A 144179-nucleotide genomic window follows, 5' to 3' on the forward strand; every position below is an offset into this window, starting at 1 on the left:
TCTCACTTTCACTGGGATTCTCTCAATGCGAGCAGCAATGTCTTGCCACAGATCTGCAGCCCAGATTGGCTTTCCTTTCCTCTGCCAGCCATTCTTCTTCCAGTCTTTCAGCCAACCCCACAAGGCATTGGCTACCATCCACGAGTCAGTGTAGAGATAAAGCTTTGGCCATCTCTCACGTTCAGCTATGTTAAGAGCTAGCTGGACAGCTTTTACCTCTGCGAATTGACTGGATTCTCCTTCTCCATCTCTCGCTTCTGCAACTCTGCGCGTTGGGCTCCACACTGCAGATTTCCATCTCCGCTTGTTCCCAACAAGACGACAGGAACCGTCTGTGAACAAAGCATATCTCTTTTCATCATCAGACAGATCACTGTAAGGAGGAGCTTCCTCTGCACGAGTTACTCTCTCCTCTGGAGGTTTAGCACAGCTTGTGCCTTCTGGCCAGTTTGTGATCGCCTCCACCAAACCAGGCCTTTTGAGATTTCCCATTCAAGCTCTCTGTGTTATCAGAGCCATCCACTTAGACCAGGTAGCATCTGTTGCATGATGTGGTGAAGAACTTTTGCCTTTGAACATCCAATTCAGAACTGGCAATCTAGGAGCTAGAAGAAGTTGTGACTCAGTTCCGATGACTTCAGAAGCAGCTTTCACTCCTTCATAAGCAGCTAAAATCTCTTTCTCTGTTGGAGTGTAGTTTGCCTCTGAGCCTCTGTAGCCACGACCCCAGAAACCAAGAGGACGTCCTCGTGTCTCCCCTGGAGCTCTTTTCCTAATCTGAGCAGAAATAAATCACAAGCAATCGAGCCCCGAGTTGGAGCGCCAAAAATAAAAAGTGTGTCGGTGTGAGCTGAAATTCCCCCCCCCCCCGACAATAACCAGGCTAGATCAGTCTGGAAGCAAATGAAAAGCTGTATTTACAAGCAGAGTCTAAAATCTACAATGAAATGCAATGAATATATACAAATATACAAAATTCACGACATTCACAAATATATACAATCAACAGAAAAAGCACAACCGATCTCCCTTTGCTTCTCCCCAAGGGGACCCTCCCAAAGGGGCCTCTCTCTCTCCCAGGAGCTTCCCCCCCAGACCCCTCTGGACAGAGAAGCAGAGTTTAGTTAGAGCAGAAAGTTGTTAACTTAGCTGCCAAGGTCAGTGTGTTATCTTCAGCCAGAAGAGAAGAAGAAACAGCAGCCAGACAGCCCAGCAACTGCCCCCACTGCCGAACGCAGAATGTGCCGAATGCCTACTTTGTTTTGGGTAATAGTTCTTAAACATTTCTATCTATCCAATGGAAGTGTTTAGAACAATCGTTATTTTGCTTTCTTACACCCAATAGTGACTTATTTACATTCTTTCACTTTCTCTGTTCTGAACTTTGCAAGGAAAAATTAAAAAGACAGTTTCAAACCATCACATCCCCCCATCCACCTTTCTTTAAAAAGACCCCACTGTGACATAAGGAACATAAGGCTGAAATTTTACTGACTTAATTATTTGCTTCCTTTCACCATGGCCAGATTGCCATAAAAACCACAAGCCCATGCATTTTTAATTTTATTTTTTAATACTTATGTATAGATGAAATTACTTGCTTAAAATTCTTCACACTACTACAGACTGACCAGTAAATTCCTGTTCCTTACTTGGCAGGCAGGCAGAGCATTCCTGCACAGGAGCAGTTCTCAGGTACTAAGGATCTCAAGGGAAAAATTCACAACCCTCCACTCAATCCACTTTAAGTGCCCCCAAGGACTGCCTTTTCCAACTGTAAAATAAATTTACACTAATTCCAAATAAACAAGCATGCCAGGTTCATTAGCTTGCAATCCTAAAACTTTCAAATTCTCAGGGAAAAAAAAAGAAATAAAAATTAAACAAAACAAGAACAACAACAACCTCCCCCCCCACACACACACAAAAAAAAAACCCCAAAAAAACAACAAAAACACAAACAAAAAACCAAACAAATCAACCAACAGCCATCTGGGATGAGAAACAGCAATACCACTCAGCTGTTCTGCATCACTACTCATCAGCCTCTTCCTGCAGTTTCTACAGAGGTCAGTTTCATTATCTAAATGAACAAATGGGAAAGCTGAAGCACAGAGCACACAAGTGGCTTGTCTGCAGTCACCCTACAGGGCCGTATCAACACCAGACAGATGACAAATCTCCTGATAGGCAAATGCTCTGTCCACCTGTCTACGTTATCAGTTACACATAAGTAACAGGTAACAGTTTTGGTGATAGAATGGAAAGGGTATTGGCACTCAAGGTCTAATTCTGCTTATCTCTCTCCCCGTATCTCACACATACTATACTATAGCATAAAGCACCCTGACAGACTTTGTGTCTGTAGCCCAGCAAGTAAGAGATCAGTCCTAGTTTAAAAGGAAAACTGATTTGGTCTCAAATGAAAACTGCCATCAACCACAGGTGTCCATAGAAAAATCAACCAATGTGTACAAGCATGTATTGGGAGAGAGGGAGAGATCTTAGAAAACCAGGCTCACACAATCTCTTGAGCAGAAAGGTGACAAAATGCCATAAGCAGGTTTTAACCAGATATGGCATACTGGAAATGTTTCTGGGAATAGTACTGCTTCATAGCTCAATACTGGAGCCATCACACTGCAGGTAAGTACTAGTCCAAATCCATGCTGTCAGTGAAGATGTAAGAAAATGTAACACTCCCTTTTCTGGAGCAGATTATATCACATTGTTTAGGCTCCTACTAACAAACTGACTAATAGTGCACCTGCAAGCAGCAAAGGCAGTACATCTTAAATGGAATACCATCTTCTAAATACACGTAAATCCCACACATACACAGGGACCTTTGGAGAGACCTCATGCTACATAAATATTCTTGATGTAAGCATTAGTCTGACTACTGTGCTTTCAGCAAGTGTTTAAATTACTACTGTCCTGATTAAAAGAGCTACTAAGAACATGGGAAATCATCACTAACTTTACTGGGATCTTCTAGTGCATTCCATATCATACTCCAAAATTTCTTCAAACATCATTAAGATATGACTAACTGCTCCAGAAGAGAGCTTAAATGATGAATGGTGCTGCCTTAGATGTCAGAAATGATAATAGAACCTCACTCTGCTTCCATAATAGCAGGAGCTATCTGTGCTGGCTATAAACAGATTGTCTTCAGTGCCAGTGAGAGGGCTGTAAAATTCTTACCTTCTCGCTTTAAACACTAAGGACAATTTTCCTCCTGATTTATCACGCAGCAAAAGCAATCATCTCTTTAAGCAGCAGCAACTGACACTATTTACTAGGTAACTGCTGTAGTTAAAGGGGATTAAGCACACTCTTTGGCTGATAAGGCAAAGTAACCCCCTTCCATCTGCAGGGCTTCCCAGTTGCACCTGAGAAGAACTTGGGAAAGTTGGAGGTCAGCCAAGCCTGCCAAACTGGGGGCACAACACTAGAGCCCCTCAGGTTTTGCTGCAGCCAGCAGCAAAACGAAGTGTATCCCCAGTGCAACCACAGCAGCAGCTGTGCCATACCCAACACACACTCAGCTGCCAAAAGGCCAGTAGCAGCTGGAGACAGAGAAAAACACAAGCATCTGTCCCACCACAGCCATGCTCCCTGCATGCCTGGGTAGAGGTCTGAGCAGAAGGCACGAGCAGCACATGCTGCAGGATCAGTGCTGAGCCAGCCTGCCCTTAGGAGAGCAAAGTGGTCAGTGCAAGGTGAGAAATAACAGAAAAATGCCAAAGCAGCAAAGGCTGAGTGGAACAAAGCCTACCCTAGTGAACATAAATGAAGTGCTAATAACAAGACGAAGTATATAAACAAAATGAGCTAAACCCAACTAACTTCTAACCTTGTTAGGAAATAATAGAATTGTTTAGGTTAGAAAAGACCTTTAAGACCTAATCCAACCATTAACCCAGCACAGCCACCACTAAGTCCACCACTAAACCATGTCACTAAGCAACACATCTACATCTTTTTTAAATGTCTCGAGGGATGGGAACTCAACCTCATCACCGTGAAGCCTGGTCCAACGCTTACAATCCTTTTGGTGAAGAAATCTGTTCTAATATTCAAACTACAACTTCCCTGGGGTAAGTTGAGGCCATTTCCTTTTGTCCTGCTCTTTTCAGACAGCCTCTTTTCAGGTAGTTGTAGAGAGCAATAAGGTCTCCCCTCAGCTTCCTTTTCTCCAGACTGAACAACCCCAGTTCCCTCAGCTGCACCTAGACCCATCACCAGCCTCACTGCTCTTCTTTGGACATGCTGCAAGACTTCAGTCTCTTTCTTGCAGTGAAGGGCCTAAAACTCAACACAGTACTCAAGATGCAGCTTCACCCACACAGTGTACAGGGTGACAATCACTTTCCTAGTGCTGTTTTTCCGATACAGGATATAATGCTGTTGGCTTTCTTGGCCACCTGGGCACGCTGGTGGCTCATGTTCAGCTAGCTGTCGACCAACACCACCAGGTCATTTTCTGCTGGGAAGCTTTCTAGCCACTCTTTCCCAGGCCTGCAGGTTGCATCTGACCCAAGTGTAGGACCCAGCACTTGGCCTTGTTGAACCTCAACCCATGGATCTGTCCTTTCCAAACCCCTCTGTAAGTACCTTCCTACTTTCGAGCAGGTCAACACTCCCTCACAGCTTGGTGTCATCTGCAAACTTACCGAGAGTGCACTCAGTCCCCTTACCTGGATCATTGCTGAAGCCATTAAACAGGACTGGCCCCGGTACTGGAGCCCTGGGGAACACCACTTGTGTGTGTTGCTTATGCTGCTAGACTAGGCCAATTTGCACAGGTGAGAGTGTGATCTGTGCCCCCACAGGAGCATGCCATCTAGTACACAAAATGTGTTAGCTCACAAATGCCACCCGAGTTCAGTATGTTTATAACAGGCAAACCTAATGGCAAGACAGCTTCTCCCATAGAGTCTGAAATATTGGTAAAGAAAATGAGAAACATAGCAAGAGCAGAGCCTTGCCAAGAGTTAGGCTATCAGGATACAGAAGAAACATTTCCCTACCTGTCAGGGAAATGCCATAAAATTCATTTAAACAGGTGCTGTTGTCCCTCTGTTTTTATTAACACTAGTATTTTTTTAATTTTAGGTATGGTAACACTTACCTTTTTTCATTTGTAAACATATTTTAAAATCAAATGATTAACTGACACAACAAACGCTTTGCACATTGATTCTTATCTCAGAAGTGCAAATTCCACATTGTGGCATGGGTTTAAGAGAAAAACGTGACATTCAGAACTTTGCACTGTTTAAATGTTATTTTATTAAATATCTTCAGTTCAAGGTTTCATTGTAACAAAGCTATGAAGGTTCTACCAACATTCAGACCAAACAAACAAACACTAGCTAACTTTAATTATTTCTATATCATGCAAAAATTCTGCATCAAATGCCTTCCATTTCCTGCTTAAAATGTGATATTTATAATATATATATTATATAGATGCTTATATTAGCCCCATAAGAGAACATTAAGGATGCTAAAGGTGTACAGCTGTGTTTGATAATGGCCATACCAAGCTAAGGTTCTCATTAACATAAAAGGAAATAAAATAAACAACCAACCAAAAGAGTTTGTCTGCAAGACTGTGCAAAACCAAAATAAACGAACAGTTCTGTTCTTTTAAATTTTTTTCTGAACGATGCAGATACTTAATACAGAGGGTTTTCTTTTTAATTATTAATAACCACCAGGTAAAGAGACAAGGAAGATCAGACCTAAAGAAGGCATGCATAATGTTTTGTATTTATCTTTTTTAAATGGCATAATTGCAATCTCCTGTCCACTTTCTCTTTGTGGCCTTAAAAAGAATCTGAAAAAAATATCAAGGCTTTTTACTTTTCCACTTCACACACTGGCTTAGTGCTGTCTTAAAAATGTTTCAAAATAATAAAATCTAGTGTTTGCCCTCCATGTGTTTCATCCCAGCACTTGTCCCTGTCATGGTGGAGGGAGGAAGAAAAAGGTATTTGCTTAGACAAACATGGGAAGTGTGGATGGTCTTTTCCTTCATCAGGGCAGGCCTAACTGATCTAATCCTAGTGTGGAATAGCACCTCTCTAACAAAGGGAGCAGAGAGCTAACTGTTGCAAAGTGACAGCTCCTCTTTGTGCAACCGCTTTTATTTTCTGCATTATGTTAAATAAGGATTAAAATTCCAAATTGGCTTCCTTCTCTTCTGTAGCCTGTAAAAAGGTGGCCTTACAGTTACTATGCTGTCAATGCAATCACTTGAACTCCCTTGAAAAAAAAATATTAAAAAAATTATAGGGGTAGACAGAAATTCAGGTAAAAGCCCATCCCAACTTCTGCAAGTCATGCCTTCCCTTGGTCAAGACAAATCCTGTGAGGTCTGCCAGAAAGGCCCTATTTTTCTTCTAGGAGGGCTAAGCTCCCTCCTTGGTAAGGTCAACAAAACACTTCCACATTTCACACACAGTGAATAAAGGAAATGGACTCCTTTTGCAGCAAAGAAAGGAAGATGAACTGACCCAAAGGACAAACATCAGATCACATGTGCTCATTTCCTTTCCCGTCTGCTTCATGAGGTATCCTCTAACACCCAGAGGCAATACAGGGAGGTGGCCCAGAGTCCTTCAGCTACAGTTTTTGAGGTTCTGATCTGATAGTTTTCTGGGTTACAACATCACTGTAAAAAATAGAAATATTATCCAAATAAACACTAGTAAACATGACACTTAGAAACATTAGATGGGTTGGTTAATTGTGAGGAAAAGCACCTGGCTGGGACTGCTGGCTCCCACTGCTGTTTTACTGGGAGACCAAATACATTGAACAGGAGGCCAGGTAACCCCTTTAATTCTACGGGTGCATATATTTCAGTATAAAAAAAAACACACGCTATTTATGCCTCATATAGGAGTGTATGTGCAAGATTTCATGAAGAACGTAACACTAAGGGTTTTGTCTGCTTCATAAGGAACGTACGTTCTGCAGCACTGCGGATCCCAACTACACTACTACGAAGGAAAAAAAATAGAAAATTCCATACATCTACCCTTTTCCTCCAAAATCTCTGCTCTTAATGCAATGCTTCATTATTTTGTTAAGTTAAATAAGCTGTCTTCAAACCTCCAGGTAGCGGCTGTTTCTAAAACCAGTATCTCTGAACAGCAAGCTTTTATTTAAGTTATATTCACTTAAACCCATTTTTTAAATCCCTACTTTAACCTTTAGTTTTAAATCAACATCTCATTTTGGTGTGTGTTTTTTTTCTTTGCAAATAAACCCAACCAACCAACCAAAACAAAACGAAAAAAGAAAGTCTGTTTTGGGATCCAGCAGCCAAGCAACTAGCTCTCCATAGCGTTCTTGCTGTGCAGAAATCAAAGAACAGGCTGAAGTCAGTCTGCCAGGCAACGGGATGAGAAGCACCTCCTCTTTCTTGAACCCCAGTCTTCACACTGGCACCTCTGGGGTCTCTTCACTCCCTCTCACTGACTGAGGTTGCAGCACAGCCTGAATGCGATGTTAGCTTCCACCATGGCTTTGTGAAGCACAGTTCAGCCATCCACTGCTCAAGCCGCCTCCTTTTTTGCTCTCTCTCTTTCTCTCTCCTTCACTTTTGCTTTCCCCCTCACTTCATTTCTGAAAGATGTTCCAGCTGCTGCCATTTTCTTAGCCCTGGGGGAGAGGGCATGTTGGATAATCTGTCATTTATTTAGCATTATTCCTGGTTTTTATTATTTTATACAAACAACATGTCTTTTTTTTTTTCTTTTTAAGATTTAAAAACACTTTTTTACAGCAGAAACAGACACGATGGATCCATGGAAAACAACAGAAAGGCAGCGCCCAGAGCATCAGATGCATGCAGGGTTTCGTGCATTTGGCTGCTGCCTGTTTGTACTTTTTTTTTTTAATGTCAAAACAGACATGACCATTGCTGTCACTCAGGCACTCCAGAGCTGCTCGCTAAGAAGATATTGCCCTCCAGCTGAGTATCTCCACAAGTTGCTGCAGTCAGGAAGAGGTAGTGTCCACCCAGAAAGGAGAGGAGAGAACAGGATGGAAGATGGAGAGAAATAAAGCCAAACATTAGCTGTATACGATTAATAAAACACGTTTTTTACAGGCTAATTACTTGATGCAGGCAGAAACCCTTTCTAACGCAGGGCAGACGGGGGCTTGTGAGGAGAGGTACCTCACAAGAGATACACGCTTTCCCTTCCAGCTGGCTGAGTGTGCCAATGAAAATTAACTACTTGCTAAAATTAATTACTTGCTTGATTGGAGCAGACCTGGGCCCCATATAATAGTGATGTTGAAGAAGTTTCCGAAAGGGTGATCAAAGGCTCTTGTCCTAAGAAGTTTGTGTCTCACTTCCCACTGGCTTTTGCCTTGAACTGAAATATTTCTTTATTTATTTTAAAATCTTCAGTAATTTTGTCTCTGAATGTTCTCAATATTCAAACAAGTGTATGAGCTTTTCTGCAGTTCTGCAAAGTTGTAGCCCTAGTGACTGCGTTTAGTAAAGGGTCCTCCTGGCTAATCATCTTCTCTTGAATTACTGAATTTATTTGGATCCGTTTTAAGTTTTTGGTTTTGTTGGTTTTTTTTTCCCCAGCATTGTCCTGCCATGAAAGTGTAGACAAATGTTCTTTCTACCATTTCTTAACTTGGAAATCTTTCTAACAAACTCTCATTAGTTTTCTCCCTTCTTGGTTTCTTCTCCTTTGTTAGACAAAGTCCTCTGATTAACCTCAAACTTCATTTACAGCTCCAGTTTCCTTTTAAGATGACTTACCAAAAACCGAACTCCGCCTTCCAGGTGAGAACACACCACTGCTTTCTATTTAAGAATTCTTCCTCACTTCATTCCTTCTTCATCTTTACCCTTCACTGCATGTGGGCCAATGCTTGCTCCTAAATGATTCAAGTGTGTTCAGATGGGGGCTGCCCACACTAACCTCACTCCCAATTGCATGTAATTACACCTCCTTCAGAACCCAAAAACGCATGCAAATATTTCTACTTAAATTTCATTTATAGGGTAGGAGGTTTTTTAAACATTGCTTTAACCAATGTTTTGTGGTTAGCAAATGGCTTTTGCTCTGCAGTTTTCAGAAACCCTCCATCACATACTTTTGGAAGGAGTGCAACATTTCAGTATCCAAGTCAAGGAAACATACATCTTCTGTAGCAGCTACGACTCTCCATTCCTAAACTTCCTCAAACCTCTTAGGCATAGCTACTAGGTCATACCGATCTTAAATTTGATAATTTCTTCTGCAAATTTTTTGGGTTAAATCTAGGACAGAAGTCTCTCTCAACATCTGTTACAAAAACTGATGCAAGTAAGGGGTTGTTTTTGTTTCCCTGCAAAGACTTTATCATTCTCACTGTCTTATTCTCTGGAAATTGAGCTGATTGTCCAGCTCTCTTGAAACCTTCTCTGCTTCTGGTGTCCACAATGAACTTTTGCTTTTCAAATTTCATCTGTGTGCACTGCAGTTTGCTTGTGATAGTTCACATTAATTTCCCTTGCCTTCAGTAGGGTTCAAGCCCTCAGAATGTGTAAAAATAAAAACTGCCTCAGCATGTAAAGGTAGATCCCTCATAGCTAGGAAACAGCAAGCCTGTGCACAGCATGAGATGCTCTGCATTAGCACGCTGTCCAAACACAGACCTGAGTACCTGGGAGGAAGCACTGCTGCTACAAGGGTAGTAACTACGTTCAGGAACAAGCTTCTGGCACATGACTCCAGACTGTCAGGAGTGGCGGATAATCCTGCTAAGTCTAGAGGTCAGGGCTTCGAGAAAGGCACACCAACTGATCACCAAAAGTTTTTAGCCTACAGACAACAAAAAATGGTTCTTTCAGCCACTAAACAGCCTTGAATACTGAATCCCTACACACAATACCCTTAGTTTCATGAGCGATATACTCCTTCCCTGATAGTCCATACCCATATTTGATCCTCACTGGAGAGGTGCTGCAGGAGCTCCAGAGCAGTGGTAATGGACATTCAGCCACTTGCCATCTCGGCGGTGCCAGACACGGGTCTCTTCAGACTGCGTGGTGCGGGGCCGGCCTTGGCCATCAATGTATTGAGTCAGACGGATGTATGCAATGCAGGCAGCATCTTCACCAATGACATGGACATGGGGGTTCAGGATGGTGGTGTGTATTGGCTTGCTGTTCTTCGACAGTACTGGCAGAACATGCAAAACCATGAGTCTTACTGCCAAGAAGGAACAGCTCCCTACATGCTCCAACCTCTTTTGTATTCTACTCACCTTCCACTGGATTCTGGTATAAAATAAAAACTGCTCCTGCAATTTCCCAGTCAAAATGCAAGCAATTTTCCCTCCCTACCACCTGTTCCTTCTTAGGAACTCTGCACTTACTATTGCCTAGAACACCCTGGCCCCTTGGCTCCCACTTCTTCTGCAAAGACCACTCGCCACTTTTTCAGTACCAGTGATGCTGTTTCTTCAGTTACAGGAAAAGATCTTATATTACAGAATATTGCTGCAAAAGAGTCAGTAGTCAGGAGGTCTTTAAGCTAGGTCTGTATTAAGTACGGACAAGCCTCAGAGAAGTGTAAAAATCATTCCACAACAGGTTTTTGAGAGACAAAGTCTTTGCATAGTTAGAGCACTAGGAATTGCCAGTACTAAGGCTCTTGACGTAATCCCCAAAATAAAACAAACTAAACAGCTCAGGATTTAAATTTCAATTATCTTGTCCCGTGGAGTCATCCAAGAATGGAGGCAAATCCACTAGCATAAATTACAACATTTCTCCCAACTCTTTTTTCCTGCCCCAGGTTGGCAAGGTGACCCTTATATGCACACAGCAGGTTCATTAGGTATTAGAGATCTGAAATGGTCCATGAAAAACTCAAAGTGAAGGTGTGACTGATTTGTGCATAACTGTCTTTATTTCTGACAATTTAGTGTCTCCACCAAACAGACAATGTTGTTTGCATTAAAATATGCTCATCTTTTCCATCTCCGTATCAGTAGGAAATCCAGTGCCTCAGACTTTTAAACCTCTGCAGTCTGCAGTTTGCACCAGGCAAACTGTGTGCCTACACTGGATGGATCTGGGTATTAGAATTGAAATTGTTGCTGAAAAAGGCTTTTGAGAAAAAGCATGCTGGTTCTTATGAACGCATTATAACCCATGCATAATCAGCTCAGTACTGCCAGCCCTCCCTGCCCCCCCCCACATGTGGTATGAAGTAAGATTAGAGATAAAGCTGTTGGTGTTACCAAATCTACCCACTCACAGTTCTCAAAGTAAAACTTATGGAAATCCATTCCTTCAACCAGGTTCCCCAGTGCTTCAGGTTCAAAGGAGGTCAAACCAGGATCACAGATTTTTCTGCAAAGAAAAGCACCCCAGGCTTAGAGTCTGCATTTGAGCCCAGTGGCTATTTACACAATGAAGTGCTGGTATGTCATTTGACTTACACCCCATGTCCACCTAACTGTCCTCCTTGCTACTTTTCTTACAAAGCCAGGACATTTTCCTCCCCTTTGTCACTCCTGTTGATGTTTGATACCTGAGTTTTACTTGATGTTAATTTAGAGAGCTTTGCCCTATCCCTACTCCTAACTGATGGAGGCTAGAATACACAAAACTTTTTAGCATCCCTAAGTGCATGACAGCTTCTCAAATCCAGGAATCAGAACATTGCTTGCACACAAACTGATGAACGACACATCAGAAGACATCTGTACTTACGTATAAGCGTCAAAGTCTCCATTGTTGATGGCTTCTATCAGCTGCTCTGTTATCTTAATGATTTCTTGCTTACGCACTGCAAATGAGAAGGAAGAGCGATTGAACTCTGTGTAAGACTTCATTGCGAATATGAGGCTAGTGAATGCTTTCTACAAGCAATCTGGGGAGCACCATTAGTCTAGATCTCATAGGATGCTGCTCTCTGCATTCTGGAGGTATGCAGTAATGATGGCCATCCACATGAGGGTAGGGAGGCAGTGGTATGAAAGGGGAATGGTGATCCCAAAATGCAGAGTGAAAGAAAATAAAGATGTATGTACTTCAATTATTTTTCTTCTAGAAAGGTCTAAGACACCAGAGGTGTCTCCTGGATGACAGTCTGAGATGCTTCTGGGCAGTCTGACCAATGAATGCCAATGAACTTGCCAATGTGAAGCACTTGTCTGGCAGTTTAAGGTGTGGAAACCCTTCACCACAGTAGTCATATACACAAACCAAGCCCATGGGAAAAACTTCTCCAAACAACTTACTTATCACCATCACCAATACCTCAGTTATTATGAATGCTGCGAAGAAGCAACTGGGATGTTTAGGGATGACTTTCAAAAGCTAGAAAGACAACTGCAGCTGGATGGACAGGTTGGATGGACACGTCCTAGCTATATGTTAGTGTGCATTCTGTTCCTCAGGCAGTTAGCTTCTGTCAATCCAAACCCTACAGCACAATTTTTCTCAGCATTCTGACAGCACTACCATTAACCCAACCCAGTACACTGGACTTCAAAACAAGATGGGGGCTAGCCATCTACTGTTATTTGAATCCTCTCTGGCCAACACCTCTGCATTCCCTTCTCTTGGTTTCCCACAACCAATTGTCCAGGCCACACCCCTTCTGAGGTGTTCCATGATCCCTGCTCACAACAGTAAAGAAGCTGGCTTTGTCACTGAGGCTGTACACATTTCCACACATTGAAAGATGTATACAGCACATGGATCAAAAGCACACAGTGGGCTATATCTATTGTGAAAAACGTCCTTTCAAGCATGCTGTATGGATTTGTTTCTGCATGAAGCAGGGTTACTTGCTGGACCTCCCTCCCATGCAGGCACACACCAATGTGTGCAGTACCTGGAAGGTGGAGTCCATGGGAAAGACTCCATTTGGGATGAGTGAAACAATCTACCAAGCACAGCCAGCACCCTGACTCATCTCACACAGAGATTTGTACCCCAAGTGTCACTATGCAGCAGCACCGACCCTGTCATTCAATACAAGTCCATTCCATCAGACTGCACACCTTCATGCTTTCACTACATGTCCCGAGCTATAGGCAGCACACAGGTGATCTGACCCATGTTTTCCGAAGGACACGGTAGAAGGCATTTGTCCCTGCCTCTCCTGATGAATGCCCGGGCCCTTGCACAGCGGAGCTGCGCAGAGAGGCGGCAGGCAGACAGCCCAGCAGCGGGGCACGACAGTGACCGGTGCTGTCCCGCTGCCTACTTCGAGCGCCCCAAGAGACGGCCCGCGGGCTCCGAGAGGACACAGGGCACGCAGCCGCGCTTTCGGCAGTGCCGTTTGGGGCGGTAGGGCCGGGCTTGGGGCAGAGCCGCTCCCCGCCGCCGCGCCCGCGGCTCACGCTCCGAGCAACGCGATGAGTTGCGAGGGGCGCTCCGGCTCTTTCTGGGCGGGCAGGGTGGTGCAGGGCACAGAGGCGGAGAGGATGTGGGGAAGTTTACAGCTAGGGTAACGAGCATTAGTTGCACTACTCCACTACTGCTACCCAGCTGCTAACTTACACGGTGCACGGTTAAGTACAAAGGGAACTACTGGAGTTAGCAAAGGCTCCGACCGAGCACGCTCTAACTCCAATGTCTGCCCTGGGCTGTCCCAGGCAAGAAGCTTCTCTTCACAAGACTGTGTAGCTGCAAAACAAATGTAAGCATTAAAATAATAAAAAAAATCCAGAAAGCAAAATAAAAAACAACAAAGAAGTACAAACACACACAGCCTCAGCTCCGGTCGGCACACAGAGCCACATCGTAGCAGCCTCTATCTGCTCTCCCGCCTCTGTCACACAGCAGCTGGGACAGAGACTGCTCAGAGTGGCTCCCGTACAGAAGACCCCTCAGAGTACAGTAGGGATCACACTAATGTCGCTAAAGGTAGTTTGAGGGTGATCTGAAACACTGACTGGGGCAGAGCAGCACGAGGGCAGGTATGAGGTGCGAGTTGAAAGGGTAAGAGTCAGGCAACCAAACCACTGCAAATCTCAACTCGGAGGGCAACTGGGTGGAACAAGGCTGCCCCACTTGGCAGAGAAGTGAACTGGCACTTCTCAAGCATACCAAGCAAGGCCTTGGTATGAGCAAGAGGGAGTTAAAGAAGCAGTCACAGAGAGTTCACTTCAAAAAAGGACTTCAGAAGAGATCATTTCCCTTCCCTCCTGGCTGGACAAAATACCTTTCCCATTGCACCTCAAGAACCAGCAGTTCGACATCCTAGAGCTACTTTAAAAAATATGTAACAGAGAATCTCTGGCTGCTGCATTGTATGAGATACTGGTGCTGTCTGCAGAAAAGAGGTAAGGAAAAAAGGAGATGATGAAAGAGGGCATGCCAGTGCCTTCCTTCTCAGACTGATGTGACCAGAAACTCCAGACATTTCCAATTCACATTGAAGACCCTTCCATTATAGCTCACTATTGTAAGGCAGCTAGTACAGTATGTTTGTATAGAGGAAAGGCTGGGAATCTCACCTAGATTTTCTCTAACATACTAGGTTTTGTTTTGTTTTATATCCATTTTTGGAGTTTTTCAGTCAGAGACTCCTCTACAGAAGCAGCTAATTCAGGAGAGATCAGGCAGATGGCTCTGTAACTGGCTGACTAACAATGGTACCAGCTAAGCTAGCAAGACAGAAACACAAGGTGAAGCTCACAACAGGGAAATGCTGCTCAGTGCCAGCATTATCTGAGGATTCTAATTCAGAGCATCTGATAATGGATTCAGAAATGCTATGGGATCTTCCAGCAGCCACAGCTTCCCTTCCAAAGCATCCTTGAAGCATTCTGTAAAATCTGATTTATTTTTGTACTTCATGAGCACCATCCCTGTTCTGGGGTGCTCAAAAGTTCTTGACAAGCAAGACTGAATTTGGCCCTCACATATCTCCTTCCCTAAGCAGACCTGCACCACTGACCCTATTTACAAGGAAAACTAAGAGAAACAGTGGCTTGCCTGAGAAACCCTCAAAAGACAGTGTATCTTTACAAAGAACACATTTTTCCCAAATTAAAGCAAAGAAACGACATTAGCTAGGATGAGGCTCTGTTTTGGTTTTTGTTTGTTTGCTTATTCAAAAAGGGAAGGAATGGTTTTGAAATTTTCAATGTGCAAAGGAGGGTATTTTGCAGGAAGGGAGATGATTTCTTTTTATTCTGGAGTACTGGAAATGGAAAAAAAAAAATCAACATTCTGGAAGGAAGTTGAGGAAGGGAAAAAACTTGGGAAAGGAGAAATGGGAAAGGTGGAGGGAGGGGTGGAAAAAAGATGCCATGAAGCACTGCACCCCTGGACTTACTGGCTGAGAAACAGAGAGAAAGCTGGGACTGCATGGACTCAGTCTGTGTTTTGCTCTCACTGTGCCTCCGTCCTTCAAGCACTGAGCTGCCATCCCCGGTGGAGAGAGGGGGAGCTAGCATGGCAGGGAATTAAAACACAAACAGAACACGCAAGTTCAGTAAATAAAAAAAGAGAAAGGGAATAGGAGAACATTAAAGAAACCACAATGCTGGGCACAAAACATGCAGGAGTACCCACCAGGGCAAACCCAAATAGAGACAACTCTACAACATGGACCTGCTGTGCAATTTAGAATGCCACCGGGAATGGGAGGGGGTGGGCAGGTAGAGGGGGGGGAGTTTGCTGCATTTAGTCCTACCCTGAGGCAGCTGCCACTGATGGAAGAAGATGACGTCTCCTACCACTACAGCAGAACAGATTTATGTAACCTGTGATCTACTGAAAATAAGAAACTGGCAGAGGAACTGCACAAGCACCTCCATTTTCCCAGTGTCATGGCTATGCAGAACACCAAGATTTCCAACACCACCAAAGCTTTTGGTCTGTGTAGTTTTGCTTGAGTGCTTCCTTAGCTTAGAACATGGAGAAGCAGGAGTTGAAAATAAACACTGGTGAACACTGCTACACTTAAAACCGAAGCACTAGGATTACCAGAGCTGGCCAGAGCACAAACTGTTACTGTGCAAGCTGCCTTCCTCCCAGCCACTATTCAAATGCTGCCTTCTATTAAAATCATAGCAAAATTTGCTAACCTCTGCCAAGAAAAAACCCAACGAAAACAACAACAAAAAAAAACCTGTAAACAACAACAAAAAAACCTACCACACCAAAAACCCCAAATAACAAACCAACCAACCAAACAATAAAACAACCAACAACAAACAAACCACCACCACCAAATACCTCAGTTATAATCTGCATCAATGTAGCCATATACAGTTCTTCATAGATTTAGCCCTGTCTGGTTCTCCTCCTTCTCCCCCACTGTCTGCTCCAGTCCTAGCCTTCCTCTCCTCACAGACTTTATATTCACAATTTACAGAACCCATTGATTTAACTGGATCAAGTCTGGGACCTCTCTTGAACAAGAACTGCCAAAGGAGACAAGGCTCTGGACAAATAGTTATTATGAACAGATCCAGTGGAGATTGGATAAATTGATTTCTTTACCACACTACCAAAAACACCCAGATCCCTCAAAACTAGTTTCTGAAACCAAGGGTTACTCTTTGGAAAAAAAGTGGGAACTAGAATACTGTACTGTAACGAGATCAAGTCTTATCTGAAACAATCTGTATTGCAGACCTCATTCACTCCCTGGCACATTTCTGCTCCCTGTTACTCCTCAAAAGTAGAGCCAGCAGCTTGTGGCAAGTCACCGGAAAAGCATCAGAAACTGGCCCAGCTGACAGAGGTGATATTGCTGCTACACCTCAGAGTCTGCATTGATTTTTCCCTGGATATCTAACTCAGATCAACTACAGGGAGTACAGGTCTCAAAGTGCCAACTATTAACACATTTGCCTCAGAATGCAAACTCGTGTTCACCCATCCTGAATTTGCTCATTCAGGAAAATGTCTGCTTGTGTTTCTTCAGGAAGGTCAGGAAAATGGCAGCTGCTCAAGCAATGTGAGCAGATATGGGACCCAGAGCTCCTTCATTTAGACGGTTTTACAAGCACAGAATACTTATCATGAAGTCACTGAAAAGTATGAAATCCCTTCTCAGCTTCTCCTTCTACTGGTATCTCACTCAGGGATATGAAATATCATTGTCATTTAGGGAAAAGAGGCTGAAAATGGTCTTAGAAACAAAAAATAGACCCGGGGCAGGGGGGGGGGGGAGGGAGGGAGGGGAGAGAGAGCAAATAAAAGAGTATGTGTATGTCACTGACTTGATTCCCAGAAAGGGGTTAGAAGAGAAACTGGGCACTAACAGAGAAGTTTCAACTCCCTGTAACTTACAGGGAAGCACAAAAACACAACCAGATTCCAAACTTGAAGGGACTGGTAGGGATTTTCCACACCTAGAAGCAGACTGGAGATGAACAGATCATGATATTTGCAAAAAAAGTATTCCACCTCTGAGAAAAAACAAATTAGCTCAGGGCAATCAATGTTTACATAACACAGAGGCCAAGTCAGCTGGTTCTCCAACACATGGTCCCACTGTGACAGGAATGACAGCATCATTGTGAATTTATGAACTGAGTCAGGCACAGAAATCTGGGAAGCTAGTTCAAAGTAATGATCAGATCACCATGATCCCTTGCCTGCACTTAACCCTATTAGAAATTACAGGCAAAATACCTACCTTTCAGATCCTCATCTTCAGTTGTGGTGTTACAGCTCTCTGTGGAACCCTGCACAGCAGAACAGAGTATTACCAGGCATCAGCAGTTGGGGGCATGAGTAAATAGTCTGACTTGTTTGTGAAGAGAGATGGGGGAAAGCACAGAAACATTAGCAAGGACAGTGGGGAGAGGATGATACAAAGATGATTTGAATGGAAGCAGGCCAAATATTAAGCAAAACTTAACAGCATCTCTGCTCAGCTTTAGCATGTTCAAGCCATCCACCCAGAACTTTTACAAGGACAGAAGCTATCAAACTCTATCAAGTGAGATCAAATGATATTTGCTTCTGTTTGGAAGAAGAATAGCCACAGGAAACTAAAAGAGGCCTCCTCAGCTTTCTCAGAGGAATACATCTCCATTTTCAGAAAAAAAAAAAAAGAAATTACATAAGTGCCTGTATCTTCTCTTCCACCCCACATAAGAAAGAGTGGTGATTACACACCACAGCAGGAAAGAGCTGTCCCCACTCAGCCCCTTCCAGAGGTCCACAGCCATACCACACAACCCTTCCAGTCTACTTCCACAGTATTTAGGAGCATGCTACAAACTAGATGTTGGAAAGGTAGAAACCAAAGTAAGACACGCAAAGACAAGAACAAGGAGAGAAGCAGTAGTTTCTCTGTCAACGCTCCTATACCTTACCTTTATGCCATCTGTAGCATTATGGACAACAGTTGTTTGAGGCTCCTAGGAAAGGACGGAATAATCATTAAACTCCACTTCCACAGCATTCTCATTTCTTTTCACTCCCCAGCAAGTAGAGAAAAGGTGACTGACATTTAAAATAAAAATCAAACCACAAACTCCAAACAGCACACATGTGCTTGCGTGCGGGTGCACACACTTCCTGCACAGAAGGTTTCCTGAAGAGAGAGGCTTCACTAAAAGCTACAGTCACAAGGAGACAAAGGCCCAGCTTCTCTGCAAATGCCTCTAATAACCAGTTTGCCCCCAGTCAATGAGGCTGGTACAAACACTAGGCAGCAACTATGCAACCAGTCCACAGCCTCTGTGCTCTTCATGAAGTAATGACCCCTCAGCAGTACCCTCACTGGAAATGCTTCAGAGGAGGTAGAAGGGGAGAAAAAGATAACACTGGGCTGGGGCCTTTGTCTCCCAGGTTTGGAGAAAATTTGCCAGGTACTTTACCTTAAAAAAAGGACATTGATAATTTCTATAATAAAAAGGGGATAAGTCCAGACTACCTCAATACTTCTCAGAGAGTTGCTAAGGAACTGGGCTGTGAAAAAAGGTATATATTCCTAAAAGTGTCTAAAATTAGACAAAATTTCAATAATAACAACAAAATTAATAATTTAGAAAGGCTCTCTCAGTATCAAAACCATCATAAAGTCAGTGAAGGGAAAGCAAAAAATTATGAAGTGTCCCAAGAACACTTCATCCCACCAAAAACCACAAAAACCATCAAATCCCACCCTTCCAGCCCCCTCAAAAATGCCAGATCCAGCTCTCCAGAGACACAAAACAAAAGGCAGCTACCAGGCTTATTCGTGCTAACTAGCTACTTCCTCCAGTCATCCCTTCACTACCAGGACAAGTCTTCAGGATCCTGCATCAACTCCTCCCACTGTTGTCACTCTTGCAGGGTGACTCAGAGTTGGCAACAGGGACTGACAGTGCAGTGGCCTACACTCACCCATCCACCTCTGTCACCAGCCTGTCATCAGACACTGCTACCTGATCTTCCAAGCATACAGAAGCAGACTACACTGAGCTGTGCCATTAAATGTACTAGGCACAGAGGGCACACTATGAGGCCTGCTGCACAGAGCCCAAACAGAAAATGCTTGCCCAGCAAGTCAGTGAGCTGCAGAGAATCAACTACAAGTGAGCAGGCCAGATGGGCATTCAAAGGATTACTCTAAAAACCCTTTGTTGGCCCTTTCTTCTGTGTTGTCCTGAAGTCCATCCTCTATTTCCTGCACATTGGAGAGTAGCTGGAACGTGCCACTCTTCTTCCAAACTATCCTCTCCAAAGCCAGCAGGAACAGCTGAACAGGACACACAGAACTATACAGGGAGGGCACACAGGGAAGCCCAGGCAAGCTGCGATCCCCACATCCAACCACGGCTCTGCTCAGCACCCCCACCCCAAAGCCTGTGAGGCTGTGATCAGGCCCCACAGCAGCACAGGGACACAGACAGAACAAAGCCACAACACAAGCTGAAACAGAGCAGCACAAGCAGCACTTGGGACAGGGGTGGGGAAGCAGGGAAGGAGAGAAGGGAAGAGGACAGAATCAAAATTAAACTAAACAAGAAAAAAAAATAGTGGTTGGGGAAGATACCATGGACGTCTGCACTGGGGGTGTTTCTTTTGCAGTGCTTACTATACTGGTTTTGTTGTTGCTCTGTGGCTGAGACAGAAAAACATGGTTTTAGTTTCCCTGCAAGGCAGCAGAGGCAGCAAGAAAATGACAGTATTGCTTCCACCCCAACCAGCTCTTCACACCCACCCCTTCCCACAGGCTCCATCACCAAGAGGGAGGACAAAGGAGTGCTGCTTGGGTCACTAGACATCATCCTTCTCTCAGAGGCAACAAATGTTGTACAGGATGTACCAGAACCCAAATATGCATGGAGTGTAGAGCTATAAAGAAGGAAAATGGAAGGGAAAAAGGCAGCAGCCCAGAGGGATAGGGAGAATCCTCCAATGACCACCCATGAAAGTATTTGGCAAGGAAGAATGAGAGGGCAGCAGTCCAAGAGAAAGAGACTACAGAATTGAGAGATACACAATAACAATAGTGCAGTTTCAAACAGGGGACAAAGAGGAGTCAGGTTTGAGGACTCCCAAAGTGTGCAGGAATAGTCCTAGGTATGTGATGATGCTGCTGAGGGTCCCAGGGTATCTACTGATGCAAGAAAACCTGTGGTTAGCCCTATAAAAGGCAGAGAAAAGGTGAGGCATGGTGTGTTGTATCCCTGCTGTGACCTGAACAAAGAGACTTCAAGACCAAAATATTAAAAGGAATGGGATGCAGGTAAAAGGACATGCAGTTCCCCAAGTAGCAAATCCTCTGGATTGTTCCCAGTAGTTTTGCATCTTTCTTCAATCTCTCTTGTAGCTGTTGTAGAAGAATAGAATCTCAATTTGCTGCGTTCACACTGCATAACAGTGAAGCAGTCACCATCTTGCTGCAAAGAAATGTCTCATTGAGTCATATATGTCAGTTACACCAGGCATGAACGAAGTCTATACTTCTAGGAAGCCTAACCTATGTCCAAGATCACAAATCCATTCAGTTATTGAAGAATTAGGCCCACAGTTACACTACCATATATACAGGTCTCTACGAGACACCACTTACAAAGTCAAAAATCAGCACTCACTCAAACTCTCTGCTGTACAGATCAGGGTGCTAGATGGGAGCTCACACCAGTGTGACCTCATTGCACCTGCTCTCCATCCCACTGTTCTTGGCGAGTGCAAACTCATACTGCAAAACATACTCACCCAGCATCCACCCCAAAGGAGGCGGAAGTCAAATGCTGAGGTGGAAAACATCTACCAAAGGTTTAATTGTCAGCCAGAAACAGATTCTACGAGGCTGAGAATTCACACACACACACACCCCTACTAATACTTCAGTTTTCCTTAGCAAACAGCATGTCTTGGCTTAGCTACATCCCTTTTGGAGAGGAAGAGGGAGGAGAAACAGGAGATGAAGATGGGGCAGGTGGAGAGGGGAGGAAGTACAAGAGCAAGGCAGAAATTAATTCTTAGGAAGTCCATAGAAAAAAAATATGATACACTCTATCCCCAAAGCTAAGAGAGGAGAAATGCTTCACAAAATTACTGTTTATTGCCTCTTCTATACACCCCTGCATAGTCCTAAGACTTTGGCCTTCCAAGAGCTTTGCTTTGTGCATGTATTTCCAGCCTGAGGGCAGAGATGGCAGGCCACTATGGATGCAAGATAGGAGCAGATCAACCTGAAAAAATAATCCCAGGCTATTTTGTGGCATAAACACAACAAAATTTTTGGCAACATCTGGGTTCACCCCTCCACGCAGCACTGAGGTTCCCAGACTTCTTCAGAAATGGTGATACTAATGCAGAGGTCTGTTTTCCAAACCTCTTCCACTGAGGAAGGGCACAGCCCATTTTTTGTTGTCCACTGGGATAAGAAGGCAAAATTAGAATGAAAGAAGCTATACAAAAACATTTGAATTTTTTGAAAGGCTTTATAACGGAGGCCAAATGGGAACAAAAAGTCAAAAACATCCAGGAAGCCACTGTTCTGAAAAAGAAGTGGACAGCAGCTTGCTAGCTGTGTGATGTCACCTTACAAAGTGCAAATCTTCACACACCCAATGCACACAGCCTGCTCTCTGGGCTGCACTGAACACCCAATACTCTTCCCCAGCCAGAAGGCAGAAGACAACCCAAATATCATGTTTGCTTGTCCAGAATCACATAGCATTTTACTCCAGGACAGAGTCACAAGGAAATAAGAAGCGGAAAACTTAGCCTAAGTATTTTTTCAACAACTCTTTCTCAGCTGGTGCTATCTGACATCCTGAGTTTCCCACATATAGTCATGTCTTGTGGCCACCTAACCACTGCCCTTCTTTGCAACAGACTGGCTCAGCCTTCTCAGAATCTCAGGTAGCACAGTCAACTCTTACACCTTCTTCCCCTCCCCTACTGTCAGTCAACACCACAGTCACTGGGCAGGCTACAATCCTTGGTAATTCACAGCAGTACAGCTCAAATTAAAAGAGCTCAATTCACCTAAAAAGGTGCCAGCCACTTCTTAAAAATCTATTGAACACAATTAGTTTTGGCACTGTAGTTGGCAGCATTTCCTGAGCTAGATGAGACACAGACAGACAGAACCAACACAGAGGGTGCAAGAGGAAGAAAACAGGCCAGTGATCATATCGCTAGGGACATACTTTTCTACCTACCTATAAGAAAACAAGTACTAACGCTTGGGATGTCTCTTTTCAGCCATCACAACTGCTTTCACGTTTTCTGAGGCTGACATTTACACAGTTTACATATCCCAACTGCTTTAAAACGTGTAGTGGAAATTAAATATTACTGGCAGTGGGTAGAAAAGAAGGGTAAGAAAGGCACAATGAACACCTGCCCTGGAGTTTCGTAAAGGCAGGGCTGTTAAAAAGTCAGTCTTACACCACATGTTCCAAGCAGTACTTATTTGGGTTTACAAAACGAAGTGAGGAGGAAGAGAAGATAGGTCTTCCAGATAGTAAACGTAGAAATAAATTGTTCTGCTTTCTCAGTACTATAACATTCCTGTTCCTACCTGCAACAGGGGAGAAGTATTTTCTGTTCTTTTTGTGTATAAAGAAGACAATGCAGTAACTAATTTTTGTATTTTGGTTACTGTTCGTTTCTCAGCATCAGAGACAAAGGCATCATCTAATGGGCTATTCATTACTCCTTACAATATGGCACTGGCCAATTTTCTCTTTGCTTTCTTAAGAGTGGATTTGACTACTTTTTGACAAATTCTATGGATACCAAACATCTGGATGGATGAAAAAAAGAAATTAACAGGACAGGGGAGGCAGTTGCTGGGTATTTTGTCATGCTGGTATACATAAACAAGATCAGGACAAAAGGAAGTTTTGGATTCTAAAGGCTGACAAAACATTTTAGTTTAAGTATGCTAAAAACCAGAAATGACCACCAGCTCTGAGCTGCCCAGCAGTGCTGTGCCCACATATTGCATCTGAACAGCGGAGCCCCATTAATCTCTGCCACATTTGGAGCAACTCCCAGTTTGCTCTGCACTGCAGGGCTCCCACCAAGGATGATGGCACCAACACCAGGCAAAGCACTTGCTCCTCTTTTTGACACCTCTGCAACAGAATGGCAAAGCCCTATGTCCAGGCAAGGCACACACCTGCTCTGCTGAGCCCAGTAGAACCACTGCCTTTTTTTATTTCACACTCTGAGCAGCCAATGGAAACGGCTCTGCCAGCTGTTGATTTTCTGCACAAAATAGGAACTGTATGACTGGCTCGGGGCCAGACTATCACAGGGCCCTTTAAGTGAGGACACAGACCTTTCAGTGCAAAATTATTCCCTCCCACAACACCTCCCACCACCCCCCTGCACAGACATGCTATGTAGGGTGATGAGCACAAGCCGAGCGTGCATGGCATGAGAATGGCAGACGCACGAATCGCAGGCAGCTTACGGGAGGTGCTCACCATCAAATGCACACTGGAGCTCGACTTCCTTTTCTGGACACACCATTGAGAGAGGGAAAGAGAAGGGAAGAGAGGAGATGAGAAGAAAAGCACAGAAACTATTCAGACATTAGTGTGCCAGCAAAGGCCCCCCTGCCAATAATGCTCACCTAGGGATAGGTATAAGCATCAGCAGGAATGCAAAAACACGAGAAGGTGCAGCGTAAAGTGACCATTAAAGAACATGACTACACACCAAGGGAATGGGCTCATCCACTGAGGTGGCGCACCCATCCATACAAGGAGAGCAGAAAAGAGAAGAATATTTATGCACAAGATGTAGGATGCAAGGGGGTTGCCACTAATGTGCTCTCCCACCTCAGAAAACTGTCCAGCTTCCCCAGCCACACTGAAGAGGTAGGCAAAAACCCCCTGCGTGTTCACATCTAGAGGAAGCAAAGGTGCGTTTGGAACTGGATTCAGAGAGTAGGGTACAAACGGGATGGGCAACCCCAAGGGCTAAAGAAAGATGAGGGAACTTCGGTGAATAGCACTGGGAGAAGAAAGGGCTAATTGGAGAGGGAAGGTGCACCCATGCTCAGACAGAGGAAAGGCAAGAAAGACCAAGAGGCACTCAATGTCAAGAGCGCCTTCCATTCCCAGGTATTGGGAGGACAACAAACAGGAATCAATGCTCAAACACTACCAAATCTTCTTGTACTCTACTCGTTCAAAGGCATCTTCAGTCATCTCTAAAGATGCCTTCACACCAAACTGCACTATCTAGTAAACCAGCCTTGGCATGCATTTCTCTGCATTCTTCCACTGCACTCTTCAGTGTTATGTCTAAGCTGAGCCTGGCAGACCTTTTCATGTTACAATGCTACCCCTTTTCCCTGCTATCTCCACATATATTTTCCATCTGTCCTCCTTTGGTACTGCCTAGGCTATTTCTCTACTGCTTACTATAGAGTCTAGCTCACAGCAATCCGTGATGGTGTGGGCTCAGGTACGTAGCTCTGGACTCCAGCACGCTACCATGGCCCTCCTCTGCAGCAGCCCTTGAACTCAGTACAGGCCATGGAGATGTACCGTTTATACAATTCCCAAGCCTTTGTCCCTGCTATCCTCATATGGCAGTTCAAGCACACATGCAGACTGGCATGTCTTTGTGAGCAGAAGTGCCCATGTGTAACTCATACCCAGAACCACGTTACCAATCACACCATACAGCCCAGAGTCATGCAGCCAATGCATGAACAGACTTATACTAGCAAAGTTTCTGCATCTTCTGATCTCTAATTCCAGTACGGACAGACTGAACAATAACCTGTTCAACATTTAGCTTATGAATTTTCCACTTTATGGAGGCACCACAAAGGGTTGGCCATTACCTGGTTTACAAACTTGTAACTCCTCTTATCTTCTTTTAGAACAATTTTGATTCTCTACAGGCTTTACCTCAAGCTGAAGTTAAAACAGGATGTACTACCAGTATATGAATATAATGCTTAACCAAGAACAACCCAGAGGAATCCCTGTACCCAGTCACAAGAGGGAGTTTTTAACTGAGAGAAGTGAAAATTCACACAAGCTAAGAAACTGCTCAGTTTTTATTTCTAATGTATCCTAGAAAGTTGCAGACACACAGGGGCTATACAAATATGAAGAGAACCGATCTCTAAGAAAGACAGACTCATTTGCAGTTCATACAGTGAGTTACGGCATCAAGTACAGGAGCAGAAAAAATTAAGACATGCACAAGGTTCAATATGAGAGTCAATCAAGCTGTACAGAAACCAATCATCCTCCTATATTAGAAGCACAACTAACAGTGACATAGCAGGAAGCAGAACCCTCTGTAGATCAGAATTTAGTAGGACTACAGTCTAAATTTTAAAGAGCACTGGTATATTAACATGGAGTGATGTATTGTAGAAATCTTAGAAAGCATATTACTAGGTACCATAATAACAGGAGGAAGAAAAGCTAGCTAGGCAGTATGAAAAGGGTGGGAAGTGAGGTCTCTGTTAAGACCAAAGCAAGAAAATACTATTAGAACTCAAAACAGGTTGGAAAACGACAACATGAGATATCAGTAATAACTTCTAAAGCATCACAACTTATTAAGTAAGAACATGCACAAGGAAATTACTAAAACCAGATCAGTATACCAACCCCCTTTGTAACAGCTGCAGAGCCACCTATGTCCTACGAGAGTGAGAAAACTCTCGTTTCTTCTTGTGACTGCAACTTAGCAAATTAAGAAAGATAACAGAAGTTCAGTTACAGAATTCTTCCTTCCCTAACACAGCTACATCTCTTAAGTATTTCTAGGCAGTGAAGAGATGTCCCAGGGAATGCAAAACAATGTTAAAGACAGTGAAGTACCTCACTGATCACTTACAGGATCTCCCTACATCTGAGCAACAAAATATTCTCCCAAAACAGTAAAGACAAAATTTTCCTCTTGAACCCAGGGATGAATTTTGTTAAATTCTATTTCTGTATTTATGTGAAATTCAGATGTTAATTTCAAAAGAGGAGCAGATTCTCTACAGTGAAACTTAATGAAGACTCTAGGTAACAACAGAAGTCAGCAACTCACAGAATACAACCTTAAAAATCACTGCCCCTTCAGCATAGCATCAATAGTAGAAATGGCAACTGTAAATAATTCTGAGCACCCACAGGAAACATAACACATACTAGAAAATGTTATAGGAAGTAGAATGATTCCAGGCAAGGTCCCGTTCACAGTTCTAGGCACTTAAAATGTGTATCTTTTCCAAACTGTTTTTGTGTTTCTGATCTTCTATGCGCAGTTCTCTGCCAATCTGACACTGACAGCGTAATTACGAAAATATCATGCTTGCTGCAACCCATATTCCTATACACTCATTTCAGAACTTCAGGTAGGAAAAAAATTTGAAATCTAAGCAGATCAGCGAAAGCACGAACTAGCAAATTTGAGGTTCTAGTTCCGCTTCTGCTTTAGCCCTGTTGTATGATGCTCAGAAAATAACTTTCATCTTTGCCAATCCATCTTCTCTTTTGACCCTTCGCCAGCTTGTCTGTTTAAATTGTAAGCTTTAGGCACTGCTACAGTGCTAGGCACACTGGACCCTTGATTCCAGTTGAAGTTTGTAGGCATTACAACAATGTCGTGGAAAAAAAATGCATGCATCAAAGGTAGGTAGAATGTGTTATTGGACATCAGTACTTAAAACAGATCTGAAGCATTCCCCAAGCATCTTGATAGAACAGTTCAGCACAGAACTGTGCTGTTCAGATGAACTCATGTTCTTCTTGTTTAGCTTCACCATAACAATCTTTAAACAGTATGGCTTTAAGACCATTAAAAGTCCAGACACAGAAACAGGAGCATGAACTCCTGTTGGTCACTGCATGGATGTTACTTGACCCTTGCAGATTTTCTAAGGATTCCCTGTTGGTTCACCTTGACACTGTGCCTTCTCAGTCTAAAGCACATTTTCACAGACTGCTCTCAGCAGTCATGGCAGCCTACAGAGCATGCTGCCTTCCTCACATACTCTTCACTGGGCAAAGGGCAGGGAAAGCCAGTGCTCATCAGGCATAGGATGTACACTTACACAATAATCCTTATAAATAGCAGAACAAACGGTATTTGGTGCCTCTTTGCAATTACATAGGATGAAGGCAGGTTTTACATTAACCTTGTCACACACAATCTGAGTCTTAACTCTTTTTGAGTTCTCCTTTCAGCAATGCTTTTCAGTTTTTACTGGGAAAGAAAACTGTGCATGCAGCAGAGACAAGGTATAAAAATCAACCAATTTTGCACAGCATTGCAAATAAAAGCTGTTAAAATCTGCATCCCATAGCATTCTTCACAAGTATTTACATAGTGTTACACTGGATCTGAAAAATATCACTAGTGTAATTTTTTATTCCCTAACCACAAACCAAAGCACTCAGGGGGGGAAAAAAAGAAAAGAAAGGAAATATGAAAGTGACAAAGTACTTGTAGAAGAACTAATTTTAAAATACTTACAATTACTTGCTTAATTAAAAAAATTGCACCTGCACATTATCAAATTCTGATTATAAAGGTGCATATGACAGGCCCTGCTAGAACTGGAAACACAGACATCCTCTCACAACAGTAGGAAGGGTGTTTTGTCTCTGGGCAGCACTGTTCGAGGTGCTGCCCAGAGACAAAAATAACCAAAACCAAAAATCAACCATAAAACCTGGGCCTTCCTTGTTGCTGTTCCATCAGCCTGGATCCAAATTCTGCCTGAAGAAAATGAGTGCAGCACTACCAAAGGTTTGGTGAGCAGGGACAATTTAAGATTCAAGGCAGTTTAAATCATTCATTACTTAAGATAATGGAAAAGTTCTCAAGTGCCAGGCTGATGAAATATCTACCAATTAGCAGAATTAGTACTTGAAATAGACACAGCAGTGAAAAATAAAAAACCATGAATGCTTCAAACAGATTTTTGGAAAGGAATTTGCCAGAGAAGAAGGTGGAAATTTGTCAAAATAACCACAGCATGGACACATCTCTACTGGAATAAAAAAAAGTATTTCCTTCCTGTTCTCCCCTTCTGAGGGGGAGCTTCCTCCCCACTTTTAAAATGGCGTGATACAAATAAAATGTATTCATCACTATCACTTTAGTGTGTTACATTTCCTTCAGCAAAGAATTAAAGCCAATTCCTACAGAAACAAACATTGTGATTTTCTTCTAACATATCATCTGAACACAATTCACACCAGATGCTCATATGCCACATGAGCATCATAGCATTCCTGATAATTTATGCTAAATTGGCAACATGCTTAACCTTGCATCAAATATTCACCAACACACATTTTCATGGAGTTCTTGAGAATAATACTTGAGAAATACATGTAAAAATTCCTACTCTATTTGTCAAAATAGTGCATGATTCTAGCATAGGTAGCTCTGAATGCCAGCCAAAAGGAAGGGAAAGTCACCTTGAATAAGAAGTAAATTAAGAAAAACTTGCAATGTGGGGTTTTTCTCCTCAATGGGATTCAAGCAATTAATTTTACTCTAGTATAATTACCTGTTTGTTGAAGAAATGTTATTTCCATTCTCATCTACTGTGTATCTGTGTTAACACACTCATGGACCACAGTCAACCTTGACCAGATAAAGCCAGTGAAGAAACTGAAACTTTTTTCTCAAATCTCTATAGAAATAAATTTCCAATAAGGTTTCAAGAAACAAGTAAACAAAACAGTAAACCACCAAACAAACCAAGAGTCTCCATATTTAGAGGGAACATGAGAACATGGCATGTGGTCAGCAGCAGACTACAGTTAGAAACACATCATGCACCGCTTGTTCTAAATCTATCTTTGATGTTAAATTATGTACATAGGAAGTGGAAGTGAAAAAGATACCACAAAGCTGAAAATCTGTTTGGCGTTCAGGTCATGGTATGCATGCTCTGCCCTACTGCAATGGGCAGAATAATGCAAATAATGCAAGATCAGATCACAGAATGGTTTGGAAGACACCTTAAGGATCATCTAGTTGTAAACCGCCCCCTCACCCCCCCTGGCCCTGCTTTGGGGAGGGATACCTCCTGCTAGAACAGGTTGCTCAAGGCCCCATGCCATCTAGCTCTGAACACTTCTGGGCTCAGAGCCTCCACAACTTCTCAAATATGGGATTCTCTTAACTCAACCCGTCACTGTCAGAAGTCAATGGTCAGAACTACCTATGATAAGAAAAATCAATGTGGGTGAAACTCAAGTTTCCTGCAAAAGAAGGCAACAAAAGCAGGCTGGTCACAATGGTGAGGTCATCAACAAGACAACGACCAGCAGAGACTGCTGCACGGCAGCTAAGCATGCCAGCGCTGCTCCAATAAGCAAATAGGAGTGGTAAAAGGCTATGCTTTTATGGGACGACTAATAGGAAACAGTACCATACAGGTAAGATGGCAGGGGCAAACAAGGAAATAAGCATGTGGCCACAGAAATCCTACAATGGAAGTGTTAAAGGATTGTACTACAAGAGCTCTCTATCTTGTCCAAACTTAGCACTAGGGGGAAGCAACCTGTGCTTTCAAAAGTCTACGCTGTTGACGATGAAACGCATAACTGCTGAGTTTTAAAACTTACAGAAATGAGGATTCGAAGACCACACCTGAAGATAGCTGCCATTTAGGGAAAACAAAGTTTAAACAACTCTTTGGTGAGCTCTCAGGCCAGGTTGATGCCCCATATGGACACCGCTTAGATTCACACTGCAGAACAAGACTACTCTAACACTTAGAAATAACAAAGTTGCATACAGACTCTTGACTTAAGTCTCCAGTGTCATGCAGAAGTACAGAAGAGCTTCCTAGAGGGCATACAGTGAATGCTATGCTTTCTAATCTACTTTGCACTTTATCACAAGTAATCAATTACATATATCAGGAACAACATACACTGTGAAAAGCTGAAGAACACTTCACATCAGCTAGAAAAGCAAACCCAGCTTTACCCTTTTCACAGAAGGAAGACACTGTGTTCTCAATGAACCAAACACTACAAGTTTTCTATGGAGCTGGAAGTCTCTAACATACAGTTCTCCTTTTAACTACAAGACCAGGAAGTTGTGCCTCAAAACTTGTGTGCACATCATCTGTTCATTTCTGGAAGATTATGACCCAAGTTGTAGCACTCCCTGAGAGCCTGTTAGAAATCAAGAATCATGAGAAGGAAGTCAAAAACTATGTAGACATGTTACCTGCTGCTTTTCCAGTTGCTTCTCCTCTTGCCACATTGAGATTCTGAAGAAACTACCTGCTGGTTCTAAATTCACAACACTTGGGATCACCCACTCTGACTCCACTGGGGTTTTACTGTAATGTTTTCCATATCAACAGATGTGACAGCTCAAACACATCTGCTGCAGTAGTATGCACATGTTCTATGCATGTCTCTCCAAGAGACAATACAACTGTTCTCAAAACACCTCTTTTCCAACAGCCTGTTTGTATTGTGATCCCTCTGGAAATAGAACATCATCAGAATGGAAAAGGGCTAAGAGAGCAGGAGAGAACAAGTGTGTTGGTCCTGCAATGGGGATGTTAGCGCCCTAGCTTGGGGAAAATGAAGACTGTCCACAGAGCAATACCAGGCGAAGAACTGTTCCACCTAATGGCTCTAGAGAAAGCTTTGGATTTCAAATGGAAATGCAAGCAAATAAACCAAACCCTACTTTACCATGTGGAAGGCAATTATCCTTTGGAACAGTTAGGGAAAGACAATGCACTAGTCTAAAACTGTCTCTACTCCAGTACCAGATGGTAATGGGTTACTGCCTGTAACAACATACTGCCTAGAAAAGCGCCTGTTTGCCCTCCTGAACTAATCTATGCACACAGAGTGAACTTGAAGTGGGGCAAAAAAAAAAAAAATCTCCTTAGAAGGGAACAGGAGAGTGCCTGGCCCTCAGGGACATGGACCACACTCTAACTAAGACTCAGTTTCCATTCTGTCCAAATGTGAACATCTGTAGGCTCCCCATCCTTCTTCCCAGCTTCTGACCAGGGGGCACACAAAGAGATTTCCATGAGATCTGCTAGGTATCATCAATCTCTGACAACTGCTCTGTGCAATATTGATACCCAGAAGCATTCTGCACTGAACAAAACAGTCTAGCCAGAGGCACGTGTCACACTTCAGGAAGTGTTTGGTCCTTCTAATCCACAGCATTTATCAGTTCTTCATGCTTCAGAGAAAGGGGGAAAAGAAATCTTGCTGGTACAAGAGTGCACTTAGCTAGTTGTGTGATGTATAGTATAAGGAGCATGTAAAGAACAATTAAGATCCCACTCAGGGCTCTCGAACAATACACTGAACATAACAATCCCAGCCACAAGACAGGGTTGTGGTTTTACCCTGGAAGGGGATGGACACCAGAGAAAGTGGTTGCTTTCTGTTCAGATAGTGGGAGAAATATTGAAATGGGAAAGCAAGAACTTACCTTCACTCCATCTGATTTCTTGTTCAGCAGACTTTTGGCAGCTGTGGAGAGAAGCAGAAGTTGGTCAGATTTTGGTTTCAAGACTATTCTTTCTCTTCCCACTTCCCCCAAAACTGCACGAGACTTCAGAAGGACAAGCATTCTGCTATTTCCTCTCAACAGTGCGAGACCTGGAAAACAGGCTGAGTAACTCATCAACTCATCCTAATAGCAGAAGGTTACCCATACTATCTACTGTTCACCTATTGAGTCAAAAATGCTCCCACTTTCACTATCTCAAAAAGACCAAGTCTGAAATAAAACTTTAGAGCTCCTCTATTTCAATCTTCCACTCGCACACTGTGACCTCATCCAGAAGTACCAGCAGTTACAGGAGGAAAAGCTTAAGAAATATGCTAGATCTTTACAACAGGATAAAGGTTTTACCCTCAAGTGCAGCCATTCACATAACAGACTTTTCTTGTAAAGGGGACTCTGATAAGGCAGAAGTCTCCTAATTATTGCTGTTCAGTTACTCTGGGGAAACATCTGGATAGCTTAAAGGAAGAGACTGGACAAGTGCAAAAGGCAGCATCAGATAACTGTTAAAATGAAAAAATAAAAAGAAAGAAGGGACAGAACTAAGCTGAATTTCTTCACTGAAAAATAAAGATGCTCTGCTGTGCTCAATTTGAACAACTGGCACTAGCAATAAAAGTAAGAGCATGATAAGCACAGACAGGGAAGTCTGCAACAGATGCCTGGCAAAAGGCACACTTGGGATTGATGAAAGAGATGCTTCATCTTTTACAGGAAAGTGGTATATTGATGACTGCCAACAGTAGGACTCCACATACAACCTCAACAGATATAAAACATCACTTGCTTACATATAAAGAATGTATTCACAGTTGTTTCAATTTCTATGAACAGCATACTGGAGACCTATTGGGCCAACAATCTGATAAGCCTCTCCTAAGCAGCTGCTGGGAAGCATATGGTTCTAGGTTCTTAACCTGGATACCTGCTCCAGCAAAGATGGGGCCTAGAGAAAAGGCAAGTCCTAAGAAAGTGTTCACGTGACTGTTTAAAGGCTTCACTCCCCAAAACAAGCTGACCACTTTGTGCAGAGAGTGCTCAGACTCTCTCTCTAGGAGCAGTAAAATTAGACAAAAACAGGGCTTTTTTGCTATATCCAAGCAACTGTTGAAATTTTATGTCAACAACATTTTTCCCCCTTGCCTTCCCTACCACATGACCCTACAGATATGAATTAATTAAACAATATTAGCTGAGATGGAGCAAATAACTACAGTGTCTTCTCACAGTAAAGAGGTGTATTAGAAGTGTGGCATATTTAGTTCATGCATCATGCTGTAGTTTGTAAGGACAACTGGAAACACCACGAAATGCATTCATAAGCAAAGATGACTGCAGACATCTCAGACAGAAAGGAGACATATAGATTTACCCACAGATCAACCTGTACAAGTTATGAGACAGAAATTAAAGGCGATGCTAGTGGAATTTCTGCAGCAAGCAAGAGATGGGACTTCTTGTAGCAAGAATCATTTTGGAAGCCAAGCAGCATCCCCCTGACACACACCTCCGCAGACAGCAGGAGGGGGAAAATGCAAGGACACATGAAGGCAGATCCTTTACTTATCTGGAAATGGCATTCTATCCATGCCCTGCACTTTTCCAAGCATGAAACACTAGTATTCTTTTTTCCGCAACTCTTCCTGCTTCCTCTACACATTGAAGGCATTAAATTCCCTCTACTCAGTGGAGTTAAGTGTTCCTCTACAGTGAAGCAACACAAAGGCATGGGTGGCTAACTCAGTAACTTAAGAGCACAATTCTGTTCCTGGTTTTAACTAGACACCCTCTGGTTAATCTCTGAAGAGAAACAGAACAGCCCTCTCCTGCACACACCTCATATACTCCTTCCTCTGCTTGTATTTCTGAGTTTTGGCATCCATAGGAAACAGTCTGGGCTCTGGATCACACTCCCTGGCAGAAACAAATTCCTAATGCTGAACTCATAAGCCATAAACACTAGACACTCTGGATGTACCAGATCCAAGGTGGACAGTGGAAAAAGGAATTACTGAGAGAAAAACCCACTCCAAACAGCCATTGACAGTACATCCCACTCAGCCTGCCTCAAGTTTGCCCTGTCCACAGATGTCAAATCTCAGTTAAGCTTCCAGAGTATTTTTAGGATGCAGGGATAACACTGAGGTTGCTTTTATTAAGTCTGGTTAACTCATGATGTTAGTATAACAAGCAAGTCAAGTTCTGCTTTCTAAACACAAGCATTTATATAAGAAAGACTTTGCTAAGATCTGATTATGAAAATAAAATCATACCAATACAGGATTCTTAGTGACACAGAGAGTTGTTGCTTATCATCCTTATATTCTCCTTTCAAAGAAAGTCAGATTAACTAATTCTCAACTTCATGTCATCTCTGTCAGAATATAGAGATGACAGTCAGTATATAGCCACAAAGAAGCACCTCTGGCTACTATTACAAACAATGCACATGAATGCAGTGTAACTTCAAGAGCATCTATTTATTAAAAACAAGGCAGAGCAAAGATTGACACTTCATTCTCTGCCACAATGGCTATTCAAGCAGAAGTAACTCTAGCAGCAGCCGTTTAAACACAGCAGAGTAATTTCATAGAACAGAGGGGAGTTACTCTCATGTTCTCTACCCTCATTCTGGTTTGTTGCAGCAGTCCCCTTCCTCTTAATTGTCCAGTGATTTGATGCTGCAACTTGTTGCAATAGTAATTGCACAGGAACACTATGCAGTAAATGAGAGACCAATACAAAGACATCCTGTATGAATAGGGTAACTTCCTGGCAGAATCTAGGATGTGGACTCTTGCTGAGAAGTTTATTTTTATTTTAATTCTGCTGTTAATTCCCTCTGCCTCCTAAATGACACCACTGTTCCAGAAATGTATCTGAGCAATGGAAAAGGAGCATTTAACATTTCCACTCTCAACAGAAAGCCTTCCATGAAGGCTTCTTTTCCTTAGCAAGACTAGAGTGATTCTGTTGAAAGAACTGCTACAGGATAGACAAAGGTTCATAAAAAGCAGTCAATATTTTCAAAATACTTTTTGAAAGAAGCAGAGAGAGCAGGGTAGAGCCAGGCAGACAGCAGGTAAAATCCCCAACCCATTAAGCAACACAAGCCTTTATGTCATCTGGACTGATGGGATGCCTAGACATAGCAGATGCCCTCTTTCCTACCCAGTTCATGTCATCAGGCACAGCTAATGTCTAGCACCATGGACTGCCAAAGTTTTGGAAGAATCTCAAGGGCAGGTAGTATTTGGAGATGCAAACCCATCTCCCAGACATGCCCCAGTAGTTTTAAGATAAAGATTAAAAGCAGGAACATTCAGGGAAACTAAACCCTGAAATACACAACCCAGTAGTGTCACCTGGCCTAAGCCACAGAGCTCCGTATTTTCATCATTGAATTCACACCAGGAGGTTAGTGTTCACATGAGTCAGGTGATACAAATTTCTGGTCCTGAACAGATACTTACATAATTAACACAACACAGCAGATACTTCAATGCTTAACTTTTAATTTTACAATTTTAACTTTCCTTTGGCTAAAGGAAATAACCCAAATTCCAATCTGCATATACACATACACACACAACAGACCAAAAAAATCAGTTTCACAAGCAGTTCTGGTAGACACTGAAATCCTTCAATACCACTTTGTGTTATTTCCTTCTTGCTCTTCAGTCAGCTCAAAACCAGCTCTGCATAGATTACATCAAACATGCAGAGACATTTTCAGCCCTTTTTTACTTAGTTAGAAAGCACTCTGCTTCCTGAACCTCCCTCCAGCCTCCCTCAATCTCACCTATCCAGTTAGAAACCCAGAGTTAGTAAGGGCATGAAGTCACGTCATGAATTTCAGCTATTGCCACAAGCTGCTGTAACAGCTCCCTTACAAAACTGACTTGAGCAAGAAGTGACAATTCCCAAGAAAAAAAAGCTCTTTCTGAAGACGGCTGTTTCTAAGAAGAAAAGCAATCCTGTCTATCATTTCACTCATTTTGGAGCAGGCCCTCTTACAGGCCTCTACATAAATGAGTCCAGAATGCTAAAAAACTGTAACTATTAGGAACTTCTGGAAATCTTACCAACTTTCTCCTAGTAGTAAATTTGCATTTAATTCTCAAAAGGTGATTCAGGAGTTTCCTGCATATGATCTAATCAACTGACTATTTCTGTATTCTGTATGTGAATGCAGATCAGATCAGTGTTTTCTTGAACCATCTGAATATCAAAAGCCACAATTGAGCAGTCAAATCCTGTATATTCCCAAGCATGACTCTAAAGATCCCACAGTGAAGTTTAGGTTGTAATGTTCTCTCCTACAGCTAAGTGAATACTTACCAGAGCATGGACAAAAGCTACAAACCATTTATTATAACCAGGTCTGTGTCCTGGCTTCTGCTGAAAGGAGTGCAACTGTATCTGTCTTTAACAAATAGCCTACAGCTGACCTGAGACAATCTTTTCAAAAGAATCTCAACCAGCTAATATTAAATTGTAGATAGTGACCTGGAACAAAAGGCACTGAGCAAGCAAGAGATAACTCAGAAAAGAACAGGAACATTTTTTTTAAATTATTGGTCTCTATAAAAAGTAAAAAAAAAAGATATAGGAAAAGAGAGAGAGTAGTGCTACACAGACTCTTTAAGCATATAATTTGTCACAAACGGAAACCACACTGTCAGATGAAGGAACTCCAGATTACAAGAAGTGTGGCAGAGGAGATAATAATGACAATGGGATTAAAGAAGGCTTCTCTTATTTCCTGCAGATAGTACTATCATGCCTAATTAATTGATACCACAGTCACATGAGCCTTCACTTTCCTCTTGGTTGAAAACATCTGTGAAGAAGCTTTTAGAAGGTCTCATCCCCAGACAGGAAGAAGCTTTTCTCTTCATAAATCTAGTTGCCTGTCTGCTGGAAATGGGGCTTTTAGACACCCAGGAGACAGTGCCAACAAATTAAAGAAAACAAAAACTCCTTAAGGTCTTCAGGGAAAGAAACAAGTACTATTTCAGAACTTTTCAAGCACAGTTAGATGATCTATCTATCATGATAGCAAAAGTCTCAGTTCAACCCATAATTCCCACACAGACTTTTCAATTTCATTTAGTATGCCCTTAATTTTCAATTCCAGCAAATCAATGTATCTCAGCTGCAGCAGTTAAAAAACCTAAGCAAATTATGTAATACTAATAAAAAGTCAAGCTCATATTACACACAGTCCTACAAAGAAAAAAAAGAATACCTGACCTCTCTGCTTTCAAAAGAGTATAAGGCATTGCTACTATGCACAGATGCTTTGCATCTAATTTGCAACATTTCTTTCTGGACAGTATTTCAGAGCAAATACTACCTGGGATCACAGCTTATATTCAAAGCAGAACTCAGTGACACTGAGAACTCTGCGCTCACTATGGGCCACCTAGGATTTCATTTTCTTCAGATGTTAACTGAAGTGGATCCAGAAGCTTTAGCCCTTGAGACAGGGAAGAATGAGCAGAACAAGCCTTTTCCTCCACGATACTAGCTCAGGGAATAAGTGGATGTATAGGTCACACACCATTAAGGAGAACCCTTCTCTAGGCATTTCATGTACTCAAAACCTGGGTCACAGGAAATTTTCTTACCCAAGCACTTCTGCAGCTTTGTTAGAAGTGACAACATTTGCAGACTAAAAACTAATCTAAAACTGCTATTAAAAAAAAAAATCTTCAACTATTTCAGAATCAATTAAATGTCATTAAAACTACCTGTGAGAATAGAAAAAAACTGTTCACAGCAGCAGAAAGCCCAAGAAATTGTTACGTTTTGTACAGTTCTGCAGAAGCTCAGTCATTGTGCCATAGCTCCTCAGCTACTGCAGAATCATTCTCAGAAAACAATGTATAATCTTTAAATCCTGCAATAAAACAATCCTGGAACAGGTGAATGGAGAAAGTTATTCTGTCCCTTTCAGGCCAAACTGTCAGAAACGCAGTAAAGAGAAACTGCTGTAGCGACAAGTAGTCCTGGCATATTGGCACAGGTTCATCAGAAAGCAAGAACTGAGGGAAAACAGTTCTGAAGTCCCTGGAGGTGGTCTCCTAATTGTAGCTTGCTTTCACATACTTCAATAATTATTTTTTTAAAGCATAAACAAGAGGAAAAATGCCACCTTGATATCACAAAAAATATATACATGAATGTACATTTTGAATGCTGGAATGATTATTTCATAGGAGCTTTCATTCCTGTTAGAAGTTTAATGTACCATCACCCAGAAAGTAAATATTGGTATCCACCATCAGTAAATAGCCACACAAAATTAATACACTTCCATTTCATTCATCATCACTCATAAATCATACAGCAGACTCCCACTTGAAAGTAACTGTAAGTGAGGTGCAATAAAAATCTGGCTGATGCATTCAATGACTGCTCTTTTTAAAAGAGAAAGAAAAATGGCAAAGCAAGCAAACGATCCCTTGAATCAAAAGCACTTGCAAAGGGAGGTGTTCCAACCTAATGGAAATGAGCACAGATAAGACTGCATCACCTAGATGTGCTGAGCCAAGACAATCATCTTCCAAAAAGCAATGATTTGCATGTTGAGATTTGCATTTTCAGTAAGTGCACTATGTAATGCAGTTGGGTGGCAGCCAGACAACCAGTTATTAAGCTTGAAAGGATGAAAACCACTTCTGAGATGCCAAGAAGGAAAACTATAATAGCTAAATGCTTCAGACCCATTTTTGATGAGTCAGAGTAGTACAATACCCAAATAGCTCCTGTCCCTATATCCTCACTAATATTTTACTTGCCCTGTGTCCCTGCCTCAGATCTAAAGAAATCACTGCTACCTAGTAAGAGTTTTTCCTCCTGGTTTTCTCATCTGAAACTCCTGGTTTCTGATGAGAAAGCTAACAAATGCCAGCTATAGTTCCCCAAAAATAATAAATCAAAATGCCATAAGAGAACTGTGGCAGCTGACTTGATTTCTGTTTTCTACCAGACTACAGCACCATGTGCTTCTCCCCAAACTAGTAATTTCCTATTTCACACTGGTCACTAGCCAGACCAAAGCAGCCATCAGTACACCATGATGAACCATGAGAATGTTTCCTTCCCTCTACTTAAACCCTGAACACTCACACAAAACAAAACCAAGGAAGGATGTGGAACTGCAAGAATTTACCTGAAAAATTCCGAGATACAAGCATCGTTGTGAGGATTGCACCCTGTGAGGAAGAGAAAGTAGGGTTAACAGACAGTGTTACTCACCTCAGGAAGGGGCTGGGCTAATTCATGCATCAGGTACCAAGGTAGAGGTATCCCAAAGCTACCCTAGTAAGTCCTGCTTTCCAGGATGCTGGGCCTCATATGGGACTCCTTGGAGTCCTGCCCTTCTGGAGCAGCTGCTAGAGCTCAGGCAAGATAGCTTAGGAACTCTAAACTGGTACTAAGAATTATGCTTAGACACAAGAGAATCATTATAGAGTCACAGTCCTAGCTTTTAGTTAGCAGATAGCTGCTTCATGCACAAACCAGAGGCTTTGGCCCAGCTACAAGCAAATGATACGCTGTTTCTGGGAGACAAAAGTGATGAGAACTAAAAGCCCCAGGATTTAAGAATTAGTCACTCTACTTCAACTCTCTTGAAGAAAATAGCAATGACTATATAGCAGAAGAGTCCTGGGAACCTTACAGCTCTAGAGAAAGAAACTATCCTCAACACTACTTTAGCCCCATGTACTGGAGGGCCACATAAGGTACTTCACTTGCATTAGTGAGCTAATCATAAAATAACCCATATGAATAAATAGTGTTGCCAGGAAGGTATTAACCCCAAAATCAGCCATTTAAAATTTAAGGCAAACTAACATACTTACCTTTAACTTCCTTCTAGCATTGAACTTTCTCAAGCATTCCACCGTCTCCTGCCTGTGCATCATTGAAGCAACAGTGGATCGTTGCTGAAAAAAGGAACAGCAAAAGATCAAGAACATACCCTAAGCAAATCAGCCAGGAGTTTTCTCCACTTGCACACAACCATGACATGCATGGCAAAGCCTCTCACCACTGCATGGCTGCAAAACACTGCAGCTAGTTCAAAACTTAAGTATTTCCCAATAGAGCAAAACACGTTCAGTCAAGGACTGTGCCCAGAAAAGTCGATGACTGAGGTACAGGTGAGAGCCAATGTTCTCTGCCTCTCAGCCACACAAATGGATGAAGACAGTAAGATGAACAAGCATACCCATGGGGGCCTGAGTTAGAAGTACAACACAAAAGATCTGGGTTGCATTAAATACAGCTCTAAGTAGAAATTCAAAGTCATAAGTGAATACTAGGGAGCGGTAGCCTTCAGTCACAGCAATTGCCTGAATCTAAGTGCTTGACTAGCAGAGGCCTCAACATCTGTGCAACAGTTTTGCAGAAATTGATATTCACTGCGTAAAAGGAAAGATCATATAGTTCATTGTGCCAGTGTAAAACCCTGAGCATAACTTCTAGCCAGTGATGTACACCTATCACCCACAGTAGACTGGGATCCCATCAGCTGCAAAAAGAGAACACCCCAGAAGTGTTGGTAGTCATTGGGAGCACATGAGAAAAAACAGAGACTGATGCTGCCAGGCATTTAGAGGACATGAGGAAATCAAAGACTAATGCCAAAAGAGCGTCTGCTCTTGCATAGAGCTACAAACCTAAAATCCCTTTACAAGGACAGTGGGTGAATCACTAACTGTCCTCTAATAACTTTGGTGGCCACTGCTCGTGCAGCCTTATTAGGAGTGACAGCAATGTCCAGTTGTTCAGTATGGACCTACAAGAGTACTTTAGAACATGTACTTCAGAAATTCAGTGATGCTAAGAAACTCAGTGTCTCAGATACTCTTTTAAGATTTCCTACCACATTTACTTGAGAGCAGCAATACATCTCCAGAAGAAGAAGAAAACGTACATTGCACACAGAAACTGCAGACTAAGTAGAAACAACCAAGTCAACTGAAGGCAGTTTGGGTGAGAGGCTGAAATGGCTGTGAAGTGAAATCAAACTCCTCAGAACTCAGGAAAGCTTCTCTTCTATATTATGTTGCCACAGAGAGTGAGCTATCGCAATACATACAGTTTTGGTTACAGTCATTGGAACAAAAGTCAGATACACAGCCACTGCTATTGACTGTAGATGTGCAAGGAGAAAAAATAACCAACAGAGACGTGAAGTCTCAGCTAGCGTGAATTTTTGACTTCCAAGAAGCCTGCATCACTTTGCAGCAGACAACATTCCCGTTATATAGATGTTCACACAAGTTTAAATTACTAATTATTTGCTTTGTGATGGGAAATAACTGCATAATTTCTCAAGAACAAATGAGCAAGGAAACACACTAGACACATTCTAGAAAGCACAAGTATACTACGGTGTTACAAGAGCATCTGGTTAGATTTAGGTGGAACTATTTCATCCTGCAGAGACAAACGCACCACTACTGCTCTTCCGTACGACATTCTGCATTCTGGGATTTCCTTGCCAACTTGGCCAAAGATGAAAAATACTTCTGTGTGGGATCTGGCAAGGCACAAACTAAATATAAAGAAGATCAAAAATTTTTTTGCTGATTCCAGGTTTACAGTCATTTAAACTGCAGCAAAGGACAAACGTTCCAAGATCACAAAGATGCAATGCAATAAACTGTCTGATGACAAACTCTACCTGGCATTTTTGGATGATATGGATTGGAAGAGTAGATGTCATGAAAACCAGAAACTTGACAGAACTTTTAGAAGAAATAAGGAAATTTTTTTCCTACAGTAGCAATGAAAGCACCCCAGCATAAGAAAGGTAGCTTGTTGAAGGTCAGCCTCCAAAAACTCCCACAACTTGAAATATTTAAATTATTTTTCCTCCGCAGCTAAGTCTTCTTGACATGTCAGTTCAGAGTAAACCACAAATCAATCTGTAATAGAGGAAAACACTTACGCAGACCCATGGATGTTTGAGAGCCTGGTCAGCTGTGATGCGCTTGGCTGGGTTTATTGTCAGCATCTGGTTGATCAAATTCTTTGCTTCGGGAGTCACAGTGTCCCACTCCGGTGATGGGAACTGAAAGAGGAAGAAGGAAGAGATGATGAATTGAAAATATCATCTACTAGAAGAGATACTCCCTCCTACACAGCTGAATTCACGCTTTTGCCCTTTTGATAGCAGGGCTAATGTATTTGCACAAACTATCAATTTTTGGGAAGACCCACAACGGACAAATACAGAATCCAGAATATGAATGGTACCAGATAACAGGACACACCTGTACAACTCACCAGACAAAAGTCTTTTAGGAATCACTTAGACCTTTGAATTTCTTTTATACTCAAAAAAGTCACAGATGTTTTTAACTGAGTTCTGAGAATAAAAAAATAACCCCACCCTTTTACCCCACCTTGCTCTTTCTCCAGCATGCTAAAAAGCTGTAACAATGCAACAGCATATGCAAAAATCACACTTAGCTACAGCAAAATCTCATGAAAGTGAAAATCGCTCACAGAGAACACCTCATCAGGACTACTTTCCCCACAATAAAGCACAAAGTCCTGGAACAACACCAGTCACTTAGGAGTAACAACCCACCAGCAAGTTGTTAGCAAGCATGTACCATACCAGAAGTCATTACCTGGGGAGCAAGAGAGATGTTACAGAGGATAGGAATACAGAAGCACGGAAATAAAAGAAAAGAATCTCAAGTATTACAGCTGATCATCCATAAGGGGTACCTGTTCTCTCCTGTAATTCCAGTAATGATAAAGATGAAATATTTACAACATCCTCCAGATGTTTGCATGTGTATAGAAAACAGCATGCTGAGATTAAATGCAGTACGCCTCACTCCTATGAATCTATTACACAAATACAGGTGAACTTGAGAACACAAAGATAAATGTGTTTGCTGTCTTCAAAGAGGGGGAAAGATTGATCTATCTTGAGAACATTTCTTTAGAGTACTACATTATTTACAAAAAGACAATCCCATTTGTTTTCTCCTGCATTTTGTGCTTCACTCAGCTGGGCCATAAAAATGCACCCAGCATATTTCATTTGCATATAATCTTATTTCTACATTCTCAGGCATCAGCAAGGCATTATACAATTTGTTCTGCAAACACTGCAAGAGACTACTCAAAAAACATGATACTGAGCATTTAAGCCAGGACACCTTCCTTCCATCTGAAATCTATAATGCCTTGCAAAACCCCACCCATTAGCACAAAGTCCACTTCACAGTTGCCACTTCCTCTGTGGTCAAGAGAGGACAACAGACCAGTCCCGTGCATACAGGCCCCTCAGAGATGGGGCATGCCCAGAGGCAGGTATGCCAGTAAAACTTGAGCTGCTTTCTACCAGGCAAACCAGGAGAGGAATCTACTGGAACGTGCTGAAAACCAGGTCGATAGGAAATATCAGCCACTTTACTCTTCAAGACATATAGAGTTAGACACTTAACCCCTGAAGTGCTTTGAAAATCCCTTTTGATACAATTAGCACAATACTAGTTCAAAGAAGAACAAGCAACACAGAAACATCAGGGGCAGGAAGGCAAGAGAACACAAGTCCATTTAAGGCTATCAAGTACAAAGACATCACTTTCATTCAGGAAGCCATTGAGGCAGGACACAGGCTTAGGCAGACCTTTGTTCTCACCAGTAGCAGTCACTGTCATGATTTCAGGCACAGAAGCTGGGAGATAACAGAGGTGAGGTCCAGCAGAACCCTCACCCTGTTTGTTTGGTTTGGGGTTTTGTTTGTTTGTTTTTAATGCAAACCATAAAGCCTACAAAATGAGCTCCCCAACTTCCTCTTGATATTCATGCCCACAGGCTTTGAGCTGTGATTTCCAGGAGTTCCTCCTTTCCTCCCAAGCCTCTCCTTAAACGGAAGGATTTATGTCAAACATTCAATGCAGTTCCTGAACCACATTTTACACCACCTTAACTCCTCAGTACTAACCTCCTTGCTAATTCTCTCCTTCAGGCACTGCTTTTTATACCTGAGTTTTGTCAGGCTCTGAGAACTGTTTCACAAACTGCTTGGCTCTTTACCAGAGCCTCCAACCCACCACACTGATCCACACCACAAAGCCACCCCTCCATATGCTCCTTCCATTCAGTCTTCTCACTGGGCTCCACATTTTTCATGGTTTGAAGAAATTCTACTATGGCACTGAGGAGACCAGATACCATCATTTAAGTTGTTATTATACAGAATCCTTCCATGCATTTTTAATTAGGCCTTGATAAAAACAGGCTCCTTCATTCATTCTTTCCTTTACTCCCCTGAAAGGGTGAGCATTGGCTACACCTGCAGCACTTCGTGGTAATGCACTAGAAGACACCATTTCCACCATCTGCATTTGCAACTCTGCATTTCCCTAACGACAAGTAACATCACGGTGTCCACTGTGATGCTTTCCATATACCCTTTCAGTCACCCCAAGCAGGACTATATCCCAGGCAGTGAAGACAATGAGGTGTGTGAATATGCCAAACAGCACAGTAGCTTGGGGCCTGCTGCTGGACACCAAGTAGGATAGTGTCATGTTTTGGATGGCTTCTACACCCATGCAGGTACTCAGCAAGAAAGTGCCCTTACGTCATAGGCTCCGGCTTTGATCTGCTGATAGAGTTTGTGCTGATCTTCATCCCAAAAGGGAGGGTACCCCACTAGTAATATGTACAGAATCACTCCTGGGAGGGAGAGACACAGATACACTATGGTTAGGCTAATATGCCAATTATTCCTTCAGCCCCTTTTCCTTCCCTCCTGACAGTCCCCAAGACAGTGATTGCTTTAGATCTTCATTTGACATCATATTTAGCCTTCCAAGGCCCAGAAAATTACTACAAACCTCACCCTCTGCTGAACCTCAACCTGGCACTTTACATTCAGTTCTCTACACCAGTTGCCAGGAACTGAAACAAGATGCATGATGTCCTTCAACCCTCTTCTGGCTATCATGGCTGGTGAGCCACAGCTCCCAGTTGCTCTCAGGATAAAATGAAGCTACATCCCCTTGGGGCTGCTGGGCAATAAGGGACTTTTTCGGAAGGACTACATTTTTAGATGCTTACAGTACATGTTCCTGGAACAAAAATGACACTGATAAAGCTAACACTCCTGGCCTGTAGAGAACCATTTAGTCCATGTCAGGCAACACTGATAATCACATATCCTTAAACCTATCAGTCCCAGACACACTTACACTTAATTTTTCCCTTTTGTAAAAAAAACCGGCTCTCTTGAGTATTTCATATTCTACACAGTAGGTATAATAGGAAATTGCTACAGTTACCTAAACAACTGACTCTCTAAAGCATAGACAGGTCCTATCTCTTGAGTCTCAAACATTTGATAGATGGCCTGAGAAAGTGATTGGGAACCAGAATCAAATGAATTCAGGCTCCAATATTCACTCCATCTACACAAGGTGCTTATCCTCAAGCGTGCCTTCATCTCTCCGCCTAATAAGAAGGAGCACCGCGCTCCCAGCAACAGGTTATAAGGAATTGCCCTTCTCCATGAAACACTGTTCTTTAAGTGTAAAACATTTTGACAGAATCTTACCACATGCCCATATATCCACTGGTTTTCCATAAGGATCTTTTCTTAAGACTTCAGGGGAGAGGTAACCTGGAGTGCCAGCAAACCCTGCCAGGAAACGGATGACATGAAGTACTTACAGTACCCAAGCAGAAGATATCTTGCCACATCACAAAATCTACTAGTAGTAACCAAGTTCCAAAACCTATTTCCCACCTTTCATCTTGTATTTGCTAGAGCTACCTCTTGGTGAACCAAGAGAAAGAGAAAGAGAAAAATAAAAATAAAGAAAGTCAGATGGGATCAAGTGTCTATGTATTGCAGGAAAAACAGAAAAGAAAGAGGGACTGTGTCAAGTGGGTGGACACAAACTCATATGCCAGGCCTTCTGCCACCGTTACATATAATGGCTTGGAGTTTGAAAACACAAGACACAGATGCGACATAGCTGATTGTCAATGATGTGGGCAGAGCAGAAAAAGTAGCCATCTCTCCAGAATCTCCACAGTACTCCACAGTGTCGAGTCTCAGAGCTGATGTTTACCCTGAGAAGGTCTCATTTCTAATTATGTTTTAGCTAAACAGAGATAAGGCCAGATCCAAACGTGCCTGAGAAAGGCCATGTCAAATCCATTTCTGTAAAAAGACCAAACAAAATTCCAGATGTCTACACTTGTGCAGTAGGAAAATTCAGATCAGGGTCTAAACTTAGCAGCTGCATTTATCTGGCACTAGCATCTTCTGTAAATTCAGAAAAAAAAAAACAGAGAAATACAGAGTAATTTTTTTCTGTCTTTACTTACATGTTTCCTCTATTGCACAGAGAATCATGCCCAAGTACCCACAGGCTGAGATGTTTGGAAAGGAAGTAGCAATGCCAAATACATCCAATTGTGCTGTAAGAGCTGAGAGAAAGTACTCTGGGGGCGGAGGGGTGCAACTCAACCAACCACCAAAAAACGGGGAAGCAAAAGTGGGAAAGCTAAAACACTCTTACCAAACCAGGCCTGCTGCTCTCCCTGGACTTCTATAGCCAGTCCAAAGTCAGCCAGTTTGACAGCAGCACCCTTACATTTACTTGCCAGTAGTAAATTCTCAGGCTGGGGAGAAGAAAGAAAAAAAGAGAGTAAGAATGAAAGACTGACATCCTCATTAAAGCCTCCAATCTCCATATCCACATCATTAAATCAATTCAGTCTGCTGACTGAATTTAGCAGGTGTGTACTAAGGGTGTTCAGGTGAAGACAGAGCAACAGCAACAAATGGTTTTGATCTAAAATAGCAGAAAATCCTCAAGTCTAAAACAAATATGCTACAGCCTCTCCCAACCCAGTCCACACATTATATGCTGACACCAGAGGGCACTGGCAATACAGTTCCTGCAGCACAGAACCCAAAATTTGTTTCTGTCATGCCTGCAGAGAGTAATTGATGGGGAAGGGAAGGAGGGGGGAAGATGCAGTAGATAAAATCTGCAGTGATGATTCTCCCCATGAACATTATGCAGTCCCCAAGGCACTAGAAAAGTAAATATAACGCTAATAAGGGCTGCCAAATACTGCACTGTAATGTGGGAAGGCACCACCTGGATAGGCCATAGCTTTCATCCCTTACAGAAAAAAACTCAGCTTCCTATTGACATGAGCAACATAGCACTGAGCATTTGTGTAAGCTGTTTTTTCATGCTACATATTCACAGCAAGGTAAAATAAGCTGTCTTAATACTGCTGCATCACCTAAAAGACCAACAGCCACACACCAGGAAGACAGACTTTTGTCCCTCAAATGAATCTCATTTGAATCATATTTGTTGCATTCCAGCAGAGAACTTCAGCAGAACATTTAACACAACTCCAAAAATTGGACTGATAGTCAGCACTTCCTCTGAACTAACAGAGCAGCTAGTTGCATGGGACCCTTCTGAAGGTTTGAATGTGGTGGCTATTTCAGATCTGCAGGAAACCCAACGTGAAGACAGGCAAGACAAATGCGATTTCTTGTTCTACCCACTTCTGATCATTTTTGCAATTCATACCAAGTTGATTTTTTTTTAACCAGCAAGATGGAAGCCTGGAAATCCAGAACAGGATCTTGCCTCAGTTTCACAAACTTGATGGGTCTTTTTTGCAGCCTGCTCACCAGATTCATTACATGACAACCCTCTATCCCTGTTCTGCCTGATGTGAACAAGATGCTTCGCTCCTGCATCGAAGTGCTGGGCATGTGCCTTGCTTATGCTTTACATGAAAGAAAAGCCTTGCCCATCACATTCCTTGCCATAAGCAGCATGGAAGGAAGAGGAATGGTGTCTCAATACATTTGGATGACACTTCCTTTTCACTTATGGGAAGTAGAAAAGATTGTGTTATTTTAGCTACAGTGATGAAAATTCATCTTTTTAAGCAAGTCCCTAAAACAAAAGACCAATGAGGTCTTTTGAAAATCCCTCTCTACTTCATATCATATCTAGGTTTGTCTTGAGTAAGAAACAGTGACATTTAAGCCAAGCTTGTGATAGCTAAGCAGTATTTGTTTCTAAAATACAGGTTAAAAAAAAAAACTAAAATACAGGTAAAAACACTTGGTGCCTATGCACGTGCATGTTTGCCATCATATGGCTTGTCTCAGGTTTCACATACTTTTTGGCAAGGATGTGTATACATTCCCTAATTTCTTATGGTCTCTATGGGAAGCTCTTTAAAACCATGTCAGCCAAAAGCCAGGCTTATGAGAGGGAGATACAAACAAGAAAACTTCACTTGAAGCAAGCTCTGCAACTATTACACACTGATCCTGAAGGCAAAGCTTTTGGCAAGCACGTAAATATGAAATAAAGAGCATGGGATCTTTCATTGCTTAAAGGAATGGCTAGTCCACAGGCCTGCATAGTTTCAGTGAATCAGAGACAGCAAGAGAAGAAAATCAACTACAGTAAGGGGTGTCTAGCCACTGACAAGTCGGAACAAGTTCACCATTTTCACACATACAGAGCTTGGGAAGTTCAGATTTTATCTGAACACAGGATGCAAAGGAAGACTCAGTCTATCCTGTACTGGAAAACACTACTGATTTTCATAAAGGCCTTAATTTGGGGCAGTAGTGACTGTTGGAGTTCCTTTCTTAAGAGCAGGTGTCAGCTCTAATCCAGAGCAGCCATTCCGTAGTAGATCACTGACATCTTTTCACAGCACTCTGAATCAAAAGGCCAGAAGTGTTGCATGGGGGTTTGCCAGAAATGCTAAGTTTTAACAACAGTCCACTAGATCAAAACACTGGGGAAACACTTCCATCAAGCTTGTAACATGCTTCTAACTTGCTCTCTGCAAAATATTTTCATACTTTCTCCTTTATGCATTGTGTAACAAGCCAAAACTAACACTAGTGGCAGGTGTCATTCTGCATTAATTTAACTAGACCACTGGTGGCCATCACCATTCCCACTTCAGACAGAAAGGGCTGCAGGGCAGGCAGACCTACCCACACAAACCTTCCCCTTCTGGAGCCTGCCCATCTCCCAGCACTGATGGCATTGGGTGGGACAGGAGTTGAACTAACTATGCTGCAGAAGGCTCCCGGTCTATAAACCTGTTATAATGAGGCAAGTGGTTGATTCACCACATGTTTAACTGGCCTGCAGTTTTGGATTTAGATTAAAAGCACTTCTGCTGATTAGAGGAGAAAGAAACAACACAAAAAAAATTCTTGTTGCGTATCTCTGCCTTAGCCCAATTGGCATGTGTTTGGCAACAGTGTAGAATAAAAATATACATGCAGACAAACTCATCCTGGCAGATTGAACAGACATTGCCCCAGGCCTCTAGAGATCTCTTCAATGGCAGACTAAAAATTGTCCTTCATTCTAATGAATCCTACCTAAGTTTCTCTGAAAGCCTACTGCACTCCAAGGTTACAACCACTCCATTCTGGAGCTGCCTCAGAGATGTTGAGAGCCGACAGGTTTCATGAAGACTGAAAAGTTCCTCAGGAGTTCATTACACCCTCTAGAAAACTCTGACGGAGTGAATTGGTGCTTTAGGAACCCCTGACCCCGGTTCCAGTTAAAAACAAAAACAACAACCACCAAACAAAAAACCCCACACCCCTCTCCCCCCCCTCAAAAAAAAACCCAAAACAACAAAACTCTGCCAGCTGACAATACAGTATTCCTGTCTTGCCTCTTCCAATGATTCCCTGGCTGCTCTCCTCAGCCTCTGTGTCACAGAGGAAATATTACCTTTAAGTCCCTGTGAACGATATCATGCTGGTGAATGTGATTCACACTCTCCAGTATCTGATGAATACAGTGGCTGCAAGATAAAGGGAGAGACACACAGTTATGCACACACTTGGCATCTCATCTCATTCCAGAGCTATTTCCCTAACTTTTATATTTGTACCAGGAAGAGTTCAAGACCCCAGGCTGAATCCCTTCATCATGCCCATAGGATGCCACAGCTCACTACTGTCACAACTGGACACCCTCAGCAACAGAGAGCTAAACATCCTCACCTACAGCAGAAACACAAAGCCTTTCTCCTGCCCACCACCATCTCCTTCCTTTCTCCCCATCACAATAAGTTCACTTGTTTCAGCCAACAGTGCCTACTCCACACAGCAGAATCAAGGCACTTGAGTATCTGCAAACACCAGCTGCAACTGGGTAAGCAAAACCCAGTTACTGCAGGAAACATTCAGCTGGGCTAGTCCAGAATAAACTTTTAGAGAGGAGCAGCCTCCTCCAGCAAACTCAGGATGACGATTCCTGGGCACCTGCCAGCTTGCAAGACTTTCACAGCAGCATCTCAAGCAGTTCACATACACAATGTGCACACACACCCGTTTGCTGGGTGCCTTTTACGTACAGATCCCACTTAAAGGTATAGTGATGTGAAAAGCAGACTCATTCCCTGCAGTGTGCTGCACTCCCCTAGCTCATAGAAACCGGTGTCTCTGCCACTCTCACTGCCGTAACCACAGGGGCAAAAGCAAGATGTTATTTACACCTGTTACGTAAGGACAGTGCAAAACACACATGGGTGGGATTTCTGGTTGAAAACATATCTTCTGCTAAATATTTAAACAGCTCCCAAGGGTGTATGTGGAATAGAGTAGGGATTTTGACAGCTATGGCTGGGCAGTGAGTACCCAGATGTGAGCAACTCTGAGAGGTCTGTATCCTCACTGCATTTAGTCAGTCAGGCCACTGACCAAATTCTACAAATCTCAGGGGAGCAAATTTGAAATTAGTGAAAAATTTGAGGTAAGGGAAACTGGCTACTGGAAAAGATGGGAAAAGGGTGAGGGAAGGAAGAGGAGAGGAGGTGCAGCACTGCGTATTTGCTACTCCCACCCCTTCAGAGCTGGCAGTACAATCCTCAGAGTCAGAGTCCATGAATATCTCCCCGCTCCCAAAACAAAAATGTATAATTAGAACAGAGCTGAGTCTGAGCAAGAGAGATTTTCTGGCCAAAAATGGCAAAAGTGTGAGGTGTCCCAGGCGAGCCAAGTGCAGTGGGTTGGCACAGACCTCACTCCCTTGCTCTCCCAGCCTGCTCTGGAATTCAGTTCTGCAAGGGGAGAGAAAGGGAGGAGTTTCACTCTGTCATGCTGTGGGTACTGCGAGACCAGCTGTCTGACAGAGGGCTGAGCACCCTGAGGAAGGCTTACAGAGCAACAGACAGTTCTTCTTTGCCCCTAACCTTGCTGTAAGTTTCCTGAGCAGCGTTGGTCACTGCCAGCTCTTGACCGTTTCTGGAAACAGGCACCGGCAAGAGGAACAGGGGTGATGATGACTGATAATCTCAAAACTTCCCAGCTTCAAGGCAGAACAGCTTGAGTGGCTGTGGATCTGCGTGAGATGCTGTGCCTACAGCATCTGTACATTCCACTGAAAAGATTTACAGGGCTCTCAAACCTCTCTGTCAGGAGCTTCATCAGAGATGATGAGCCCACTGGCCTTTCCCCTCAGCAGACAGCTCACAGCACAGCACACAGTGCAATGCCTCATTTGAAAGCATCATGCACTGGCCAGCAGACAGAGGCTGCAAGCACACCAAAAGGGCAAGCAAATAAGAGCCCAGAGGACCCACAACCTACACTAAACACCAGTTCATGTTCTCTTCCTTCTACTCACAGTATTGCACCTACAAGGCTCACCCCGCAGCAGCACCCACTAACACCTCTTATCCCTCTCCTCTCAATGTTCCCCTAATTCTTGCAAGAGAAAGGGTTGGGATGGAATAAGAACACAAGTGCAGAATAAGCAAGGTGGAAATGCCACCATCAGACTGCTCTCAGGCCCTGCTAAAACAGAACAGGAGTTACCTAATCCCATCTCTGATTCCAAATGCTACGTGTGCAGCAGATGGAGGGTTCAGAGAATACTACTGCTGCACAAAACACCCACCCTGCATAAACAGGAAAGGGACAAGCAAAGGCCACTTCAGTAAGCTCATGCACAGGAAAGAGGATACACTCAGACAAAAACAAAACAAAACAAAAAAACCCCACCAAAACCCCTACAAAACTCCCAAACAACTAAATGTTTTTAATATTAAAATATAAATGTTACTCTAACCTATTGCACCTTTTCTCACTGTCAACCAGCACATGGTCAGAGAAAGCTTCCACAGAAATATAGCCTTCAAAGCCCTCTCTCCCTGTGTCCTGTAAACACAGAGAAATGTAATGGGTCTGTCTGACAGCAATTGCACATCACTGGAATTCCTACTAGGGGACAGCAGAGGCCAAGCAGGTAGCACTCTCACAGCTGTAGGACAGCTCTCCTTCATATTTACTCACTAAGGTCAGGTTGTTACCACTCACCAGAAAGATCACACAAAGCTGCTAGCAATGGGTCTGCCACCAAAGAGCACAGTGTCTGCAAGTGGCAAAGACAGCAGCTGCAGCCCTGTAAGTGGCAATGGCTACAGCTGTGGTGAGTCAGCCTGACTGGTGACAATAGTTTATGCTAATAGCAGAAAGAGGAATTGTTTTTTTCCAGAAGGAGAGCAAGACTGTCAGAACAAAGCCATGCACAGAACAGCGGTCAGGAAACTCATCCCACTTGCCAACACACATGGCACACAGACAGAAACAGTCTTACCTGGCATCTGCTTCACTGTAGTATTCTCTGGCAACAATATCCTCAAAGAGCTCCCCACCAGTAACTCTGGAGTACAAAAGAACAAGGAGGGTTACAGAGTCCATGCAAGCCTATCTTAAGGTTTGGTGGAATGTATATGGCCACTCATCTGGAGCCTTTCCCACAGTCTGTGTGTGGACTTGTGGCATAAGGGGAGGCAAAGCAGAGTTCCATCACCATGACACCAGTACTGGTATATCTTGACTGACCCCCTGAACTGCCACTTCACGAGCAGTGTATAAAACACTGTTGACACACTGGGCACAGTGTGGCCTGTGCACCTCTACAGACCGTAGTATATATTAAGCTTTGGCAGAACACTCCTCCTCTGATCCTTTCCAGGCTGCCTCAGAGACAAAAGTCAAACAGTATCCTGACACAGGACAGCCAAACTTTGCCATCCCATGGTTACACCTGCTGCCACAAGTCTTCCTAGTCCATCCCCTATCACACAGTCAATGGGTTTTGGCATGATGGCGAAAGAGATTTACAGGTCTCAAAATAGAAAGGAAGAATTATATTAACACAGGTGCTTTTTATTCCACTTCTAGTCAACCATCCACGTGCTTATATCACTGGTGAAGCATCAAAGCCAAAGAAAAATACTTACAGATCAAAGACGAGGTAATGGAAACCTTCTTCTGAAATACTGTCATGGAGCCGCACTGCAAAAACATAATCCAGAAATGGAGATTTACAGAGCATGTAGCAAATATGACACTTCACAAATCAAACCAATGCACAGTCAGCTTCTTAACCCAGTCAGTCTATTAACTGCCCATGCCCTTTGCTTTGTGTGCTCACTTAGTGACCTGTTTCCTTCCATTTTTCTCAAAGGAACAGATGAGTGTCCTTCACATATATCCACTCCTCCCCATCATCAAAACTAAATATCTTTGACCTGTTCATTCTAGCTGAGACTAGACTATGTCTTAATCACTGAAACACCTTGTAATTGAGTATTGACCAAGCCCTACAGTTATCATCCTTACAAGAAAAATCTCATTATTATGCTCTGTCACTTTAATGGTACCTTTGACTCTTCCTTGTGTTCCATTCTCATCCATATAAAATACAGGTGACCTGTCTTGACTTTTCCCAACATCATGATTTTCTGTCTGCCAGTATCAAGAGGGCTGTTTGCACCTTTTATTGGGGCATGACATCAGCTACCACCATCATCTTGGGAACATTTCAAACTAGCACTTGGCACATGCTCACTTGGAACAGCTCTTGCAAGTATTCTCAATACTCTCCTCTAATTCTCCTTGCAGCTCTCATTTGCTAAGGCATCCTTCCACAAAACTGAGTAGCACATGTGCAGAGACTACTCCCAGTACCTTTCCTAGAAGGATTTAGTACTTCTCTTATTCTTTCTGCTTGTACTTTCCTATATATTTTTCCTGTCTTTATCTACAAGCCCTCTAGGCTGGTTCCTTGACCAATTTCCTTTTGTTAGCATTTCTACTGCATCTAACTGCAGGGGTTTGGAAAGAGCACTCCACCCAGCATAATGCTGCAAACAAGCAAGTACAGTTAGAGTACCAGCTCAGCAGGTGTTTCAGGTGCAACATGCTGTTCCTACAGCATGAAAACAGAGACACATCACCTTTAAGAAGTATATTCCTCAAATCATTTGCTGCAAAAATATTTTCTTTCAAGTAAGCAGTTTTAGTTGGCTTCATAATAACTTCACTGCCTTATGTTTTTACAAGAAAACTTGCCTCCTGAGCTCTTAGCAAAAATTGGCAGAGGTGGCATTACAAAAATGCAAGAGAGAAGAAGGGCATTTCCTAGGAGAAAATATTTCCATTGAAGACTAGAAATAGGATGGAAAGTGGCTGAAATGGACACTTCGATTCCTGGTGCAGGTCAGTTTTCATTTCAGTGCAATAGACTATTCAAGGTGAATGCAGGAGACAGGCACACCAACAAGAGCTGAGGCCCTGGACACAAGGCAAAGTCTGCAAGGAGACCTTATGAAGATGGACAGATGAAGAAACTTCCAAGGAAAGCTGAATGTGCTAATAAGGTCATGTCTGGTGATGTTCAGCGTGCACAAAAACCCATCGCCCTTCTGGCACCTGAAAGGGAGCACTGCAGGAAACATCAGAGAGGAGAGTAGCACGAATGAAATCCTGACAGAGGAGGAGACACAGCCATCAGCAGACTGAGACCAGTGGCAATGAAAAAGCAAACACAGGTGAAAGGGAGAAAGTCAATAATAAACTCTGATGCAAAGATGCCGGCAGAAAATTACATCAGAAAGCAAAATGTAAATGAGCTGATTGGTACTGTATCTTTGTCCTGAGGAAAGCAACTTTGTCAAATACATTATGAAAAGGGAAAGAAGTACCAATTCAGAGACTGGCAGAGACTGGCAGAGGCAGTAGAAAGAGCCTTCAAGGACAGTAAAACACTATTTGCATCCTTAGGTGAGGAACCATGACAGGAGCACACAGATAGTTCATAAATACTGACACTGCACATCACCCTAAGGCTGCACAGCAAAAGAAGGCCTTGAAGGCAGGATTCAAGTCATTAACTTAACAAAGGAGCTGCTTCCTCATGACCACCCAGAGCAATACTGGAACAAAAAATCTGTCCAGGATTTATTCTGCTGAATAAAGCTCAGGGAGCAAAGGTAGAACAGAAAAAGAAAATACAGAAAATCTATAGGAAAGCTGCTGATGGGCCCCACCACCCTGCATACAAATAATTAGCAACAGCTTGACATATCAGGCTTAAAGTATGAAGGCGAGCAGCAATGAGTGGAATCAAAAACCATTAAAGAAGGTCTGGATATACCAAAACTCCTCTGACTTTCAGTTCCAGCCCACATCTACTTCATATCAATACTGATGGGAAAAAACAAAAGCAAGACCCAGTAGCAGAACAGCAAGAGTACCCAGTGTCCTTCCACTCTAAGGTTTGGCTTACCTACCCTCCTGCAAAACCCCAAGAGCCTTCCTGACCAGCAAGGATACTGCACTTGGCAACTGTGCTGCCTTGGTTCACAATGCTAACCCACAAGTAAAACGTTCTCCTTTCTAACACAGGGCTAACTACCATGGACTGTCAGATTAAAGACATGACCTGCCTTTCCCAAAGCCATTCAGCCAGCCCATAAGATGCTATATATTCAGAAATACCTCCGCTGCTTTTAGCTCACACCAAGGATTAAAGCATTTCAAAGTGCTCTTGGTTAACAAGGACAAATGAGGAGAGGGGATAGAGAAAGAAAACAGAAGGAAGTCAGGCAACAAGGCACTAAATCAGTTATGGGATATGGCAAGAGACTTATCCAAGGTTTTAGTCAGAGCACAGAAAAAAGTCCCAACCATAGAAAGAAAAAGGGCTCAGAGTTCACAAGCACAACAAATTTTGTAGCCTGTGAAGTCTTACAGATAACTTTAGAAATAAAAAAATTAAATCCACAACACTTGTAGGAAATGTCAGAACAAATGATCTCTGAGGGAGCAGAACCAGTTACAGACTGCCCCGTAAAAACATCTTCTGCACTAGCACCAGCTGGTCAGTCAGCAGAAAGTATGCATCACAACTTGGGTGATGTCTCCAACAAGCATACAAACTCTGGGAGAAATAAGCAGAGGTTTCAGTACAGCATCTTGATAAAACAATGTTTTCAGCTAGACAAAAAAGCCTAACTTACTTCATATACAGTCCTGAATCTGGTACTGTAGTGGTACTCCACCAAGTGTAACGAGAGACTGCTACCTAAAACTGTCCCTCCAATTTTAAACATATGCCTGTAACTTTGCACAGTTAAAACAGCTGTGATGCATCACTACACACAAGGCATAACCTAGCTAACTGATTTAAACATCTCTTTAATCTCTCAGCCTCCTCTCCAAACCCAATCTATGTAAGCTGGTCTTAATTGTATAGGAAGGATCTCCCACAAAGCTGTCTTTTGGAAAAGTAACTAACAGCAGAAAAACAGACCAAATCACTCCCTTTCTCCAAAATCTCATGTCTTCAATACTGCCGGATGCAAGTTACACAAATTATCGTCTGTTTTCTGTGGGTGTACCAAGTCTGAGGCCCTAATGGAATCCAGAGCACTTACAATGAGACTGATACCACAGCAAATGGCTCAAGAGGGTGTGCTGCGGTTACTGAACCTAGCAACAGCTGTGTATTAGGAGTTCAAGCACTTTCTAAGAACATCTGCTGTGAATATAACTTTTCTCTGCTTGCTCTCTTCAGAGTCTCACTGAAAATCTTGCTTCCAGAACAAAACTTGTTCTTGTTAGAAGATCATCACGCATGTATAGTTTTTATTTCAGAAAAAATAATATGAATAAACTATGGTATTAACTACAGTAAATAAAGGATGTTAGTGAGAAACATCAATACAGTAACAGTCATGCCACACGGTTTGTATTCCGTACCTGAATAAAGTGACCCTGTTCAGGCCGTCACAGCTCTCTGATGTCTGAGTGTGATACGAAGCAACTGAGCATAAGAATTTCCTTCAAAACAAACTCTACCATTGTAACAACCAATGCAAACTGCTGCTGAGTCATGCAAAGACAGACTCTGTGAATGCAAAATTTGAAGTAAATCATGAAGAAATCAGACTATTTTAGAAATTTCACCAGAACCACAGGAACATAAGAAGACATTGAAAAGCGATAGGCATCTCATTTTTAAAAGGTCACATATAAAAGGCCAGTTGATAATGGGGTCACAGGGATTATGTCCAGGGTAGATTTGACCCACATCTTTCCTTCACCTTGCCAAGCATGCTGACATCCTTATCTTCTTACTCTTATGTCAACCATTACAGGACAGGGGCATTTATGCCTGCCACATAAGCCCCAGGGTGAACATCCCCCTCTTTCTCATGTCCACAGCAAGCAGTGGTACAAGGCTGCCCAGGGGCTCTTGTAACACAGGATGGTTTCTGACAACTTGTTGCAAGTAAATCTCTGCTAGCAAAGTAGTTATTGAAATCACAGCAAAAGGTAAATAAATACACAAGCAGCAGAAGAATTTCACAGGACAATTCCCAGTATCTTCACTTAGAGATTACTCCTCTCTGCTTAGGAAAAAGTAGTAGGGCCTGAAATATGCTTGCTCCTTCATAATCAACAGTCTTTGCATCTCTTCAGGCACAGTGTTCAAGCTACAGGGCAGGTTAACTTTGCCTGCCAAATCTAGATTCACTGATGTTCCTAACTGTAAAGAATCTGGATATTATGAGAACATAAAGGACACTATTAGCCAACTGTGGACCAATACACATCTTTTACTGTGATTACATAATATTTGGGGCTTTCAAATTAAGTTGCCTGTGGTGCAGAACATGCAGTAGAGTCAGTAAGAGGCAAAAGGTATTTCCTAGTTGTCTCCTGGGTCATGGTAATTGCAATGCAGTAACTGTTTCACATAGCTTTAGTAGTGCAAACTCAAAAGTGCTCAGGGATCTTCTGGACTGAACAATTCTATTTAAAGGTCAGTCACAGCTTCACTTCTCAGCAGTTGCCAAACAGACATCGTATTTTTGCTTGTATCATGAAGAAAGGGAGGAGATAAACATACCACAAACGGTGTATTTCAAGAGTGCAGTCCAGAAGAAGCAGAATAAAACTAGAGGCTAAAACCTGTCTGATGCCCTCTTCCAATGTGCTAGGAGATGCTGAAGCTACAGATACAAATACATATCATACGCATAGCCTGACAGACTGCAAACTGAGCATTATCATCTGTGGCAGAACAAGTGACAAGTGAACTGACACAGATGGCTACCACCCACTCTCTTCTTCCCCAGATGCTCACCAGCCTGGGCAGCCAAGATGGGAATTGTCCCACCACCTCCGAGCTTGGCTGTGCGCCAAAACGCTTCCTGCACTGTTTGCATCACTTGGGATGCCTGTCCCATGAGGAGCCATCTCCAACCTGTGTCTGCCTGTAAGCTGAGTGCTCAGCTCCCACCCCAGCTGTTTCTCTAATTACATTAAACAGAATTCATCTGCAGCTGCTCAGGCTGCTTCCAAAAGGACTCTCCTTTTAATTAAAATTTTGCTATTAAAAAGCATTAAATTGTGTAATGCAAATAATCCTCTAGAAATCATCTGTTCCAGCAGCTAATGACCAGCTTTGTTAGAGCAGTAACTAAGAGCAGCAGGACAGTTAGCTAACAGGACATAGTATGCTACTGTTAACCAGTTCCTTAGGAGCATGGACTCTTTGCCTGCTCTTCCTTCCAAAGCTTCCACAGAGAGGTTACAGTATGCTGGATATACTTGATATAAAACCCCAAGCTTACAGCATTTCACACCAACTGCAGTTTTAAAGCTTTGGAAAAACAGAAGAGGAGGGGGGCTTGTAACACTATGCTCCATCTCAAGCAGAACCAAGCCACTGCAGGCTCTGTGAAGACAGACAAGAAATAGACCTAAAGATGACATGAAAAGACACACACCCCCACAGAAGTGGGTGTGTTCCCTCTTGTCCCTCCCATTGTTCTCCCTATAACCTTTAACACTCCTGCCCTAAAAAATAAGGTTAAAGCAGTGCCCTTTCTGACATTACGAAACTGGTCCTTCTGTAGAGGTAAAAAGCAGAAGTAAAAAACAAAAACACACACAAACCCCACCAAACCAAACCAAAAAAACCCCAACCACCCAACATAGCAACATTTCAGTGTCTATATTGAAACTTGCTGAAGTTCAGCACGTGATACATAAGACTTAGTATGCCCTACTTAAACATTACATGAGCCAGAAGACTATTTTAGCAGGAATACTTCCTACCGTCCTGAGAGCAGTGCAATCACAACCATTCAGAACTGTTGTTAATCATTTCTGATTATCCACATACCAGATAAGCTGGTGGTACTTCTGGTAACCACTAGTATTATACACAGTATGTAATATATGCAGCTATATACATCATATTATGTACATGTAGTATATATCTTACATATTCTTCTATAAACTTCCAAAACAATTGCAAGTTATACCAACTTTATCAGTACCTCAAAAGAAAACCCAAACAAACAAACAAAAAAAAGCAACAGAGATAACATCCACTTTATCAGAATAAATACAATAAAATTATTTTTGCCTTACACATTTCTGCCATCAGGGACAAGTCAGCCTTTGGTGTTGCACCCATGCAAGGCAGGTGTTATGCCTGACATGCCCCAACCTTGCTGCATTAACCTGATTTTCACAGCTTTTTTCCTCACATTGCCCAGGACAGTCATGAAACATTGCCACATGGCAAACTGTTTAAAAGGCAGGTTGTTGCTTGCACCATTTCACCACAGTACACTCGTTCCTCTCTTCTGTTCCGTGCTCAGACAGGGGGAGCTCCAAAGGAGACTCCTTCCATTTCCTCAATGCTATTCTAATAGGGAGGGAGGAGGGAATAAATAAATTAGGAGAATCCTCCAACAGTACCTCTGAGTAGAGTGCACTGTTTGGCCATCATCCCACCAGAGTTTGTTTTGTTCAGTGTTTTTTTTTCTTTTAAGGATTTCTTGCATACAGATAAATCTTGCAGCTAAATAGATGAATAATGGAACCTGAATACCTCTCTAGTACAGACCACAAAGAAATAAAGAATAAATATATGCCCTGGCAATGAAGCAAGCACAACAGTTACTGCATTCCCAAATTAAGGGGGACTATGTTTTGCTTAAAAACACATGAAAAACTATAGGAAAAGAAAACAAGAAGAGGTGAACAAACAATAGATAGTGAAAGATGAGAAAAAGAGAAATAAAAAGTTGGACTGACAGGGGTTTTGAGGAGCCTCCTCCCAGCCAGACATGCATGGGTACACACCTAAATCACTAATGGTGCAGGGACTGGAAATAATGAATGGCAACTTGCAGCTCAAAGACTCACACTTTCCAGCAGGAATGCACTCTAGCTGATGTTCTGAGGGGGTTTGGGGTGGATAGTAGCTTTCTCTGTGTTTTTTTTTTCTGGGGGGTGGGGGTGTTTTATGGGTGGTGGTTTTGGTTTTGTTTGTCTTGTTGGATTGTGGGTGGTGTTTGTTGTGTTTGGTGGGGTTTCTTGGGGGATGGAGAAGGAAGATGAGAGCAGGTTAAAGGCATAAGGCCAAGACTATAATTGTTTGACATCTTATGAAACCCACCACTTGCTGTCCTCTCAGATAGCTCCAAGACACTTCCAAGAAAAAGATATTCAGTAACTCAGAAAGCCATAAAACATAACATAAAAGTCCCTTCTAACCCCCCCACCTCTTCCCCACACTATTCTCTCCCCACACCAGTTTCACCTGAGAACAAAAAGTCCTCCTGCAATAGAAATGGTAGGGCAGCAGCTTTAAACAGCAGGCCAGGTGCAGGAGTATGCCACTTGGAAAACGACAGGTTTCCATAGGGCAGCAGGCGTGGTCAACCACTGGAGAATCCCCTTCATTTTAACTGTTCTTTGCACATAACATCCATTCTGTCCTAATTGCAAAGGCAGTCTGGATGTCTGCTGATTACAGCCAAACATAGCCTGTTTTTTTTTCTCTTGTTCACAGAGGAAGCAATTCAAATGTCTTTTTAAGGAAAAGGTGAGATGAAAACATTTCAAGTGGCAACAAGGGGGGAAAAGTGAGGGCCTGCTTTACCAAGAGTAGTATCTCAAAATGAGACATGAGAGAAACATCAGTTGTGGCTGATACCACTAAGAAAATAAATCCAGTATTAGGTTTGCATCCTGTTTCCCTCCTAGGTTAGGTATAAACACTGTGAGACTGTCCAGCTACACTGCATGCAGCAGCACAGTACCCTTGATCCTTGCAGCAATTCACACCTTGATCAGAAGTATCATTTAAGGGTACACAAACTGGAAGCCTTTTTTTACAGATATCCATCAAAATCGTTCCCAAGGACACAGAACTTGTCAAAGGAAATAAAACTGAACTGAGTCAAAAGAAATTATTCTAATTCACAGGAGATATCTGTACCATTTTCTCCCCATTTTAAGTAAAAACGTGACCAAAATTGAGGTTTATGCCCAAAGAAGCCAATAGATAAAAGTTAAAATAAAAAGAATTCAGGTGCAAGCATATTTTGGAGAACAAGTCAGAAGTAGGAAAAAACCTGAAAAAGCAATAATTCTGATAAGATGCTGAGGACAGCATTTCACTACTGCTATAAATTCCCTCAAAGAAATTAACTGAAGCAGTTCAGCAAATGATGTGGAGGCAAATATCACAGCCAGCATTTGGCTCTGGCTCTTGGGCTGCTACCAGCCATTCTTAAAATAGGTATTTTTATTATTATAGACCTAAGCGCAAGCAGTTCTTCACAGCAAAGGCTGCCATGAGCTGGGACACAACCACCAACCAGTCTGAACTATGAACAAAAGATATTCAAGAACTACATTTGTACAATTGAGTTAAAAATATCTAAGGAAGAACACTGATCATCTTATGATTGATCCAAAGAGGGGCACATATTTAGACTGGTGTAACAAAGAAAATTTAGAAGAAAGGCAACACCTAACAAAATGGTCGACAAAATCCATGCATAGAGCAGGCTTCATGGTACATTGAACAAGTCATAACCCTACTCTTGTAGAAGACCATGGGAATGCCAGAAAATAACTATGAATGAAGATTTTTCCAAATTTAACATCATTATTGGTTTGGGAATCCTAGGACAGGAAAGGTCGTATTCAGCACTGTACAGAATTTCACATCTGCATTAAACAAACCTATTCTGTCACTGCTCTAATATTTGACAAGTACCAGGAAGCATGGGGAAAAAAGTATTTACAAGACTTAAAAAATCAAATACACTAGCTGACTGAAATTATGTTTACAACTAAGGAGAAGACCAAAAGAGCCATTCCAGTAAGCAAGAGTCATTATTCAACACATCACAAGTTTATCTCTGTAACAAACAGAAGGCAGTGGAGATGTCTTTTATCTTAGACACTGCACAAGCTTCAATAGCAGAATTGGGAAGGCATCTGCAAATGCAGGGTCTTGGTTGTGAGCATGCTTATAGATATCTGCTTCTTTCCTACAAAGTAGGGACCAAGTGAGAAGGCAGCCATACCATGCTCTTCTACATATTCTCAAACACATCCATGTCAAATGCCCATACATAAATTGATAGACAAGGGAACCACTGCAGGAAGTAGAACTTTCCACAGAGCTGTGACTCTTGCCAACTTCAAAGATATTTTATCTGCATAAAGACAGTAAGGCTTCTGTTATATTTGGTAAGCATGACTGGCAAATGGTTTCTCTGGACCAGAATGCAAAATGCTTTAAAAAGTTGTCAGGAGTTAAAAACCAAACAAACCAAAACCCAACCCCAAACCCACCCACAAAACCAAACCCACAAACTGCAAGTTAAGGAAACAGTCCCTATACTAAACTGAACTCTGAGGTTATCAGGTGTAACAGCACATTGAAACGGATGGTTCACAAAGAGAATGGGATACATACTATAAGCTGGAAATCAGAAAATTGTCTAGGTCAACGTTCTTCTGTCCAACTCTTAGGATTACCACACTGTGATTACCTTAACCATAATGTGTATCTAGAGACAAGAAAAACACCCAATTACAGAGCAATAGCCTATAATTAGGACTGGGATTTAACGAGGGCACATTAGGATAACTCAGAAAGTGGTAATTTCACAAAGCGCAACAGCAAATGGAACTATCACCATTATTTTGTACCTAAGGCAACCTTTATTCTATTGGAGTAGCAGTGTTAGAGTCAGAGTACTGCAGTCCAGAATCTCTATAGCAATGTCTTGTAGCAAATGCCACAAATGCAGCAATAGGTTTGCTTTATATCCTGTGTACAGGCAGACAAGAGAAGCAGCCCACCTCATAGAGTTCTAACTTTGAATCCTTTGCCCTGGACTCAGAAGCTGAGGTCAGTGCAGAAGAGCAGGTCATGCTGCAACACAGTTTGCAACAAAACCAGTAACAAAAAAAGTCAATGGGGAAAATAAAACAAGGGCAAAATCCACAGAATTATTCAGGACTGGTGCAGTGTTACGGCCCTAGCCTCACACTGAAGCAACTCAGCAAATATTCATCCAAAAGAGTTTATGACACTGAAGAGCAGTAACTAGTGAACACTAACTGCTGATAGGCATTTCAAGGAATAAACCTACCACTATGTCAGAACACGTCCCTCCTATGACAATGTAACAAGTCCAAGGAACATGGAAGAAGCAATCCATGTAACATCTGGACTTAAGCCAGGCTTCTAATAGCATCTTAAGTTTTATTTCCATAGGCAATTCAGAAAAAAAGAAATGTGTATTCAGAACTAGCTTACAACAGTGTATACAATTCAGTGAAAAAACCCCCATACTAAAAACTGATCACTGTCAAAATGGAACAAGGTATCAAGCAGTACCTTTAGGAGTCTGTCCAGAGGCCAACAGTATTCAATAGTGTTATTAATTATCTACATGCAATATGTGGCTTTGTTATTTAAATTCATGTTACTGTGGGAGGAGTTGCAACCATATTATACTAACAGATGATAAATCAAAATAGTCTTGGAAACACTTGGGGTGTATCCCATAGAGTGGATTTTTTCCTGTCTGTTTTAATAAAGACAAATCTAAGGTATACCTCAATATGAATCCTCATCTATACAAGATAGAAAAAATATTTGCTTGCCAGAAGTTCTGCTGAAAGTAGCCTGGAGCAACAGCAACAGAAAACAAATTTGCATCATCAGTATTTTAATGACAAGTTTAAAAGGGTTGATGTACAAAATTAGTATTTTCAGTAGGACAGGGAAAGCAATTCTCCCCCTTCTAGTCAGCACTGACACGGCCTTGGTTGGAATCTTATGTCCAGTTTCAGGCATCACATTTCTAGAAAGATATGAAAGCCACTGGACACAGTCCAGGGAAGGGGAGTGGAGAGAAAAATGAAAAAAACAAAAACCTGCAGGTCTAGAAAGCATGACATATGAGGAAAGACTGAAAGAACTGGGTTTGTTTAGTCTGAGGAAAAAGAAGACTAAAAAGAGATATGATAACAGTCTTCAAATATGTAAAAGATTGTTACAAGAAAGAAAAACTACTTTCCACATACACTTCAGATAGAACTAGAAACAACAAGCTAGGCTAGTAGCAAAATATGTTTTTTTCCTAATGTCTGACAGAAAAATTAAACGTTTGAAGGAATGCCACCAGGGGCTGTGGAAGCACTGAAGGTTTTTAAGAACAAACATGCCTGGAACAAGCCCAATTTTCAAAGGACTGACAAACAGACCATATGATTTCCCAAGGTCTTACGGAACGCACTTTGATTCTATATCATAGGCATAAAACTTAATTCCTTTATTGCTATCTGTGACCACCTGTTGAGTTGAGAATGACTAGTCTCTTAATCTTATAAGAAAATGTTTTTTTTCTAGGAACACAAGAAATGATCTGACAGTGCAAGAACCAGTAGCATTCCCCGAAACTGTCTTTTCCACAGCACAATACAACAGGAGACAAGCACTGTCACTCATTACAGATGAGAAACAAGTTGTAGAATTGAACCAGGATTGTGACATGTTTCTGTTTTCGGTGCAGTTTACTTATAAAAGTGGTTTTCCCATTATGTGTAAGATTTACTCTGTGAGAGGCCTAGCAAGGAAGGATGTAAGAAATGATAAAAAGGAGAGATGATGAAAGTGAAGTTAGGGCCAAAATAAAAAGTGACATCACCTAGTAAACTAAGTGCAACAAGTCTTATGGGGCAAATGAAGCTTGGTAACTAGCTAAATGTGAGTTTTAGTCATTCTGAATATTGCCAAGCAATAAATTTACCAGCCAATATATTCATCAGTGCAAATTACTGCAGAAGGTGGCAACTGCTCCTCTCATCATGCCATACCTCCACAACTACACTCAGATGCAACAAAGCTCTTCCTGCTGAAAAGCTGTTACTAAGGTGCTTTGCACTTTGTGAGATTCTGATCTTGGGGAAATTGCTTCTTCATCACATACGGAATAGGCTACAGATGCTAGTCCACAGGGTATGCTGTGAGACACCTTTCCTCTCCCAGGTCTTCAGAGAATAAGAGCAAACGATTACGAAGCTGAAAGTCAGACCAGACAGATGCCCTTAAAATGTTATCTACACTGAGAGATAGGGTTATGCAAAAAGAAAGACAAATGTAATGCATCACAGGTTTCCCAGGCAGGGATATTTAATAGAGGTTTGGTTGAAGGTGGCAGTTCGGTATTTCTTAGTGTTTTGGGGTTTTTTGTTTGTTTTTTTTTTTTAAATAAATTACCTAAAATTAGACCTTAGCTAGGATCCTAGAAGCTCTAGAACACAAGAGGTTTCAATTAAACACAAGGAAAAACTTCTGAAACAGACTGTCCAGAGAGCTTGTAGCATCTCCTTCTTCACAGAGACTTTTGAAACCCACCTGGATGCACATTCCTGCACAACCTAATCTAGGCAAACCTGCTTTAGCAAGGGGATTGAACTAGATGATCTCTGAAGGTCCCTTCCAACCCCTGTATCATTCTGTGATTTATTTAAAGGTCCTATAAAGAGGATTATTAATTGTCCAAATATTTTGCTTAAAGCCATTTCCAGCAATGCGATATTTCTCTACAAGAAAATTTGTGACAAAATTCCATGGTGCTTTGGAATTAGATAAAAATCCATGCCCTCACTCTGCAGTTCAGTAAATCATGTAGTTTTGGTTTGAGGTTGTGCCTTATTTTGCCTCTTCCTGTACTTCCAGACAAACCTGTTTCCTTTACTTCATTATTCTATTGGTTGGTTGTTTTTTGACTACTGTCAAAATGGACAGTGGTCTCTTGGCTTTGGAGTAAGTGACCACGGTAATGGAAAGAGCTGGCATACTAGCCCACCCTCCTTTCAACTTTGGGTGTGACTTCGAATACAGCATTTGATCAGATACATCAAAAAGCGCCAAGAGGACAAAACAGAAGACAGGCATGGGGAAAACAAACACAACAGCTCACCCCCATGCAAGAATGATAGATGAGAAGACAAGAGTCATGTATCACCCAAGGAGCCAGGACAACTCTGCTTGGGCAAGTGTACAAGAACACAGAACACTTTGGTGAACATCTGGGCCAGGATGCTAAGGAATGGGACAGGGTCATACGCAGAGTTTGTCAAAAAAGAGAAAATGAGGTGACTTCAAAAGGCAAGTCTGACCACTTGTGAACATTCAGGATACATCTGCTCTCCTACTAGATGAGACACGATATTTCTCTCTCACCCCCATCCCTCTGAGCCCAAGGAGGTTTACCAATATTTGGATGCTTTAGAAGTCGGCAGATTCGAGCTTCACGTTCCAGTTTCTGGTGATCTGAAAGAGAATAAAACCCAAGCTGTTAAGAACCACATCTCTGAACCAAAGTCTTCAAATTCAATGGAGAAAAGAACACAGTGACACCAATAGACATCCAGAAGGCTGGAACACATCTGTCTCCCAAAACCTCACAGACATTTCAGGTGAGGGCTATGCAGTGGAGGCTACAGGAGAATGTCTGTTTCTGCTACAGAGCTAACACTAAACTGATACTTGCTCTTTGGATTTTAAGTGAGTAGTTGCCTCATAAACATGCAAAGCCACTTCTCCAGTAACACCCCTGTTGAGGCTTACACCCTTCTCCAAGGCTAGAGAGGAGGAGGAAAAGTCTCTGAAGAAATAAGCCACGTGAAATGGGAAAAGGATCTCCTTCCATTCCAGAGAAACACTGGGGAAGAAGGGCAGAAGAGGGAGAAACAGACAGCTGCTGCTAATGCACAGCCATCACATGAACTAAGGAACTCTGCCAGCTCCAGTGAACTGCAAATGTAACCATACTTCAGCACCCATGAACGGATGTGCTGGTGAAACGCTGATCAAGCACTTAGAGTTCTCCAGGCAAGAAGCTCTGCCTAAATGCTAAGCATGCTTATTCCAGCCCAAAGGCAACATCAGTTCAAGCACAACTGTCATCTGGGTTAAAGGCAAAAATAATGAGAGCAAAAAATGGTTTCTTCTCCCTAGAAATATATCATACATGAGGTGAAAGGGAATGAAAAGGAGCTAGAGGAACTCTGCCCATCTCAGCCTTTTAGTCACTGAGACTCAGATAGGAAATTTTTCAACTACAGCAACGATTGAGTCCTGAATTTTCACAACAAAACTCCCATCTCCTCAAATGAAATGCTCACATTGGAGAAATAGATTCACTGAAATCATCTGAGGGAGACAAATCTTTCAGGCAGCCCTGGCAACTGCTAAACTCTACATTTCTGGGGATGCAGATGTCTAGAAAGAGGCATGAAGCAAGGACTGTCCTTCCTTCTCAGTCCAATCATCAAAAGAACACAGCATTTCCTGACTGCTCTTGACACTTCATCTGTAGCAGATCTTTAATACACAGGCCTGAAAACATAGCTACTCTGCATCCCCTGTAACACACTTCACAGGGTTAAGCAGGAGCCTTGGCTGACCGGGCTATGAACAGATCACCGGTAGGAATGCAGCATCCTGCAATTTACAGAAAACCCACTAGAGACTCACTTCAACAAAGCCACACTGCACTGCTCTTCCTGAGAACAGCCTGTGCAGCTACGTGGTTTCTGCATGGTCTTCCCTTCCTATTGTAAAAGAAGGCTTTGGGCAACTGTTCTCTTCCCAATGATGAGAAGATAAAGACCAAGCGGGATCCCAGAACACTTTTCCAGGCTGGAAACGGCAGCTCAAGGCACTGGAGAACTTCTGTCTTCTTTTCCACTACTGAAGTGCAGAAAATGTCCCAGTTAATACTTTATAGGACTGAGATATGCTTACACCTTCATTTGCTACTGTTCAGAGATAGAGGAAAGTAAATTAGTCCTTTCATCTCTCCTGCCTTCTCATTTCACAAAATCATTGTTGTTGTTGCAACAGTTCTATGCCAGAACGCTCTCCAATAAATAGGCAGGCAGCAAGAAAGGCTGCACAGCTTTCATGATCCTGAGGCTTTGGTGCAGTGCAAGCTCTTTCTCACCTGTATTGCTGGTGGGGGTGCCTTGCCTTCTCTTTTAGCAGCATTTTTCATAAATGAAGTTTTGCAAAACACAGTTGCAAGGTAACAGACTGTGCCGCATGCTCTGCATTCAGCCCAGATTCTCACAGCAGGACAAGAGTTTAAGATAAACTATCTGTAGCCCACTTGCATGTCTGGGTCTTGCAAATTCCCCACTTACCCTCCCAGCTCTACTTGGAACTCCTACAGAAGCAGATCCTTCAACTGCCCAGATCACATTGCCCTCGTGCACGGATACACTTGCTGAGAATCTGTTCCCAAGTACAAGGACATGGGGAAGCAGACAGCAAAAACAGCTGAGCAAAAGGGGAAGGAAAAGTAAGAGCTCACCACGTGCTACTCAGCCACTGAGTCCTGACAGCCAGGACAGACAGCTGACAGGAGCAAGGCTCAGACAAAATGACATAACCATCAAAATGCCATAGGAGATGTAAATCAAGAGCAATTGCTCCTCTGAAATCTTACACCATCATGCAGAGGGAGGGGAGCGGGCAGGGCAGCTAGTGATCATGGGCAGCAGGCGCACAAGAGCTTGTGACAAGAGGTCATCACCCCATACACCATCCCTCCAGCACCACACAGCCTGGCCAAAGACCAGAGGAGGAGTACAGCACTCCAGTCACAAGGTACAGGAAACTATTTCTGGTCAGAGGGAAAGCATACCACACTCTTCTGTCTCCAAGGCAACAAAACAGGCAAACTCAAGCACAACTTGCAGAGAGAAAGCACACTTCAGCCCCAGGAGCACCAGCCAGCAGCAGGCAGCCACCACTACTGAGAGCAGCAAAAGGTCAGGCTGAGCAGGTTTCCTGCCACAGGTTTTGGAGGCATGGATTCCATTCCTGCAGGATCACTTGTCCTGTTGCAGGTAGCACCAGAACACAGCCCCAACCACGACAACCCATCCTCAAAGAGAGCCCCTTTCAAAAATCCTTCTTCATTGCCTGGTGGCATTTGGTACAGTGAAGACATTTGACTCTCATTCCAGGGACTGGTAGGCAGAGTTGATTTGGTACTTGCAGGGAACAACCTGGTACCTAAATGCATAAGGAATAAACAAGGAATCTTTCTCTGGTCTAACAGCCATTAGGAGACAGAAACAAATTACAAAATTCTGTGTGACTGTGGAGCAGTCAAAGGCTAAGACTTTACCACATCTCTATCACTGAACCTTAAAAATGCAAAGTATTCTTAACTGTATTTGAATAATGATGAAAAGATGACATGGGTTCACACCCCTGCATTACCAAGAGCTTATAAAGCAAATATTTTCTCCTCTTTCTGCCCAAAAGACCAAAGTTGTTTCTGTTTCTGCAAGCCATTTGTGGAGTGAAGGCGTTTATTCTTACAGCACACTGGAAGTACACCTTGTAGCTAAGAAACACAGCAATGCATGTGGCCTACCTTACAGGATCCTAGGCTTGAGACATTAAGCCTATTTCTTACATGCTACAAACTAGAAAATTCAACCAGCAATTTTCATGACTTGCTTAAAACACAGTATATCCTTTAGAAAACATAAGGGTTCATCACGTACAAGACTTCAAGTAATAAATAAAGTTATGCACCCACAGAAGTTACTTCAAATGTTAGTTATCCTTCCTGTTAAAAGTTAGATGAATTCAGACTTGGAACAGCAGTGCTATCTCCTGCTTCCAAATATTGGATTTCATTAAGATCTTTTCCTGCTATGTTATAGAGCTGTCTAGCCCTGAACAATACAATGCTTACAAACAATGCTTAAAACTTAAGTACAGGATATTACAAGCACTCATCTAATATTCATTTACTGTTTTCTAGCCAAAAAATAGAACCTTGCTATTTGGACAGTTCTCCTATTTACAGTCTAAAGCAACGAGTATCTACAAAGACAGAAAAGTGCAGTCTACATAGCTCTTTTGTGGCAAAATTTAAAATGTAAATGCTTAAGGAGACAGTGTTTAAAAATAGAAGGGCAAAGCTTTCCTGTGTTCAAAACACAAACTAAGGCATGAATATCTGTTTGTCTTTATTAGTCATTTACACAATAGATAGGATGTCTGGATCTTTGTTCAGCCTAGGAGACTACATTTAACCAAACTACCTTTAACATTATTGCTCTGCAAATACCATGCTGTCATTCTAGAAACATTAACACTGGATTTCTTCAGAACACATCCAATAAGAAACTGCCTGTTTAGAAAGCTGGGATTTCTTTGGGTTGGGCTTTGATTTGTCTAGGGATTTACTTCAACAGAAAACAAGAATGACTGGGTTAGTATCATTTGGAGAGTTAAGGCCCTGCAAAAATGAAACTGCTTCATTTTATACCAAAATGCAGCCCATTCACTGGGACAAGACTGCTTGGAAGACACAAAAGATGGGACAGAAGTGGTCATGCACAATTAATGTCACAGCCGAAAGAATCTCTAAATGGGCAAGTTAAAACCAACCCTGTTTGAGTACAGAACACCAAAACCATAATAACTTGGCCTGTACATTCTAAATGCATCAAACTTCAGAAGATAAATAGGATAATATGATATAAAAGAAAGGTGTACCCAAAAGACATAAAAACCAAAATGCAGACAGCTTTACTTAATGAACCTCCATCAAGGTGGAGAATATGTCTAGTTTTATATTGTGGAGTATTTCTTACTCTTTCGTAAGAAATTTCTTTCATTATCTGACCACTTCAATCTGTTACCCCAAAGATATAGTGGCAGAGATGGATAAATAAGAAAACACTCAACTTATGAACTCCATTCTTCTCCAGGGTATCAGTTCCTGGTGTTCTACTCCAGCCAGTGTGTGCATGCCTACTTTGCAGTAGGTTTTGATTCACTGGGTCTTTCTTCTCCCCCAAGGCTACTCAAGGCCTGAAGGAAAACATTTCCAGACACACAGACAGGGCACAGGACATCTACAAATCTCAGTAGTCTAGAGCTGTCAAGTGAGAACATTTACATAACACCACCCCAAAAAAAAAAAAAAAAAAAAGATGAAGAGAAAGGTCACTGTGCCTAATCAGCCTGTCAAGATGCTAAGCTGAAGAGAGTAAAGGCTGCCAGAGAAGTGCAGGGAGACTGTGTGGAGCTGATGTACACTTACACAAGGCAAAGTCTGGAGAAAAACACCTATAACAAACCCCAAAAGGAGACCAGGCCCAAACATAAAAGGTGAGGCCTGAACTTGAACTGGGGAGCAGGACAAGGTCGTTAGGTGTCAGGTGCTGACACTGCCACCATGCACCAGAAGCACAGAGCAAAACCCTCCCAGATTCAGAGAGAGCTACACTGAACAGACTGACTCCTGCTCCCCCAGAGACGTGGGCAAGGGTTCTGTTTCAGCTGCAGGCAGCTACCATGCAAACATGCTTTTCCAGCCAGTCTTGGTACAGGCTTTTTAAAGGGAGATTAAAAAAGATGTGCCCTTTGTACCCCATCCCCTCCACCTCCCCAAGGATCACCAACATTTATTGCTCTAGGAACAAACAGCAAAACCACATCTGTTTGAGGTAGTTCCTTCTCCTGGCAAGCAGAAGACACCATTAAAAAATAATTCAGGGAGTGGACAAGACATTTATTGAAACAAATCAAACCAAGATTTATCAGTGAAAGTAATTAATTTAAACACCTATCAGAAAATACAGTGGGAAAAGTTAATTCCAATGTACTTTCTTCAACAAACATTAGAAACAGCACTGTTTTGAAATGGTTCCATTTGCAAAGCAGCACACCCACTGCAGTGTTCACTGGCTTGCTTTACAAAACTGCAGCTATGCTGAGGGCCTGTGGCTAAAGTTCTCTACTTATTTAGCACATTTGTTTTAAGAAGGGCAAGGGGAGGGCAAGAAGCAGGGAAAAGATTCTAGCAGCCTAAATGTTTGGCCACCCCAATGGGAACGCAGATTCTTTCCTAAATGTGGTGAAAAGCAGCAGAAACAACACTAACCCTTGACTGTGAACTATCTGATGAAAAACTGTGTCATGAACGGAAGGGGGAAAAAAAATATCTTGCTCACCCCCTCCCTTAACCAACCCAATCTTGCCCTCAACTGCAATATAGCATTGGCTGCTCAACAGCATAGTCCACCTGCCTTTATCCTGCACTAGGACCATGCTCTACGGTTGCTGTTAAAGAAGGCTTGAAGCTATCATTCCTGTGGGAATACATTCTAGATTATATTTCTGAGAAAGGGAAGAGTCCAGAAAAGGAATCAAACCCAAAGCAATAACTTCAGTTTGATTGCTGTCATCATGCCAATTGCGAGAGTCAATTTGTGCCAGCCGCTAAGATATCAGAGTTGCTTCAAGACAGAAATCGAATTTGGATCAAATACATTTTGTAGTAAGGCTAGTCTGAGCCTTCAGGTTCCTTCATGCTTTTCTCTGCTTACTTAAAATTAAACTTCCTTCCTGAGACATTTCCATCAAAAGAAAGCTATCTCTCTTATCCTCCAAACTTCAAGCCACAGACTCTCACCTACAGTCTCTTACTTTCCCAACAAGACTGTGCTACAGAACAGCGGAGATCTCACAGCACTTGCAAATGCATGGCACATGATAGTATGCCATGCCATGCCATGCCATGCCACCACTTTAAATATGAATACCAGCAAATCTCAGATCACCACTATTTCCCCTTGTGCAGAAGTTAGTAGACGCTAACAAACAAACAAACGTCATCCTAGGCCTTAAGAATGACCAGAGGTCCTCACAGATTCTGTATATCCTTTCTGGCAAGAACCAAGAGCAGATATGCTTGGGGAAAAAAAAAAAAAAGAAGAAAAGAAGGCAAAAAGCATATAATGACACATCCCAAATGCTCTCCCTCCCTCTCTTCACCTATTTGCAGCTCAGGATTTTGACATTTCCTTTCAGTGTTTCTATATTGTTACTTCAAAGACCAGCCAAAATTAATAAATCTGTAACAGCACCCATTGCAGGTGACATTGCCAGAAGCCAAAGTCTGTTTTCAAGCCTCTCAATGCAGAATGACCCCATGATGTTCCAAGCATGGGGGTATAGAGGCACCCACTCCCTTACCACCAGTGCCAGCAGCTCTGCTGCAGCAACTGTGCAACAGTCATAAACTCACCAAGAGAAAGACAAGGCTGCAGCAAGCAAACAAAGGTGAAACAGCGAAGTTCCACTTCTCTCACCCAGTGAAAGCTAGAGAAACAAGATAGTTGTGAAATTTTCTTCATTTGCCTTCAGCAACTGACAAAGGTTCAAGTGTGTCCAAGAGGACAAAAAAACCAAAGCAAGCTTCTTTCAAGAAATGCTGGCAGATGTACTTTCTGAAAAAGCCTTTCCTCTAGCAAAACCACTACTATTGTAACACCTCCTACTGTAAACCACTACCTCGTAACAGCCTTTTCTCACACTCTCCCCACCTCCCAGAAACAAACAACTCCATGCATACAAGTGCAATACTATCCCCAAAAGTACATACACATGGATCTTAAGGACCACCAGGAAGTTCACACAATGGGTAACAAGTGTCTCACCACACACTAGTATCTGTGAACCACTTGGTATTAACTGTACTAAAAAACAAACCAAACAAAATAATAAAAAACCCCCAAACTACGCAATGTTAGAACAGAGTTTCCACTTTTTTATTCAAGTGATGTAGAAAGTAGATTATTAATGCTACAAGGTAGAAGTTAAGATGGTTTAAGTAATTATATTTCTCTCTCTGATAAGTGCCCTGATGAGTGTGGGTCAGGGAAATTTATTCTCTTTTCCAGTATTTCATTACCTTGTATTTACTCTGCAATGATAAATTATAATCACGTATACAACAGTGACAAAAGGAATGAAAGTATTAAGAATACCTAAAGGAGATGGATACCTGAAGAGGTCAGAGCACCTTTCCCATTTTGCTTTCTCTTCATATGCCTATTTATCAGTCTATCAGCAAACAACTTGTTCAATATTTTTCTTTGGGTTATCCAGCAGATGGACCTGGTGAGGGAAGGAGAATTCTTGTCCTCTTACTTCCAGCAGGAAGGCATACTCTGAGTACTGCTCATTGTACACATTATAAAACAAAAGAAAAGCAACCTGATGTGCACATTAAGGGCATACGAGGAACTTGAGCCGTCACAGACACCAACAACTTTCCAGGAACTTAAGGAGGTTAAACCACCAAATCAGCACAGCCTCATGCAATAAGTGAGAGTCATCCTGGTCACAATTAACAAATGTGTACACAAGAAAGTTACGTGTGCTCAAGCTTGACATGCCATTCCTAGGCTAAAAAGGCACAGATAAAGCCAGTTTGAATGCTTTCCCTCTCTCCCAGAAAACTCCCACCATTCAGCTAAGGTTCTTGACTACAGCAGATCCCATGGTTTGACCAAAGGCAGCACTGCAGAACATTATTGCATCTGAATGGATGTGCATGCACCACTATACAAAAAGAGAAGGAGCAAACACCCCATCCATTCATTGTAGGCATAGTCCCTGCATTCAAATTTGAATTCAATTCAGAATCTGAGCAAGTGACCTCCATTTGAGGTTGCTACAGCACTGGGAGCAGGACAACCCTCCACATCATCCACTGCCCCCTCCCCACCTGACCCATCCTTTCCCACAAGCCACAGAGACCCTGCTCTTTGTGTTATTTCAAAAGCTGTTTGCAAGCTTATTCAGCTAAAAGCAAAGGGACAAGTGGAGTCCAGTGGATTCAGTCTGATGCCTACGTCAGTGCAGCCACTGAAAAACAAGCCAGCACTACGACTGCATTAGGAGAGTGGAGGATATCTGCCTGCAGAAGAACTAATACAGGCCAAAGCACCATTTAGGCTCCAGTCAACGTCTTCAACAAGCTCTGACATGACACACATACCATCCCTCACAAACAAACCCTACTTTTGGTCCACATCTCCTCTCAGGGCATTCCAATTCCTCTTGCTGGGAAGAAAAAAAGGTCTCTTAATTTCCCATGTCATCCTTCCCATGTGGTATAGACAGACCTGTGCCAACTCTGATTTACTCTGTGTTTCCTTTTCCTGTCAACTAGTTAGTTACTTCTGTTACTAAAAACCAAGGAAGAATTTTGGCAGTATTTTATCAAAGAACCTCTGCTCTGAATTTCATTCCCCTTTTTCTTGCTCACCATCAGTTCATTTCATGCCACTATGATGAAGGCAAGTCATAAGGGAACATCTCTTCCAGGTTTGGTGAATAGGTGTGAAGGAAATGTTTCACCACTGAGATTACCTTCCAAACTGTGTGCTAGGTTAACACCTATGGCCACAGAAATCGGTATCTACAGTCTGCTGCAATAATTCTACCAACTCACCATTAAAACTACCCAGCAATTCACCAACTCCACCTCTTTCACTGGCTAATATGAGACCTATTCCTTGCTCAGGGTGGGATGAAATACAAGGAAAGTTATCAGTGCAGTGGTAGGTACTGGGAACCATTGCTGCAGCAGTGTCTGTTGCTTCCCTCTGAAAAAATACATCCTCCAGTTGTCAACACCAAAACCACAGTCACCTTCCTCCTGACCTGAAGCAATGGACATCATTAACCACAAACATTAATAAGCAGCTATAAGCACAGCAAATAGCAGTAATTCTGTAATCTCATTCCATCTGCTGTGGCCAGGAGATGTTAACTGCACCCACCAAAGGACTGTACGCTCCCCCAAGAATGGTGCAACTGCTGTCCGGTCCTTGCTTTGAAGTCTCCCACCAGCTTTGTGATGAGCATAACAGCATATTTTAGCTCCCTTTGGGTAATTTGGAAAGCTTAAGGGAACCTACATCCCAGTGTAAGGAAGATCTGTGAGATACAAACAGCTAGAAAAAGGAATAAAGTTTTTAAACCAGAGGATGCTGAGCTCCACAGCTTTGAATTGTCAAACAACTTGTCCTTTCTTTCACCAAGAAAGAGCAAAAGTTAGTACAACCCTCTGTCATGGTCACTTCAGACCTCGTGTCCTGTAAGAAGACTTTCAGTTCAGTTCACATTTGTCCAGCCTAATTCTCAAAACACATCCCCTCATACTGTCTGCACCCCACGCCTGCACTATAGCCTTCCTCTCCTCCCTCCCTGTGCCCCACATGCTGTGCCCCTACCTCTTTCCCCTGGCAGGGCTGCGGTTCTGCATGTTTCTCTCTATTTTGCCCCCTGCAGCTTGCACTTTCCTCTAGGGCCCCACATCCTGCAGGTTATGGTCCCCCAAACCCATGTCCCACAACACCACATCTCCCCACCTTCCCACAACTCAGCAGGGAGCCATACCCCTTCCCTTCCCTAGCAGTACACAGGGCAGCCCCAGATCAGCCCGCCCATCCCTGGTTTCCCATCTGCAATGGCAGTATTTTATCAAACTGCATTTTACAAGTAAATCACATGCTCAGCCACTGAGGGTGCAGAGCCAAGAAACACTCCAGTGCATGGGGGAAGGGAGCTGATGTATTTTTTGTTTCATGTGACCATTTTCCCAGCAACTTCGATAACAGTAGGAGTAGAATCTCCCCCCATACCTCGCCACTACCACCAAACTCTTCCTGCAGACACTCTCACAGCAGAGATGTGGAGCAAATGCACAACTAGAGAGTCTGCCATCTCATGGTGACTACAGCCAACTTTGAAGTCAGAGGTGAGACACTAGCCTTGCACCCCAGCTGACTGTTTGAAGGCTTCTGTGCAAGGAATTGCTATTTCCTACAAAACAGTGACAGGTTGTGGAAAAACAGTGGTGGGGGAAAATTTTAAAATGCAGTATTAAATGTAGGGCAGAGGAAAGGAGCATGCTCTGACACTCCACAGGTATTGGGGTGTTCTTCATACCCCAGTGGAAGCACAACAGCCAAAAAATGCTGCAGCGCAAACTGCAAACGACGTCTGATGTCCTGACGTGGCAACTAGAGTTGCTCTGCATCTCTGAGTGGGAGGTCTGGAGCAGTCTTCTAGACAGCACGTTGTGGTCCAGCACACAGAGAAATGCAGAAGTTGTGGGTTAGGCAAGAGGCAGTAGTTACAATGTAATTTATGCACATGAGTAACTACGTTTCTTTGTTAGAAAGTTGAGGGGGGAGTGATGGAAGAGACTGGCTATAAATTGTGTGTTTCAATAAATGGTATCCCAACGTGCTGTCACAGAGATTAAGATCTGAGTGATTTTTTGAGTCTGAAGTGATTTTAAGTCTAAATTTTAGAGGAGTTCGACACGCTTTCTGCAATAGGATGGACCGGACAATATGCATGGTGGTGTCTCCTAGCGCAAGCAGAGCTGTGCAACAATATTTTTCTTAGGTGCCCTTTGCAGCTCTCTCTTCACTTCCACAGCATTTTTTGTTGGATAATCTGTAGGTGTGTAATAAACTCTTCTACGCAGCCTGAAAAACCCTGAAGCACAAGGGGTTTTCCTCATCTTTAAAGAAATGGAGGAGAAAGGTAGAAGTACTGAAACCAGAGACCATGTCAACCACAAATCTGTGAACAAACTCAGATCTCTGGAATTTGATCCTCTCATTACCACATTTTTTCACCCCTCTGCAGAAAGAGAAATGAAGATAGAAACAACACAGTTCAAATCTAATGGATTTTGAGTAGCGTCTGAAAGCAAAAATTGATAGGGGGAGCATTAGCACTGCTGTAATACCTCATCAAATCTCACTTTGGGAAGCATGAAATCCTACCTCAATGCCATACTAAGACTAATGGATTTTTATTATAAAGAGCCAGTGTTCAGAAGTAAGGAAAACAATACTTTTAAAACCACACGTAGTCTATTTGGGTGGAACTGCCACCTAACAAGCCTGCATTGTTTTCAGGCTGTGATCTTGTCAAGCACAGCTTTCTTCACATAGAAGCTCCAGATCTTGGCCTGCCTGGTAAGCACAGCTTGAAAGTAGTTGTCCTGCCTGGTCACCATGGCTGCTCTCAGATTTCCATGTAAAGAGGCACTTGACTTCCATCTTTTCAAAAGAAGCAGCTGGTGCTCCACAGTTTTGATTATTATATGGCTACTTTTTTTCTGGTTTTGATAGATGCTAATGCTCCTGGCTACATCAGTTTAGATATCATTTGCCTGTTCAGGCATTTAATGCTGCTACATTACCATAATACTAATTTTAAGGCTATCTACAGCTTTCCACACACATCCCCCCAGGTCTTTTGCTATTGTTTGGATCTAAATTATGTGGTACCCTTTGGCATCAAATGCCACAGCAATATATGAAGATGCCAGACACTGAATCTTAAGAGATGGCCAGATGCACTGATAAACAGTCAAGCTAGCCAGAACAGCAGTCCTCATTCCATATACTGATTGACAAACAAAAACAACAACAAGGGGTTGAAACTGTAGCTCTTGCTATATCAAAGCACACATATCTGCAAATTGTTGCCTGTTGCAAGCAAAAAATGAAGAAAGGGAGGTCTGCCAGCAAGAGAAAGAAAACGCAGTGAAATTGTTAGTAAAGGAACTTCATCTGGTTGAGATTGGGTTTTAATAAGGCAGTGGTTAAGTCATGCCCACATGTCTTAAGAACAAATCCTTCTTGCTCTACAGTACACAAATGAACAGTGGCAGGCAGAGAAAGCTTCTTCCAGGCTACCCACCAGCCAGCCTCAGTTCTGACCTAAAAGGAGAAATTCTGCCCTACAAACATCACTTTGACCCACGCAAGTTGAATTTCAAATGTGAAGAGGACAGTGGAGCATAGCCTGCTACGGCCAGCACACAAGAAGCCTCCGCAGTCCCACACAAGCTCCACGGAGCACAAAGGTGGGATCCAGACTGTGACATCCTCTTTTAACAAAGAGGGTCCCCAACAGCTACCACTTCTGCAGACAGCATGGTTAAAAAAAAAAAAAAAAATCTCCTTTTGCTTCCTCCTTGTCCCTCTCCACCTTGACAGCTGGTCCAGCCAGATGTGATTTGGGACCCTTCTCATCCAATAACCAAAACTGCTCTCTCCATTCCAAGGTGAATGTTATGAAAAGTGATCCCCACTGCCCCTTCCTCAACCTTTCTCCTCCTCTTCAGTTCTTCTGCCAAGCAGTATATCCAGATACTATAGTCCCTTGCAAGCAGGCGGAGGACAACTACAGAGTTATCTCAATACAGTATATTGTTAAAATACTGCTGCAGGCCCTGCATAGACATACATAGTTCACACAGCTCATTGGAAAGTTGAAGAAGATGGGAAGATAGAAGTACAGCCCTTTACCTTAAAAAAAGAAAAAAGTGGAAAAAAAATGGGGGGGGAAATGTAAAACTTTTGTTCTGTAAGACTGATCACTGCAGCAAAAAGAGGTTCCTCGGTCCCATGTCCCAGTGGGGGAGGGGCATAGTGGCAGGAGAGGCAGCACTCTTCAGAGCTTAAGGACAGTGAGTCTCCCAAGCTGCTCTTGTTCAACACAGCCAGGATATGAAGTGACAGAAGCCAGTGGACATGAAGGCCTAGAAATCATGTCCTCCAGACCCTAGTAAATGCAAGCATAAAATGTGTTTCTACAAGAAAAAAAAACATTAACAGCACTTGTAGTCAGTAACACAGGAAGGAGACAAAGATGACTAAAGAAGTGTCCAGAAGCCAAAGCCACAAGAAAAAGCACAGAATATAGGAAGGACAGAGCACTCACCAAATAGAACAGTGCAAATAAAATGAGATCATGTGAGAAAAGAAAGCCCAGCTCATAGACGAGATTCAGTGGCCTTGGTGAAAGGGAGCAAATGACAGCATGGTGGCTACGTAGGGCAGGCTGCTCTCCTTCACAGGTTGTAACTCTCATCAGCAGTGTGAACCATTACTGACCATGTCATCTGCAGCTCAACAAAGAGCAAGCCTGGTAAACCCTGAGTTTACCAACAGTTGTGATCACCAAATAATCAGTTCTCCATTTTACAATCATTTAAAGAATTTCCTTTCCTTCACACTGTCCCTACATTCATTATTCCACCTCACCATAAAACATGTTTCTCTGTTCAGCTGGAGAAAAGCCACCAGACCTCATCCAGTCACCACAGCTGAGGTGGCACTCAGAGAGGGCATTCAGGCTAATATCATCCACCATCTAAAACAGTGACCATGCTGTTGGCTAATCAGCTTAGGAAGTGTCTGCCTCCAATCCATCTGCTTTGTTCTCACCTCATGAGCTGAGTCCAGTGCCAAATCAGTGGTTTGGGTGGCAGCCCTGTGAGCAGGGAAGGAGAAAAGATACAGAAAAGGCAATTTCAAGTCTTCCCTAAAGTCATTTGAGCTTCCACGGCAGTTAAAATTACAAACCTTACAGAAACTGCCCGCTGCAAAGAGCAACCAAATAAAGCTGCTGGCTCCCAGATGGCTGATGACCAAGCTACAGCTGTGACAGGCAGAGGAGAGGGGGAGAGCATGCATGAGTCCATGAGTGAGTCACTCACTCCCCACATCCCTGCTGGCCTAGCTAAATGCTGATGCCAGTCGATGATGGGTGCTGCAAACAAACTCTTAAGCCCACAGCACCTCCATTCTTCATCTCCTGGTGGGCACAGAACCCACACTGAACAATACAATTACTTTGCAAGTGTGCAAGCAGGAGAGGTAGCCATAACAGCCATTAGGGCTCTGAAATTCCTATATGGCTCTGATAGGCTTTCAGGTCTCCTCTTGTCCTTGCTCCTGCTTTCAGAGATTCATCCTCAAGGGCTGTGATCTCAGACAGGTGAGGATGCAATTCAAAGCTCCTTCCTTTTTGAGGAGGAAAAGACTGAAAAAACATGTGAAATTAAATAGATAATAAAATAAAAATAGTGATAAAGACACTGTGTAGGAAATTGCTTCTCATCCTTTTACTGTTATAGTTTGTTTACAGTGCTGACAGCTCACTGGTATCATTCAAGCAACAAGTTCAGACGATCATATCAAGATTGCTTTACCTCAATGCCAAAGGTTAGGAAGAAGGCAGCAGTAAGCCTACTAACAACCCAGAGCAAAAAAGGCATCGGAATTAAAAGCAAATCATATTGAGTCTAAATAATGTTTGTAATGTCTCCCTTACAGACGCACCAAGGACAGAGAACTAGTTCAAAACAGACACTCCAGCTAGTTAGATCTCTACACCTCAAAAGGCAGTCTCACATGCTGCAATACCAAGGCACCACAACCACAAATCATGCAGTAAAGTCATCCCATGTTTTAAGAATGGAAGGGTTTAGGCAAGTCCTGCAGTACGTGATGCCATCCCTATGGGAGAGCTATTAAGTTTTAACTATCTTCAGCCACTGAGTATGAGACAGATTTCCTTCCCCTAGTTCCATAAGCATACAAACATGTCAGTAGGAACTGGGAGAGAAAAGGAAAAGGAAAAGAGCCTTGAATAAACAGAGCGAGTCCCCATTTCTAGCATCTGCAAGGCTGGTGTACACACTGGATGCTGAGGACATCAGCAACAGAAGCTGGTTAGGCGATAGTCATATCAAGAAGAAAGGGTCAGGTCACAAACTCTAGGGTTTAGGCTACTGATGTTCAACTTGGCAATTTGTAAATTCCATCTCCTACTTGCACAGCTCTGAAAACTTTCCCCATGACTCGGTTGTGAAATGACAAATGGGTAAATCATTGTTGTTCTCACAGTTACAACTGCATGAGATATCACTGGATTCTCCTCCAAACCATTATCCTAAACAGTTCAGGGAATGCAAAGAAATAGAAGACCAGCTAATCCATCTATTCCTCTGTCCAGAAAAAGTATCTTACAGTGTTCTTTCCACCACCTACTACATCCCCCCTACACCTCTCACCCCACTCCCCCATCATTTAAGAGCTACCTTCAAAGCTTCCTTGTCTATGACTTAAGACACAAAATGGGAAGATGACAGTGTTGGCACACATGGTGATAGGCAAGGAATATGCACAGAAGTGAGCAGCACAAGGCAGAAAGTATGATGCTGCATAGGCACATACTCAACCAAGAGTGTGGTAACAGTAAATCTTATGATGGATGTGCACTTGCAACGGCTTCATAAATGGTCACTGATATAACTAAATATCGACGAAAGGTCAACAGTTCAAACTACTTGTGCAGTCTTTTCTACAGCAGCCTAAGCAGGCAGTACTGCTTGAATGCTTTGATGCCACATTTCCCTAAGGAACCTGCTGCCAAAACAAGTATATCTGAACTCATTTACTGCAATATTAACATGTGAACAGGAAAGAGATGATCATTTCTGCAGCCTTCAGAACAACACAGCTCACATGGAGAAAGAGAGCGAGAGAATGAATGGAACAGTGGTCAGAGATGCAATGCTGCTGCAACCCCACCCCACAACAGGCAAAGCTAGTCATTGGAGTACTCTGTCCAGTCTGCAGCTACGTACTGCCTATTGATTCTCCTGAAGCAACCAAAGCTGCTACTCCTTCCAAGCATACATTTGGCCAGCAATGCCCATTAGCCAAAACCGGGCATTCCAAGACATAGGTATTCATGTCTAAAATTTCCTGAAAATGCAAAGATGCACCACCTTAAGAAGCCCTGTCTCCCACTCAGCTCTGGCAAAAGTATCCTGAATCAAAGCAAACCTCTGCTGTAAATAGAAGGGGTTCAGGGACTAAATCCAATTATGGAGAGCCAGAGAAAACCAGTTTCCCATTCTACTGCACTCCAAAATATCATGTAGAAATACAGCAATGGGCAAATCAATGAGTGCACTTGGAGTTCTGGAAGGCTTCTTTATTTCCTTCTATCAGTTGACCTCATCCATCCAAAACCTCTGTAGTGTAATCTCTGCTTAACTTCCCTGAGCACGTGGCTCCTGAGCGCAGAACATATGTCATATGCACCAGGATTTATATATCTGTGCTAGAGTAGATTTATATCAACTGGCTCAGGTCCTGATTGTGCAATTGATCATCCTTTGTCATATTTGAAAAGGGCATTTCTTTAGCTAAACTCTGGCACGTGGGGCAAGAGATTGTCATTGAGCTCTCCAGTAGCCCAAGACCTGAGACAAAAGGATTCCGGGAGCAGGAAGTCACTAGGATTGTCGAGCCTGTGTGGAACCTTGGGGACCGTCTTCTTCAGAGAAATACATGTGTTTAGGATCAAAAACTTGATGCTCTTCTGTTACCAGCATTTTTGCTAAGCCTTAAACAGCAAATATTTCCTTACAGTGGCCAAAGTTTGATTTGGTGTCCAAATCAAGCACAGATTTCTTGGTTTTGAAGTCCAAGTTTCCCTTTTGCACTCCTCCCATCTCACCATGTTTGGGGACTTCCCTCTTTCTTATTTCATATTTTAACTAACAAATTTGTGTTTTTAAATAATTTTTTTTTTCATTTTAAAAGATAAACAACTAACCGAAAAGGCCTATAGAAGAAAATGCATACTTTGCTCTTTAACAGTAAAGTCAGCAGGAAACTTCATATAAATCTCAATTCAGAAGGTACACGAAAGACAGCTGAGTGTCACTGCTGATGACCCGTGGAAGCCAGGCAGACACATGGAACTTGGCTATCTCCAATTCTGCGAGCACCCAGGAGACCTGCAAGTGCGGATGTAGGCAAAAGCAAGAAGCAACCCTGCCATGGGAGTACCAACTAAGGCCAACTATAAGCTGGATGTAAAGAGGGGGTGGGGAAAGGCTGCAATGAAGACCTGGTGTCATACCAGGACAGGCAGGGAGAGCCATCTAAGAGAATAGGTTATCTGGATGGGGGAAGGGCAGGATGGGACCTGCAGAGCAAAAGAGTGAAAATGAGTTGCCTCCTTGCCAGCCAAAGGACAAAAAAAAAAAGGGGAGGGGAAGAAAATTCCTTGAAAATTCTTTTTTATAATATCACAGTGATGTTTAAGCAACTGCTTCAGCAGACACAGAAATGCAAGATGAACACAACAGAGGCTGATTTGTACAGAAAGAACCAGGAAGATGCACCTGATGTCATCGTCCAAAGAGGACACATGGTCCCACCAAGTACTGCTGTCCTTTGCTCCCTCCAGGAAGTTCACAAGGCAGAGATGGAAGGACAATAACAACACAGTCTTTCTTGTCCTTGCTGCCTTGAAAACAGCAATGTACTTGAAGTGCAAAACAAACTGACCAAACTTACGTGCAGTATTCTAGATTTCTTTTCAGAAAAGGTCAATGTGACAAGCTCAGGTTTTTATGGAATCTGTTTGCCAAACCCCAGACAACACTCCAGAGCACTCTTGTTGAAGTCCCTTACAGGTATGTCTCTGATGATGACTAACCTTTGGGACCATGGAAGCAACTCTTAGAGCAGGGTTCAGACAACTTCTGTATTAGAATTTTTCTATTTGATATAAAATTTCCATCTAAAACTAATCTTCCTATTAAATTCCAAGTCCTACTTTTAAACAACACACCAAATGTATGAGTAGTATCTCCATGCACACCTTGGTAAATATGGTTTCTGGTTCTTTTGGGCAGCTTTTTGGGACATTGTGTATATCTGGGAGGGCCTGACAGCATGGCACTAAAACAATAAGCTTTCTCCAAGAGCTTTTAGCAAACCCACAAGCTTTCTAACCCATGGGCTGGAAGCTGCCTGTTGATAAAGCGCCAAGAGAAAAATGGGATGCTCTTTTGCAAGGACCAGAGAGAATCAGGAGCAAGCATCTGAGCACAGTCCAAACGTACAGGGATAATAGCATGCAGCGAAAGGTTTCACCAAAGAAGTTAAAGCAAAGTCTGATTCTTCTATATTGTGACCATGACACAGGACCCAGCATGAGAATAAGCAAAGATCATCAGCAAATCATTTAAGGAGCATGCCACGATCCTAACAAAAATGAGCACACAAATTACCATCTGGAATTAAGGGGAATTATTAATGAAAAGGGGCAATAACCTGCCTTTTGTAAATGCATTGCACTCTCAGCTACACTACTGGTAAGAACAAAATAAGAGGTAAGAGATTCTATCAGTGGCCTTGCTCTGAGCAACTGCTTTTATTTTAGTGAGACAGGAGAGGAGGAAGGTAAAACAAACAAACAAAACAAACCTCACAAGCCTAAAGCCTTCATTTGTCACTGATAGGATAAGTTGTATTTACAAAGAGTGCATTAATCAACCACTGGTTTTGTTCCAGAGGAAGCAGAGCAGGGCTCTATCTTCCAGGCTTCCATGGGAGACAAGACCTCCATGCCCAACGGACAGCCACTGTACGCTTCATTCCAGAAAGCACTCATGACAGCACAAGGTCCCTGCATCCTTCCACTCAGGTGCTGGCTTCTGCTCTCTGACAGACACCAACTAGAAGGAACAGGTGGAAAGCAGATCCTTCCAACTAGTATTGGCCTACACTGCCTCTCAGGGCTCTGTCTATTAAATGCATCAAAACAGCACCACCAGCTCTGGTGGGAGGAAGATGCAGGAAAATACTGAGGCTGCAGCTTCTTAAGTAGCTGTCACTGCTCACATGAAAGCTCTTCCACAAAGGAAGAAAAGAGTGCAAGGGAAGCAATTTGGAGCAAAGACAGCTGCTCCTTCTTTCCTCCCTAAAGTCTCAGCATGCTGCAGAAAGCCTAAAGTACACAGAGACTCTACTTTACCCAGGGCAGTTAGCAGCATTTGGAGTACAACACAATTCTGCGTAGCATCTGGCCACGCCCCAGCTCTCTCAGCACACTTCATCCCCAGTAGTCAGACAGGAATTGTTTCTTCCTGCCCACCTCCTACCTGTGTGCTGGCTACAGCAATCAGGAAGGGCTGTAACGAGCAAGAGCTCAGTATGGAGAGAGCAGCAAGGAAATGCAGTGGCAGAGCTGGAGGGTCGGGCAGGTTGGGGAATGTAACACTGGTCACAGAACACATATTCAGTCCCTTGAAATGCTGAGCTGTTATTTACTCTTCAAGTGCTTCTGAGCTGCAGGAAATCTGCCTCTAGTTTATTTGAAAAATTTTGGGAAGTTCTTGAACCACTAAGAAGAGGCCTGCCAATTTAGCGTGTGTTTTACTGTTACTGTTCTATAAATCTATTCATTTCTGTTAGAAAATAAATTAATAATAATTTTAAAAATTCAAACCTGCAACCACACTCATGCCTGCTAACAGTGATTTTCCTGCCTCCACCCCTTGCCCAGCCACTCATTCATCTTCACACAAAATAGCAAAGGGATTATGCCGATGTTGCTTTGCTATCCTGACCTTCTTAACCTATGTCCATGTGCCATCTGCGATGTTGTGCATTCACTGTCCTATCATTCATACGTCAGAGGCTAACTCCGTTCTGGCTGCAGCCTTATTCAGAAGCTGTGTAGTAATTCTTATCTCCTGCTACACAGGTTCACAGATGCAGAGACAGCAACTACCACACTCCCTGCACATGCAGAAAGCGAAGTAAAAAAACCACACTAGTTGTGAACACCAACTGAAAACAAAGACAACAGAGGCAGCTTATCCAGAGTTCTATCTGATTGAGGGACAGAAAGAACACTGGAAAACTGAGTGCTGGAAGAGGAGGTCCACAGCAGGGATAGTATAGAGCATCCGTGGATGTATGCCTAGTGAAGAGAAAGGGGGAGAGGGAACCGAGAGACACGATTTCACTCTAGCTTCCAGCAATACAAAGGAATCACAGAAGGTAGGTTGGCCATCTATTTGTATATAAGTTGTTTTCTAGCTCTGGGTGGAAGTTCTGTCTAATCCAGCAAGAGAGGCTGCACAAATCCTGCAGACTAGGTCAACAAGGATTTTCATAGTAATCACTTAACCACACTATGAACACAGGAAATTTGCATCCTATCCAGAGAAGATAAACTACCTTCTGTTCAACACCCAGCTTCAGAGTCTGAGATGCTGGCAACCTAGAATAAATCCATGGCCATGTCCAGAGCAAGAGACCAAACATCCTTCAGATTGAGAACAACAGCTCAGTCTACAGCTGGGGAGATTCCAGTTGAACAAGAAAGACTCAGACTTACTCAGCAAACTGCAGAAAGCTTATAGGAGACAAGTTCGGGTGGCAGGGGAAGGTCTGTGACAGGGACGAGAGGATAGCTTCTAGGTAGCCATCACTGCAGTGATCACTGTTGCCTTGCATCAAAAACCCAGCACCTGTAAAATGTAGCTGTCCTCACCTGTCCACTATTACCCAAAACATGCAGGGAAGAAGCAGATATCTGTTATTTTGATTCCAAAAGTCAGATGGCCTTGGGCTCAGTCCTCCTGTCTCCGCAGTTCTCCTCTATCTTCTGCAGCACTCTAGGGATCTGCCCTGGAGAGCTGCAAGGTTGACACATCCACAAGACATAGCAGCATCACCTTCCCAAGAACAATTTTCTCTGGTGCTTTGGGGTGGGGCAGGGGTAGATATCAAACTTCTTCAAACCAAAATCCCATAGACAAACCACAACTCAGCTGCTGGGACTTAGAAACCCACACAGTTAACAGCTCCCAATTTTCCAGGGTGTGTAACTGTGGTTAGGAAGTATCTGCCACAGATGTATTTCCATTCCTTGGCCAGGAAAGGTGCATGATGAAGCAGAGCAAAGCACGCCGCAGCAGACATGGGTTACTAGGCTTTTTGGTCACTTTGCTAGTTTTTCACATTTCAGAAGCCATGGAAGTTGTAGTAATTACCTATGCACACCGCAGCCACAGTATTAACTTTCTTGACCTTGAGGGCATTAAAAACACCAGCATCCCTAACATACCACAGTTAGCACATATGTAGGATATTGAGACCCCAGGCTTCTCACTGCCCTGTCTTTGTTGCTCTGCCCTAAGTGGACAGATAGGTGGCTCTCACTGGCATCTTCCACCTACCTGCCTCCTCACCTCAACTAAGAGAGGGGACAGAAATCACCCTTCCCTAGGATCTGATGATGAAATGTTCAGCACTGTAGACAAACTGTTGATTATAAGAACTCAAGTGAGCACAGGTGTTTGTCCATAGGGTTAGAGGCTGGAAAAAACCCACGAGGCTGGTCTTTAATGAACAAGATCCCATGCAAGAGGATACCAGAAGAAGCTGTTCTCCGGGAAAGCAAGACCTTTGCTTTAAAAGTGCAGTGGCAGAGTGAGACATGGAGTAAAACTGAAGTGATAAGCAAACTGTGTAACAATTTCCTCTGGAACTAGAAGAAAGCAAGAGACAAGGCACCCAGCTTCTGTTATTGTTCCTGCTGGGCACCTTCTGTCCTTGCAAAAGAGCCTCAAAGCTTTACAAAGATGTCTGAATTGCAATCAAAGGTTTAATCACAGCATGAGCAGACATATCCATGTCAGCATTATACTCACTAGCAGGCGGAGTAACAGCAGGATTCATGGACTTCAACACAAATTGTACAGGCCTAATGGGAACCTTCATATGTGCCTAAGCTGCTAGCCCACACTGAAACCCACATCACTGTGATTTCAATGCTATTATCTCTACACTACTGAGAACAATTTTATTGAAGTGCATGCTTCATGCTGCAATCACACCTTCTGCTATACTGCCAGCAAAGACCAAACTCTTTTTCCATCAGTACATACTTAGTACTTGTACAGAGACTAAGATAAGAGGAACTGTCCCACACATTTTCCTACTCCAGCTTTGAACACAGAAAGACAAGTTCTACAGTTATAGCAGTAACAATAATAAAAATAATAAATAATAATATAAAGACATATAGAAAGACAAGGACTCCTAGAACTCACAGCACATGTGGGTGAAATGATTATACTTCCTATCTTAACTTCACTGACCAGTAAATTCTGTTTCCAGTGCAATGAGTTGGTAGCGTCGATCCCCAGCTCAGTGGTTGCGAAGATTTACAAATACACATGCAGTAGCTTCATGATAGTAGTCTCTGAGCAAAAGTTCCTGGCATCCATAGGTGCCCTACTCCCCCAAACTAGCTCTGCCTTTCAAAACTGGCACTACAGGGGAGGAAACAAACAGGAGCTATCTTTGCATAAGTTTTAGAGCCTCCAGGTAAATTCATTAACACATAGGACTAACTTACTCCCACAGAGCTAGTTTCCCATCTCAGCATGCTGGCAGCACCAACTCCACATTCAAAACTGTGGTCATCTCCTTCAACTGCCTTTTTACATTACATCACTCAGCAGATTAGTCAACACCGGTAGGTAGTTTGTTCAAGTTATGCCTCAACTCTCCACCTGAGCATGCTCAACCTCTTCATAAAGCTAACATTCTCCCCGATCTAGCAGTCAGAAGTGCTTCCAAATTGTATGAGAGATTTCCAAGAAAACCAGGAAACTTCAAACACCCAGAACTACACCCTTTCATCTCTGAATGGCAGGTACCAGAAAGCATAGAGGTTTCAAAATATCTGTTTTTGCGTTTTGTAAAGATTGGGCCACCCTCAAAGATATGACAGCACAAAATTAAAAAGGACTTTGTAACAGGAGGGTCAGATGAATGACACTGAGCCATAATCAACAGGACAGAACTTGTTGCACCACCAGCATGCTACCAAGAGTTCAGGAGTCTGAGCCTTACTCAAGTTACAAGCTACTGCTGGCTACCTGAAGCCACTGAGACAAAGAAACTGAGAGACAGATAAGCCATAATCACACAGTGCTACATGCTATGGATATGTTTTGGTACTTGTGGAACAATGAGGTCCACAAGGGCTCAGGTGTACTGTTGCTGGAAGAAGAGCAGGTCCGTGTACATGGATTTTTCTCTCCTTCCTTTCTCTTCCCCAAGCAAAACACTCAAAATACAAAGTATAAAAAAATAACCTATCCTGTTAACAAAGGCAAAGAACAGCTGAACACAATCCTTTCTTCCATTAATATTTACATTATGTAAATCTGTGCAAAAGACTCCCTGAAGTCAGAGCAGCACATGTTAGTGGAAAAAACACAGAACACAAAGAACTAGAACCCTGGAATCTGAAAATGAGTTTATTTTGCAGTATCAGAGGTAACTGGAAAAGAGGGCATGAAAAGGAAGGGCCAGAAGAAGACACTCTATTCATAGTCTGCATGACCACTAGCCCACTGGGCAACTAGGCAGGTAATAAAGGAAGTCTCTAAATGAATGACCTCCTATGTAACTGAAAGATCAGCGACCTTGTCAAAGACTTCAACAGAATACTTTAAAAGCTCACCAAAGCAGATGGAGTTTCTCAATTTCTACTGAAAGCTTATAAAAACAATCCTGTTTGTCTGAAGATTCTTCCTGAGGGAATGCAAGGAAAGGTGGTATGGTGATAGGACCCAAGAAAAGAAAGAATATTCCCTGAAATGTCCTGATGGCACAAGTACCAGGCAGGAAAGTAACAGCCTGTCCAGCTTGCCTTCATTGCAGACAAAGCATGCTGCTCTGCCTGCACACACCAACCCATGTGTACAGAGGGCATTACTCCAACCTGTAGCCCTTAAGAGTGAATGTTTGAATGATATTCCACCAGCATACGGAGGGGACATGATTCTGCCTGATGGATCTGGAAAAACTACATCTTGAGGTGCACAAAGACACAGAGGCAGCAGCTGAGAGGGAAGGACCAAGGAGATTAATGTGTTTATCTCCTCACTTAAGTCTCTTAACGGCCAATGGTTTCAGCCTGATGGCAGCAACAGGACTAAAAATAAGAACTCAGGCATTATCAGTGACTCACCATGTGGGCAATGACGCTGTGAGGGATCACAGAGAAAACCGCTCCCACTCCTGCAGCCTAGCTCTAAAATCATAGGAAATCACTTCCCAAAGCGATTAGGGAGACAAAACAGAGACCTCTTCATTCAAGCAATCTTAAGAGTCTGTGACATTCTCTTTGACCATGGTGTGGCTTTAAATAGACAATCATAGCAGTCTCAGATACAAAATTTGGGTTCAGTACTTCCACCTAGGCTTGTAAGAGAGGGAGCAAACAACATCATTGAATCAAGTCCACACCTTTGGAACATTAAAATTCCCTGCCAGAGGTAATACTAGCTTCTGCTGGTCCTCTTTCCTGGCTGGATCACACCTACCAGTAAACACATTTCACTGGCACAGCAATTCCTTCATGTCATATTACAAGAGTTCCTACAGCATGGCCAAGTGCATATAAGCAAACCCAGCACCACAGCAAGACACCATTTAGACTGAAGAATCTCCTGCTCGCTCCAAAAAAAGCCCATCTGCCCTTCAGATGGTATATTAGTAATTCAGCTGTATAGAGATGCAGTGGCATCTCCAATTCCCTAGCTAAGATACTGGAATTGAGGATTCCGGTTGGACAGCTGTATGAGCTAAAGGTCCCAGCATAACAACACTTCCTTTCACCATCTTCCCCAAAAAGCCGTAAGTAAGATAAAGACAGATTTTTTTTTCCCCCAGTATTTTTTTTTTTCAGTATTTCCCGGAAGAAAGAGTGATAATGCTCTTATGGCACTGCCTCTGGTGTAGAATTGTCCAACAGCAGGTAGAGGATGTCCCTTTGTTGTAACGCTGACAGTCGCTGCAGTCCCATTCTTTCCTAATGGCCCTGCAGTCTCTTTGCTTCTGATGCTGGTACATGCAGAGCACTGAATGAAAGGGCTGAACAGATCCACCATTAACCTGGTCCACCATGTAACTATATAAAGAATTTATGCTAGTGCAAGGAGGGAACCAACAGCTAGAAGAAAGGCTGCCTCTTTCAGCAGCAGCACACAGCTGCTCATGAAGTTATGGGGTACAACTCCACTATCCTACGATACGTTATGATGCTCCAAGAATTAGTCCCCGAAGTGGTTTATGTCACATTCTATGACATTCTAGTGTTCCGACTGAATTAGACTACTCTTAATTTCTGATCCATCATAACAGACAATCATTCATCAGAGCTCCCCCCAACATTGTTCATTTGTAACTCCCGGCATTCATGAGAGGTCAAGCTTTTTTAAGTAAAAAATGGAGATCAATCTTTACCCATCCCGTCATCACATATTGAAGACAAATACCCAGTTTCACAGATTAAAAAGAATAAAGCGATTTATTTGAAAATCACAAGGAGTCCGCAGTACAACTAGTTCTAGATCCTGTGTCTCAAAGCAAGAAGAAAAAACTCAGACAGGTAACACCAGGGTATCACGTGAGATCTGGGTTATAACAAGAAAAATATGACATTGCACTGCTTTAGAAATCGGCGGTTCAGCAGCTAGTGAAACACACTGATTTCCTATGACACAATTCTGCAGCTTGCTGCTTACAGTCACAACTAAGGACCTCACCAGTAAGAGCAACAGGCAGTGTCTGATATCCATCAGGTTGTCTACTGCTCTTAACAAGAACAGCCAAAACCAGAGTGTACTGGCTACCAAATCTACATGTAGCTCCCATCCATTTAGTAGCAGAAAATTTGCAATGAGCAGCATCTCCTCCTGCGTCTAAGAGCAAGTACAGCAAATCTCTCCCTAGGTCTAGCTGGTCAGGAAACAAGCACTGAAGAATTTAAATAATCTGAAGTTAAAACTGAAGACTGTTAAAGCTCCCATTTTGCCCTACGAGGACAGAATGGAGACAACACATCAAGAATTATTCAAGTATTAGAGTGATGGGACACTTAACTTGGTGACTAAAAGAAGTGGGAGCTTTAGGAGGAAAATAACTTAGCAATACATCTAGAAAAGCACCTCACTGATTGCTAACAGGAGAAACTAATTTATTACAACCTATACACAACTACTCACACTCCAAGAGAGTCATCACAAAGATAGCATGAGAGGAACAAAGAAAGTGAAGACAGATCTGGGGAAAGCAGTTATCAAACTGCCATAGCAGACATGGGAGAAAGGAGTTTTAGAAGGAAGTCAGGACACATCACCAAGAGTGGGGCTGGCATGAAGTGCTCTGCCAGCCTCATGCTGGTGGCAGTCTGCACTACTGTGAGCTAAGATAAACCCCATCTTGGCCTCTCTTGATAAGCAGCACATGGAAGACAAGATAAGCATTCAGTCTGGAGAGGGAAAACACCCAGATTACCAGGTAAAGGGGGGATTTTCATGAGTTTGTTCCATTTATCAAACAAGCAGGTTCCCCATGCAGGAGGACGTGGGCCAACTTGTTCTCAAAGTCAGAGGAAGAAAAAGGAAGCAGATCTCAGCAAACCAAGTCTGCAGCTCTAAGGTGCTTTTCCAGCCTTTTCTGCCTCCTGCTAAGTTTAAACATATTTTGCCCTGAACAAGGCAGCTATTCTGATAAGAAGCTGTCCTTAGAGACTTCTGGTTGCCTTCATGATACCAAGATGCATCCCTGAGTCTTAACCACTGGGCAAAATCAGAAATGCAGTATAGACCAAGGATACTTACTCTACATCTTCCTGTGTTCATCAGCACAAGTCAAACCTGGCTGTTTCCCTTTGGTCCTCACACTTGTGAAAACGCAATAACCAACCTCTTCCCCAAAAGACAGATTTCTTTTTTTTTTTCTGATTTTATGCTGCAGCATCATATTCCCAACATAGATAACTGTCTTCACCATGTTCAGGTAAGTTATGAGGATCAAATTGGGTTCAGCTGCAGTCTGAGATACAGTGTGTTCTGTGATTCTCTAGCAGAGTCAGCTTGGGATGTACTTTGAGATACTTCAGCATATGAAATCTTACTAAAAAGATAAAATATTTGTTCCTGGTTTAGTTCATAAGATTCTGCTTAGTTGCATTCATAGAATCATATAATCGGGAAGATTGGAAAAGACTTCTAAGAAAATTAAGGCCAACCCAACACCACAATGTCCACTAAACTACGTCCCAAAGTGCCATGTCTAGACATTTTTTAAACACCTCCAAAGATGGTGACTCTACCACTTCCCTGAGTACCCTGTTCTGAGAGCATCATCAGACCACCTCTAGTCATCTACCTCAGCAGAGGCTGGAGTGAGCCAAAACATGACAGGTTATTAGCAAATATTTCACATGTATGTTACAGAAAAGACACTTCCTCTCAGCACATAAATTGTTTAAATCTCAATTTATCATGTAGAAAATATACATGAATGTACAGACAGATCATGACTAAACATCAAGAAATCAATTTGAAATGTTTTTCAAATAAAATATAGATTCAGATTGTTCATAGCAGCTGCAAAAAGAACCCAGCATTTCCTATGACATCTTATAATAGTGGGTTTTCAGGTGCTTTCAATAGCAATTAACCTAGCCTAATAGCACCAGCCACAAAAAGAACCAATTTTGCAGAAACACAATTCAAGACTCAAAATAGTCTGCACTTTAAAAGGTTGAGGTCCAATATGACTCTCTTCCACAGATGCCACCTGCCCAAAAACTGGATTTCCTTTTACCAGACTTCTGCTACTCCTGGAAGAATGGAGACAGACAAAAGGAACAGGAAAAAGAAGAGGGAGTACTGGGTTTCTGTCTTAATTTACACCTGTATGCAAAAACTTGCTTATCACATGAGCTAGAAGACAATATCAGACAACAGATAGTTCACTATCTTGTACAACAGAGATACCCATTTGCTATATAGGCACTTCTAATAAAGGGCACTCCTTTGTCCTATAAATGGCACCTCCTCTTCAACACCAGTTACAAACTAAGCCCAAATATCCAACTTGAAATGCATCTTAAAGTGGCACACAGCCATTTTACTGAACCACTCTAGTCAAAAGATGTTTGAGTCATCTTGAAAGAGATGACAGGTTATGACAAACTGTGTCTTGTCTTCTTCATGCACTTCTGTACTCTTTTCAAAAGCCATAGAAAGAGAGGAGATGAAGTGGTAGTTGCTACAAAAGACATTATCTCTTAGTGAAGGATTCACTGAGGTAGAAGTTCTCTTTCTTTACCAGCTAGCAGATAACCCAGTAGCACAAGTAAAAAAACACTGGGCTGCAGCACTGAATGGCAAAGCCCATGAAAGGACAAAGGAAAAACATATATGTAGGCATAACATAGCAAAAAAGGTCCATTTAAAAAAAAAAATTAAATGTTTTACAAAATGCTTGAAAGTTTAAAAAAATAGCGGAATTAATATTTTCTATGCAAACTGCTAGTGACACAACATCACAGATGTGATTAACGAACATGGTTAAATGTCTGACTCCAAAGAATACCCAAAAATTTTATTTTCAGCAATAATGCATTTGCTAGGATAAATTCTAACCAGGAAAGGCATAGGTGCTCAGTACTTCCATCTCTAAAATGGCCAAATTGAAAAGAGCATGTGGCAATCACAAGGCCCAAGTTTTGGCACAAGTTCACACCACAGTGTTCAGCCTTGCAATTGTTTCTTCCTCCCCTTAGTTAATATCATATTAGAACACATTAAAGCCTCATTCTTGGTTTTGATTTTTTGGTAAAGAAATGCCAATGTTTCCAAACACAATAGCAAGACAATACATGATAGGCATATCGGTTTAGGGTTAAACTTACGAGTCTTGGCCTTATGGCAACACACAGCAGGAAAGCAAGACCTGGAAAAGAAAACCTGGCCACATTGCATGCATGCAAACCTGGCACTGTTCTTGGCCATTGGGCCACAAAATGTTTTGCCCAAAGAGGCAAGCCCTCCTCTCACCTACTTACACAGTGTTCTGTACCCATAAGTGGTCTGCTCCCCACTGCACTGCCACTCCTCCTCCACGTACTGGCCTGTTTCCTGTTCAACAAGCTCTCAGCTGTACCAGAGATGCAGGAACTTGCCACACAGCACCCTCCTCAGTTTCATTTTAAATGAAACTGCAGGCCAAAGCTCCTGCACACCAGTTTCCATGAATGCAAACAGCTTCAGAAGTCTGTTTTCTTTTGAAGCCGTTAAGTCTCTCCTACAGATGGCTCAACAGTCCCTAGGGTAAGTTTTGAGCATTCAGTGGCAAACACTCCAATCACCCTCTTCCATGAAGAGCAGATGTGTGAGTACGTAATACATCCTGAAAAATCTCATAACCAGCTCAAAGCCACACCACATGGAAGATGCAACTGCTAAAGACAAAGGCAAGGTGGTTTGAAATGCACCAGAAGACAAGACAGAGGAATTGCCACTGAGCTAGCCTTTAGAATCACTAAGCTTCGAGCACACAACCCTACCACAGATGGCAGTTAATAGAAAAGTGCCTTACTAGAAGATGAAGTCCAATTAAAGGTCTAAAGGACCTGGTAGCCTCAGCCAACATGTTGAACCAAAAAATCAGGTCTGTTTCCAGCAATCCCCATTATATGAAAATCTCCTGTGTTCTACAAACCTGCCCACTTTGTCTCACAGCATGGAAGTTCTCCCAGTTTACAGAACACCTGTAATCACACAAAGTCGTAATTCATAAGAATAACGTAGCACAAAGAGAGGAGTAAGAGAACAACCAGATAGAAACTTTTCAGTGAGGATGGACAAACTTGGAAGCTATTCCAAGCCTTCAAAGTGTCATAACAGGCTGTCTTAGCTCAAAAGGAAATTATTTGAATGGGTGGGTATGTACAGCACTGAGTGGGAGGACACTAAGGCAGAGATAAATGGAGCTTCCACTTCTCCAGACTTCTGTAATGCCTTAGTATTTATTCACATTAATAGACGTCATCCATGTAGTCATCTTGTGTCAGCTACTTAGAAGGAATGTGGGGTTTTCATATTTCAAATCCATTAAAGTCATTGCCAATCTTCTCCTTCCCTTAAGCAGAATTATACACATATTGAAAAGCAATGCATATCCTTCCTAACTAAAACATCATACAATGCAGAGGTCACAAAACGCTAAAACACAAACATAGCCAGATGAAAAAACATTGCTCTCCTACTCCATGCTCTGTGCTGTTGACTCAAATTGGCTTATTCCACCAGACAAAAAGATGGGTTTTATTACTTCTACTCATGCTGAGGTTTGGGAAAGTAAAGTCAAGCCCACTTCAGTCCCAGCTAGGCTCAGTCTGGGAAGCTCTTTAGCACTAGAAGCCCCAGCCTGGCAAATCTCCAGTGTGAACTGCAGATCATGGGCATGTTTGTAGGAGAATAATTAGTTTCAGAACCAAGACTGTGCTCCTCCCTCATCCCTTAAATTAAATAAGCCAAGAAAGAGTATGCAGTCATCTAGTCGTTCTTGAAGAATCATTTTTCTGACTAGGTCTGTAGTTTAAGGATGCTATTTTTCTTTATAGATCTCATTAATTAAAAGCTCTTAAGCACAAGACCAGTACTCAATGCATTTTACACTGCACAAAAGCAATGTCCTCCTTTTGGCAAAGGCAAGAGGGAAGGAAACAGTTTGCCTTTCCATAAATGCCAATAATTCAAAACCAAACAGTATCTGTCCTTTATTTGGGTTCACAGTTATTCCAAATGAAATGACAGGTAAAAGAAAGATGGCTTTAAAGATCTCCAGTTTGCAATGAAGGTATACCTCATGACTTAAGCATCACTTCATTTTAAAACACAGCAATTGGCAAAAAATCCAACACCACCTTTTTTTTTCCTAAAAAAAACCCAAACATACAATTCAAAAGCAAAACCAAAGCCATGGCAAATCTAAAACCAAATGAAAACATTGCCTTTCAGAACCTTTGGTGATCACCAACCAGTGATCACATGATGAATTTTTAAAAATATGCAACCGTATCTTTAAATTTCAGGCACTTAAGTAACTCAAAGAATATTTTTTTTACCCCCCCCCCCCCACCAAGTGCTAAGACTCTGGACATAGAACTCTTACCTCAAATTAAAGTCTGAAACTATGTGTGTTTTTGGAATCCAGAAAAAGGCAGATGTGCAAGAATTTCACTTCTACAAAGCTACAAAGCCACTGAGAGCACAGGGGAAGCTGGCATCCTTTTCACTAGAAGTCAGCCCAGGCAGTAGCTAAAACCACTCTCTAGAGTCAAAGAAGTACCTACCCAGTTTGGTGCAGTGTTTCAGTGCTCCACAAAACCTGCAGAATCACTAGGGCTTTCAGTTAGAGCAGTACAGTTACATCCCTATGACTTGTGCTTTGAATTGGCTAATAACTTACAATTTTCCATGGAGAAGGTTTAACATTCTACTCTCCATGCTTTCAAGTCAAATATTGCTTAAATTAACCTGCCTTTCTAGTCATAAACGGACACTGTTTGGTGGCAACTAGCATATCATCCACAGTGAGAAGCAGAACAATGTTTACAGCTTCAACGTAAAAGGTTATTATTTCAAACCACATGCCACATACAGGCAGTTCACAGGACTGAGCCTGGGCGGACTGTGCTTCACATCCTCCGTAACATTATTACCAGTCCTTTCCACAGAATGCAAAAAATGGGGAAAAAGGCAGCTTCCTAAGTGTCTTTTATGTAGAACGGCACAATGCAGAACTTCTAAAGCTACCATAATGGGATGCTACATTACTGGTCCTTGAGGGTTTCCCTTTGCTGTTTTCTCCCCATTCTCCACCAAAAAAAAAAAACCCACCCAACAAATAAGCAGAAAAATTTTTTGCAACCTGGAAGCCAGAAAGTTATGTGCTCTAGTTCTAACATAGGTCCACACATCAAAATTAGTCCACAGCAGAATTACACACTATTGTAACATACTAAAGATTAAGAAAACAAAGCTCAAGCTCAGTGACAAATGTAATTTCCAAAAGCAGAAAAGTCAATCCATAATGGGCATTCAGCTCATAAATTTAATATACACTCATTGTCAGACCACTAACTCATTTTGTCTCACATTCCATAAGCAATGGTGGCTGAAATATGAAAATTCAGATAGAATAGCAATAATTCAACTCGCAATATGCTGGCACATTAGGACAAGCCAGAAAGACTGCAAAAGGAAGGGCTTGATGTTCTTTGGGTTGGGGGGGTGGTGGTGTTTCTTTTTGTCTTGTGGTTTGTTTTTTCCCTTCCATTTTATTTTTGTTTGGGTTGGGGTGTTGGGTTTGTTTGTTTGTTGTGGTTTGGTGGTAGAAAAGAGTGTATCACCAAAGACAAACTTGTATTCTTCTCTGAAGTTATGGAGAAAACAACTGCCAACTAAAGGGGAAGGAAAGAAAAAAGAAAAAAAAAAAAAAAGCAAGAGACTGAGATCTGTTTCAGGACTGTCCCAGTCATCATGATATACAAAAAAGAGAAGGAATTTATCTTGCAGTCCCAGGCACAGATAACCTGAAGAAATAAGTCTGTAAGCCCTTTACTTCTAAAAAACAATTCCTTTCCAAATATGCTGACTTCAATTACACACTAGTTTCTCATTCTGTTTTACAATTTATGATATTTGTCTCAAAGGCAGCAAGTTTGAAATGAATTATTGAAAAGATAAATTTTCAATTCGTTGCATAGCCACATTTGTCTCTTGCTACAGAAAGGGCACACAAGAACATCTAAACAGTTTTCACAGTACATTTTAATTAACCTTAATCACATTCCACCTTTCCTTGTATTTTCCTTTTCCCTCTGCTCCCCTCTCCTTGCAATACCTCTGTGGCATGGTTTCTGAGTGCCTTCTAAACAGAATTTGAACCACACTACTTGAAATGAGAGCAGCACCCCTAGCAAACATACTGTTAAGTGTAGAAGTTTTCTGGTCGTTCCCTCTCATTTTCCATTCCCTCCTTTAAACCAGCTTTCAGTTAATGACAGGTCTTCAGATCTGTCCCATAACTTCTCATCATCCTTGTGATGCACTAACAGCAATCTTCTCAAACTCATTCAAGATTTTATTCCTCCCTGGGTGGCAAAGGTTGTTCTGCTCTTGAAGACTTGGTATTAGTTTGATATTGTCACATGATCAAGATGGCTTGCAGCAAGTATACCTTATACCTTGTGCATCTACAACTGTTTCCTTTGGGGTTACTTCAAATGCCTTAACCATACATTAATGTGAGTGATTCTCCAGAGGGTAGGAAACCTTCACACAAACAGACTGATTAGTTAGCCAAAGAGACTTGTCATGAGATTGCTCTTATTTTCACTCTTAGGTACAGCTGCTGATCCCAGAAATCAAAGTTCTCATTTCTACCATCTTACTTTTACCCATTTCAGAAAGCAACCCCTCACAGATGTTACTCTCCCAATTCTTGTAGTTATGACTGATGCAAGGAAACAATTTCACATCTAAGTTATCTCCTTTACCTTTTCTCATTAGTATTCACAAGATACACAAAAACTACACCCATGTGCTGTTTATTGCCATGTGTGAAAGTCTTCTGTATCAACAGCAATTACCTCTAGTTTTGAAACTGTCTCTTATCACTCAGAAAAAATATGAGAAAGAGAGAGAGTCCAAAGGCATGCCTGACAGAGTTACAGGCATGTGTTCCATGGACAATAAGCAAATCAGAGGGGAAAACAGTAGAAGGTACACACAAAAACCTTACTCCTATAACCAGCAAACTAGAATACAACTTCTCCTTAACACTACATGATTTAGCCCATGTTATTTTCCTGCCAAATGCCCACAGTCTTTTTTTCTACCTACACTCTTCTTATCACTGTTACAGCAAAGAATGTGACTTGGACTCTTTTCCTAACTCATGGCTTATTGCCAAGTGTTCTGGAAAGCACTTTAAAAATTTGTCTCTCTTTCAGTATTTCCAAATGTTAAAACACAAGGCTAATACTTCCCTGCCCAGTAGTGGTACTGGGAGGATAAAGGATGCTTAATGAAAGCTATTGATGAATTATGTAGTTGATGGGGGAGAAAAAAATAAGACTGAGTGTACACAACTGAAAAAAAAAAGCTCCTGGAACACTTTTCTGGTGGCACAAAAGAGCACAGTGCAGTTGAAGGACTTTCCTTCTAGTAGGGGAAAGCAAATTTTGGGAGGACAAAGGGTGGGAGGAATCAAACTCCTGGATATGAAGATAAAACACCTAACGCTTTTCATAGGGGAGAGCTTGGAAGATGAAATTCCTGGCATTGACTCCACCTTCATTAACATAGAAACCATAAGGCTGTCCTGTACAGGAGGTGCTCTGCAGGCTCCTTCTCATGGAAGTTCAACAGGTTTCAATTCAGTTGTCACTGTTAGGCCTGTCCAGACCTGCAGATCAACTGCATGCAGCCCCCAGTTTTCCAACAACACATCCATGCAACATGGGTCACAGGACTTTAGGGGTTGGAAGGAACCTCTAGAGATCGAGTCCAACCGCCCTGTCACAGCAGGACCATATAATCTACTGCAGGTCACACAGGAATGCATCCAGATGGGTCTTTTAAGTCTCCAGAGGAGACTCTACCACTTCTATGGGGAGCCTGTTCAAGTGCTCCATGACCCTTATATTAAAGAAGTTCCTCCTCATGTTGAGATGGAACTTCCTGTGCTGCAGTTTACATCCATTGCCCCTTGTCCTATCACAGGACACAAGTGAGAAGAGGCTGTCCCTTCCTCTTGACACCCAGCCCTCATATATTTACAAACATCTATTAAATCCCTTCTCAGCCTTCTCTTCTCCCGATTAAAAAGCCTGCAGCCACTGGTCATCAACTGTTGAGATTGTCATTTGAATGAACCAAGGAAATCTGTGTTTGAACCCAAATGATGGAAACCTAGGAGGGAAACAAAACCACCAAATTTCTGCATGCTCCAATTACTGGCAGTCAGCAGAACACTATTCTTCACTGTGCAAGGCAGGTGGGGCCTGAGTCCATGAAACAGCAAACCTATATTCATCACTTATTTTTAAGCTATTCCAGCCAACTGAGAGAGGGAAGGATGCTTTTATTGCTGCTTTGATTTGGTATTTGAGGGACATGAACAAGAAGAGTAAACTAAACAGAACATTGTCTTGTGTTCTATACCTAAGTGCTGAATGATTCCTCTCCAAAAGAGGTAATACCTTTGTCAAATTATTCTCTTCTGACAAGAAGAAACACCAAGACTCAGGGGATCAGAATAATTAAAAAAAAAAAAAAAGCCAAACCATTTATTTTAAGGCTAACTTCCCCAAGTGACATTATGGTAACTTCAATTAAGCAGAGCAAGCTGTAAATACAGAGCAGGCTACCAAGACATTTCAGTGTGCCGCACTAGATACCATCTAAAGAGCCATCAAAACACTTCTACACAAAACACAAAATGCACTGTGCATCAGGAAGTTCACACAGCCGTTGGGAACACGAAGTATGCATGGGCAGAGACAGTGTGGGCTGCTCTCAGCTCTTGAAAAGTCCAAAAACTTGATCCTGTGTACACCAGTGCTCAGATACTTCTAGGTATAGAATTAAGACATTTTAAGAAAAGTGACCACTCGACTAAAGCAAATTTAAACGTGAGGATTACTCAAAAAACATACACAGAACTCTTAAGCACTGGTAACTTCTTTTAATATATTACCTAGTCAGGCTGAACTGTACCTCAGTCTGTGTAAATAGGCTCCCCTCTGGGTAGCTGGCAAGGATCCACACTGCATGGACACAGCACCCACTCCATTGAGACTGCTGCCACCATTCCTGCACTGCAGCCATCTGACTTCGTGGTCCCAACAGCAACAGGACTGAAAACCACCTTGATTCAAAACCACTCAAGGGTCTCTGCTTCTCATGACCTCTTCCAGAAGTACAGCATAGGCACACAAGAGCCATCTCCCCACCACTAGTCTGGGTGCACTAACACACCGCTCCACATGCACTTTTCTCAGTCCCAGCTGCAGGAGCTACACCCAAGTAACCACTTCCATGGCTGCTCTCAGAAACATATCTGGAAACCAAACATCTTCCCATCCCCACCACCTCAGTAATTCCTTACTGAAAGGCTCTTCTGAGCTTGTTTTACTGATTCAAGGGATGAGATAGAAAAGGAAAGAGACCAGCTGCAATACAGAGAAACATATAGTTCCAGAGAAAGACGCAGATGCTCCATAAGCCAACACTTGCATCCAAGACTGCATATTGTTGATTCACAGCCTTGTTGAGCTGGGGTCTGTAATTTGCCCACATGACATTTATGCTTTGTTAACTATAGCTACCTTAAAGATCAACTTTTTCAGGTGTTGCAAGCTGCAGATCTGGGATGGGTGAGGTGCTTAAAAAGAATAAGCATACACCTTCTCCTCTAGTTTAGACCAGGCATTTGGCAGCAACCCAGTGCAACCTAATACACCCAGTACAAGGAGCAAATTGCCTGTTATAGGGACAGCCCTGTATGCTGACACACAGCTCTGCAGTTCTGACATCCCTACATACAAAAAAAGAGAAAGGGCATAAACAAACCCCACTGCAACCAATGAAAGTTTGTTTGGGCTTTTTTTTCTTCTTTCTTTCTCCTTCTCTTCTTCCTGCCCCCAACCTAATTCAGTCACCACATAATTTATTACCCTGGAAGTTCAGTTTGTTTTTCATAGGGAATTATGTTGTACAGTCATTGTGGCTGTCTCCCTAATTACAGCTGATGTAGTGGGAAAGGACTCATGTCCCCCATGAACACCCTTAGAAGAAAAAGATCAGGCATGCTAGCAATGAGTTGGGAGTCCTTTCTGCATCTCAGTGACATTTTCATCACCATAACTGGCCACGGGTAGAATATCTCAGGAAGCAAACCCTAAAAATAACTTATTACAACAAGTCAGCCAGTCCCCTGGCAAAAGGGAAGGCAATGTTGCTTATACATGGTCAGCAGAGTTCATTATTACAAGAGGACAACAAATGTCCAGGCAAACAGAAGAGGCAGAAAGAAAAGTGAGGAAGACAAGCAGGTGATGAATCATACACCAATTTCTCCTGCATCTCCAACAACGTTCAACTGGAAATGCTTTCCCAACTGGAAAAGAAGAAACTTAGAACCGGGTCTGCCCAGAATACTTCCGAATGCACTCAAGTAGGGAGCCCTGCCTGCTAAGCATCAGAGTCAAAAAGAGCATGGACTCTTGCCAGCTGCAACCACCTAAGAAAGGTCCTATGGGGCCCTCTCCAGCTTTGCCCCATGGACCTCCTGGTATCCCCGTGGATCCCTGTGAGAAGGCATCGCACTTCCTAGATACTTAAATGTAGAAATAGAGGACTTCTGTCAGCAGAATATCCTCAGAAATTTGTGGCTGAGGAACCAGCACGCAATCCTACATGTGCCCCCAGGTATGGCTGATACCTGGGCAGTCTTTCAAAGTGCTTCTGCACACTGGAGAAGCAGAATAGCAATCCACCTACTCCTTGGTCATATGCTTAAAGCCACACACTCCCCAGTCAGCCTCCCTGACATGCATTTGAGGAGCTGCAACTCTTACAGAGCTTCCCTCAGAAAAAGCACATGTCCCGCTTACAGTAGGGCTACTGGCAGCACATGGTCCCTCCCCTCCTCATTCTCATACCAAGTCACTCAGCAGCAGTCCCCAGCCTGCCAGGTACAACAACTGCAGAGCCATGGCACTCCAGCAGGCTCCACCTGTGGGCTTCCTGCCTGGCATCACAGCATCCCCACAGACCACAGGCATCATCCCTTTGCACCAGCCAGTGGTTGCTCTGGCAGCCCATGCAATGGAGAAAGGCATGATAGTAAACACACAATTCAGGAGACTTCTGTGTGCTTCTGAGTCATGTGCAGAAGCTCACAAGCTCCAAATTGTAACAGGACATCCTGTGTGAGAAAAGAGTGTGCAATAAAGACATCCTGACAAGATCAGCCCTAAGAAAACACCTGGTTAGACTCTGTGGTGGAGTGAGGAGGAGAAAAATATGACAGGATTTTCCAGTTTCAGAGCTGCAGTCCATTGTGCCTTTTGACACGTTTCCCAGCTTCTGAGCAGCTGGTGCAGACACAGGCACAGAAAGGAGCTCCTAGCATCAGTGCTGTTCTGCCACCCCTTTCTCCTCTTCCTGCAGAAGTCCTCCTGAACAAGTTTCCCTGTGCTGTGAGGAGGACCCAGCCACAACTGCAGACATCAGGCTTGCTTGCATTCACTCCCTCTTGATTTACAGAACTTCCCTGCTAACAGCTGCATTGCAGATGAACCCTCTTAAAGTGGACATGCAATAAGCAAGACAGCAGGGCACAGAGCTGCTCCCAAAGCAACGCAGCCACCCTGGCAACCTCTCTGCCACACAGTGACTACAACCTGTGCGAGAACTCCAGCAACTCTGTCTTGATTTCACGATGAACAGAAGATCTTGAAGTACACATCTTAAAGAGAAATTCCATCAAGTGTCCTTTTCTGGACACAAGCTCCTCTCTTCTCCCCATCAGCTGATCACATCAGGTGCCAGTGGATTTGGATGACCCAGCTAAATAAATATCAGGCTACAACTGGCTAGCACACACAGTTAACAGTGTGGCAGGAAGGCAGGTCTCAGTAGTGCCAAGTAACTGCAATACAGGATCCAAAATTTCAGACATTCAGAAAGAGGAATATAAATTCCTCTGGCTCAGTCAAGTTGTATGTTTCCTGGCCCTCACCAACCCTTCAAATAAGCTAACTGCATTGGTGATACCTGAGCTTTGTTTCTAAGATGGGGAATAAATTGCAACCATGTTTTTCAAAGGAGCAAAAACTTCAATTAACATTTCATATTTCAGGGAGATGTGCAGTCTGAAAAGCCTAGGAAAGCCAAAAACTTCTTGACCATTTATGAGGTGGTGAGATGTGAAGCTTTTCAAATTCAGCTGAAAAATTACTGAAGAAATTATGCATACACATCCACAAAGAGTTAACGAGGCATAACACACTTCCATGGAGATGGGTAACCAGCTTTGCAACAAAATAAACTGCTAGCAGCAGCCAGAGTCACCTGGACTTGTCAGCAATATTTGATAATGGTTATCAAAAAAGCTCTTTTTTCACATCTCTGATGCTTTACTATGCTGTTTGGAGAAGACAAAAACATGCATTATGAGAGCTCAACTCCCAGTTTGCTGCTGTAGAAATGCTTCCACACAAAGTATGAACTGAGGAGCAGTTCACTTCTCTGTATCATCCTTACTAAGGGCAAGAGCAATTCGAAGAAGGCTACGCCCTGCGCTGATCAGGCAACACTGACAATTTTAATCTGGGCAACTTCATAGCAAGCAGCAGACCCAACACAATATCCTCATCTGCAGACCTGGCAGATCTTTGGCCAGATGAAATAAAAATCAAACAAAAATTAGCAAAGCTGGAAGTCACTTTGCAGTCAAAAAATCAGAAATACTTAAAGTAGCACACAAGCTATGACTCACTAGTTTAACTCGCACTGAAGCAGCACATCCACTGCTATTGAGCTTTGTCTCTGCACCGGCACTCGTTATAAAACAAAGCTGTGAAACTTCAACTCCTCTAATCTCTCCGACACAATCTCAACAGAGGTCATTCAATACTCAAAGCTTACATGGACAGGCCTTGATGCAGGCAAAATTAAATTTAACAGTGTCCCAATTCTTTGGCAAACAGAAAGAACTCCTGATGGCATCACCAAGCTATACTTTCTCTTAGCCTCCAAGAACAACCTTCCCTTTAGGTTAAAAGGTGCATTAAAGATGACTTCCTTCTTCTACATCTATTTTTTTTTTCCTCCAGCCACCCTAGAAAACTTCTTGGCCCATCACTCATGCAATGTCATATGCTTTGATACAAGCAGAGAGGGGGGGGAAAAATAAAGAAAAAAGAAAAATAAAAATCTCCAAGATATACATGGACATTTTCAGAATGGCAGCTGCTCCACTACAGCAGAAATGCTAAGTGTATTTGGCAAGCACTGCACACCAGTGCACAAAGAGGTTTAACAAGCTGTTTTGCCTGCAAAAGTTTCCAGGGCACTGATGCTATGTAAAATGTCCTTTTAGTAAGAGTGTCCAGAGAAAGTGCTGGACTATCCCCTCTGAATTCGTATTTCAAGTCAGGTGTATGACATCAGGTCTCCAGCAGCAAGCATACGAGCAGGATCAACACAGATTTCTCACACATCTCCAGAGCTGCAGAGAACTTTACACACTGACTACGTTCTGCTGCACAGACAAGGAGACCTTGCACTCAGAAGCAAGACCACCAACTGCATACTCCAGTGAGAATGTACAGTAGATTTGGAACAAAGCAACAGGTTCAGGAAACAATCTTCAAGAGAGAAGTTGGGGTAAAACTCACCTTCTTGAGCTACCTTAAGCTCAGTCCCACCAGTAAAAGAAGAAAGCTCAAAGGAAAGACAAACAAAAACAAAACAAAAAAACAACCCCAAAACAGTGCACTTAAGTTTAAAGCTTTCTACCTCTTTTCCCTCCTATTTTCACCTTGGACTTCAGGGTGTGTTAGACTGTCTTTTCTTTTCTCACTGCTCCCCTGGGATTGAGAAAGCCTTCTCCTTCAAAGGAGCATTGTCTTCAACATCAAGAAATGACATCTCTCTCTTCACAACTATCACTTACCAGTCTAAACTAACTGAGTTACGAGAGACAGCACAATAACAGCAGAAGATAAAGCACATCCAAGTACTGAATTATTCCACTAAACAAGACGCAGCCTACATCAGCTAACTCAGGTGCCCAGAAGAGAGGTAATAGAAAGAACCCTTTCCACAAGCTTTCAGGAAATGGAGCTTTAACATCCTTGTTCTCACTCAACCTGTATGCACAGGAGCTTAAAAGGCTCACTGGGATTTGGGCTAGTGGGAAAGACCTATGCTACTACTTTTGATATATATTAATGTCTCATTTCATAAATAAACATTTTAAGTTGAAGAAGTCCTTCGAGAAAAATTAATTGTAATATCTACCTTACCAATTCTACAGACAAACAGTATCTGCTAGTGCCATATGCTAGGATGTGTATTGCTGCACTAAGGTTTGCTGGACACAACCAGGTAAGTCTTTTCTGAAACAGACTGCAAAAACGTACCTTGCTAACTTGTAACACTGCAAACAACAAAGCAGGACCACCTTTTGAGCTACAGGGCACTGAGATTTTTGGCACTAAGGGCAGAGGCTCCTCTCACCAGCTCCTCACTACCCAGTCAGCTCCAAATTACTAATTATTCTAGGACCAGTCTTTATAATGGTCAGCCTCCAGACAGGAGGCTGCAACACAGGGTAGTGACAGGACTTCCTTCAGTGGGGCAAAAAATGCCCCACTGCCTGTCTCATACACTACTTGATCACCACCCAGGCTTTCCCCACCATGCTAGCAGCTCTGAGGGACAAAACTCCAGCTCCAGGAAGGGAAATCATGACAAACAAAAGCAGTATGCAGAATCAAGACCAGGGACTAGCCCTAATAGTCCTTGGCGTGGTTTTGCATCACACTTGCAATGACAACAGCCTTGTGTTATCAATAACGCTAGTGCAGGCTGGTTAGCTTTGTGTTGAACAGTTTGAAAGCTGCAGGAAACACAGAAACTTGATTATTTGCACTGACTCCAGCGCAGAAAAGTTTTAAGCTCAAGGTAGAGAACTAGAGTTACTTGTATAGAGAACAGGAAAAAGGCCAATAAAGAAAAATACATCATCTTTTCCCACTTACGTTTCATCCCAAAACGATGCAAATCCTGCTGATTAACCCAGTGAAAGCAAGGTTCATTCACCTCCTCATAAAAGATAGGATTTGTCCAAGCAGTATTGCCTGAAGTTTAGACTGGAGAAGGAATGCCAATTCACATTCTCACACCACTGTCCCAGTGGCAATAATGGGATGCTGGATAGCAAGCCTGGTATTCCTCACTAGGATGCTGTCCTTTGTTAATACATCATCATCACCTGCCTTCCTCCTCTCCCACCCCTTCCCTCCTATGAGAAAATTTAATCCTTTGGCTTGCACGTATCTGGTAATTTTTTCAGTCCCTGTTTGCCACTGTCATCGTGGCAACAGTCCCCCAGAGATAACCCAGCAGTTCCACCACAGCCAGAAGGCTGCTACTCCCTTCTTTCTCTGCTACAGGCTTTGGGTCGGCAGGCCTACAAAGAGCTATGTCCACTCCCAGACTCTTCTTTGCAGATACCTTCCTTCTTTAAAGGCATGTTTGCATGGTTTTTACTTTTTCTTTTAAACTAACTGCATCTTCATTCCCACAATGAAAAGCTGTCTCTTTTCTCTGAGCTCTCAGCTCAATTTTTGGGACTCTGACAGGAGTCTGCCTTTACCGCCCTGGACAAAAAGAGTCTTGTTTTTCATGGCCAAATTACCTGTGCTTTTCAGCAAAGAAAAAAGATTAGATAACACTCTTCCCAGAAACAGGACACTAACCAGGATTTGTCCCAGTGTCACTGCTAAGCAGACTGCAACCACAGAAAAGATCAAATTGGCTCAAAGCTGCAGATGTTTGGACAACAGCTAACTCAAGATGGCAACTTGGGATTGAAGGAGGAGGACAGCAGGTCATCGCTTTGGAGAGAGACACAACTCATGCTCCAAAGAACATAACACTGAAGTGCTGAGAGTACAGTATCACATCTATATGCACACACACATTCTCTGAAAGGTCATCACATTTACTCAACTCATGTCTCAGAGACAGGGAATTCTCCTTCTGACTCTGCCAGTAACAGAGTGAAATAGATCCCAAAACCAGGAGTAAAGCCACAGTTACGTCCACCTTTCCTGATCCCATCATAAAAAAGCAAGATACAACATTAACCACCCCTCCTCACATCTCTGAATTATTGTCAAAATAATTAGCCACTTGCACCAGCCACCATCTTCCGCAGTCTATTCATTTAACAGGAGGGAACAACAGAAATTCCGCAGTGTTCTCTGACATGAAAGGAAGAGAGTAAAGAAGCATTACTAAAGGGATATTTAAATCAAATAATTATATATTAATACAATTATTGGTTAAAATAACCAATCCAAAAGAGACAAAGGAGCATTTAGAAGAAATTAAAAATTAAAACAGAAAGAAATGGAGCTGAAGAGTAACAGGTAGAAATCAAAATCTAACACCTACAGATTTGGTTTCCCCAGAAAGCTAATCCATGCCCCACTGATCTTTGGCCACCCTCAGTGTTCAAAAAGCTGATTTCTATGATACTGCTGGCCCATTTCTTCAGAAGTATTCTGCTTTTGTTCTCCAAAAATCATGCAGGCAGCAACACCAGAACACTTGGTGAGTTGTAACAGAAGTATACGGTGATATTTAAATAGGCAGCAAATTTAAGAAGGTACAAAAAGGGACCTGAGGTCAGCATACTCATAGGACCCCACATTTTGAAGCATTAAAGCTTACCGTTGTAAGGACCAGCAGGAACTACAGCTGCTTAAGTTACAACTTGACACTTCTTCCACATACAAAAAAAAAAAAAATCTACTGAGCACTCCAACATTTTAAGTCAGCATTTGCTCATCAGAAACAAACACACCTCTGCTTTCCCAAGATGACTGCTCTGAGCACTGACATCACTTCTGTTGCAGGCAAACACCCAGTAAGGTGAGATACTCCACATTTCTTTTCACAACATTCAACATTGCTTTCCTGCACTGGTGATCCTAGCACCAGCTGATATTTCTTTCCTCAGCCAAGCCAAGAGCCGTATCTCACTCAATAATAAAAACACTGGCCACTGGCAAATTACTATTTTTTTGGTAGCCTGTTATCTTGGTAAAAATCAAGTTTTAAGAACAGAGAAAAGAAAATAAATACCTGAAACACCTAAACAGGTAATAGGCCATAATGGATGAAAAGGGGGTGATATCCTGATTGTGAAGCAGACAGATGGTGCTCATAGGTGGCGCAGTGGAGAAAGACTTCTATATATCATGCTTCCCTTCTGAAAATTGTCTTCACCCAATTTGCAGGGCCAGAAAAACTAAAATGCTTCCAGGACATGGAAGGGAACAAGATTGTCATAGTCCTATCTTAAAACAGTGGTGCTAACTCCCTGGTTTTTGGGAAGTGGGGGGGAGAATTCTTCAGAAATTTCTTTAAGAGCCATGAATGAGTCTTTCTGTGGCAGTGATTATTTTAGTACTATACAGAGGATTAAATGTGGAGGTAAAGAAATTTCCATGCTACACACCAAAACCACCACTACCAACAACAACCAACCAACAACAAAAAAAAAGGACCAAAACCCCCAATAACAACAACAACAAAACCATAGCTTTTGCACTGGATCCTTCTTAGAAGAAATTCGAGTAGCTCTCCTTGCCCCAAATATCTACAATGTACTCAACATCCGTCTCTTCACTGTAGGGACACCTGGAAATACTTCAATCATGGCTCACTGATCAGAGTAAACGCTCTAGAGCGAAGAGCTTCAGGGGACATGCAGGGGTTAGTCTAACCACGTCTACCATATGCAAATCCAGTTTATATTGAGAAAACAAGAAACCCAACTTTTTCCCCAAGCCCCTTTCTCCAACCTCACAGGGAGGCAGTAGGAATTCCTGCCCAATCTGTGTGCCCACTAGCCCCTCTTCCCTCATTGTTAATGCTGGAAATTTAATACTCAGTGTGACCACTGAGAAGACAGACACAAGCTGAAATCCTGTCTGCTCTGTTCCAGCTCCCTTATAAAATATACAGTGTAAACTGAGAGGCAGCCTGGGATAACCCCAATCACCACTGACATCCACAGCAGGAGGAAGCCAGCTTCTGGACATAGTGAGCCAAAACAAAAGCAGGGTTTCCACCGCTTGCCGCCCTACCAGTCGCTGCCAGCTCTCACACTAGGGCCGTATCAATGTGTTAGGGTGAGCAAAAAGTCAGGCTGACCCTCAACAGCCCCCACCAAGCTCCCAGCACTGTCCTCTCTTCCCAGGTCAGGATCTTTTAACACATCCCTCCTCTTCTCCAAACACCTCTTCTTGTCAAATTTCCCCTAGTGCCATATACTGCTTGAACCTCACTGCCTCTGAGCCGGGGGCTGCAGATGGAGATGAGGAGGAGAGGGAAGCAGGTTGCTGGTGGGAGGTAGAGGGTTGCAGTTTCTGACATCAGCAGAGCAGCAGCCCCTGCCCATCCCCTGCTGCACGCATGTGTGCTGCGGTACTGAGCGGCAAGTTCAGTCACTCACTACCCACGTACCCACCCCACCGCCCCATTCCTCCCTTGCGGGCCCGCTCCTGCAGCGCCCAACCACTTTTGCTCACCCTGCCAGGCAGCCCCCAGCAGCACACACCAGTCTGAGGGGGTGCAGCACTCTCTGCTCTGCTCCCTACATCCCTCCATGTGCACAAAGACCTCCAAAAAAAGCCCCAGCTATCACCGCAGCTGATCTCCCAGACATGCTCCCTAATCACAGCATCTCTCAGCCTCCCCGCAGACGGCAGGGCGGAGGAGCTGGGCACGGGGAAGCTCCTGACACTCGGCCTCAGGCCTACCCTGCAGGAAGGGCAGCTCCCCTCCCACACCAAACGACTGGACCCGACTAAGCAGACACGGTTTGATCTGCTGTCCTCTGCAAAAAAGGACATTTGTCCCCAGCCTACTAACACGGGCACACACAGAGGACACCCCTTACAGGTCATTTCCACAGGAGTTGGGATTTGCGCCGCAGCCATCTGTGCCCGGTGTGCTGGGCTTACTCGCTTCACACGCAGAGCCGATTTGCCAGGCTGCAGCGCACCACCACTGCATGTGTCTAATTCAAGTGGGTCTGCTGTAGTCCACAGGGGACTTGAAACCTGGCAGCCACAAGAGCAGTCTAAGAGCGCCCTAACTCAAACACCACCTAGAACACTGACAGAGCAGTTCAAGATAGAGGTTAGGAACTGATGCTGCTCAACTTCCTCTGCAGAATTCAAGCTCAACATTTCAGTGTCCAGGGAAACTATCACTGACACCTCCAAGAAAACATACTCTAAAGCCCAAATCAGCAGCCACTACAGAACTGAAAGCAAGGACAAGAGACAAATATTAAAAAAAAAAAAGAGTTGGAAGTATAAAGGGGGAGCTTTTTTTCTGATACACAGAAGTAATTCCCAGCTCCTCCCACAATTCACATAATCTCCTACAGGAACAACAACAAATCAACTGGGTGGACTGCATTTTTTTTAATCTGGTTTAAAAATTTGAAAAGGGGAGAAAGCAAGGAGAGAATTTACCTCTTTATTCCATTGGCAAGAAGAAGCCACAGTAAGGAAAAAATAGTGAAGCTGTCTAACTTGAAAGACAGCTTCTTTTCTTTTTTTTTTTTTTAATCAAGAGACATCACTTGCAAGAGTTGAAAGATACAGATTCTCAGCAGCAAATTAAATTTAACAATGGATGCAATAGAGATTTCTCACACACAAGCCCCCTAGAAAACAAGGGCAAAAAATATTACACATAGTGGTACAATCACTATACACTATTTCTTATAAACAACAACCTAAAAATTATCACAGCATAGAGCTCTGCCTCTTTGTAATGCAGGACTATCTCACTTTAAGAGTCAAATACTGGCCATTTCTCTACCGCTTCTAAAGCTACTGCTACTCTCTTGATCCTTTCCATCACTGCAAGAAATTTTACTTTATTTAAACTTCACTGCTGCCCAGGAACTGAAGCACTACTTTGTAGGATTTTTAGTGTTCAAAAAAATGCGTTCTGATGACATCCACAAAACAACTTCCAAAAAATTAATTATTACTTCCCTCTACCCGTAGCTCTGGTAAAAGCCTGTGTGTTCAATCCCATAGGAATTTCAGATGACTGAAGCATTGTATTTCCCCCATGTGTAATAACCACCGCTCTTATATATCAGCAAAATGCTGACTAAGGTGAAATCTGTTTCCCCTCCCTTTCCAGAAGCATTTGGCCCCTATTTAACGTTACAGTTCTTGGCATGCTCTTCACTGGGCAGTCTTGAGCATCAACATAATATGAGTAATAGCAAATACTTCATTAAAGCTGAAATACAAATTTTAATCTAGGCCAGCTCTTACAGACATGGCTTGTAAAAAAAAAAAAGAGAGAAAGACCAGGCATCCAAAAATCACAGACGACAGAGAAGCAGAGACCCTACTCTCAACATCTGACTTCGTATTTAACACAGGGTAAAGCCTACCAGACAGAATTTGTTAGGACCACTCTTCACAAAAACCATCAACCACAGTCGTCCTTGCTGTCACAGAGAAGCCCTGTTACAGCACCATGCCTCTTCAACTCTTCATCACTTTAAGAAATCAGTTTTATAAACACGTGAAGTACTACAGAACTTTTTAAAAACATACAACTCAGCCTGAAGCATTCCTCTTCTTCCTTTTTAGCAACATACAGCAAGCTATTCAGCAATTCCCAGTCACCTATCTAGTATTCATCATGAGTCTTGAAAAATAAAAGGTAATAAGTAGTACCGTGGAAGGAGAACACAGCTTTACTACCATTTCCCTAAAGATAATCAATAAATGCACTACAAGAGGCAAAACTTCTGTGAAGCAACAATGGACATGCTTCTCAGCAACGGCAAGACAGCAGCTCTTGAAGTAGTAGTTTCTACATCGGGTGTCTATATGGGTTCAAATTCTGCTACAGAAAGTACAGAGTGTTAAATGTATCTATGCTTAAATTGGAGAGAGGCAGGGTGTCCCCACATGATGGAATATTCTGGTGCTGTAACCAAGCCTGGATGAAAACCAACCATAGGAGAGGAAGGTCAGAAAGGTGGGCTAACCTGCACCACAGACATGCAGCTGTGCATGAAGGAGAGCCCTACCAGTATGTATTGTGGGGCAGAGACACAGCCTCCCCAGGGGGAAATGCCAGCCTGGGAAAGGGAAGCATCAGGCAAGACTTAACCAGGATACTGCAAAATTAATGCCATAATTCTCCTTCTGTGGGAGACAGCTTTCTAAAATGCCTTTCCCTGAGACTGTCATTTTCAGGTTGCTGAATCAAATCTCCTTAATCATTGATTTACAGCTGCAATGTCTAAATAGCATGCATTTTTCCTTCAGTGTTTTAGTGAATTCACTTTGGAATAGGTCTCTAAGATCCTATTAAAAAATATTTGGTCACTTTTTATACCAACCACTTGATCTATCAGGAAACACAGCTAGACTAACTGAGGAACCTATATATTCAGCTAAAATCAACATCCACTTTTCACTGTAAATGCAGATTCTTCACTCCTCAGGTAAGACTTCAATAAAACCTGAGCAGTCCCTTGTTTCTGATACTCTTCTATTCTAACAGAAACATCCATTTCCTTTCCTGGCTCTCCCCACACTTTACCTAACTAGTACCTTTGTAAGTAAATCAGGCTAGTTTTCTCAATGTATTTTATTAATAGGAAGGTAAGCAGTATATCAAAACATGGCCTGTATTCACCCATGTTGATTTTTCCTGTTTGATGGGCCATAAAACTCTCATCATACCAATATGAGCAACCATAAGGATCTATATATTGCTCCCTCTGTAACTCGTTAGGTGCCCAAACACTTAAAAACTGACTCAATCAGTTCTGCTTTTGGATTTGTATTAATATGTTTCAGAATTTTGTTTCAGCTATATTAATCCTGCAGTTTTCCTCCTTTTTCTTATCTCCAGAGTCAACTTCAATTCCACCTGCTTTGTAAGAAAGCAGTTTCTCTTTTGCAATCAGTCTATCAAGCCATCCTCTCCCTTGTCTAAGCAGGCTTGTGCCCACTAGTATCTGAGAAGATATGCTCTCCTGAGCATTATTCCTCACCAGAGGAAGAACGAGGAACCCTGCAGAATAAATGTGACATTAATGGCCATCAGGAAAGCAAAGACACCCTTCAAACCTCTCCCATATTAAGATGAACTAATTTTGAACTCAAGAGATTGGATATCCCACCTACATCAGTGGGCACTGTCATCTGACTGTGGAGGGGACACCAATTCTCACAGGATCTTCAGCCATCTCCTAAACAACATGGGGCTTCCCTGGTTGGTTCCCAACATCATCTCACTCTGGCTAGATACCAAAACAACACATGATCACACACGCTTACTTCCACAAGTTTTAAAAAAAAAAAAAAAAAAAAAAAAAATCAGTCTTCACGGCATGGCACTCTACTTCAGATACTTCTGACAATACTTCTACGTGCAAGCTACAGTAAATGGAAGTTTTTTTCACCATTCTTCAAGCCATCTTCTGCTTTTATCATCACATTTTGTATTCCAGCAAAAAGGAAAATATCTATTCTATTTTACGGGTTTATAGGGATTAGACAAAACATTACTCACTTCTAAATCATTTATCAAGATCATTTGTCTCCTCCTGCTTTTTTTCATTTCTCAGTCAATCCCTCTACTAAGCCATCTATTCAACTAGCAAGACAGTCAAGGGCCAAATCCATTACATCTGAAAGGCCTCTAAGAACTTGGATCTTGTTTTGTTCACCTCGTTCAGAAACACTCACCTCTGGCATTTCAACTTGCTGTACTCTGCTTTCAGCATCTTTTAATCAAGTTCAATTTCTCTCACTCTCCCCCTCATCCACCCCACCCACAAAGCAACTTAAATCCTTGTAAGGGATTCCCTAGGCACTAGAAGATACACGGTCCCTGCCTGCTACAAGGCGCACTACCCTTTGTGCATATGAAAATCCCTGGAAACAGGTCCAACAGCTTGGGTGAAGAGTTACAAATTTTTTCTCCTTTCAGGAGACTACAGTCTGGTTTTGGTTTTAGAAGTCTCCAGGACTTGCAGAAGTACTTGTTGAGAATTCAAATTCATGAGATTTCTCCACCCAACCTACTTCTGCCAACATACCATGTATATATAATGACAGCAAGAAAGAACCAAGGCACATGGCATCTACCCTTAAGAAAAAATAATCACAGCTATGCTGGTAAGAGACATCTCCTAGGTAGAAATGATGTTCAACAAAACCGATTTGCAGCACTCCTCTTTATTTGAGGTGATCAGTACACACACGTGTAGATAAATCTTGTATAAACATACCTCTAGCTCAGCTTACAGAAGATCTCAAAAAGGAAAAAGACAACATCACAGAGTATCCATTTCCAGATACAGGAATTTTTCTATCATCCTACATACTTCCTTTCAATCTCCTCTCTGCCACACAACTCAATCATTTTATAACTCTGAAATAATGACTGAGATAAGCAACTTCAGATCCCTTAAACTTATTACACCTTCAACTCCAGTGAAGTATTTTCTGTTAATAAAAGGAAGAAGGGTAGATTGAGACACTAACCTCTGGCTGACAGTTTTTTGGTGTTGATGATTTTTGCAGCATATTCCTGTGATGAATTTTTCTTTACACACCTGCGGACCACAGAGAAGGCTCCCCTAGAAGAAAAATAAAGACGGTAGGAGCTATGAAACGGAAGAGGAGAATACAATAACAGCAATTCCTGTCCCCAGAGCAGACCAGATTAAGGACAGGGCAAAAGACATACAGAAGAGGGAAACAACACATAAGAATCTGATGAACAGTGCATGCTGTCTGATCACCAAATAAAACCTAGTCTATACAGTCTTCAAGCCCCCTCACAGACAGCAGAGCATGAATAGCACGCTGTGCAGCGCAAGAGAGAGACCATACGGCCATGGAAACAGGACAGGAAGGGATTGATGAACGGGAGACAAGCAGCCCACAACAATGCTGCAAACACCAGCCATTAAGTCCATCTCCCAAAGATGGTATCCCCAGCAGTTACATCAGACAACCAGGACTCATTTTTCCCACATTCAAGTGCCAGCTTGGTCACGAAATCACTGCAACACTTCGCAGAAGTTACTAGCTCTCTTACATCTCTCTACCCACCTGCAAAATGGGGATAAGCATGTACCTATTAATGAAGTGAGTAGGAAGCTACGAGGCTTTGTACATTTTCTCAAGCTGGAACTATTGATATTATTACAACTATTCCAGAGAGCCACTTGGAGAAGAAGTCTGAGAGAGAGGGAAGAAGGATTTCTGTGAGGAAAAAAGAGATAATACAACAGAAACCAAGGTGAAAAGATAGGGACTCAAAATCTAAAGGTCTACACAGATGAGTGCTTGAAAGAAGTCCCTTCTGTTTGGGTTTGTTTTTTTTTTAAACAACAACAACAAATCAGGGTGAGAAAAGACTAACAACTGGCTTTACAGGAAAGATCTGAAAAGGGGAAAAGGACACACAAGAGAAAACTGGCAGAAAATTCCAAGTCCTTCAGACCAGGAATGCAAACCCATGTCTATGGACAAGCGTACATATTTCAAGTATAAGAACAGGGAGCAGAAGCTGCACAAGGGCCCCAGAAGACAGTCTTACAGAGAGTCTAAAATATCTTAAATACTCTGAAAATATTGCAGAGTTGTGCCTTTTTCTCCCCTTCCTCAGCCTCTACATACAAACCAATAAGCAGCAAGGTGAGCACTAGCACCAGGGCCCGGGCTCGGTGACACACAGCTGCAGCACAGTGGGGAGAGACGGGGACATCGAGCTGGAGAGAAGAGATGCAGCAGAGGCCAGCAGTTGATGCAGGAAGGGAGGGAGGAAGAAAGGGAGAGAACAGCAGTTCCCCCTAATCCTACCCCAGCCGCTGCTATGCTGCTTTCCTGTCCCACAAGGTTCCCCTGCAAAGCCCTGTCCTAGGGTGCAGCACCAGGTCTGCCAATGCAGAGACAAGTGCGGAGAGGGAAGGAGCAGGACGGTGCAGCAGCACCTGGTCCTTTCACAGGGACAAGGAAGTGAGGACTGAAGCATCGCAGAGTGACAGTAACACTGCCGTGTCCCAGCGCAGAAACAGTTGAAGGGAACGACAGCGTGTAGCATGGAGACAGTGCGGGGAGGAGAAGGCAGCAGCCTGATCCTGAGGAGGGCAAAGGGGAAAGAGAGGAAATCCTGGGGTGCAACAGGAGCCCGCAGCAAGCTACGGGAACACCCCATCCCATGTCGGGGACGACCCAGAAGCACCTTTCCCTTCAGCGGCGACGCCGCTGTGGTGGGCGAGGGGCTGGAGAGCAGGATTACAGCGCGGCAGCTAATCCTCCTGCGGCTCCAGGGAGAAGCAGGGCACCCGCACAGGGCTCCCAATAGAGCCGACGGGTCCCGGGGTCGAAGCGGGCGGTGGGGCGCGGCGCGGGGCGCGCAGCGGGCTCCGTACTTGCCAAGCTCCTCGTAGAGCTGGTACTCGTCGGTGAAGCGGGTGCACGTTGCCGTGGTGGCCATGTTCAGGCTGAGGAAGGCTCAGCGCCGCTGAGGCATGGGGCAAGGCGGCCACAACGGGCCGGAACGGGCCGGAGGTTGCACGCTGCTCGGCGGCTTCCCTCCTTGCTCGGCGGGGCGACGCGGGCTCCCCCCGCTCCCAGCTCGGCGCTCCCCGCTCCGCCGTGCACAGTCACCGCTCGCCGGGGAGGGGAAAGGAGGCTGAGCCTGGCCAGCACCGCGAGAACTGGCTCGGAGACACCCCGCGCCGGCCCCCTCCCTCCGCCCCTCCGGCGGCCCCGGCCCGCCGCGGGGTGTGGCCACCGGGGGCGCTCCGGGGCGCCCGCAGCGTCGCTGCCAGCGCGGGGGTCTGCAGCCGGGGCGCGGCCGCCTTCCCCCGCCCGCGGACGCCGGAGCGGACACTGCAGTTGGCGCCCCCGCCCCCGCGCACGGAGGGCGGGCAGACTGCGGCGGGCTCACCCTCTCCACCCGCTCGCAAGGGGCTAGGAGACTGCAGGGGCGAGAGGAGACCCCCGGCCGAGGGCACCGGAGAGGGATTTCTCTTACTCCCCCCGGCGAAGGGTGCCAGGCTGGGGCCACAGCGCCCGGGCTGGGGCGAGCTGCGGCCGGATAAACTTCCTGCGTGCAACGGGAGGAGAAGACGAGGAAGGGAAAGAGAGGAAGGGGGGCCACCGCCCTCACCCCGGCGCACGTCGGCGGGGCTACCGCCAGGCTGGTGGCGCTGGGTGACCCGGCGCCTGCGTGCCCCGACCCGCCAGCTGCTTTCCCTCCCATCTCAAGCAGCGGCCGCTCTGCTCTCGTCGCCGCTCTATGCGTGCTCCGACAGACGAAGAAGGAGCCACGGAGAGGAAGAGGCAGCTCCCGGTTGCTGCCGCCCTGGCCACAGTCTGAGGCCGCCGCCCAGCGCAGCGAACTGAGCGCGCTGCTATGCCCTCGGCTGCAGAGGGTAGCGGAGCCGCAAGTCCTCCTCCTTATCCTCCTCAAAGTTGGGTCCGGCGCGCTCCCGAGCGGGCAGCGCCGTTAGGTTACCCGACCTTGGGGGATGCGTGTGGGAGTCCTCGAGGAAATGAACCGTCTGGCACGGAGGCAGAGCGATAACGCGCGAAATTGCTTCAAACTGCTAAAGAACGAGACCCGGCATTCGCACACACCTATCGTTTGTGGGGATGGGACTTGGACGCAGAAGACAAACAGAAATCGTCTGTCTCCGAGTGAAATAGAAAACCAGCCAGCCTCTGTTCTGTCTCTAGTAGCATGCCATTTGAAAGTCCTGTCTGCAGTGTCTTTATAAGCAATTTTGTTTTCACCTCTTACTTAACTGTCTCCCTCTGAACAATTGCCAAATCTGCTTAATATGCAGAATTATATAGGGCAGTCACTGATCTAGCCGGAGAGGGAAGGACTGCTTTGGTCTCTCCTGCGTGGCTGGGAGTATCAGCTGTGTTAAGAACATACAGAGAAGCAGATGAGCATGTCATAAACTAAGAGAAATATTAAACTAATCTGGAAATGTAAGGTTCTGTATAAAGACTGTGCATTATTGCTCTATGACAGAACTGCGAAATCGTTGTTACTCAGTCACATGAAAAGCAATGACAGCAGTCACCTGCATTTCCTCCCCCCACTGCCAGGTTAAAGGCAGCGAGCCCAGTGCTGCAGAGTCTACACCTAAGTGATGCAGTGAGCAAAAATTCACCCAGCCTATGCAGAAAATAGACAGCAAAAGTAGGACAACATAACAATAGCCCTACAACAAAGTAATACCTCTAGAAGATGATTATGAAACCGCAACATTCTGCATCTTATACCATGCCGGCATTTAAACCTGGAAACTTGCTGAGCAAAATAATTCACAGAAGTAATAAATCACCTGTCCAACAGGTGCCAATCACTGAATCTGCTTCCTCCCTAGCTAAAACTGCTCAGCTTCATTCAGTTTCTCTAACAGTTACAAGAATTGCAGACAAGGGGGAGAGAGCTGTCTGACAAACCCACAGTCCTTACCAGGGGAATTGGCTGATAACATGAAACTTGAGTGGGAGATTCTAAATGTAGTGGTGGGTAATGTTGCTGAGACACCACCTGTAGTGCACTTCCACCATCCAAAATTACATTAGATGTCCTTTGTGCAGGAAAGGTGAGCTGTTAAGTTTGTGCTGTGGTTGCACTAAGTGATGTAGTCCACTGTGTTAAAATATATGGAGCAACTGTAACAGGACTCTGTTCTACTCTTTGTTCATCAACATGAAAACTAAGGGTCTATGTTCAAGACCAGATTTTATCACATGGTGCTGAGTGAGCATTCAGAGAGAGACAACCAAACTTTTGTGCATTTGTCCTGTATTCCTATAAACTGAAGAGAGATGATGAAGATGAAAACGGGTACAAGCCATGACAACGAAATACAGCAACAGAAGAGGTTTACCTAAAGCTGCATATTAAACTCAGTGAGCTTCTGCAATTGAAAATTGGTTTAACTGGACTCAAGGACTGTTTTGCACCCTACACAAAGCACCTCATGATATTTAAGAAGCCCTGATTTCAGTGGTGTCATAAAAATACATGAGGAACATAAAAAGGGAGATACAGAAGAGGAAGTTTCTCATCTTCAAGGGTTACAAAGAAAAGTGGGGTCTGGAAATCAGGCAACAGACTCAAGTGTAGAAAGAAAAGCTAACCATGTGTTCTGCATAGCAAGTGCTACAGAAACAGATTGCTAACTGAGAAACTTGCTTAAGCAAAAAGTGGGATATAAATTGAGTGACAGACTTGATTAAACCAAGTACTGAGTGGGAGACTAAATTATGAGAGTAGCGTCTTCAAAAGGGATGTAGGCAAAATGAAGCAGGAGAATGGGTGGCAATATGGATAAGAGTATTGTGTCAACAGAAAGAAATATTGAATGTTCTAGCTGACATAGCAGTCTACTTGTACAGAGAGTAAAACTGCAAACAGAGGAGAATCTCGAACGGTGCCTGGTCAGAGTAATGTCATAGGGACCAGAAAATATCTGAACAGTAAGGAAACATTTTGAGGGAGCCTTTGTGCTTGTAATGGGAAATACAGTGAATGAATAGTAAGTGAGATTCTCATCTCAGTTATACAGGATTGAGATCTGGAAGTAATGCCTTGCTTTCAGCCAGCTGCAGATTTCACATTATCAGAGCAGCAGTTTTGGTCTCTGTCTTTTAAGGTAGTACAGGTTGGCTTATGCATTACATGTATCTGTCAGGGATCTCTCAGGGATTAATCTGATTTTTAATAACTGAAGCTGAGTAAAAGGCACTAAAGAAGTAAGTAAATGCAAAGGATTTAATGCAAAGCCCATGGGTGTAAATGGGCATTTCCTCTGATGTTAATGGACTTTGAATCAGGCCCCTCTGTCAATGGAGCCTAAGGTCAGCCTTGGCATGAAAAATGCCTATGGGAACACAAAAGCATTGGTCATTAGGGAAGCAGAGTGAAGGACTACAAAATGAGTTCATAGAAACTAACTGGAATTCAGCCCACTGGGGAAAATGAGAAAGGTGTGGGGGAAGCTGCGTGATAGTATCTTCCTAGGAAGCCTGAAGAAGCCAAAGGGCAGCATGTATGTGTGGTGCGTGGAACACACTGGCTAGTGCCAGATATGAAGAGAGGGCATTAGCAAAAATAAAGGACCTGGAAAAGGTAAGAAAGGGTGGAGCTGGAAATCAGTCTGGGAGGGTTAAGGCAAGAAGCAAAAAAGAAAGAAGTGATTAAACAAATTTTTAAGCAGACATTCTCTGATTTTCTGTTGTTAACTTGAGATCCCACAAAGAATCGAGTAATTTTCTTCCCTATGCCTCTGCTGTCCAGTTTGTCTGTTTAGAGTGAGTAGGTTTTAATCACTCACTTGGCATTTACAGGACATAAAATTCAACCTGTCCTGCTGTTCTGTGCGGCTTCCTGGCACTACTTCAGTGTAGTAACAAATAAAAAGATAAAACAAAATGTTCAGACCTCTAGAACTGTGTGAAACATAGCATCACCTTAAAATAAGGAATCTTTTACCAGGTGAAAGTGAGGAAAATTGTTAAAATTCTTAACAATTCTTTTGCTTCAGACTCTGCAGAGAATAATGCAAAGAGTTACCTGAATCAAGCATCGTTTTATCACGACTGTCCACAGACTCATCATGTACACATGCAAAAATACCCTTATATACATTTTTTTTTTATTTAAGTTATTGAGTATCTACCAGAAAAATCAGACTCCTTTAATGTGCGTTGTTATCTTCTTTCTCCCAAACTGAGGTTCATTTGTTATCTCTGGAAAATCATGATTCAAAAGAGCCTAAGTGGATTTATAGGTATAGCTGATAAAGAGAAAAAGTAGTATGCATAGAAGGAAGGCTGGAAACAGAAGAACTTTTAGCAAGTGAATATAAAATTTATATTTGAAGTAAATGTTAGAGTTCTGGAGAGAAGCAAACATTAAATCACCCTATTAGTACAGACTATTCAGCCATCCATCTAGTTTAGTGTCCTGTCTTCAGCAATGACCTATTCCAGATGAAAAACGTGAGGGAGAAGGAACAGGAGGGGATGAAAGGAAGACAGAGAAGGAGAAGGGAAAGGAATTAAAACAGACAGATAAAGAGATCTGTATAACTATAACCCATGTGCATACTGTGCACTACGAGAGTGGCTTTTCTCCTGCCGCCAAGCTGATGATCAAAATATGCCCTGAAGCACAAGGATTGGTAGCCCTTGTAATTTTGATCCTAGCTTGTGTCAGTGCATATGCTGTTCTGTTTCATGTCAATGCCTAATTCTTTTTGATACTTACTAAGCTATTTAAGTCAATAATATCGCATGGTACTGAGAGTCACATGTTAATTATATGGCTCATAAGACATATAATCTGATATAATTTCAAATTTGTTCTATTTTAATGTCTCTGAGTGCTTCTCCTGTTATGAGGCAGGGTCAGTAGTTATGTCCAAATGGCCAGCCCTGTTCTATACATCTTTACTCCTCACTGCTGCAGGTCATTGCCCCCGGGGAGTTCAGACAAAGGAGGCACAGCAGTGGTCTAGCAAGGATCTCAATGCCTGAGTGCCCCTGGACAGGTCCTGTGTATCCACTGGCAGCCTACCTGGTTATTCAACTTCCCCAGTGACTCATGGGGGCATGCCTTTTATTAGGTCTTTTGTAAGCCACCTAGACATGAGGCATTTTCCTCTCATCTTAAAGTGCTTGTGACTGGATTTCAGAAGCACATGTTAAGTCCCCAACTAGAAAAAGGAATACTTTGGCACACATTCAGCTTATTTAGTTGCCGTAAGTTCGCTCACACAGTCTTTTCCCTGGAGCCTTATCCTACCTTTACTGAGGGATCAATGCCATGTTTATTGACTAATTTCACAGCCTGTTCTGGACTCCTGAAAAAGTACACATGATATAGGCAAAGCCTGGTGGAAGATAACACATGGACGGTCTTAAAGAGCTGAGTACTTCACCTGCAGACCCATACAGATGGGACTGCAGCCACTGAATTTTGTTTATGATCTCATGGGTATCCAAGTACCTCCAATACAAACTTGAGCTGTAGGTCAGAGACCGAGTGAGCTGCAAGGGACGTCCAGGGCTTTCCAGCCCCCTCTTTCAGTTTTTCTTTGCTAGAGACATTGCTAAACAATTTCTGAATGCTGAGTTGCAGTGTCTACTGATCAGTTCCACAAAATATTTATGCTTCTGTAATATCTAATCTATATGCCAATAAGATCCTATAGAAAAAAAATGAGGATTACATAAATCAGACAAATGTTCTGAGCATTTCTTCTAGTCTTGCATCTATAACAATATTAATAATATTGCATTAGAAGAATTTCAGGTTTTCATTCTAATCTTCTTGAAACTGGACAATGTCAATTGTTAATGAGGCGAAAAGCAAGGTTTGCCACCATTTATATGGCAGCAAGGTCATGTTCCCTGAATTCATCCAATAGTTATCTAGTACCAATAAATGGTATGTTAAAATCACCCTCACAAAATGTTTCATATCTATTGCCTCCCTTGGGGGTGGACAAAAGAGAAGAAGATTTTTTTTGCTTCACCAGAGCAAGTGTCCAGCGTTAAGTGTAGCTTAATACTGTGCCTCGACAGCTCTGCTGTCACTGAAGGGTTACTGTTGTTGCGGGTATACGATAGTGGGGAAACATCTTGAATGTTCATTTGAATATGGCCATCACAATGGAATGTCCAGGGGCTATTTTAAGAGTCACAGTGTTTGTTTAAATAAGAGTGCATAGCTCAGTGACTGTTACATAAAGGATGAACAGATTTCTCCTTATATCACAAATATCTCTATCAAGTTAAGATTACATATATATACATTATATACTATACATACACTATACTGACTGGTATATGGTATATATACACCATACTGAATGGTATTGATTAATGAATTAATACTGAAAACTAATGCTGCATCCTGGGGTGGGGTCATTTTTTTTAAATAAGGTTTTTGTCAAGGGGAAGTCTAATACAGCAAAAAAGATGATGGATGGACAGTCCTCGAGCTGAATGCTGTCATTCACTATGTTGAGGAGAATAAGAACAAGCAACTCCCTCATTGGGTCACTCAAAACTAAAAGGAATGAGAAATGAGCAGTTTGGTTTCTGCGGATCAGTCGTTGCCATGCATTGCTACTGCTAAAAAAAAGGCTTCTGTTTAGTGCCAGCTACAACAAATTTTGTTTCCTTTCTTTTTAAAATGGAGCACAGATCACTGGGAAAACCTCCAATTTAACTTTCATCGCTAAAGTCATCATGAAATTTGGCCATAAGTAGCTCTGAATTCAACTCAAATTAAAGATAAACCTCATGTACTTCACATTATCATCTTTCAGTTCCTCCTTGTCATCTCAGAATTGTCATCTTGCTATGAATTTATGGTGCAGTCCTTGTGAAGGTAGTCAGCTTTTCACATTAAGTTCTCAGTAAAGTCTTGATTTAAATGGCTGTGGATTATTGCCCTAGAATAAGGGTGCTAGATGCCAAACCTACACTAAAGTGTATTCAGACACTTGAGATTACATAGAGACCAATTACCTTGGGGAATCTCCCATCAGACTGTATCTTAAAAGATTATTCCTAAACTGCAGTTTCTTTAGAACAAGGTATCTATCTGATTTTGTTTGGAAAATTCTGTGCAAGTCTGGTAGCATACAATAAACTGATCAGTTTGAACTGCATCACATGTCATCATAACACCCTACCAGTTAAACATCAAACCAAGACCAAGTTATTTAATGCTATCAGAAAAAGTTATTTTTAAAAAAATGACACTTAAATGTCATTTAATAGCATTCCATAAAGCTTGATTATTTTTGTCTAACTTGAAGTCTGAAAGTTTTGGGATTTGAAAAGAAGCACCCTGTGCTCTTTACTCAACTAGTGGTGCAGCATTATGGTACGTAAAATGACAGAATCATCCAACACTGGGATTCTCAACCCTTTTTCTCCTGAGAGATTACTCTGAATCTGGGAGACCTCACAAGCAACATTTCTTTATCACAGCCTCCTGGACCATTCTAAACTGTGAAACTCTATATTTCAACATCACAAATGTCATTGCCGTAATTGGCAAGAACTGGCCCCTCCTGGCAGTCTCAGGAAGTCAACATTTACAGAGCCTGCGCTTTCCTGTCATCACCAGGCAGAAGTCCTTTCAATTTAGGACTAAGGCAGGAAGGGTGTATTTGCGCTAACAGTGTTCACAGTGCAAGTACAAAGGAGTAGATGCACAAGAAATCAGTCTCCAAAGTATGTCACTATCACTTTCACCAGCACTGAACTCTCAGATAACACCTGTTAGTAGAAAACACTGATTTTTGTTCATCTCTGAGTCCTTTTGGTCCAGTGTTTCATCTCAGTTTAAACAGTAACTGTTTAAACATGACCTTGACATTTTTAAAGGAGCCTGTAAAATCTGTCTGCTGTAGAAGAGCCAGATTAACATTTATGCATATTTTAAAAATAAACACTTTAACCAAAATTGCCTGTATGTTTATGTGAAGGGAGAGATGGCTCACAAGACTCTTCAAAGAACATTGGCAGCGATTTCCTACCCTGAGCAAAATAAATTAATTAACACACACATCCTGTTTAACATCAAAAGAAAATCTGGCTCTGAGGAACAATCCAAAGTAGAGGGCCTGTGAGTGTTTACAAACACGGCCCGAGCCAACTAGTGCAGCAAGAGGGTATTTGGGAACCACAGTGAAGCCTCCACCCAGTAGCTGGACTCTCCACTTTATCCAGGGTTCAGTTCTGCCTGCATGTGATGAACAGAGAACACACAATTAGGAGAAAGATGGGACTGATTTCCAACCCAGAGCCATAGTAAAACTGTGATGTACACCCTCCATTTACAGCCACAAAGCCTGTGGGAATAAGTGAAGTAAATCACGTTTTACAATGAGAGAAATGAGGCAGAGAGCAGGACAGTGACTCTCTCATGTCCTCATTGAAGTGCAGCCACCACAGGAAGGCAGAATTCAGGTTGCTCCTCTACCGTGAACAGACACAGATACTTTCTTATTGATCTTGATTTTGGGTGAAGGTATTGCAGTGGTGCCACTCTGAATTAAATGTACAGCTCTCATCAGAAAGAGTTTTCTCCCCAAAACTCTGCCTTCAGCAGAAGGTGACATTCATAATTAAAAACTCACTAAATCTTTGCTATGCCCCTGACACACTTTTTTGTAGAGTGGCTGTGAATGTTACTGCTTTCTATGGCTCCTTCTGAGTGTCCTTTGTTCCTTGTATTTTGTTAATAAAAATGTAAAAAAAAAAAACATTAAAAAAAAAATTACACCCAAGATTTGTCAATTTGGCTTGGGACCCCCATTAAGAATCCACCACTGTGAGTCTGCAGTGACACAGACTTCCTGCCTTTGAAGGGCAGGAGGCAAATACACCTGACTGTGGAAACACAAATATTTGCACATTCAGAAGCCCTCAAAGTAGCTAAAGGAATTTCTGTACTGCAGAGGAGGGTATTATTTCCATGCTTAAAGACCTTACATTACATTCAAAAAGTACTAGTGAAAAATACATTACATCAGCAAAATAAGATGCTAGCTCATGTCTGTTTGTTTCTCCAATACTTGCAAATCACAGAAGTTGGTGCAAATGCACAAAGCAAAACTTTGTTTCTAGTCATGAACGTGTGAATAAGGTGACTCATGCTGAGGTGTGCATGTGTACATGCAACTGGATGATGTGTGCACTATAGCACCATAAATGGGAACAAAAGCAGAGACATACCATAAACTGTGCAAGGAAAGATGAAAGATGTTTCCACTTATCTATTTCAAGACAAAAGAAAAAAATCAGAATGTGTAAAGGCCAAGGGTCCAGAGACAACAGTTAGGAAGTGATTTGAAGTGAGCTCCTTACAGCAAAGATGGACAGGTTAGTGGGTGGGTCAGAAGGAAAGTGACAAAGCATATTGTGTTTACATGAGAAAATAATGCTGTTGATACCGTTATGGGCCCAACTTCATTTAGCTTTTAGCTCTGACTGAATATGGAAGTAGCACTGCTCTATCATTCTCAAGGGAAAAGCAAGCTCCCTGTGGAAATCACACTGCTGGCTGTAAATAAAATCCACAGAACTAACATCTGTCTCAGCTTTGGCATCTGTCTCTGCTACTAGAGGCTGGTGAAAGCAATACCATCACCACCAGATCTGCTTTACTACAAGTAACATTTCTTCTTTTCTGTATATGAAACATTGTGATCGACACATTTTTGAGCTATGATTACCATCCAGCTGATTTAGAGATGCAGCCTTCTTATAGACATCATGAACATTTTGTGCATTAAATTGATATGCAGGTTTTTTTTCTGTCCACTGACTAACAGGCTAAAGCTCACAGAAAAGTATCTGATTGCCAGAGCCTAGGATTCTAGCCTCTCGATTTTGCAATGCCTTTCTGGATAACTTTCTTAATTACAAAGTGTATAGCCAGTACAGCAGCAAGTGTTGGATTTAAGTGGAAAGGATACTTATTATCAATGGTTTCTGGTGGGCCAAAAGCTATCATTCCACCGTTTTAGCATATTTTACTCAATACATATCACACAGGGTTCTTCTAGACTTAGGTTAGTACAAATGCAAGGCCCAGCAATGACATTCAGAATTCAAGTTCACAGCATAACTTCTCCAAATGACAGCATAGGCTGATAGCGTTCTGCAGATGCTGAGCTTGTGTGAAACCTTGTCCATATGAGTTGCTTCTGGAACTGTTTCTAGAAACAGAAGCAGAGGACAAGCAATATTCAGAAGTTGCTTGTGGCTTTCTGCACCACCTTGGAAGCACACATGCCCTTTGAGAGTGATGCTTATGGGGAACCATTCCCACATGAGTCCATCTAGCACAGCTGACAGGGAAAAAAAAAAAAGCACTGCTGAGTACTTGGCAAAGGGCAGCTTGTAATGTATATGGGAAGTTTCATGACATAAAGTTTTAAGAAGAACCAGGGAAAAATACTCAAGCTTACATACAGTTGAATTAGATGTGGGACATCTGGGTGGAATGTAAGGAAGAGTTTCAGTGACTACATGAACAATCCTGCTACTGCTAGCCAGAATAAAAGAGGCTACTGTGGGAGAATTAGTGGTTTGTTGTCAATGCAATTTAGCATTTATAAAACAAGCATCAGTATGTCAAAATCTCAATTCCTACAGATGACAGTGGAGAGGAAATGTCTCAGGAGATCACAATACACAAAACCATGAAAGATGGTCCAGAACAAACTACTTCAAATTTCATCCTTAGCAGTCAAAAAATGTTAGAAGGAGGATAACCTTGTAGGAGCTGCACCCTGCACTGGAAGAGTTTTGATCACTGGTCAGATATTGCTCAGATGTCCTCCAGAACACATCACTGACAAACATCTGGTGGCAGCCACCATCCTATTCTCATAGAGCTGCTGTCAAACCTGACTGCAAACACAGTGGTGAATACTCATAGCAAAGGAACCTTACCTGCAGACCTGGCTACAGCTGCATAACTGAACAGATAAATCTGCCCCAGGTGTGAAGATATCGAGACTACTCAAGGATTAAAACCACAATGACAACAGTCATTTTAGACTTGTTAATCTCATGGTTTAATTTGCTAAGAAAAGACTTCCAGACACACACTGCAAAATTTTATCACTTTCAATCAGCTTTAGCTCTGTGTCTGTGTCCCCTGCTCTTGGTCTGACAACTTCTGCATTTGTTCTCCTCTGCTCATGTAAAACCCTCTTTGAACTCATTTGACAGTGTTCCCTTGTTAAAGTCTAACCTTACAATAGTATCTTGAAGCAGGTGACCCTGCCTTCTCATTGTAAATCATTTCCTGTACTGAACAGTAATTGTGCCTTCTCAGAGGTACACAAAGCTCTTTGGAGACGGCCTACTTACTTGCACAGGTCAGCAAGTACTTATATAGTGACGTACAACCATAACATGAGATAATTAGAGAATTGCAATAATGAGTCATGCCTGGACATCATTACCTATGCAGAATTCCTAACCAAGGCAAAAAAAAACAGAGAAAAGACTCAGAAGAAATTTCTCTCTCCCTTTTCCATGTCCTTTACCTCAATGGAGAAACCAGAAACCATCATTTAGATTTAGTTTACTGTGTTCAAAGAGATTGTTGGCACTTTTGAAATTCTCTCACTCAGTATTTTTCAACTATTTAATGGAGAAATGACAGATATCCCTGAATTTGGTTGAGGAAAGTATCTGTTTTATACAAAATAGCCAAGTAGATATTTTTAAATCTAATTTTCTAAGAATCTCTTCAGAACAATCATTTAATATTACATTTAAAAGGAGGAGAGAAAAACAAGAGGAAATGTGGAAGCATAGATGAAATTTTCTGTCATAATCCACCTAAATGTTTTTCCTGAAAATTTTTGCAGATTTAGCATCAGTCTGGGATAGCTAGGAGGTAGTAATTTTTTGTGTGTCCACCTCAGGAAGCAAAACATTTCTAATAATAAGGATGTACTACAACAATCAAATACACCTATGCTATTTCTTGTGTTTTTTTTTTTAATTCGTCAGAAAATATATATACTGTGTTTTTATACAGTGTAACAGAGGAGAAATCAAAACCCCCAAATTATATCTTTCAGCACCCAGAACAAGTCTACTGTGAATTAAGGTTTTCCAGGCTGAAGATGCCACTCGCTTCTATCGTGTGTCCCACCACAGTCAGGAGAACCTCTAACTACGCGGTTTTACCAGTTTGCCTAAACAACATTTACCGAAATTCATCCCAACCTCCACGAAGGGTATCTCTACATGGTCCTTCCAAATAGTTCTGTACTAGGAGAGGGTAGTAAGGTAAAAATTTTACATGCTTATATATTTGGGTGGGGGGAAGTGTGTGTGTTTGGAAATACTTCGAACATATCGAAAGCAAAGAGGCAAAACTCTGGTAACTAGAGATGGTGGTGGGGAAAGCATTTACTTAATTACTCAAGTAGTGGCTCTAGTGTTAATGAGTACAGGAGGTGTAAAGAGCCAGACTAGATCTGATGGGAGTTAGTTCAAGCATGAGGGGAATTCTTGAATGAGCAAGCACCAGACTGCGCGTGAGAAACAAAGCTGAGCATGGTGACTGTGGTTGTACAAGCGCACACTGCCGCCAACAGGCAGCATCCCGCATTTCTCCACGCTTGCTGCTTTTCCCCACAGCTTCTCATTTGCCTGTGCTAGCCTTTACTGCAGATAAATCATAGAACTGTTTCGGTTAGAAAAGACCTTTAAGGTCAGTCGCATCCTGGGCTGCATCAAAAACAGCATAGCCAGCAGATGGAGGGAGGTGATTCTGTCACTCTGCTCTGGTGAGACCTCATCTGGAGTACTGTGTCCAGTTATGAGACTCCCAACACAAGAGAGACGCAGACCTGCTGGAGCGGGTCCGGAGGATGGCCACAACAATGATCAGAGGGCTGGAGCATCTCTCCTATGGAAGCAGGATTAAAGAATTGGGGCTGTTCAGTCTGGAGAAGAAACCGCTCTGACTTTATAGCTTCATTTCAGTATCTGAAGAGGACCTACAGGGAGGCTGGGGAAGGACTGTGTAGAAGGGCTTGTAGTGACAGGACAAGGGCCAATAGTTTTACACTGTATCAGGGTATATTTAGTTAGATATAAGGACCAGATGAGAGTGGTAAAATACTGGAACAGGTTGCTCAGGGATGTGGTTGAGGCCCTACTGCTGGAGACATTCAAGGCAGACTTCATGTGGCCCTGGGCAGACCAATCTAGTTGGAGGTGTCCCTGCTCACTGCAGGGGAGTTTGACAAGATGGCCATTGAGCGTACCTTCCAACCTGATGCAATCTGTGAATCTGTGAATCAAGTCCAACCATTATCTAACTCTACCAAGGCTGGTTCTAATCCTTTAGCACTACATCTCTGCATCAACACCTTTAGGGATGGGGATTCACCTGCCACCCTGGGAAACCTATTCCAATGTTTGAGAACCTTTTCAGTGAAGATGTTTTTTCTGTTGTCCAATCTGAATCTCCCCTGGTGGAACTTGAGGCCATTTCTTCTTGTCCTATCACTTGGTACTAGGGAGAAGAGACCAACACCCACCTTGCTACAACCTCCTCTCAGGTAGCTGTAGAAAGCAACAAGGTCTCCTCTCAGCCTCATTTTCTCCGGACTAAACATCCCCAGCTCCTTCAGCTGCTCTTTAAAAGACCTGCTCTCCAGCTTCATCACCCTTCTCTGGATATGATCCAGCACCTGCATGTCTTTCTTGCAGTGAGGGCCCCAAAACTGTACACAGTACTCAAGGTGTGGCCTCACCAGGGCTGAATACAGGGGGACAATCACTTCTCTGGTCCTGCGTGGTTTGTATTTATTGATGTATTCATTTGCTCTGAAGCCTGAAAGAACTTTAAAGCCTTTTCCAAATTTGCCCTCTGCAGAAAAGACACTTACCTGCAATACCTTTGCCATCTCCTAGCAGTCTTAAAATGTTACAGGTCACTTCACCATGAACAGGCCTCAGAGCGTTCACAACTCCGCTGTTCAGTCCTAGCACAAGCAGCACTAGTGGGACACTAAAGGGGAGTGATCAGGGGAGGCCTGACATGTGTGAGCAGGGCGTGGTAAAGGATAGAGCAACCTGAGAAACCCAAAGGCAAGTACCTTCCACTCATCTGGAAGCGCGATGGGAACACTCGGACGCGAGTGCGAAACCTGCTTGATGGCAGACAGTGGAACACAGAGAGGCAGGGGGAGCCTGCGGCCGGGCCGGGCCGGGCCTGGAGGCGGCCGCCAGGGGGCGCCCCATAGCAGGTGCGGCGCGCGCGCGAAGTGGGCACGGGCCCGGCCGAGGAGAAGCCACGAGTGCCCGGGGCAGGACCGGGAGGGAATCTCCCCGCCGGGGCCCGGGAAGGAATCACCCCGCCAGGGCCCGGGGCAGGGATTACGGGCTGCTTGCTGTCTGCTTCTTGGGTGTGGCTCAAACCACAAACGAGGCTATTTTTATGGGCAAAGTATTAAATTTTACAGGGCAGAGACTTTTTGTGACCTGTACTTTGTGTTCGTATCAGTCTATGAAATTTTACTTCAAAATTTTAAGGACAGAACCTGTTCAAACTTGTTAAAAAATTTACACCAACAGAAGCATTTAAAATAAGATGTAGGCTGTGTGAGTACATTGGTTTGGATTTTCTGCTATCCTAATGGCAACTCAGGATTCTTGTAAATCTAAAACCCAAGATCTGCCCCAGTTCAGCAGCAAGCACAGACTGTAACACAGATGAGAATCGGGCACCTACCCACACCACAAGATTTGATCTGATGTGTATGAGGGAACGCCTGGGTTTGGTGCTTGCCTTCCTCAAACAAATCACTGTTCTTCACAGTGTAATTCCTGCAATGGCCAAGCAAATAATCAACAAATACAATGAAAATTTAGAATCTCCTGCGAGACACTTAACTACAGACTCAAAAAAATGGAGGAACTGATGACAGAGCAAAAGGGTAATAGAAGACAAGACACAGCACATTCCTGTGGCAACATCCCGTTTAAACACAACATTGTCTGTGAGAGCTCATTGTTCTTGAAAAGTAACTTTCAAATAAAGGACCTGTTTGTGAAGTAAGGCACCTTGCAAGAATTGTGACCAGTGAGGCAAGACCAACACCATGAGACAATTCACATTCATAAATGTGGGCCTGGAGCTGTCAGATTTTTAGCTGATGATTCCATAGTGGCCCTAGACAAGCCCTGCATGTCTTGCTTCTATCTGTTTCCAAGATGATAATAACACTTATCTGTCCTATAAATCATGTACAGGGCTATGACTGACAATTGGTATACAAAGAATGAAGACATGTTAACAGTTGCTGAAGTTATGCCAGCTAACAACCCTGCAAATTCATTCTGTTCTTGCTGTGGGTGTATTCATCAGTGTGTGGGACTAACCGGACAAACCTGTAGTCAGTGAGAAACAAATGCTATGCAGGGTGTGCATCCCTCTCAGCAATCCATGATTAATACTTGTTTCTGCTAGAGTTCATGCTTTTTATAAACTCCAGAATAATAACTGCTAGTTTGCTCAGGGGACTTAATTTTTCTAAATTAAATACTCTGGAGGTTGTGGTTCCCTAGGTGGCTTACAAAGAACAGAAAAAAAATTGGGAGAAATTCACTTTTGTTGTCAAACCTACATGTGCATCCCCACCACAAACAGGAGGAGGGGCTGTTGTTTGCAGTTTGGAGTTCCCAGAACTGTTTGCCATGGCCAGGGGAAATGTTTACTACAGCTGTAATATGTTATTTGCTGTTGATTTTAATTGTTTTTCAAAATGTGAAGACAACTATGATATTTGGAAGAGACAGGCAAGCTGCAATAATAAGTTTTGTTCTGCAACAGATTGAGTTCACACTATGCCATGCAGCCTTCTCTGCAAAATTTTGTCAGTACCCTGGGGAGCAGGGAAAGAAAAGAAGGATCTTAGGCTTGCCCTATCCATCCAAAGAAGTGAGCCTGATTAACTGTTTATCTTGGACATGTACCAACAGAGGCCTACAAGATCCTACAATAGAAGCAATTAGCTACAGCTACACATCAATGGAGCTACTACATTAAGCCTTATTGTGAGTAAATGCAACACGAAGTATCAGATTTAGCAAAAGTTGTTTAGTCCAGTTGAGAAACATCTTGGGAATTAGTGGCTTAGTACTTGCAATTAGAAATGGGTAGCCAGCAATGCACCTTGGTTAAGGGCTTAGAGGGGTTCCCCAAATATTTGGGAACATTCCAGTTCCAGATTAGTGTCCATCTGGAGGCTGTTCCCAAAAGGTTTCAGCCCCCGGTCCCAGATACTGATGTATAAAATAAATTAATTGCTTCCTTCTGCTAGGCAACTGGTATTCTGGGATTTTGACTCACCTAGAAGTGTATTGGAGGTGCAGTAGGGATGCTGATCACAGCTGGGTGCTTGAGTGATGGGAAATGGTGCAATTCACTTCATCCAGCCCCTTGGAATCCAAATGCGTAGGCTTCTTCCTGGGGCTTGTGTAGAGTCTCAGTCCTAAATGTGGAGTGTGTTTTTCACTAGAAAAAGGTGAGCCAAATGAGAATGACATGTCACAGGGTTAGAAAGCTTTGCCTGAACAAAGCTTAACTATATAATCCCTACAACCAGCTATTTTTTTTCCCCAGTTGTAAGCAATCCTATCACTAAAATCAGAAAAAACATCAGCAAGGCAACTAGTGGAAACTGGTAAATTCAAATAGAGCAATGGAGCAAATCTACTGCTCTCATTCTGGCACTCCTGGATAACCAGATGCTTTGCAGTAAAACTGGATGTAAACATGATTTTCAATCATGGATCCCAGTTTCTGTTTCTCTGTAGGAGCTAGTTGTGACTTCTTTGTACATAGGTTGCTTAGCTCAAGCTGCTGCACCAGAAATTGTCTATTTAAAAGTACAAGTGGATTGCAGACTGATTTTCAGAAATGGTGAGTTCCCAGTAATTTTGAAGCAAGATGTGAATGTTCAATATTTCTAGGGGAGTAAAAAAAAAAGAAGTCTGTCTGTCTTCTGTGACATACATTGATTCTTAAAGACTGACCTCACACATGTTGGCTCACCTCTTATATGACCTCTCTGAGATGCTTTCCTCCTCTCTATTATGTAATAATGATATTTCTCCCTGTAATTTGGTTGGTTAACACTATGGAAATACTAGATTGGGTTAATTGCTGTCCTTCTTTACACATCAGGAATAGGCAAATCATTAATTTCACCATTTAAAACTATTTTGGCATTTGAGTTTGGCATTTAGTTTTCAAAATAGATCATACCAAAAAAATCAAACACATGCAGTCACTTAGCTGGAGCCAAAGCTGCAGCCCTACTGGCATGAAATTTGTCTGTGAATAAACAGGCACTTTGGATTTCTTTGCATAAACAACTTGATGCAGGTCTGAACAAACAGAGACAAGTCCATGCTAGCCACCTTCACCACCCAGTTCCAGCTGCCAGTGTAATACTGGGCTGTGCAAGTTCTACCTGCCAGGGCCTTGCATACACCTCCCTCGCCCCAGGGTTTAGCTGCCTGTGCTCCAGCTCTGGGCTGATAATGCTTAGCTGTAATCTGGGCTCCGACGGGGAAATCAAGACCTGTCCTGCTTTTGCTCACTAGTGGTGCTGAAACTGAGATCCTTGGTCTAATCTCTGCCCCCACTGTGCTGAGGGAGGGCATGTCCCTGGATGTATGCCCTGCTGACCTCCAAGCCTGACCTCAAGGCTCACCTGGAAGCTGGTCATGTCAGTGTGGCTGCCATGCTGCCTGACTGTGGTCCAGCTGGTGCAGGCTCAGCCGTGCCTGTCCTCAGCTGAGTCCCCAATGCCAGCTCACTTCCCTGCAAGAAGAGATGCAAGAAAAAGGTTTCCTGATTATTTTTTATCTTGGACAAATATATATTTGATTGCTTTGTGTGAGCATAACCCCCTTCATACTTCTATGCCTATGATGACTTAGCTTAAACTTTATTGTGAATCAGTCTGAAAAATTTGTATTTTGAAGGTCAGTTTTCATGGAAACTCTGTTCTTCCAAGGCAGCTGCCTATATGATCCTCACAAACAAACCAACTATGTCTGGTAAATACACAATGAAACTTCCAGTAATCTGAAATAGAGACTGCTGACTGATTTTGGCACATGTACACACCAGCAGCTCCTTGCTGCACACAGCTAGCTGGTATACTGTGGAGGTCTGTGAGGGTGTAACATACAAACAAATCTGCTTCCAGCTAACCAGGTAGACACAGACACTTAGAAATGTAGCTTCACTTAGTTTGTACTCCTTGTGAGAAGGATTGGAGCCTATATCTTGTCTCATGTTTGTAAAGTAATTAGCAAAATGAGGCTTCCATCTATAAATATGTTCCTACAGCTATGCAATAGATAAGACATTTAAGAGAGATCAAAAAAACCACCCAGTGCAACTGGCAGTTCACTGGTTGTCACAGAACAGACTAAGGATGGGACAGGACAAAGAAAATAACTTTGAAAGAAGGATACAGACAAAATGGCTGCATAGTTTTGTGGTGTGCCTACACCCTACATTATCTGAATTAAAAAAAAAGGATAGTTTTTCAATAGTTGTAGTTCAATAATTACCACATGAACCTAAGAGAACAATGATGGAATATGGAATTACCATTGTTTTTTTCAAGTAGTTTAACTTAACAAAAACCCAAACAAACAAACTAGTCTTCCTTTTGGGTAAATATAATAGTCATTAATCAAAACTTAACTATATTAATGGTGTAACCCAAAGCAAAAAATACGTTATTTCAGGCCCATGTGTACCTGGAATACACTGAAATAATCTCAGCCATCTCATGATGAATGATTGCTGAGATTTTCCATCTTACTAGTTTTTACTCTAATTTACTAATTTTCTACACTTTGATAACACATTTCGATGTTTCTGAGGTTAAATGTTTTGTTTCTAGTGTCTTCTGTAACTAATCATAGCTGAATAATGTGACCAATTAAAAATGCATTATGCTGCATGTGGTATTTCCTTTATGTCTTCAGCCTGTGCCTAATAGCACTGTTTTACTTAGTACAAAATATTTTGGTGTTCTTGAAGAAGTCCAGTGACAGAGATGAAAACAAAGATTAAATTACCTAAACACAGATGCTCAAAAGCAAACATACAAGAACCTCAGTATAAGGATCCTTAGAAAAGTAATGCTTTAATTTGCTAGATAACAAATATTAAGAATATCAGATTAAGTGGACATGCTTAGCCTCATATTTTGTCCCTAGTTATTGCAGGAAGCCTCTTCACAAAACCCAGTTTCTTAAGAAGATGAATTTTCTCTGTGAAACAGCAACAGGCTTTTTTTCCCTCATTTCATCATTTGGGAAGACCCTCCAGACCAGTAGCTGTGATCGTCAGAGAACGTCTCTCAGTTTCCAGCCCAAACATACAACCAGTGGACACTGTCTGCACAGTCTGTGCCGGGGGTTCCCTAAAGCGAGATTTCTTGCGCAAATAGCGTCTGCCGTATAAATTTGTATGGAGATGGACATCTTTCCCATTCAGGCATCTTTATAATCTAAATAATTCTTCAAATCCCTTTAAACAATAGGGTACCCCCAACTCCATTGGTGCACAGCTCCCTACAAATTCACCTTTTTATTTCCATGGATTTTTTGGTCTTGTATCTGTATTTTTCAGGGCTTTTGCCTGCATAAACACTGCATATATTGTTAGCAGATTCACCCACTATGTGCAAATGAAGGAAGGATGCCTCTTCCCAGCCTTTACCTGTACACTAGGCCTTTGTCCTCCTCTCAGAGGAGAAGCTGTAGATGACATGGCACATAAACAGAGTTCAGCTGAGGAAGAGATCTACCTAATAGGCTGACATCTTTTGAGCCTGACATATAGCTAATATTTCTGACTATTAAGGGAATTTGCAGGTACCTGCATTGAAAGATTATGTTTAAGATGTTGATTCAGGGAATAAATTTGAATAGATTTTAATAGATTTGGTTGACACAGAAAAAAATACGTGTTTTACAAAACATTGCAAAGCAAACCTTAAATTATTGGGCTGGACATTTTAAATAACCTGACAGTAATGAAGGTGCTTACAGGCAATGTGTGATTCAGCTGCAGAGCTTATACTAAAATTCAGCTTTGCAGCTCATGAATCAAGGGTCTCTCCAAGGCATAAAACTGGGTTCTACAGTAAAGCAGCTTATGTGTGTTTTCAGGGTGAGAGAAAATATTGGAGTCTGTGATGATCACCTAACTTTCAGTAACCAGCCAGGTCAAAATGCAAAACTGTAAATGCGCATGAACACATGTGGGAGAGCAGCTGACATCATCTACCTGGACTTGTGCAGAGCTTTTGACACTGTCCCAGATGACATCCTTGTTTCCACATTGAGAAGATGTGGATTTGTTAGATGGGTCACTCAACAGACTAAGAATTGCCTGGATGGTCACACTTAAGAGTTGCAGTCAATGGCTCGATGTCTGAGTGGAGACCAGTGACGAGTGGTGTTCCTCAGGGGTTGGTATTGGGACCAGTGCTGTTTAACATCTTTGTCAATGACATGGACAGTGGGGATAGAATGCACTCTGAGCAAGTTTGAGGATAACTCCAAGCTGTGTGGTATGGTTGACACACTGGAGGGAAGGGATGCCATCCAAGAGGGATCTTTGACAGGCTTGAGAGGTGGACATGTGCAAAATGCATTAAGTTCGTCAAGGCCAAATGGAAGGTCCTGCACATAGGTTAGGTCAGTCCCAAACATGGATGCAGACTGGGTGATGACTGGAGTGAGAGCAGCACTGGGAACAAGGACTTTGGGATACTAGCTAACAAAAAACTGAATATGAGCCAACAGTATGTGCTTGCAGCCCAGAAAGACAACTGCATCTTGGGCTGCATCAAAAGAAGCGTGGCCAGCAGGTCAAGGGAAGTTATTTTGTCCCTCTTTAGTGATCTTTTTTGATCCTGAGTGCTACTCAAGTGGGTCCAGAGAAAGGCTACAAAGATGATCAGAAAGCTGAAGCACCTCCCCTTTGAGAACAGGCTGAGAGAGTTGGGGTTGCTCAGTGTGAAGAAGAGAAGGCTCTGGGGAGACCTTATAGAAGCCTTCCAGTACTTAAAGAGGACCTACAGGAAAGGTGGGGAGGGACTCATTATCAGGGAGTGTAATGCTAGGACAAGGACTAACAGTTTTAAACTGAAAGAGGGTAGATTTAGATTAGGTATTAGAAAGAAAATGTGTACAGAAGATGAGGCACTGAAACAGGTTGCCTCAAGAAGTTGTGGATGCCCCTTCCCTGGAAGCATTCAAGGCTAGGTTGGGTAGAGCTTTGAGCAACTTAGTTGACTAATAGTGAAAGGTGTCTGTCCCTACCCATGGCAGGGGGGTTAGAACTAGATGATCTTTAAGGTCCCTTCCAACCCAACCATGCTATAGTTACTTAACAGATCTGTAATGGACTAGACATCTTGTTATCCGGGCAACTTGATTAGGTCCATCACTTATAAGCAGGTATCTGTGAATTTCCCAGTTAATCAAAACTATTAGTTCCTCCTCATTCCCTCATTCTTGTCTGAGCTTGAAGAAAAGGAAAATCCCTTACTGACACATGAGAGAGCAGGAAACCAGGCACAAAAGAAAGCACAGCATTGCTTAATGAATTGGGAAAGAAATGAGAACACCTGTCTCATAGCTTTTTGTTTACAACTGTCCTTCCCCCAGCACTACTCAGGGAGTGTGTACTTGCCCTACTTTTACAATTATCAGGAACCACATAACCAAGGAGTAGATTCAAGCAGGAAGTCGAAGAAGGTAACTTTTAATGTCCATTCTGTGTTTATGAAGAGGATCTGTGTCCCTGTATTTTGTCTACGATGAATTGACACTTACAGGTATAAGCTAAATTTATATAAACCAGATTTAAAGTCACTGAATCTGTTTACACTGGAAGCTGCAGGAGCTTCATTAAATGGGAGGAGCATCCAGCTAAACTAATTGTACCTTTCTGCTCACCTCAGTGTCTCCAATACAGATATCATACAATACAATAAAACACAAAATATGCAATATGATACAATGGAGTGAATACATTCTTTGTGTTCTAAGGGACGTTCTACTTTAGGGAAAGAAAAGAACTGAAAAAATACTTCACAATTCATTATGCATCAAAGGGTTTCAATGAATCATTAACTTTAAGAGTGTGATCCACAAATGATTGGTGAAGGCAGAAGGTAGGCATTCCTTCTCAAAGGATGATATGGTATGAAAAATTACTTAATCACACTACATTGCCTTCTGAATGCTACTGTTTTTTCCAGCAGTCCATGATCTTTCTTTAGTTCAATAAGAACATGCTAGCTCTCACCACAAACAAATGCAAGACCTGAGAATGTGTGTAAGGATAAATTAAATAAATAAATAACTTTGTAAGTAGCTAATCAGTTGAGCAGAGACTGCAGTCTCTCTAGTCACCCATACAAGCCACTGCCAGTAACAAGACTGGAATGTAATATCACATATCATGTGAATCAGCACTGTCAAACACATTCACCTTTACACTGACAGTTGTATACAAAGGTGCTAGCTGGCAGCCAGAGTTTTTCAGTCTCTGCAGAAGAAAGGAACAATTTTTTTTTTTCATTAGAGATGTCCTTTGCCTATAACATTCAGACTCAAATTTCAATTTTAGACACACTAAAGCACAAAGAGTATTGGTGTGTCTGAGTCCTGTTTCTTTTCAATTACATTAACAATTTTCAGGAATAGATTTGGATTAAATTATCTGCATCACCCACATCCTTCCCAGCAGAGCATAAGGTGGGAGTAGACCAGGTCTTCTGGTTGGTTTCCATTCACAGAACAAATTGAGAGCCCCAAATATAGTTAGTACATTAGCAGGTATTCAGCACATTATGATATACTACTACTCTATATTCATGAAGTCCTAAAGAGAAGAATACGCTTTGCAATAGATCTGTGTATTCCCATCTGCAACAAACTAGCTCCTTGAAGGTTAGACACTGCTTGAGAGAGGAAGGAGATAAGCCATTCTATAAAGGAAGCCTTTAATCAGCAATAAATACAATGAAGGAAAGTAAGATCATCCTGTTGGAAAGCAGTGTCAAAGGAAACATGAAACCATTTCCTCCTAAAACCACACACTCACCATGCTATTCATTCCCAGGGCAAGAACTTAGCTGCAGCTGCTGAAAGTCACATTATCAGCCACATCATAAGGTGAGATCAACTCCTACCATTTCCTATGGGACTCATGCAGAAACTTGATAGGAAGCAAACTGAAGGCAAAGATGTTTGAAAAGTCAGGAGAGAGTTTGCGAATTGCACCTGTATTTTGGTGCTCTTTCCCCATCTGTACTCATGCCGTAGACAATGGAAACCTAGGCAAGCAAGGTAAGGCCACTTTACCAGTTATTTCTGTGAGCAGTGCCAGAAAATTGAGCCAGAAATGTGCTGAGAACTAGCAGGAGGAAAGGCCATCTTCCTGTTTAATAAGAATGTTGCCTGACACAAACACTTCATTCAAGAGCCTCATGGCTGCAGAGGTTAAAACGCCTCACAAACGGAAGGACACTTGAATGACTTAGAGTTTGGCAAATCCATCTCCTGAACATTGTTGGTTGCCAAAAAAATTCATTCTGATTCAGAAGCAGCCATACGTATTGTTCCACAAAAGGATGTGAATATGTGTAGTACTTGCATTGATGGCTCTTAAAAGCAGCAAAAAATTTCCAGCAGTTTTAGTAGATTTTTATCTGGTCTGAAGAGCAGTACCAGTTTGCAGAGGAGACTTCCTTAGGCTAGAGGCTCTCTGAATGCTACTTGTCCAAAAGACCTCTGGCGGGTTGCCCGTCTGGGAAAAAGAGAGTAAAAGCATGGAGGTGGAGGTGACCTGGTAGTGTGTCAGCAAGGAGTGGCAGGCCTGAAAAAAGCAGTATGGAGGCAAAACAGGATAGAAGCATCTAATCAGAGGCTGCTTTGCTAAAAGAGTTCTATCCTGCAGAATTGTGCAGCAGGAATCTGAGGAAACGTCACCTGACTTTCCTAGGGCTGATCCTTGGTGACTGACCATGCTGTTGGCACAACTGTTAATTGACAAATATAGCTCTTGGCTATTTCAGAGAATGGCTGATTTTAAAGATACACACATGTATTTGTCAAAAATATTTACAAAGGGAACAAAATCAAGTCTTAGCAGTATGGATGTTCAGACTCCTCTGTTAAAAACACCTTTGGCTTTGCACATTTAAAATGTCTTCTATCTTGGACAGCAGCATGCTCTTCCTATAGTCATTACCCAAATTTATATAGCATGTCTAGCTGGTAAGTAATCTTGATAGTCCACTAAATGGATATGTACAGCAAAAAACTGAACAATTCTTGGCTGAAGCAATGAAACAAGACTGTAGCAAACAATTCATGCCTAGATGGAAACATTTTCCTACGTTTCTTGAGGTTACTTTTTTAGGTTAACTAGTAAAACTCTTCAGTTGTGTTTCCAAAACCAAATATTTTCATTCCATATATGTGGGGTCTCACCACTCTACACTGGCCAGGCTGGAAATCATAGCCTTCTTGACATTAAAAAA

General features: G+C 42.6%; 1 protein-coding gene across 11 annotated transcripts; it reads right to left on the reverse strand.

Annotated features, from left to right (window-relative positions):
• Positions 1 to 5287: 5287 nt before the first annotated feature.
• On the reverse strand, positions 5288 to 119531 carry CAMK2G (calcium/calmodulin dependent protein kinase II gamma). Of its 11 annotated transcripts, XM_054382677.1 has the most exons (22): positions 119415 to 119531; positions 117517 to 117611; positions 66958 to 67017; positions 53297 to 53351; positions 52648 to 52713; positions 49777 to 49849; positions 46540 to 46642; positions 45567 to 45650; positions 44595 to 44689; positions 41934 to 42056; positions 39838 to 39921; positions 39144 to 39186; positions 31886 to 31926; positions 23905 to 23937; positions 20004 to 20066; positions 18337 to 18381; positions 17652 to 17700; positions 15336 to 15449; positions 11753 to 11828; positions 11295 to 11389; positions 9966 to 10211; positions 5288 to 8013 (listed from the first exon to the last, which is right to left on the reverse strand). In XM_054382677.1, the coding sequence occupies exons 1-21, from the start codon at positions 119477 to 119479 to the stop codon at positions 9979 to 9981; spliced, it is 1695 nt and encodes a 564-aa protein (XP_054238652.1). In that variant the 5' UTR covers positions 119480 to 119531; the 3' UTR covers positions 5288 to 8013; positions 9966 to 9978. The 11 variants fall into 11 exon arrangements, with proteins under 11 accessions (XP_054238652.1, XP_054238651.1, XP_054238653.1 ...); XM_054382676.1 differs by lacking the exon at positions 23905 to 23937 and having other exon boundaries at positions 20004 to 20072; XM_054382678.1 differs by lacking the exons at positions 20004 to 20066; positions 23905 to 23937.
• Positions 119532 to 144179: the final 24648 nt, after the last annotated feature.

This window comes from Indicator indicator, chromosome 7, assembly GCF_027791375.1.
Source record: "Indicator indicator isolate 239-I01 chromosome 7, UM_Iind_1.1, whole genome shotgun sequence".
NCBI lineage: Eukaryota > Metazoa > Chordata > Aves > Piciformes > Indicatoridae > Indicator > Indicator indicator.

What these genes read in the sequence shown, in the direction of transcription:
- CAMK2G (XM_054382677.1), bottom strand. Translation starts at nt 119,479, where the DNA reads ATGGCCACCACGGCAACGTGCACCCGCTTCACCGACGAGTACCAGCTC. An exon ending in TCAAACATCCATGGGTCTGC is followed by an intron (nt 39,922 to 41,933) that starts GTAAGTGTTTTC and finishes TCCTTTTTTCAG; the next exon opens with CAACGATCCACTGTTGCTTC. An exon ending in TGAAGATGAGGATCTGAAAG is followed by an intron (nt 15,450 to 17,651) that starts GTAGGTATTTTG and finishes CTGCCATGCTAG; the next exon opens with CTCCCCCTCTCTCCACCGGG.